Below are 127,966 nucleotides of genomic sequence, written 5' to 3' on the forward strand. Positions count from 1 at the left end.
CCGACATGACGGTAAAAACACAGATACACAATATATGATCCCAATCGCGTTTATTTTCTTCTTGTTTTATCCGCGAAAACATATTTATTTGCATGTTGTATAAAGGCTAGATGGCTCGTCCGCGCTGCTGGCCAATGGAGTGCAACGTCCGCATTTTGGCGGCCATCTTACGACAGGGCGCTCGCTCACTCGTAGCATTGAGTTTTAATGATGCAGGTACTTTTAAATGACCATAACTTGCTTAATTTTTACCGATTTTCAAACGGTTTGGTTTGTTATAAACGTCAAAGATGTACCTATGACACTGTATACCTATACTAAAGATAAAAAATAAATTCATGAAACATGTTAAAGCATCCAGAATTATAGCCACGTTAATAACGTTTGTAAAGATCCAAACCGTTTGAAAATCGGTGGAAAATTTAGCAAGTTGTGGTCGTTTGGAGGTACCTGCACCATTGGGCTCGGTGCTACGGGTGAGCGAGCGCCCTGTCGTAGGATGGCCGCCAGGTGATGCCGTTAGGGACTCCGCCTTGAGCCATCTAGCCTTGGTACTTTAGCCATAGGTTTTAGCTGCAGGGTGGCTATGCCCTTATATGGGCACCATGATGAAGCGGATCCAAGCTGTTGTTCGTGTGTCAATTGTGGGCGGTCTCTGCACGAAGGCGCCCCCAGGCGTCACGTATGAATGAACACTAACTTCTATGGTTCATATGTCATATTTCGTAATTATTTCTCCAAATATGTACGCTTTCAACTAAAAGCCCAGAGGAATGTTGTTTTGTGAAGTGGTTTCATGACAACCATGCATGAGATTTATCAATGACTGTGACAGGATCATATTTCATTTTACAGGTATGGACTCACATTAAGATTTTGTGAATTAAGGTCAAATACAAATATTTGAGTCTTAGACCTTTCGAATATGAGTACGCTTTGATTAAACAAATTATCTGCAAAATCTGATACTTATAAAACAGTACTTCCGCAGAGGTTTGAATAATAGCAAACAACGCACATAAGCGCCTCCAAAGCGCCCTCACGCGGTCATTTTTTAGAACTGCGCATGGCCTGTGAAACTTCTGTGGAGTTTATTTATCCTCAAAAGATTATAGAAATTAATGGACTAATATACTGTTCACTGCATATATATTTTCCGTTTCGTTTTTACTTGTATTTTAAATTAGGCATTGCATTTTTTTGTGTTTTAGAGGTGATGAAAATGTCCTAAAATTAACTAACCCTTTTTTATAGAGAATTTCAAAATCTAAATTACAAAACAGATTAGAGTGTATTTTATACTGTATACTGTAAATGCACAACCACACTTAACCTTGGTAAAAAATCTGAGTAAAGACCGCCTTTTATTAAATATATTAATGATTTAAATGCACAATGTCATTATAGTTATCACTGAAGTGCAATGAATTATTTTTCACAGATGAACTTTTTATTGTATTCATTTATCATAGAGATAGAAAATGATGTAGGCGGAGCTTGCAGTGGAGCAGGCCCCACATCGGCTAAAAATTTTTTTTATAAAATAAATGATATTCCACCACAAATATACATTTTAATTTAGGTTCTTATACATTTTAAAACGTTTTTAAGATGCTTTGTAAAACAATTGTTATTCTGCTAATAATGTGTAGGTTATCAAAAGTAGCCCTCTGTAAATCGCTTTTATTCAGCTGTCCAATCACATAGAAGGAGAGACGGGACAAACAGTGCATCGATCAATCTGAACATAAATATTAAATATATCATTGCATTTAGTTCCAAAATGACTAATTTCATGCAATACAGTGAAAATCCAGTAGATGGCGCTGCAGTGCGGTATATTATTCACTGCTGCCCTGATAATGAGTGTGTGAAAAATGAGCATGGCTATGAGGGGCCACACGGATATCAAATCATACTTTACTTATGAATACATATATGAATGCATGAACACACACACACATCTCGTTCCGCTTTTTCATAGAACAAGGGAACATACTAAATACAAATTTTATAAGCTTTTACATGTGAACATTGGCCATATCAACATTCTAATTTCTCTGATCATTGTACCCATTGGCTGTTTGTACCTGCTGTTAACAATGTTGAGATCTGGTCTGATGAGATTGGCATATGGAATTTTGTTACCCATGCAGTTCAACCCAGTTACTAGGGCTGTAGAAATCCTTAAAAAAAGATTAATCGATTTCATTGGTTGACCACGTCATTGAACACCATCTTGTTCAATCAAAATGTTTTTATGTTTCATAAATATATTAAGGTAATAAATCTACGTCTTCCAAACCTGCAGTGTGTGACACACTCGCCCCAGTGTTTCTCGGGCAGACTGAATGTTGTCGGTGCGGACATGATCTAAAATGGCTTTTATTCCATGAATGATGAGGTCGTGTCCCTCGCTGAAGACCTCGTTGTGGAAATGGTGCGGTGCGCTGGTCATGAAGTCACGGTTCACAATGACATTCTGCATGTAGATTTGATTCAACGCTGCCCGGAATCTGGCACCTGAACCCTCACCTGTCTCCTCGCCCAGGCAGGCATATAGCAGTTCCTCTGCTGATGGCCCCTGTGTGTGGTTAAAGGAACATTACATCCCAAAATAAAGATCTTTAAAAAGTGGCAAAATAACAAAATGTTTTTTTTTTAATCGAGAAAACATTAAACAAATTATTTTAAATCTATTCAAACACTACTTACCGTTGGATTGAATGATCTTCCCTCAGATTCAGCAACAGCTTCACACACCTCATAGAGCTTTGCCATAATGGCACGACTAGTAATGGTCACATAGGTGCTTTCATTACCCACCAAAACAGACATGAAAGCATGTGTGCTGGAGACCAATAGAGCGAAGTAAATCAGCCCTAGTGTTCAGAATATCTGGAATCAGTCTTGTCAGAAAAAGACAATTAGCCAAAAAAGTGTACACTGTGTTTATAGAAATACAAAATAAGTATTAAAGCTTTTCCACACACCTTTTGATTGTCCTTTTGCTTTTGTGTTGCTCTTCAAAACCCTCAGAATATGAATGCTTAGGATGCACTGATGATATATATGTATATTAGTAGGCCTACACGTCATATCTAAGTGTCAATAAGTTGTCAAACCTTAGCAAATAGTTAACCATAACATAAAATGAGATGACAAACAGTAGGGTTGCAAGTATGGGCTTTTAGTTTCTGTTGTCTAAGGGGATAATATTTGGGGTTACATAAAAATCCTCCATGTCAAGTAAATGTCATATATTCAAATGATTACTTTATCAGAGTGTTTGTCTTGGGAAAACTTTTACTTCATTACATTCTACATCATAGAATCATATTGTTTATTCCTGCAGATACTGGATTAAATGTTTTATTTAATACCTATTTACATGAAATTGTATGCTTTCTTCGTTTAGGCAAGTAAAAGTACTTTTTACCTAAAGAAGGTACTGTTTAATTTATACTAGTCAACATTTGAAGTGGATCAAAAAAGTTTATCAAACTTGTTCAAAGAAAATAACAGGTATTAGGGGTTGGTTTTATTTCAACTTTTATTAAAGGTTTTGATCCACTTCAAATGTTGACTAGTGTATTAATTTAGGTTTATTTCACTAACTATAGTTTAAATACACTGTAAAAAATTATTTGCTGCCTTAAAATTTTGTATTTTAGTAAAGTAAAAATAAAGTCATTTCAACCTACTATTATTTATCTGGAGACTGGACTAGAAATTATAAGTTATAAAATGAAGTTGACATATTTCATGCACCTATGTATTGCTGTTCTTGTGTTGCTGTAATTGCCTCTATTGTTACCTCATTTACAAGTGCTAAATGTAAATGGATTTCAACTATATTTAATACTGACAGATTTTAGGGGATCACATGGCTTGCTATGCCATTTTGCACCTTATTCTTTTCATGTGTTCAATACTTATTCCCTGTGTCATTTCACTTTATTTATTATGACTCAACTTGTATACTTAAATGTTCTGATTTCTTTGTATGAATTTAATATTTGGCTTGATGGCTACATCTGGTGGAAATGTATTGTCAATAGCCCACTTAGAAATCCACTTACTGATAAAAAATGCTGATGTGTCAAATACTTATTTTCCCCGCTGTACAAAAGGCCGTTATCTCTCAAATATTGTTCACAAATCTGTCTAAAGCCCTTTTCGGATGGTTATTGTTTTTTGGGTGACATAAGGGATTTTTTATAATTTACACGGGGTAGTAGTCAGTGATTTTATTGTTGTTTGAATTCAGAATGCCTGTTTTTCTCTGACCACATGCGTAAAAAATTCCCAGCTGAATTACCTAGAAATATATATATATGCTACAGGGATAGGATTCTTATTTGTTGGACTTAAACTTTGTAAACCTAGTTGGCAAAGTTGAATACCAGTTTAACAGTTTTCTTGATTTTCTTTCAGTTCACACACTTAACACTGTTTATATTTGAAAGTTCATGTCCGTGTGGACATGTGTCGACATGCTCAGAAGCTGTCATCTGTATATTGTCATGGTGTATGCGAAAGGATAATACAATAATTACAAGGGGCAAATGCTGTCATGTGACAGAAAGAGAAAAAGATCACACACCTTTTCTACTACGTCTGTGTGTCTGTCTTAGCCCACCTCAAGAAAACTACAGTTGGCTACAGTACAAACACGACTGACAAGCATCAGAGAGAGAATGAGGAAGGAGGCGAAGAAGAATTCAGCAAAGTAAGTGAGGCTTTTCAAAGGAGCAGATGCAGACGATGCTTTGCTGCCGAGAAGGAATCGCAATAAACAAACTTCACAAAAGGTATGAATCATTTTAAATTTGTCCACATTTCACTAAAGAAAAACTTCAATGTGAGGGTTAAATACAAACAGGAGGACATTAAACTGACAGTATGTGAACCAGCGAACTCAACTGGAAAAACTTGTTACTTTGTTACTGTCATAGCTTTTATGGTTGAAAGAATAAAGACTCTTAAAGAACTGAGATTTGAAAGCACACAGGTGGTAATTGAATCCAGATTAGTTTTTGCTTGTGCTATAATGGTGCATGAAAATATTTATTTCTATTGATCATTATAATCATTGCATTTGGCTGTTTAAGACTGATGTCTGAAACGTTCATATAGGATTAGAACAATAACTGTCAGAAATGGTGAAAAAAATGTCCCTAGCTGTCACTGGGGCGGTATCCTTCCAAAAAGTAAACCTTTACACCTGAAGAGTTTATATTAATACCTCAGAGGTACATATTGATACCAAATGCTTACATATATGTACCTAAATGTTACATATAAGGACCTTTTTAAAGGGTACCATCCCAGTGACAGCTTAAAACCATGGTTTTACAATTTCTGACTGTATTTTTAAATTAAAAATATTTTCCAGTAAGGTGTTTGTTTAAAATGTACAACTTTCTTAGGTATTAAAAAGAAGAGGATGCTGATAATTCACAGTAAAATTTCTTGTAAAACTTTCCCTTTTTGACTGATGCGCTTGTATAGATTTCCCCTAGATAGTTCATTCATGCAGTCACAAATGTTTTTTTTTTTAATTACTGCCCTTACTTTTTGAAAGTAAGCATTGTTACCAAAATTGACTATACAGTATATGAGAATGATTTCTATTTCTACAGACGTTTGGCTTTCTTCTTTCTACAACACTTCCCACCCTCTTATCATTGTTTCCTAAGAAGTAATGTTTTTTGGGGGGCAAGAACTGACATGCTCAAGTGACCCCATGACAACATTTTTTTTAATGGATAAAAGGAAACCCTTATAAGTTCTGGACCATTAATACCATGTTTATGCCTGACCAGCATAAACACAATATTCTGAGAAATATTAGGTTTGATTATATTTTGTAAAATCAGCAACAAACAATACTTCACAAAAGTCTCATTTCTGATCCACTGTATGTCGCTCTGCTCAGAATTAAACAAAAACGGGCTTCGCAGACAATAATAAATGTTTCTCTGACTTAACTAAATCCTCATGATCAGTCATATGCATGTCTAAACGGAGACAAAATTTCAACATGCATCCAGATGGTATTATAGGATTCTTGGGTAAATCTTTTGTGATGGGTTTGCACAAAACTAAACCAAGACATCATAGTGACAGATGATCCTCACAGACAGACTATCACAATGATAAGACTGAGACTTTACATTTGTGTATTAATATGATACGATACACTTCATTGTCCCCTTGGGGAAATTTTTCTTGGGCAGTAGTGTGTGCTGCATCTTCAAGGTCACACAGTTAAAGGAACACGCCCACATTTTGGGAATTTAGCTTATTCACCGTATCCCCCAGAGTTAGATAAGTCCATACATACCTTTCTCATCTCCGTGCGTGCTTTAACTCTGTTTGACGCAGCCCCTGCTAGGTTAGCTTAGCACAAAGACTGGAAGTGAATGGCTCCAGCTAGCATACTGCTCCCAATAAGTGACAAAATAATGCCAACATTTTCCTATTTATGTGTTGTGATTTGTATAGTCACACCATGTACAAATAACAAGGTCATATGAGAGACAGCCATCTTTTTACCATATACATACTGGGAATTATATTCTCATAAGGCGAAGCACTGCTACATGGGTGGAGTGATTTGCTCGCAGCACCTGAGAAGCCCCCTTGTGAGGAGCAGAGAGTTCGGGCAGAGTTATGCAAATCACTCCGCCCAAGTAGCAGTTCTTCGCCTTCTGATAATATAGTGCAAAGATCAGCAACAATCACACCACCTCATAATCCCAAACGGGATTACACGCGATACACTGCAGGATTTTTGCACTCTTATAAGATCATTACCTTATCACACTGTGCGAAATGGATCGTTTGAACTTGGGTACAACAAGCATGTAGACCTTTTAAACTGGAGGCTTCGACGGCGGCATCACACGTTAGTGCAACGTCACCAGCATGGGCTAATAATCAAATACTGGTACACAGGTTGTAGCAGCAAACACACTGTGCGTGATCATGCTAAATTTCTGACACTGTCAGAAAATAATCGTAGGTTATCTTTGGACGCAAGACCAGGAAAACGGCTTTGAACCTCTCTCACTGTACGACCACCAATAAGGAGCCACGATCACAGATATCGCGACAGTTGTTTTATTATGGCAATCTTTTGTCTGGGACAGCCAAAAATTGTGCAGATTTTTAGCGCCATCTAGCTTTGAGAATTTGAGAATTGCAACTAATGGCTCAATTCACAGCTCACCCCTTCTTTCAAAACGTCTTGATGTCTGAAATGTACTGCTGGATTCACACCAAACGCAGTAGAGGCGGCAAAAACACGCTATTCGGACGTAGTTGGATGCTGGAACATTTTCCGCTTCATTCGCGCGTAAAAGCCATCATGGAGGGGATTCTGCATTTCTGCTCGCTTCCTGTATTCGCATCACTACTAGAGCAAGCTCCTGATTGGTTAACGCAGTGTTTACCAACCACTGTGCCATGGCACACTAGTGTGCCGTGGAAAAATTAAAAATCACAACTGCGTATGTCAATGTCATCAATTCCAGCCAGGATATAATCTACATTTAATATAGTAAAATATTCCAGTTAAACAAGTCATTTAAGCATTGCAATAGAGGTTTGTGCATTTCTTTTAATGCTTTTTGGTATAGTGGTGTGCCGTATGATTTTTTTACTTATTAAAACTGTGCCGTGGCAGAAAAAAGGTTGGGGAACACTGGGTTAACGCGCCACGTATTTCCGCCAAAGTTCCGATTTTTGAACTTGCGTGTTTGCTGCGGCAACGCTCAATTCGCCTCTGCCACGCTAAACGCCACATTCGCGCCGCGATACCTCCAGATGTGCGTAAACGCGTCTTTACATTGACTTGACACTGAAATCACTCCCGCTTGACGCCTCTACCACAGCTGGTGTGAACGCAGCATAAAAGAAAGTCGTTCTAACCCCAACCCTATATATATGCATTACATTTAATTTTTTAATTATTTTATAAAAAATCTAATTTACGGGCCCATTAATTGATGAGGATCCATGTCATTGTCTCCCTAGAGAACAAAAAGTAAAGAAAAGGACAAAAAACGATTCAAATTTGAAGGTTAAATATTTTTTATTCTTGAGACATTGACAACATTGACATCATTTTGGTGGTTTACATTTATAATAATTTTTTTTTTCTTTTTCTCTTACAGCAATGGCTTCCCCTTTTCCTCCGAACACCTCTTTAAGTCCCTCCTCGTCCTCTGACCTCCACTGTCCTCTTCTACAGACAATGATCTCTCACACCCTGAACAACGACACTCGCGTGAACCTGGCGGTGGTTTCCGTGCACGGTGTGGTGTCATGTTTGGGGATCCTAGAAAACGGACTGGTGCTGTGGGCACTCGGCTGCCGTCTCCGTCGCAAGACCGTTGCAGCGGTGTGGGTTTTGAATTTAGCACTGTCAGACTTCCTTACTACACTAACTCTGCCACTTTTCACTTATTACCTACTAATGGGCCACAGCTGGGAGCTGGGAGGCCTACTATGTTCCGCCCAGTCCTCCATATTTTTCATCAACATGTTTGTTTCTGCTTTTCTACTGGCTGTGATATCGTTGGATCGCTGCTTATTAGTGGCCAAACCGGTGTGGACTCAGAACCGGCGCACTGTGTCGGCAGCATGGAAGATTTGCGGACTGGGATGGGCATGGGCAGCACTGAACGCGTTTCCGTATTTCATGTTTCGTTCTGTTGTGGAGAAACAAGATGGCCGAAAACTCTGCTACCATAATTTTGCATTGTATTCTTCTCCGAGCTCACTGCATCATGACTGTAAGGTGCGGCAGGCAGCAACTGCTGTGTCCAAGGCGTCGTTGGCATTCGTCGTGCCCCTAGTGGTCATCGCCATCAGTTACACATCTTTTGCCGTACTACTGCGAGCTCGCAGAAAGAGGCTGGAGAAGAGACGCCTAGATATGACCAAACGCAAAGAGAGTAAATCGAGTATTTTCGGCAGCCTGTCCACTGCTTCCACATCGGGCAGAAATGCTGCTCAACTCTCGCCAGGTTTCACAAAAATGGTTGTGTCTGTGGTTTTAACATTCTTTATCTGCTGGGTACCGTACCATGTTTTCTGTTTGCTTGAGGTTGTAGCTCAGTACAGACCACACACGGTGGAGTTGGTGGAGGTGTATTTACCTTTGGCAACAACATTTGCCTTTTTGAACTCTGTGTTGAACCCGATCATTTATGCTTTTAGCTGTCCAAGCTTCTGTATGCGAATCCGACAGAGTCTGGGGGCTCTGTTTGAGGGACTGGTAGAGGAAACAGGAACAATAATGTCGGCCTCAGGGAGGATCAGGCGAAAAATAACATTTTCTCCAACTTCTCCAAGCACACCCACCAGCCCCAGTGCCCTACGAATCCAGCAAGACTCCAAAGACTCCACCAACCTCCTTGCCTTTAAAAGGTCTTCCTTAAAAGATGGAGAGGGGGAGGATAAAATTTGACTGTGATGTAGATATTTAGAAAGGAAAAAGAAAGGAAAGTCCCCATCATTGGATGGTTATATAAGCCGTTTCTTTCTCTCTCCTTTGCTTTGGTCTGCTGGGTAAAAAGCCACAGTGATGCTGGATTACCTCTGATGTGATTTTGAGAATATTAAAGGGAGCGTGTCCTTGCAAAAAACAATGTACTAAAAAACAAAAATCCCTCAATCACAGACAAGACAACATGGCCCATATTCCTGTCTCGGCTCGCTCACGGTGCTGAGATTAACCCCCGAACACACATCCGTATATACAACATCACTGCTCAGATTAATCTAATCCTGACCACACGTACACATATAACATTATTAAAACCATTTGTATCTTAAAAGGTGTAAAAAATCACTGACTGGTATTTGTCTAGGCCTTAAACACTGTACTCACTAAAAACAGTTGGGTTAAAAATAACCCAATAAATAACCCAATGATGGGTTACTATAGCACCGACCCATTGTTGGGTTATTTTAACCCAATGCATTGGGTAGAAAGTTTTACCCAATTAGTTGGGTTATGAAATAACCAATTTGTTGGGTTATTTTTTGCAATGCTGTTTTAACCCCATTATTATTATTATTATTATTATTATTATTATTATTATTTAATATTTATTATTATTATTTGCTTTATAAATAAATAATACAAAACTTACAAATACATTTATAATGCTTTATTTCCATTTAGTCATTTTGACCTGCACTTAAATGTATAAATACATGTATAGAAGCATAAATAGATACATACACACATACATATATACATACAAAAATATACAAAAACATATAAGAACAGAACAAATACTCCATCTTATCCAAGTAAAAACTGCTTAAAAGGATAGTTCACACATTTTGTCATAATTTTCATCCTCTCATGTTGTTAAACATGTATAAAAGTCTTTATTTTGATGACCACAAAGGAACATATTTCAAAGAATGTTTGAAATCAAACTGATCATGAGCCCCATTCACTTTCATAGTATTCTTTTTTCCTACTATGACAGTCAATGGGGCTCATGATCTGCTTGGTTTCAAACATTCCTCAAAATATCTTCCTTTGTGGTCATCAGAACAAAGAAATGTATACAGGTTTGTAACAACAGGAGAGGAAGAAAATTATGACATAATTTTTATTTTGGGGGGAACTATCCCTTTAAGCAGGTGACAGTGTGTTAAGGAAACATCACCTGGTACAAAATGTATTGTGTGTTACAGAAACTACCTAACAGTAGTGAAAGGCTTGGGAATATTAAAGCATGTGTCAACTGCTGGTGTTGCTCCTGGGCCATGCCTCCCCACAATAACAAAGACTTGTAATTAGTCGAATTCATCCCATAGCAGGACATAGGGTCTTCGTCATACCTCCTCCTCCAAATACTGAATTATGTTTGTTTTCTGACCTTAAGACAGAATTTTCACAATGTAAATATGCACACATAAACAGGTTAAAAAAAAAACAAGTGTCATAAATGATACTTACATGTTGAAAATTAATAAATGTTTGCTTTGGCTCTTGGTGCTGTAGGAAGGCTGAACCATCTTGCTGGCCATTTTGAAGGGTTTTTAATGCAACATCTCCAAGAATGTCTACATTTAAAGAAAAGAATAATGTATTAAATCTCAAAGCAAACACATCTGGCACGCTGAATAAATACTCTACTTTGACAGTAGATGGCGCTGAATTGCAAATTCAACCGTTACCGGGGTAACCATAAACAGTAATAGACGTGCAGGATTAAACAGCGCTTTATCAGGGGATTATGAGGTAAAACGACAATAAAATGCCATCGAGTCATTTCTTAAGAGATTTTCATTCAGAGGCACATTTATATTACAGCTCTGTTTCTATAACAGACCGGCTAAAAAAATATTTGGAGCCAAAAACAGCCGGTTGCATCCCTTACAAAAGTTAAAAAACGGTTTTTACTACACTTTAAACAAAAAAGCATTGTCTGTTACAGAAAGCATGGTTAAAGCAATATGGCAATCAATACGCCATGAAACTAACGTTATACTACTAAAAAAAGACATTATTCATTTTCGTAAGGGATCATGCTGTTGGTGCTGTTTAGTATTCAAATAACTTGCGATGTTTTTTTATGTTTATGATGGCTTAAAAACGCGTGTTGGCATCGGTAACAGTTAATGAATGGAACAGGTGTAACGGACAAAACTAGACAACAGCGTTTTTGTACAAGTATTTGTAGAAAACGTGGCTGATAGTTTACTGTGGGTAGAGCTTAAAGACACTTTGTAGCAAATAAAACATTACACAGAGATATATATTTTAAAACGTACCTCTCGTGTCTGTCCGCACTCAGCAGTGGCACCTGTTGACCATTGAAATTCAAAATGCGTGACGTGAGCCCGATTTTAACCCATCTGTCTGGGTTGTTATAGAAATAACCCAATAAAAGCTACGAATAACCCAACACAACAACCCAATATGTTTAACCCACCTGTTGGGTAAAACAAATAACCCAACGGTTTTTAGAGTGTACTCATTAATTTAGTCTTAAATTTGTTTTTGTATTTTTTTAATTCTGCAACATACTGTATGATACAGCAGTAAAACCTTGTTTTACCTTATTTAAAAAGGAAGTACACAGTAAAAAGCGAAAGTTGGATCTACTTAAACAAATTATTTTAATTGGTAACACTTAAAAATAAATTTTAAGTTAAAAAAATATTACCAATTGAATTCATTTTTATGTAAAACCTACTTTCACCTTTTACAATGTAAGAAAGCGAACAGAGCTGATTGCAATAAGATGATTTCAATCTTTCATTGTAAATATATTGTAAGCAAGAAAAATTAGCATTTTATACACAGTATTATTTTAAATTATATTATCAGATTAACAATTCATGTGAATTTCAAAGCATCATACCATGCGTTTCATATCCCCATACTTTGGTAAACCCATTGCTTGCAGTGGAGCACGAATGTAGGCAAATCCTAATGATCTATGTTGTCCCAAAATGATATGAGAAGACATTCCAGATTTTTACCATTGTCTCTGGATTTTACAGTGCAAAACTCCCACAACTGTGTGCTTAGTGTGAAAGTTGTCCCAGTTTTTGTCTGCGGATAGAAAGAGTTCATGTGAGAGAATACAGCAGGAATTGGTGAACAGACGGAGCAGTTTGTGTTTAAAGCTATAAAAAATGAGCTCTGTACTTTAATTGTACAAAACAGATGCTTTCTGTGGTATTAAAACCTTGCGTGTGCGTCACTAGCTTGTATCAACATACTGTAAATAGAAACCAAATGGTGAAGAAACATGTTTGATAGGCAATAAATTATCATATCAGTAAAACATTGTAAAAAGTGAAGCTAGTAAAACATTTTTTCAATTGGAAACACTTAAAAAATGTGAGTTTTATCAACTTAAAAAACTTGCATATACATATCGACATAATAGGTCTCAAGATCAGAATAAAACATAAGATTGGGATCAGTTGTCTTTCTGGATTCTTTCTACATTTTTCACCCCTGGTCTTGTCTACCATTACGGTGTTCATGGGGCAATGTGGTCTGTCTCAGTCAGAACAAGACAAAATCTCTGCACAGGAGCTCGGATGTGGAATAAAGGTCTTACCTTCAATCTAAATGCTGGGTTGTTTCTGCTGATGGTTGGGAAAAACATGAATAAACCCAACTATTGGTTTCAAATAAACATATTCTTGGTGTAAATGCGGGCGCCGCCATCTTTGAGCTCCTTTGTGTAAGACTTCCTCTGAGCAACTAAAGCTAATGGTGGTCATAATGCTAGGGACACAAGTGTGGCGTTTTGACTAATGTTTTTTATGAAATCCAGAAAAAACTGCATAATTTGTGCAGTTAGGGGTTGCCAAAATAGCGGGTACAAACGCACTAAATCCCTATAAAACATTTGTTTTGACCATTAAAGGGACACTCCACTTTTTTTTAAATATGCTCATTTTCCAGCTCCCCTAGAGTTAAACATTTGATTTTTACCATTTTGGAATACATTCAGCTGATCTACGGGTCTGGCGGTATCACTTTTAGCATAGCGTAGCACAATCCATTGAATCTGATTAGACCATTAGCATTGTGCTAAAAATTGTGCTAAGAGTTTTGATATTTTTCCTATTTAAAACTTGACTCTTCTGTCAAGTAACCAAGGGGACTATTTTCATAATATCATTGCACAATCTAACCCCAAACCCAAGCGAAAATGGTTTTAAAAAACAGAAAAAAGAAACCAGTACATTAAACTACATGAAAGATGCGCCGTATTAAGTGAACAGGAAGTTTGGTTTAACTCATTCCCAGACAGACTTTTTTTTAAAAGTTGCCCGTCAGCATTCTTTGTGATTTTCAAAATGTTCTTTTATAAATATATAAACAAATATATCAAATGAAATAACAGCCCCTCTGCTTTCAAAAAAGGAACAAACAAAACAGGAGACAACAATTGTTTCATCCTATCTTCATTTGTTCTCTTTTATGACCTCTGAAATATGGTTAGATTTCTTAAAAAATACAATATTTTGAGCAAAAAGCTGAATTAATTGCATTTTGGTAAAGGACTTTTGTTAGAGATCAGATTCAGAATGATTATCAAAACACAAACGGAGTTTAAAATTAATAAAATTGGTTTTTGCTTCAATGTTTTATAAATTGAGTATAAATAGACAAATTACAGATTACCTTAAAAACTCATCAGGAAAGCGTCATTGAAAAGGAAATATTTTCTCTTAATTGACAAGATATCTCGTCAATGGCGGGGAAAGAGTTAAAGGGCCTATCTTAGGTGTTTGGACATAAATGTGTGTCGCCAGTGTGTAAACACAAATAAGTGAGCATAATATTGACCCTTAAATTATTGTTGAATTTTTTATATTTAATTTTTGTGGAAATGAAGCTGCACCAATCAAGATGACTCACAATACCCGTATGAGGCTGTGCTATTAGGCGGTTGTTATCTGGGAATAACCAGAGGGAATAACAAATCTCTGAATGTTGACACTGACCAATCAGAAGCAAGCATTCCAGAGTGCAATACATTTGTATAGGCATACATGTCAACAGGCCCGGATTGGCCATAGGGAGAACCGGGAGGATTCCCGGTGGGCCGGTCTGTTTTTTTTGGCCACGAGGGCCGGTGTTGGGGTGTTGTCATGCCACCGGGATGACGCGTATTTGCGGGTGAGAGATGTCCCCGCCGCTTTATGCACAAGTTGATTGTGTCCCGAGTCCCGACCACTTATTGGAAGAATTCTTGCATTAGGGTGCATTGACATCTAAAACGCATGGGAAACGCAGGACGTGCCGCTGTCTTCTGGTTTTCAAAGCGCTTACTTGAACACGAGTTTTGTTTTAGACGCGTCTATATTGAGTGCGCTTGCCGGCCGCGCATCTATATTTAAAATAAACTTGAGCGCGTCTTTTGAGTGCGCTTGCCGGCCGCGCGTCTATTATATTTTAAATAAACTTGAGCGCGTCTTTTGAGTGCGCTTGCCGGCCGCGCGTCTATATTTTAAATAAACTTGAGCGCGTCTTTTGAGTGCGCTTGCCGGCCGCGCGTCTATATTTTAAATAAACTTGAGCGCGTCTTTTGAGTGGGCTTGCCGGCCGCGCGTCTATATTTTAAATAAACTTGAGCGCGTCTTTTGAGTGCGCTTGCCGGCCGCGCGTCTATATTTTAAATAAACTTGAGCGCGTCTTTTGAGTGGCCTTGCCGGCCGCGCGTCTATTATATTTTAAATAAACTTGAGCGCGTCTTAATACAAACGGGCTGGCCTCTAAACGTATTTTTTTTTAACCAAGTCATAGATGAATTCTCTATGAATAGTCATTATTCATCGTTTATTGCAAGAGGAACAAAAATCTATTTGATGCAAAACTCATTAGTTTCAAAAGTATATCCATGATGTTTTCTTTTTTTTAACACAATGTAGGCCTACGTTATTTAGCAATAGACATGATCTTAGTACTAAAAAAAAAGATACAGATTATTTCCATTTGTTTCCAATGCATACTTGATAAATCTTGCTTGTGTATTGTATATCAGGGGTTCCCTTTCAGTCGGTCACTACGACGTCACGTCGTGACCGACGAATTGGGAGCTCGCTTAGAGAGACCAATCTGCTTCGAATACTACTAAAACGCCAATGAACTTGGCATTGAGATATTTGCATAATGCTGGCGCCGCCCCGCCAGGTGCGTATATAAGGCGCACGTGCAAATAGGGAAATCAGCTTTTTATCGCTTCGAAAGCCGGCAGTATCTGCTACTGAGAAGCTACTTCACTCTGTTGGGATCGATTGCGGAAGTTGGTTGGACTGGCAGTACCACAGCGGACGCCTCGCAGTATTCCACAGGCTCTGCATCTTTTTTGTTTGTTTGAGTTTAGTGTGTGCGTTGCCTTTCCTGTGCGCATCATCAACTGAGCATCTGAGTGAATTTCCCTAAAAGAGTGATACGAGAGAGCTTTGTGCCTTGTTAAAGGCAGCCACTCTCTCGTATATCCGGACATTAGCGTCCTTTTCAGGATGGCTTTTCGTCCGTGCGATCTTGGATGCGGGAAGTATATGGGTCCGAAGGACGGTCACGAGCGTTGTCTTTCGTGCTTGGGCATCGAGCACGCTGAGGCAGCGTTTGCTGGGGGTAAGTGTTCTCACTGCGAGAACATGTCCCTTGTGGATTTGCGGAGACGGTTGTCTTTCCTCCGGGAAAAACGCAACCCACGTCCGACGAGCTCTGATCGCCGCCACGGTGCGGCTGTGAAGCTCTCGAAGGATGATCTCCGCATCACTGTGCTGAACCGGGCAGGGGATTCGTCCTCTGCCTCTCAGCCTCCTCATCCACAGCCGGTTGATGCGCCGATGGAAACTTCAGAGTCGTGTTCTACGATGTCTGTTGGATCTGTCGTGCCTCCCTCCGGGTCCACGGAGACCGCAGCATCCGAGGGTGGGCCCTCTACCTCTGAGGATCTGGATGTCCTCCCCCCTTCCGGACGGGTCGTGACGCCGGATTTCGATCCAGAGATGGTGGCCGTGCTCTCTCGAGCGGCGGAGACCGTCGGGTTGGAGTGGGTTCACCCCCCACAGCCCGAACCGTCCCGCCTGGATGATTGGTTCTTTGGAGCTGCCCGGGTTTCACAACCCTCTCCGCCGGTACCTTTCTTCCCCGAGGTGCACGAGGAGCTGACCAGGACCTGGAGGTCGCCGTATTCTACCCGTTTACGGCCGTTTCAGCCCTCCCCCCTCACCTCCCTCACCGATGGAGCCGCTAAGGGCTATACGGGAATCCCCCCCGTGGAGCGTGCGGTTGTGATGCAATTGTGTCCGGCCACCGCTTCCACCTGGAAGGATCGCCCAGCCCTCCCCTCCCGTGCTTGCAGACAGTCTTCCGGTCTAACGGGGGCTGCCTATCATGCATGTGGAGAGGCGGCTTCAGCCCTGCACGCTATGGCGTTGCTGCAGGTCCACCAGGCCAAGGCCTTGAGAGATCTGCACGAGGGAGGACACGACTCGCCTGTGCTTTCGGAGCTCCGGGCCGCTACGGATCTGGCCCTCCGTGCTACGAAGGTCACGGCACAGGCGATCGGTCGTGCGATGTCCACGATGGTGGTCCAGGAACGCCATCTGTGGCTCTGTCTGGCCGACATGACGGATGCAGAGAAGAACAAGTTCTTGGATGCGCCCGTGTCCCAGGCAGGCCTGTTCGGCGAGTCGGTGGAGTCGTTTGCCCAGCAGTTCTCCGCCGCCCAGAAGCAGACGGAAGCGATCGCTCAGATCATGCCCCGGCGCAAGCGACCTGCATCTCGCCCCCCAGCGCCGGCGGCCCCGTCTGCTCCTCGCCGAGGGCGCCCTCCGGCGGCTGCCTCCGCCCCCCCCGCTAGAACGTCTTCTAGACCACGGAGAGGGAACAGCCGTCGGCAGCCCGCCCCGCCCGCACCACCCGCTTCCCGTGGCAAACGGAAATCGAAGCGGCCCTGAGACGGGCGACCTGGAGTTGGATGGGATCACTCTACGGGAGACGGTGACGGCACCGCTCCTTCCACCGGTAGAGGGCCGGGTGGAAAATCTTTTGTTTCGTTTTGTTTCTGTTCCGCCGGCTTCTCAGCCGGCACCCACAAAACCACAAAAAGAGTGCATTCCTATTCCTTCTCCAGGTCTCCAGAGGATCGAGAGAGATGTGAGCGGGCAGTCAGATGCTCTTCCTCCCTCTCCTCTGTCGCCAGTGGGTGTTCTGAGGAGTTCGAGCTCTCCCCTTCGGAGACCGGACCACCAGCAACCCCTTCGGAGTCTGCGTCCTCAGCTGAGGAGACCGGACGACCGTTTACCTCAGCGGGCTCAGGTCAGTGTCACACACACACATACTGTAGATGCTTATGCTGTCACGGCAGACGCACCGGCAGTCCCGCCTGTCCCGCCTCGCTGCCCCGCCGCGGGTACACCGGTAGTGCCGTTAATTCCTCTCGTACGGTCCCTGGGGGCTTGGCTTCAGCTTCCCAGTCCGTCTCGTTGGGTTTTACGCACGATCCGCCTCGGTTACGAAATTCAATTCAATCGGCACACTCCCAAATTTGCGGGCATACGTTTCACCACGGTGAAAGCGTCCGTTGCACATGTACTGCGTGCAGAGGTCGAGGTCCTGCTGGCGAAGGACGCGATCGAGCCGATCCCTCTTACCGAGATGAGATCGGGTTTTTACAGCCCGTATTTCATAGTACCCAAGAAAGGCGGCGGGTTACGACCGATTTTGGATTTGCGTGTCCTGAACAAATCTCTTCAGAAGAGGTCTTTCAGGATGATTACACCGAAACAAATTTTCAGTGCAATACGCCCCCAAGATTGGTTTGCAGCGATAGACCTGAAAGACGCGTACTTTCATGTGTCCATTCTCCCTCGTCACCGACCGTTTCTCCGGTTTGCGTTCGAGGGGCGGGCATATCAATACAAAGTACTACCGTTCGGGCTGTCTCTCTCTCCCCGTGTGTTCACGAAAGTGGTAGAGGCGGCGTTAAAGCCCCTCAGAGAGAGCGGTGTTCGCATTCTGGCTTACCTCGACGATTGGCTTATAATAGCGCATTCTCGGCGGACGCTGTGCGAACACAGAGATCTAACACTTCAACATCTCGCCCGTTTGGGTCTTCGGGTCAACTGGGAAAAGAGCAAACTCTGCCCCACGCAGAGGATCTCTTTTCTCGGTATGGAACTGGACTCGATCGATTTATCGGCGCGTTTAACAGAAGAGCGCGTCCAATCAATTCTGACTTGCCTCGGTTCATTCCGAGGGAAGAACGCGGTCCCTCTGAAACAATTTCAGAGACTCCTGGGGCGTATGGCAGCAGCAGCGGCCGTGACACCGCTCGGGCTGCTCCATATGAGACCGCTTCAGCGTTGGCTTCACGATCGAGTCCCGAGGAGAGCGTGGCGCGCTGGCATCCATCGTGTAACCATTACACCTGCGTGTCGCCTAACATTCCCCCCGTGGTCAGACCCCGCGTTTCTCAGGGCCGGCGTGTCCATGAGACAGGTCTCCCGGCATGCTGTTGTGCATACAGATGCCTCCGACACGGGCTGGGGAGCCACGTACGACGAGCTCACGGCTTCGGGGGTGTGGACAGCACCCCAGTTGCATTGGCATATCAATTGCCGCGAGTTATGGGCAGTATATCTGGGACTCGTACGCTTCGCTCAGGAGCTGCGAGGGAAGGATGTACTAGTGCGCTCAGACAACACTGCGACCGTAGCGTATATCAACCGTCAAGGCGGTTTGCGCTCTCGTCACCTGTCGCATCTCGCTCGTCATCTCCTCCTTTGGAGTCAGAAGCATCTGAGGTCCCTTCGTGCCATTTACATACCGGGCTCGCTCAATACAGCGGCAGACGCGCTTTCCCGAGCAGCGCGCCCCGGCGAATGGCGACTCCACCCCCAGACGGTCCAGCTGATTTGGAGGAAATTCGGTCGAGCGCAGATAGACCTATTTGCGTCACCGAACAATACCCATTGTCGCCTGTTTTATTCACTAACCGAGGACAGCCTCGGCGTGGATGCGTTGGCACACAGCTGGCCGCGGGGCCTGCGCAAATATGCGTTCCCCCCAGTGAGTTTAATAGCACAGATACTGTGCAAAGTCAGGCAGGACGAGGAGAGCCTTTTAATGATCGCCCCATATTGGACGACCAGGAATTGGTTTCCGGAACTAATGCTCCTCGCGACAGCCCCTCCCTGGCGGATTCCCCTGAGGAAGGACCTTCTTTCTCAGGGAGGGGGCACATTATGGCACCCGCGCCCCGACCTGTGGGATCTCCACGTTTGGTCGTTGAGCGCGCGCAAGGTTTAAGTGATTTACCCCAAGCGGTATCTAACACTATTGACGCGGCACGAGCTCCGTCTACGAGACGGGCTTACGCGTTAAAATGGAACCTTTTCGTCACCTGGTGCTCTTCGCAACGCGAGGACCCCAGAGAATGCCCTATTAACATTGTGCTTTTATATCTTCAACATAGGTTAGATGGTAGGCTGTCACCGTCCACTATTAAAGTTGATATCGCCGCTATATCTGCGCATCACTCACTTATTAACGGCAGATCAGTGGGCCAGCATGATTTGGTTGTTAGATTCCTGAGAGGCGCTCGCAGGCTAAACCCCTCGCGCCCTCCTTCTATTCCTCCCTGGGACCTGTCCATGGTGCTGAAAGCGCTACAGAGTCCTCCGTTCGAGCCTTTGCAGTCTGCGAGTCTGAAGCTTCTATCCATGAAGGCTCTGACCCTACTAGCATTGGCCTCGGTGAAGAGAATAGGGGATTTACATGCATTCTCTGTTGACGATTCGTGCCTTCAGTTTGGTCCTTCTGTCTCGAGCGTGACCTTGAGACCCAGACCAGGCTACGTGCCCAAAGTTCCCACTACTCCCTTCAGAGATCAAGTGGTGAGCTTGCAAGCATTGCCTTTGGAGCAGGCAAACCCAACCGAGGCTTTGTTGTGCCCCGTACGCGCACTGCGATTCTACGTGGACCGCACGCAAAGCTTCAGGACCTCAGACCAGCTCTTTGTTTGTTATGGTGGCCAGCAGAAAGGGAAAGCTGTCACTAAGCAGAGGATGTCTCATTGGATAGTTGATACTATCGCCCTGGCTTACAATTTGCAGGGCATTCCTTGCCCCTTTAATTTGAGAGCGCACTCCACTCGGAGTGTTGCCTCATCTTGGGCATTAGCTCGTGGTTCCTCGCTAACAGACATTTGTAGAGCTGCTGGTTGGGCGACACCTAATACGTTCATTAGATTCTACAATGTTCGTATCGAGCCTGTATCCTCTCGTGTTCTGTCCTCACCAGGGAGGACACGGAGAGCAGACTCGCAAGTCGGCTTGCAGCCTCCGACTGAGGCTCCAAATTGAGTTTCAGTATGGAAGGCTAACAGAGCAAAAATGCGTAATGGTTTGATTTGCTCTCTCCACTGCCTTGACAGCCTTTGTTGCGGAGCATTGGCTGTCAGCCTTTCACTAGTTGTATTCTCACGAACCTACGTGTTTGGCCAGGGCCCCACATTGTGTCCCATCGGGTTCCTTTGTGAGTATTATTCCGTGGGGTTAATCCTACCAGCCCACGTTTCCCTTAGCAGAGCACTGCTTTGCTTACACAGCCACGGCTGTCATTTTACCTCAACTACGGTTGACTTTCGCCCACCATTAGCCCTTAACGGGGCGGTGGCTTCCGCAGCGTCCCTATACCGCTCAGATAGGGCGCTTCCCAGTCGCTGGCACTACTGTGGGGTTAAAGGAACATCTAGTGCCCGGCCTTCTGCCTTGAAACCTAATTCTCCTATCCTTAAGTGGAACCGGAGGGCTTTAAGCAGACACTGGAAGAGGTCAGCCCCTAGTGGCGTTTTAGTAGGGTTTCCCAATTCGTCGGTCACGACGTGACGTCGTAGTGACCGACTGAAAGGGAACGTCTCGGTTACGGATGTAACCCTCGTTCCCTGAAGGAGGGAACGGAGACGTCACGTCCCGTCGCCACAGGTGCTGCCACCTGCTGTTTAGGCCGGTCACCTTCCGGCTTTCTCAGCGAACAGAAGCTGATTTCCCTATTTGCACGTGCGCCTTATATACGCACCTGGCGGGGCGGCGCCAGCATTATGCAAATATCTCAATGCCAAGTTCATTGGCGTTTTAGTAGTATTCGAAGCAGATTGGTCTCTCTAAGCGAGCTCCCAATTCGTCGGTCACGACGTGACGTCTCCGTTCCCTCCTTCAGGGAACGAGGGTTACATCCGTAACCGAGACGTTTCCAAACGTTATCAACCCAACAGTTAATTTCAAGACTCACCATTTTTTAGAAATAGAAATATAGAGGAAAACACAAACACATTTGTTTCCTTTAGTTTTTGAATAAGTTTACTTTAGTAATATATGGTCTTATGGTAGGGCTGCATAATTATGGCAAAAATTATAATTGTTTACTGCATTTGCACGGAATATGAAATTATATATTTCAAAAATACAGTGAATTGCAAGGCTGCAGAGAACAGTGCACTACTGCAGACTTATACTACTGAGGTTTTAAAGATATTATTTTAATAGTCAGTCGTGAACTAAAGTGGGCCGGTCTAAGGCATGAAACTCCAGGGCTGAAAATGAGTCCCACTCCGGCCCTGCATGTCAATAAACAATGTTGGGTGGGAACAGAAGATGCAGATGTAAGAGGATTTTGAGAAAGAGAGAGAGAAAGAGAGAGAGAGAGCAGGAGACATGATAAAAGATTATACTAAATCAAATGGAAACCAGGAAAAAAAACAAGAGATGATACCTTTTTCTTGATCTACAGTCATATCACACACTGTCAGCATATATAACGTGGGACAAATGCAGTCAATGTAAAACTAAAGAAATCAAAAACTTTCTTTGTCCCTAAACTAACCCATCCAGACATTAGTAAAAGTGTGAGTTTTCTTTAAGCATGTTTTCAGGCATTCATTCATTTTTATGAATTTATAGTAAAAGCCCTTTGTAGGAATCTGGCAATGTTAATTTGACCAGAGCATCTCTAAAGCATGAAGAGGGAGGAGTCAAGAGAGCATACGTATGAATGAGAGTGAGAGAGATGTAGAGACAGTATTAAAAAGAAACAGATTGAGACTGAGTGAATGAAAGAGATGAGAGAGTGAAAAAGAGAGGGAGAAAAAGAGAGAGGTGGGGTAAGTGATGTCCATGAGACAGAGATACTCAACGCATTTCTGCAACAAAATTTGAGCAGAGTAAACCGAGTCAGAGAAAACCATTAATGCTCCGAAAAATCTCAGAAAAAAATGTCAATGGAAGCAGGCAGCATGGAGATTTCCCAAGACAAGATTGTCAAAAAGGTATGTGACCAACGTAGTTTAACATATGTTGGAAATGTATAGCTCAACAGATTTATAAAAAAAAATATTTAAAAAAATGATAAAGTTTTTTATTGAAATGTTGAATTGTATCATGACATGGGTATTTTTCATGAATAGCAAGTGTGGACAAATTGACAGATTTTATTGCTTGTATGTGGTCAAATTTTTTAATTTTGTTCTTTTTTGTCATTGCTTAAATCGTGTGGCTGAAGCCTGCTATATGCTATTAATTTGCCGATCCCCTTTGTGACAACTTACCCCATAAAAGTACATAAAAGTCTTTGTGTATTTAAAACTTTAAGGTATATGTCTAAAAAGGCATTCCTTCATCTTGTTTTATTTCATTTTGGCTTTAAATCACTCTATACTGTACAGCAAATGTTTTTTCTCTATACTTTAAATGTAGGGGTCTTTTAAGAAGAAGATTGAGAAGCTGAGGAGATGGAGCACCTCATCAGGTGGCAGCTTCAAAAGGCCACCAAAAACCAAGACCCTCAGCCTGAACTTGTCTAATGAACCTGATGAAGAGCCCTTCAGAGGCGAGACAGAGCGCAGGAAACTCAGACCCATTGTGGCATCTGTCTTTGGTCAGGTATGTTGTTGCTGTCACGGGAGCAGATGATGTTTGGTTGTACTGGATAATCTGCTTGTATGATCTGTTACTTTTTCAGTGATGGTCAGTATTATTTTTTACAACTTTTTAGGACTGGCTGAATTGCATAAACTATGATTCAGTGAAAGGTGATTATCTCTTGCTAGAAAAGTACAATACGAAATAACTTTTATCTTAATGTTTTTGACTTGTTTTTCACATAAAAACACTAAGACGAGAGCAACAATTGCATATTAAGAATAAATTGCTTATTTATGTTAATTTATGTCATTGTTTTAAAGAAAAACCTATTTAAAGTGTTCGCTAAATGCGAATGAAACATGGACATGCCTAAATGATTTAGGTTATAGACACAAACATACTGTAACTCCCCTAACAGACATTTATACACACATGGATGAATTAGCTTGGCATCTTTGTACAGAATAAGCATGGTAAAATGATTTCCCCAAGAATAAATAAGTTGAAATAATTTAACTTAATTTGTTTAAGTTAAACTAAAACAAAAACTTATGTTGATATGATTTTTACAGTGTATGCTTTTCTGTTTATTCTAAACAATGAGGTTATAAACTTAAAGGTATTTACTTCTCTGCAACACAAAAAATGTTAGATAGAATTTGAGTTACTGGCAGCCTCAGTCACTATTCACATACAGTGTAAAAAGTTGTCCATTGCTTTAAATTGTCTTCTTACCAAAACATAAAGTCGAGTAAATGATGACAGTTTGCGTAAGTTACCGTATACACATGAATTATAATATGCTGACAAATCTCTAAAAGGACCAGAGGCATTTATTTGTTATCTTTATGGTGATGGCTTCAGACAGACAGCAGCTTCTTGTTTAAGTTTTTTTAGATGTGCTTGTTTCGCATACATAATAAGTCATTCTAGCTTTATTCAAATTTAATGTATGTCAAGGCACATCCATAATTGAAACTTTCCCCTTATTGCATTTACCACATACTTTCTAATTCCTCAACTGGCTTGAGTGGGAAAAACAAACTTGGAATGAAGTCCAGAATTTAGTTTCCTTTATTACAAAATTTTAAAACTGACCTTCAGCCTTTAAATTTTCTATTTGATCTAACGGGCACTGACATTCTTCAAAATAGCTAAATTTGTGTCCTCTTGTGCATATGAATAAGGTGGTGTCTATATTGTGACCTGTCTATGTTTGTGTAGTAAGTCTTCTAAGTTAAAGTCAAATGCCCAAAACATAATGCAATAATTTATCTCAACTTACCTGTTCATTTAATTGCAATTTTCAAACACTTAGGGCAGAGATTATCCTAGTCCCCAACTAAAATGCATGTTTGCTGCCTTCATTTAAAAACGTCTTTCAATAACATATCTTAACATATATCAGTGCCATTGTTTCGTCACAAGATGCACACCAGTATTGTTTTTGTAAGGTTTGTTTTGTTAAATGTTCTAATATGGGAAACCGCCCCTTACAGTATGAGATTAATACTCCTTTGAAGTTTCTAAAATGTTGTGACTTTCAAGCTTTAGTGTTGAGATTCAAGTCTTTGTATTTCTGATTAATTATTGTTTTTAAACTGATGACTTGATTCCCCCTCAAATGATTGTATTGTTCCTCTGACCCAGCAGAGCTAGCTAAACTTTAACTCTATGGGGAGATAGAAAATTGATAATTCATAACATTAGGAAAAGTTAGTTTACCCAAAAATGAAAATTTATTATTTTCTCACTCTCATGTTGTTACAAACCTGGCTGTACACATTTCTTTTTTCTGATGAACACGAATTAAGAGGAATGTTTGTAACCAAACCGTTCATGAGCCTCATTCACTTCCATAGTAGGATAAAAGAATACTATTGGGGCTCATGAATGGTTTGGTTACAAACATTCCTCAAAATATCTTCCTGAGCAAGAGTAAGATAAAGGGATAAAGGAAAAAGAATAAATAACGGCAAGGGATGAAAGAAAAAGAATAAGAGAGAGATTGATTGAGAACAAGAGGATTATACGGGTGAGATTAACAACTCAAAAACACAGATCCTTTTAAAAACGGATTCACTCAACACTACAGATTTGCCCACATAATAGTATTTGGCCACAAGATCAGACACTAGAATAGCTTAATGATCATACTCTTCATCAAACACACAGATAAACTTTATAGCTAAATAATGTTAAAGGTAAAGTTTAACTTAAAAAATAATAGTGTCAAACATTTATTCACTCTTATGTTGTTTCCAACCCATATTACTTTGCTTTGTCATTGTATGTGCTTTCTTATATTGAACATAAATACAGATGTTAGGCACAATGTTAGCGACTGAATGAAAGTAAAGAATGACTAAAGGTTACAATCCCTAACATTGTACTATAACATCTGTTTATGCCATCATGGAAGTTGAGCAAATTATGACAAAATGTTTTTTTTTGTAGTGCCAAACTGGATGTATTGTTATAAAAATATATATAAAATTAGATCACCAGTAAATCATGCTTAAATCAAAACACGATCAAGTTATATATATAAAAAAATGCTGCTTTTACTGTATATGATAAACTAGTGCATGTTAACATCATGCAGCTACAAAAACATTTCAGTCGGGTGACATAATTTTGCATTTCTGTCTCTCTGTTGCTTTCTCTCTTCTCTTGGGCTTTGGCCTTAATCCATTGACAGCCCACCAATATACAACAGACAACCCAAATCTCCTCTATACCACACACACGTGTGTGCACCAAAGCTATTTGAACCAACAGAAATGTGATGCTCTACATTTTTCTGTCTGTAAGTCGGATGTCTGGCTGTCTGACAAAACAATATTTTCATCCACCATTTATATTACATGATAATGATGATGAATAATGTTACAGAATGAATTAAAACAATGCATCAAGTCGCTTGTTAACATGCAATATGTGTTCTTTTCAAACAAGTATTAGTTTGGTTCCATACATTGTATGCAAATGTAGCCCGTACATCATATATGACATTAGTGTAACTTGTGGTCATGCGGCAGAAAACAGATTGCATTAAAATATGTACACCTATGTTTAAATCGGATTTATAGACGTCGTTGCTGTTTGTTTGTCTATATGTGACTGTACATTCCTAGAAGTTTTATGGTCAAATTATGCTGTGAAGATTAATCCCTACTGATCCACCATTAATGTATAAAACACAGATGATCAAACTCTAACTGTAGGTCAGACAGACACTTTGATGAGTTAAAGTATGATGTACATCCATTCATGCACGCATGCAATTCAATGCATATATTTTTATTGTAGCCTACTTATGGCCCTATTTGCATAAAGAGTGTATGAATTAAAAAGATATTGAGAAAAAGATTATAAGAACATGGCAATGAGTGTTTAGCACATTTTATGTATTCTAGTGGGACTGTCACCAGATTGAGCAAATATTATCACATCACAATTTGCGATTGAAAGTAATGTTGGAGACACATAAATTGAATTTCAAGTTCAGTTTGAATGGAATAATGGGCATCGATATGGTTGTTATTAGTAAAAAGCAATAATGAAGCCCCACACCTAAACTAGTTCAAACCAGAGCCGTGAATATCATGAAAAAAACAGGCACTAATTATATACTTTAAACAAAAGTTTATTAATTACATGCCTGAAATGGTTTACCCGATGCACCATTCTCTTCCTCCGAGATGTGGAGTGAAGGATTCTAGGAATCAAAACAAACTTGCATGCATCACACCAGAATAACATTTGAGAGGAACTGTGGTCTCACAGCAGCCATTAAACTAATTAATGAGCAGGTTTTATACTTAAATATGGTTTTATTATGTTCTTTTTTTACAAATTGTTTACATTGTTGTCAAATTCACATTAATTTAACAGAAATTTACACAAATTTAAACATTCATTTCACAAAATGACATCTCTGCCCGCTTGTATGAAACCATGAATTAATACAACAAAAAATATGTCTAATGTCATGCATATAAGCATCAAAATTAAGCATTTTACTGACACCATATCATATTTGACTTCATCGCGCTTTTAGCTATAAGTAAGACTGTAAAAAGGATAAATGCATATGAGCATAATCCACCCTGCACATCTGCAAATTTCCCCCACATTCCCCACTATCAATTTCAGGTCAGAATATCAATTATTTTTATGTGCCGCCCCCTCGTGGTTACATTCACACAATGCAGTTTGCTGAGGGTACATAAGGGAAAAGATTAATCCAGTATGACATATATATTATTATTTATATATATATTTTTTGCCTTCTCGGAGTATATATAGTATATCTTACTATTTTGTTTCGACTGTTTTTGGGATAGTATGCAATTTTGACTTATCATAAGATAAAGTAAAACGTTTATCGTGGAATCTGAAGAGATACAGCACGAATGTGGGATTGGATAATATAATACCTTTAGTTTATCTGGACCAAAATCTCATTTTACTGCTGAGTAGAAAGGGGGAAGGGCAACAGATCTCAGATCTCTGTTTTGTAATTACCTCAACATGTATGTCAAATTTTCCTGTTCCTGAAAGAAGGATTGAGCGCAAAACAAATTTTCCCTATCGCAGCAATAACCATGGCAAAGTCGCGAGGAGTGACAGGAATGCAGTTGTTAGGAGTAACTCAGAATAAGAAAATAAATCGCCATTACTGTTGAAAAGCTGAGAAACCAAAACAATATTATTTTTTATACCAATCAGGAAAAATATAGATTTATTTTTATAACAGATATTATGGTTATTCCAGATAGGTGATTTTCACGAAATCCAGACTTAAGGTGTCCAGCATCAGATTTTTTTTAAAAAGCCCTTGAAGCCATTTTTTTGTACATATAAGATTAAGGTCTGAACTTACTATAACTATTATTTTTAGAGGATTTAAAAAATTATTTTTATTTTATATTTATTTTTTTAGATTATCATTATAAAAAATTCTCATTACCGCAACATGATATTACATTAAATATATGCATTTACAAACTCATGTTTTGGTAATGAGAACTAAAAAGTTGTCTAGGTATTATGACAAACAAAATTTCTACTTTTATCTGTAGAGAAAAAATAAGAACTGCTTACCTGCTAGCCATCTTGAGTGTCACAGTCAATTATATCCCTTACAACAATTTTTTTTGTTAGTTCCCTGAGAGCTTAAACAATGATTGAAAATTGGTGCGGAGGATGAGAAAATTTTTCTTGGACACATTTATATTCCTTATTATTGTCTCTACATTTACCAATGATCACCAAATAACACGTGTCTTTACTGTAAATGCTTATAGTATAACATGCACTGAAGCTTTTTATTTTTTAGATTTTTTAATTTTAAATATTTCCATGTCAAAGAACCAAAATCCAGTCATGGACATGTTGCAGTAATGAACATTTTCCCCTTAAATGTGGAAAAAAAATTGGTTTGTATGATGTCATTTGAAATCATGTGCAAAGTAGTACATGAAGAGATGTTTGTAACTGCATGCTTTTTATTTTGATACTCTTTGCATTTACTTTTTTTTATCAAAATGCTTCATGACACCTCATAAGTCTAATTTCAGGAGAATCACCCAAAAAGCAGACCGATTAGCCTGTGACACAAAGTATTGCGAGAGCGACACAACAGTACTTTTTTTATCGCTATCACGATACTTTGATAGTGGTTTGTGGGCGATGAATGTAGGAAGTTACAGAGGTTAGAAATTGCAATTTTCTATGAATTTAAACTGTTCAATACATTTGGAATAATACACACGTACTGTAGATAGTACACAATTAAACAAATCACTGTCTTGGTGATTTTTTTTCTTGCTTATATTTTTGCATTTTTAATTATGTTTTTAATTCAGTTCATTAATGACAGCTTTCCATCATGACAAAATGACACCCCATCACTCATCCCCCTTTTAAAACCCATCTGATGACTTTCTACCTGCTCTCCATCTTTTTATCCTACATTTTCTCATCAGTACCGCCAGCTGTTTTGCACTCACCAAGTAATCTGGAATGTTGAGGATTATGAAGGCCTTTCCCACCCCTGCCTGACTGTCCCAACTTTCCCTCACACACAGTCTCTCTCTCTCCCTTTCTCTCTATTACTCCTCTATGAGGCTCTGCCAAGTTAAAGCAGTCTTTTGCAATCCAATAAAACAAGAAGTGATTACAATGAGGATGTAAAGTAACATGTGGAGGGAGAGAGAGAGAGAAAATGTACAACAGATGCAAGATGAGAGAATGAGGATTAGTGAATACTGAATAAACAGTTGGCTAAAGGAAGAGGTCTCACTGCTCCAAAAACATCCTGTGCGTTAGACTGTTTTTAGTGGTACCATCACCGCCCCTCACCTATGCTTTAAGCAGCTCCGCCCTCTCATGGGACGAAAATGAGGTTTGTGTGTTGTAAAGTTTATGTAATATGTGAGCGCAGGGACTGTGAGGGAGTGAAGGGGGGGCTGGGGGAGGGACCGAAAAGAGACGAAAGAGTTGAATCAGAAAGAAGCAGAGGAATACAAATGATGGGAGCAAAGCCATCTAAAAGGAGGAGTATGAAGGTAAGACATCTGTTTATATGGCAAATGTGCATATAATAAGAATGAGTCTTATTTTATAGATGTTGTAAACTGATTTACGTAAATAACTGTAAGCTTTTTCCTTGGCTTTTGCAAGGATATGTTAAGCTACTTATGCGCCCTACATTTTGTTTTGACAATAACTTGGATTTATTTTAGCTGTGAATAACTTTTGCTAAACTTTGTTTACCTGTGCATGCTGTAGTCACAAGTTGAACAAAATGTAATTCATATACTGTGAAAATATTTTGTAAAGTAACCTAAATAGAGACTTTATTTGATGTAAATTAACTAGTTTGGCCAATGAAAGTCACTTTGAGGGTCAGATTTGGTGTAAATTGATCTTATGGTAACAACCAAAATTAGTACCACTTAGATCCATCCAGCCGTTTTGTCTAATGCATAATGCAATGGTTCCACGCAAAGGGAGTCCCACCCGTGGAGGGCAGCGGGGTGCCACTGGGCGCTGCCATGTTAGGGGGCAGTGGTGACGCAGCAGCTGAGGATGAGGATGATGAAGAGTTGGGGGAAAGGCGTCCGTTTGATGGGCCGATATGTGCTTTGGTTCAGAACTGTACCGTTTTGCATAACATCGTGGGCCCTGCCTGCATCTTTCTCCGACAGAGCTTCGCTCAAGCTCAACTAGTATGTACAAGCACTTACAGTACCTCAAAAACAGATTTACCTTCATTAATTGTCTTTCTTGTGCATCTCCAGTCATGTCTGAGTCCATTCCCTTCTCATCCATCACTTCTCCCCTGCCACACTGTTTGTTATTGGAGGATGCTGTGTCATGGTCCACCAATCATCTTTATCAGTGTGAGTCGCCATTATCAATTGAACTTTTGAGAAGTCGTGTAATGTTACACTAACAGTGTTTAGTTTGAATGAGCACTCATAAGAATGTTGGTTATAATATATTGAAAATTATACCTGATGGTGAAGTGTGTTTGGTTGAATTGGAAAATAAGTAGAGAGGTTTTAAAGAGTTAAATCCTGTAGGGGATTGATAAGGTAAAGCCGTGGCTTTGGAGCAAAGTAGGCTAATAGTGACTGTGACATATGATATGAGTGTAATATCTTTCTGCTGTGCCTTTAGTTTAATGTTCTGCTGGACTCATGGGAGTTTTGTTAAAACCACTTTTGCAGGATCACATAAAGACTGTGAGCTTTGTGTTATTCCCTAAATTAAGAGTAGTGCAGGATAATAAAGATGTATATGTTGCATGTTTTAATGCGTGAGTACATAACTGGTTGAGATCCATTCAAGTCCATTTGTTGCCTGGCAACCTGAATCCTTCTAATCTGTTAACCGTAGAAAGCCCACCCTAATGCTGTTGGCATCATGCTTGCCAATTCATGGTAATCAGCCTAAATACTTGCCAGCTGTGTGAATATGACTGGTTGGCCACTGCCAAAACACAAGCTCAGGGAATCAGATCAAACGCCTGCCGTGTGTTCTTATGTCATTTGTAAATTTCATTTTTCAGCCTGTTTACTTGTTCATATTTGGAATCATGCTCTGTTTTGATCATGACTGAATTACTGTTGCCATTAAAGAAAAAAAATTATCTATCAATAAAAACTCATACTATCACAAAACTGTATAATACCCAACATGTTTTGCTTTAATAAGCAGATGCATTTGCCCTCAAGCAGCAACCCACCATATTATAAAAAGGTAATAGTTAGAAAAATGTCTTAAACAATGAAATTTTGTAAATGCATTAAACATAGAAGTGTTATTTATTATGATATGTTCCCATAAACGGTGTTCCTGTAGCTCAGTATAGGTATGGCATTGCATTAGCAACCCGAAGGTCATGTGTCCGATCCCAGGGAACAAACATACTGTACTGATAAAATAATGCATAGATTGAATGCATCACAAGTCACTTTAGATAAAAGTGTCTGCCAAACGCATGAATGTATATGCTCAAAATTGTTATTTTTTAATTTTTTTAGCGAAACTGTACCATCAGATATTTTTCCACCGATAACAATAACCAATTATTCAGATTGATATCTTCCAATTAACTTAATTCTGAAGATTAATTTGTGTAAATGTTAAAGATCATTAATATTGAACATTAAGTGATGTTCTAGTGTGTTTTCTATACACAGAGCTCAAATTACTGCATTTTTCTGCATGGCCGTAACCAGGCTTTGAAAATTAGAGGTCCATAGGTGTTAAGAGTTAACAAATGCTATCACAGGGGGGGAAAGTGCACTAAAATACACTTTTAAGTATACTTAGTAAATGTACTATTTTGTGTACCAATTTAGTTAATATACCAATTGTTTTTATCTGGAGCTTATATATTCTGTCTGAACCTTTTTGCCATTTTACACTTTGGATACACACTCTGTCTATATGTTTTTTGGGGGTGGGGGTTGTTATATTATTTATTAGATAACAATTTGTAATTACTTTACTTTAAGTGTGGATAATTTATTTATTTTCACGCAACAATGCTTATTATTGCATTATATTAATTATTATATTTATAAGCAATATCGGCTATATAAACAAGAACTTTGTTTAGTGCCCTTCTGAATGTTTTCAGCATGACTTTGTTAAATTCTAACTCCTAATCTGAATGAAATAACATAGCCTTCTTCATGGCCATTGTTTACATATTTGGCATATTTCATTTAAACCCAACTGTTCTACATCTTTCTTTGTATTTTCTGATTTTTAGTGTTGAAAGCATTTCTTACATAATCATGATGATTATTGCATGTCTTACCTAAAGCCTGCCCACACCGAATGATGCCATTTGATTACGGTTTAGGTGCTGGTCACCCCGTGTTGCCAGATATTAGTACGAAGATTTTAGAGACATCGCTAACACAAACCTGCACATACTCACTTTTCCCAAAGTGTCACATTAATTGCTAAAACATTAAACATGTCTATGATTTTTCAGAATGGGATCTGGCAATAATGCGAATGCTGCAGCCGCCAGCATCTCATAGCTGCTTGGTCCGAACCTGTTTTCTGTCATCTTTTAATTAACAGGATATATCGCCCATCACTATCAGCTGCTTTTAACAGAGTGATCTCACAGAAAGTTGTGTTATAGTCACGCTACATTTAATACATTTATTCGTGTCTATGGCACGAAATTCATCTTTTTCGTGCCTTGAGCACAAGTGTTTTTCCTGACATTCGCATGAATGTCTATAAATAGTTTTTCGTGTCCATTGCACAATTTTCTTTTTCATTTCATTTTTCTCATTGTTTTTACCTATTTTCTTACCATTGTTGCTTGGGTTGGGGTTAGAATCACTTTCTGTTACATTTTAGACATCCTAATCCAAACTCCAAATGAGAATAGTTTTAAAAGCGGAAGAAAAACATGTAGAAACCAATACATAAAAGTACATCCTAACCCAAACCCCAAATCTAACCCCAACCGCAAGCGACAAATGGATTTATTGGTTTAAAAAAATTTAAACAATACATAAAATGACACGAAAAGAAAGTTTGTGCAGGTGACACGAAAAAGACGCTGTTGTGCTAAGGACACAAATAAATTAATCAAATTTTTCATGACTTTCCATGAGATCATGTTGCTTTTTAAACTATCGACTAATTGCTTCTATCAATTTTAAATTTTTTGGCCAATATTTCAGTACATCTCTACTTTCTAAACATCTCTTGAATTTTAATGGTTTTATGGTCTTGGTTGCTAATAATTTAATGAAAAAACACATAGCACATGTGCTCTGTCTCACATAAATGTCACTCTGGATGCCTCGAGTCATTTGTGGCTCAGATTGATAACTTCCTGTAAAGGAGAAGATACACGCATTAAAGGCTAATTTTACATGTTGGCTGACTGTTTTACAAGTGATGAGCCTGGTGGTGCGATACGTTCATCCGCTCAAATATTCATGTAATGCATGCATTTGGTTGCCCCGGGCAACACAGACAGGTGTGTGAGTGTGTAAGCCTGGCTTTTGAGGCTTGTGACAGCTGGGGAAGCACATGCAAAGCAAAGCATATACAGGAAAGATTATAGTCATTAAGGGATTGTTTGTATGATTTATTTATTTATAATTAATAGCCACAAATTGGGTACACTCTCAGAAAAAAAGGTACAATAAAGTACAAAAGTTGTCACTGGGGCGGTACCTTTTTAAAAAGCACACTTTTTTTAACTAAAAGGTGCACATTGATACCTCAAAGGTATGCACATTGGCGTGTTTTTCATGTGATTTTACAGTGGATATGTACATTTGCAGAATATTTATGTCATTTTACCATTTTAAACTGTATTTAAAAAAAAAAGGAAAATCTATAAAAAATTCTGTAAAATTACAGTGTTTTAAATGGTACATATTTACAGGTCCCAATCAAACATTAGGTACTGTCAAACATTACATTATTTAGTACATAGCTGTAAAAATCAAAACTTTGCATCTACTTTTATTTGTTTTAACAAAGCGAGCTGGACCACCATGACTGTGTGACTGTCGCAACATTCTTGCTCGTTGCATGTTTTCATTCTTTTACATGTATGTGGTATGTATGTTTTTTACATGTATGTGTTCACAATTTGTCTTCGTATGTTTCTTTGAAATCCATAACCATTACAGGACAGAGATCTACGGCCAGAGGAAATTGAAGGTACAGAGATATAGTCAACATCACTCATGTGCTTCGTCACCATTGAATGCTTCCAGTGAAAAACCTTCCCACACACCCAAAATAGCATTTCCCTTACTGACTCCTTTTCCTCATCCCCATTACCTTCCTCTATATATGTGTCAACATATTTATCTCACTACAGTCAACTCCCTTTACATTTAAAGGGACAGTTCACCCAAAAAGGAAATGTTTTATGTGAATTGTTCCTTAAAGAGTGGTCCTTTTATCTTTCACTATCTGATGTGGATCTCTCTCTCTCTCTCTCTCTCTCTCTCTCTCTCTCTCTCTCTCTCTCTCTCTCTCTCTCTCGGCCCCTAGAGCTTAAGGAAGCCTTCAGAGAGTTTGACAAAGATAAGGATGGCTTCATTAGCTGTAAGGATCTGGGCGAGTGTATGAGGACGATGGGATACATGCCCACAGAGATGGAGCTGATTGAACTAAGCCAGCAGATCTGTAAGATCTTATCATTAAACTTCATCATTCAACACTGGCAGTTTCATTAACACAGTTTCAAGATCAAACTCTAGAGAGCATAAACCCAGATATTGCAACCATTAATCTTGAATGTTTGTCCACTAGGTGGTGGTAGAGTCGACTTTGAGGACTTTGTAGACCTGATGGGGCCAAAGATGTTGGCTGAAACAGCAGACATGATTGGGGTGAAAGAATTGAGAGATGCTTTTAGAGAGGTTAGTGTTTTATGCTACTGTAAACAACTTTGTTTACATGTTGTGTCTAGCACATTTTCACTAAACATCCAGTCAGAAAAATTTACAATGACGTCATCGCAAATGTGATCATTTTATAGAAAAATATTTGTATGACATTTTTTGAAAAAAGCTGGTCTAACTGTGTTTAGTTGGACTTAGCTGGTCATGCTGGAAGACCAGCTGACCCACCAGCTTTGCCAGGCTGGGAGGACAACCTTAGACCAGCTACTGCCACCTTAAGCCAGCTAAAACCAGCTAATGCTGTAAAAAAATGCCATAAAAATCGAGCAATAGAGATTCTTAGATAAGGGGCTATGAACGACACAGACACCGAATGTAGTTCAAATCATAGTCAGAGGTTTTTTGGAAGAGGTACACAATTTATAGGGATGAAAAGAGGAAGTATTAATTCCTTGCAGACAAGAGGATGGAAAATGTCTGGACTAACTTGTGATCATCACTCTGATATACATGTCTGGTTAATGGTACATTCTAATAGTTCATTGACATATATATATATATATATATATATATATATATATATATATATATATATATATATATATATATATATATATATATATATATATATATATATATATATATATATATATAGCTGGGAAGTTGACACTAAGAACAAGGAAGTCTGCTCGGGTAGATGTGAACTGAGCTGACCGGATCAAGGTGAGGTTCGGCACGTCCGAAGGAAATTGCTCAATCTTAACATTTGCAAGCCAAGACTTCATAAGTCATATGAGGATAACATAATGAGGAATGTGCAAGGAACGTATAAATGTGGGGTGTGGGGGAACACCCTTTAAATTCTAACAAAAACTTTTATTTATTTAAATATGTTCTCTCACAATCTGTCTCCCAGTTTGACTCTAATGGCGATGGTCAGATCAGTCTGGCCGAACTGAGAGAAGCTATGAAAAAGCTAATGGGAGAGCAGCTTAACCACAGAGAGATTGATGAAATCCTCAGGGATGTTGACCTCAATGGAGATGGTCAGGTTGACTTTGAAGGTGAGAAGTGTCATCTGTGGTGCATAAAACAAAAATCTACTGACCTGAAGGCCAATGATCATTTTTTAATGTTTGTTAGCATAATGAAATAAAATAGTTCAGATTGATCCTATCTGCACAGCACATTTCAGCAGTTTGGTTTACGTTTGTTTTGTGAACATGTCACAGTGAGATGTAAACATTGCCTGAGGTGGTTTTCACAGAATGAGACTGTATAAACTATATCAGTCCCAAAAGTAAACAGCGCAGAGCACTACTCTTTTCGCATGCAAAGACTTATTTATTATTTTGAAATAAAAAGGTGTTAAAATTGACTTTTACATTTTAGGGGTCAAATAGAGGGTGAAAATTATCATGAAAAATGCATACATTAACCTACAAATTGCAATAGTCATTTTTAAATGTTTTCAAAAAAGTTTTAAAATTAATATGGATAATCAAGAATGATTCAGTAAGGGACATCATGGAAAATGCATAGAAAATGATTCAAATATGCAGATCCTTTATTATTGTGGATGCAGATCCTTGTTTCCTAATTTGGATAAAAGCGTCTGCTAAATGCCTAAAAAAATTGTTTACTTTCTCTATAATTTATGCATGTACAGCTTAACCTATTTTTCCTTTTTCTCTCTACAGAGTTTGTGCGAATGATGTCTCGCTAACTTCCAGAACATGCAAAAATAAAGAGTGAAAAATTAAATGTGATGCAGGTCCCATAAAACAACACCCTTGTAATTATATATAATTGTAATTATTTAAACCATAGTACTTCTCCATTCAATATCAATTTTTCTTATGCTTGCTTACACTGTAAATTTAAAAAGTGAAAAGTTGGATCAACTCAAAATATTGGTAACACTTTACAATAAGGTTAATTAGTTAACATTAGTTAATGTATTAACTAACATGAACAAACCATGAGCAATACATTTGTTACAGTATTTCTTAATCTTTGTTAATGTTAGTTAAAGGGGCCATGGCATGAAAATCTGACTTTTTCCATGCTTAAGTGCTATAATAGGTCGTTGAAATTTGGCTCTCCTTATGATGTCATAAGAAGCTCTTATTAGAATAATACCGCCCCTTAATATGCACTATCCAACCACAGCACTGCCATTTAGTGAAGAGAAAAAGAGAGAGAAAAAAAATAATTCACAGCACAATTCAGTTTCAATTTCAACAAACCACTATCATTGTGATCAGTGTTTGCACTTCATCCGCTCATTTGCATTTTAAAGGACACGCCCAAAACACCACATTTTTGCACACACCTACAAAGTATCAATTTTAACATGTTATAATAAATTATCTATTTAGTATTTTGAGCTAAAACTTCACATGTGTACTCTGGCGACACCAAATATTTATTTGACATCTTAAAAAGTCTTGTGCCATGGCCCCTTTAATATAAATAAAGCTGTTCATGTTAGTGCATTAACTAATGTTTACAAGATTTTAATATTAAGTATTCATAATTGCTGAAATTAACATTAACAAAGATAAATAAATGCTGTATAAGTGCAGTTCATTATTAGTTCATGTTACCTAATCTGTTTAACTAATGAACCTTATTGTAAAGTGTTACCAAAATATTACTTTAATTTAAAATTTCACTTTAGTATGGATTGTCTAAACGAAAAAAAATCCATATTTCTACAAGGACACCGTAGCCAACAGCACACATTTTCTCTCAAATCTTCACAGGGAATAAATTTGTCTTAATCAGCGTGTTTAAAAACCACAGATGAACATTTTTTAACTGATATGCATTGCTGGATAGCATGCAGTATTAATAATCAGTTTGTTGGAAAGCATTGGCTTATTGGTCTATACTCAGTAATGCTTTTAAAGCTTTGTTAAGGCTTTCCCAATGGAAGCAGACATATAAGCATTCCTCTTAATGAGTAAATGCATAATAAATAGAATAGAATAGAATAGAATAGATAAAATAGAATATTATCTATGTATCGCCCAACTCCAGAAAAGTCTGAACACAATAGCTTGAAGATCTTATGTAAGGACTTCTTGCCCTAAAACTCATGTGTCCCAGTAGAGTATGTACTCAAATTTCATAAACAAGGTTTTTAATTTTCAAAATATGCCAAGCTCACTACTGCAAAGTAAAAAAAACTTTTGTTTTTTGTAATTTCTGTATTGATAAAGTTTGTAAATACTCAATTATTAATATTCAATCAAATAAATGGTATTAGCCTATATGGCTATCAACTCTTATTTCTGAATATTGTTTTCATATTTATAAAATACAGTGGTGCTAAAAATCCTGTAGTGATTTTGACACAGGCACCAATTGGGTAGTATGCCATACACAGGAGACCAGATATGAGTTTAGCCTTGAGTGTGTGTGCATCCAATGACCCCTCCCTCAGCTCAGGAATTCCACCTAAGCGGTATAAAAATTATCTAAATGGATCATTCAACAAATAGAAAAATATGTAAATTGGAGAGAGTTTGTCTTCTTATTTATCTTCGGGATTTTGTGAACCTCTTGTAGAACCTTTAACTGGATTATCAACACAAGGAAGACACGGTGGTAATAAAATGGAATTTTTATTAACAAAAGATAAACAAGAATAACTAAAAAACTACTAAATAATACTAAAATAAACATAAAAAAATCAGTCATGCAATATTGAAAAATATCTATGGTAAATAGTTACTGACAGAATACACCAATGCCAAGGTTTCAGGAAAGTGATATTTATGTGCAGAAGGTCCTTAAAGTGGGGGTTCAATGGTATTTCATGCATTCTAACGTATTAACAAAGTTTAAGAGTTGGTTTCCTCATGCGTGTTACAGAGTATTTCTGTGCCAAATGCACTTCGCCAGGGTTTGTACAAGTTTCGGAAAGTTTTTTCGATTACGGGTCCAGCTGACATTTCAGGAGTAAGCTATATGTATCACGTTTTTATGGGCACTTCCCCCGAAAAAGCACGCCCACATGTCAATCAGCGCGAGAGCCGAGGACGCCAAGTTACAGGCATCACTTCACGCGAAAGCTTTGTTTTATATCAAACTCAACAATGGCACGAAAGAAAAAGTGTGTTTTTGGATGTAAGGAGAAGAAAGCCAACATTATGGAAAAAATGGATAGTTTGTTTATCCAAAGTTTTGCATATGTGTTTGTTTAACGCTGAATTTCATTGAAAAGTCCCAACCAGGTCATGAGTTGCATGCAGTAAGTATAACTTCTGTGTTATTTTGGAAATAGGTGCGTAAGTGCATATTATATAAACGACACGAACATGTAGTGAATTATAAGTTATCCAGTCAGTGTTATATAGGGCCCTATCTTGCACCCAGCTGTTCATTATGCTATTTTAAGGGCGCATGCTTGACCATAATGTATAGCGTGCACAACGCGCACACACTTTGCTTATCTAATCTACACAGATGCAACAGTTATTTTTGCAAATCATAAATTGTTACAATAAAAAATATTAACACATGAGATAAGGGAAATCATTGTGATGATAGTTTTTATTTATTGTGTGGCTGCGTTAAAAAATGATCATGCAAATAACGATTAAAATATTTTCATAAGTTTGTTGTATGGCTGTATTACGTTTATTTTATGTAAATAATAATTAAAATGTTTTCATAAGAAACCTTAATGTATGTAAACTTGATTTGTAAGTGTACTTTGGGGTTGGACTGCGTTTCTTGGCTTTCAGCGGTGAGGGTGGACGCAGCGATGTCCTCTGCTGGCGTCAGGTCATGTGTAGAGGCAGATCCACCTCCCGTTACACGGCGTGCCCGATTTATGCTGGCAAGCTTGGGATTCCCCCGTCTCCTGACATCATTGTAGCGCTTGGCGCAACGATGGGGATACCAGCTGATGAGACAATTGTGGCTATTTCCTCCCACGCTGATTTGGGCGGGTTTCTCCCATCCCCATGCAAAACAACTTCACTGTCTTTGGCTGCTCTTACAAGAACGTCGGCTGTGAACCGCACCTGGCATGCGTCTGGTAAATTCGTCATAATAATAGCAACCCGCCATGGAACTTGCGCCCTTGTGTTTAAAGGGAATGTTGGATAGCGTTCTGATTGGTTTATTTGACGTAACGCCCAAACCACACCTATGAATAATGAACCTACTTCAGACCAACCCCTTATTGATTTGCGCCTGGCGCAAGAGTTATTTCTCCCGCCGGGAAAATAGCAACAGCGCCCAAGATCCGCCCACAAAGTCCCTTGCGCTTTGCACTTGCATTTCAGATCGTTAAAATAGGGCCCATAAAGTGTTGACTCGCTAAAAGCTGATATTTCTTTTATAAATCTTATAAAAATAAATACTCTTCGGAGATATGAAGGATGTAATACTACTCTATAGGTACTCCAGATTAATATTAGATATGCAGAAACAGCGTGTGTTATGTGAGCTTTAACAATCTGGAACACGCAGATGAAGCTTCAACTTGTTGCAGACATCTGTGATTGCCTTTCTGGATGAGAAGCTCAGAACGTGGTGTGATCTGCTTAGTCTTTGGACGCACAGGACAGAAACTCAGTTGGAGACTGAGATCTTGGGTGCTCTGTGGCAACCTCTAGCACACAGGCTGGAGACTCAGAACGATGGGGGTTGTCCTGTTACAATCTTTGGGGAAGACTCAGAACTTGGGTGCTCTGTTTCAGTCTCTTAGCATAAAGCCGGAGACCGGAACAATGGGGGTCTGAAAAAAGGTACTTTTATAACTTTTCAGATAAGGAGGAGTTTGCATATTTGGGCTTTCCTGATGTAGAGCCGTAATTGGCTGTTGATGTTGATGGAGCCCACAGAATTTGGCCCACCTTCCTACACTGTGAGGAACTCATTTACATAGCATAAAGTACAAAGTTTAACTTTGTCTTTAGAATTTCATCTATGCATTTTTCACTTACCAAACCTGTATATAGTCCTATATAGATATACATAAGCTTATCGTACAAATAAAACCATTCATATTAATACATTGGTGTTTCTCTCATTGAGAACTCTGAAATGTTCTCTCTCTGTTTTGCCAGCTTTCTGCAGTGAAAGAAAACATTAAGAGGATGTATGAAGGCCAGTAGAGTCAGGGCAGTCAACATGATGTTCACCTAAATGAAACAAAGACACAGATAAAGTCTGAATCACTGATAACAGTGGAAAGCAATGAATCTGGATATCTTAAAAATATTGCACATATATTTTAACACTTTAACCCAGCTAAAATGATCTGGTGACTGTGGGGCCATTTTAGTACAGTGAACTCATTGTCATGTTCAAGAAAACAAATTTGAAATGATTCAAGCTTTGTGACATGGTGCATTATCCTGCTGGAAGTAGCCATTAGAGGATGGTTACATGGTGATCATAGAGGGATGGACATGGTCAGAAACAATGCTCATGTAGGCCGTGGCATTTAAACGATACCCAATTGGCACTAAGGGGCCTAAAGTGTCCCAAGAAAACATCCTCCACACCATTACACCACTATCACCAGCCTGCACAGTGGTAACAAGGCATGATGGATCCATGTTCTTATTCTGTTTACACAAAATTCTGAGACTCATCAGACCAGGCAACATTTTTCAACAATTTTGGTGAGCTTGTGCAAATTGTAGCATCTTTTTCCTATTTGTAGTGGAGATGAGTGGTACCCGGTGGGGTCTTCTGCCGTTGTAGCCCATCCGCCTCAAGGTTGTGCGTGTTGTGGCTTCACAAATGCTTTGCTGCATACCTCGGTTGTAAAGAGTGGGTATTTCAGTCAAAGATGTTCTTCTATCAGCTTGAATCAGTCGGCTCATTCTCCTCTGACCTCTAGCAGCAACAAGGCATTTTCGCACACAGGACTGTCGCATACTGGGTGTTTTTCCCTTTTCACACCATTTTTCGTAAACCCTAGAAATGGTTGTGCGTGAAAATCCCAGTAACTGAGCAGATAACCCAGTAACTTTCTTTCCCATTCTGACATTCAGTTTGGAGTTCAGGAGATTGTCTTGACCTAAATGCATTGATGCAACTGCCATGTGATTGGTTGATTAGATAATTGCATAATGAGAAATTGAACAGGTGTTCTAATAATCCTTTAGGTGAGTGTATACATTATTCTGTTTGTCAATGGTGTGTGAATAGACTTACATAGAAGGGGTCCCCTCCAAGAACTTTGCTGAGGGCAAAGCAGGGATACTGTAGCAAAGATACCAAACCAGATAGAGACATCACTAGACCAAAAAGCTTTCCAAAATGATGAGCAGGAAACCTGTAACAAATTCAGATTCATTGCACTCAATTAAGTGAAAAGGATTTCACACAAATTGGCAATGAAGATACGCACTCCCTGTGTTCATCTTCTGTTAACTTACGCTATACTGATAAACGCAGCATTGCCTCCATACAGAAAAGAGCGATTGAGGACCTGAAGGATGAAGGTGAGGTACTGGAGTGAGAGGTAGGGAACGCTTGCACAGATGGAGAACAGAAGACACTGGAGGGAGGTGAGGAAGAGAGACAGAATGGAGGAACGTAGGTCTGCTTCTCGTTGTGACAGGCCTGCAAAATGATGAAGATGAAGAAACCAGGATCTGGTAAATACCCTTGTAAATAATGTGCCAGCAACTGACCTGGATTCAAGGGTTTTCTTCTGTGTCTGTCCATTAGAAGACCATTCCAGGGAGCACAGAGAAATCCACACAGTTGGGTAAAGGCAAACGCATTGGTGTATTTACTGACTGAAAAAGACAAATTGGGGATAGGGTTAGCTTGCTATTGGTTTGTATCAAAAAGAGGTTTTGATGCTTTACCCTGTGACTTTAAAGGGATAGTCCACCCAAAAATGAAAATTGTGGAATAATTTATTCACCCTCGTGTAGTTAAAAACCTGTATAAATTTATTTGTTTTGCTGAACACAAAGGAAGATATTCTGAGCAATGTTTGTAGCCAAATCGTTTTTGAGCATCGTTGGCCTTCAATAGTATTTTTCTTTCCTCCTATGGAAGTCAGTGGTGCTCATGTTTTCTGCATGATTACAAATATCTTCCTTTGTGATCAGCAAAACAATAGTAGACAATAGTATCTAATGGACAGAACACAACTCGCTGAGGGTTGAAACTATGGTGTTGCAGGACTGTAAGTGGGCGGGGCTTTATCAATGTCATCTCACATTGATAAGAGAATCAAAACGGCATGTCTAAGGAGACTGCTTTGGTTTAATGGGGATTAAAAAACAAGGAGCGGGTGGACTTTTTTATCGTAGGGTGGTTGTGTTCACACACATTTATGTCCAAAGTGCCCTTTAAAGTTGTCCAAATTAAGGGTCCTACCATATACCCGGCACAATGCGTGACGCAAGTATCTTTTGCTAGTTTCAACCCGGCGCAATTATCATTTTCATGTTTATAGCAAATCCATTTGTTCCCTATTTTGATACTATGGGTTTTTCTGGTCTGAAGGGGACATTCCACTTTTTTGAGGGTGTGCTCATTTTCCAGCTCCCCTAGAGTTAAACATTTGATTCTTACAGTTTTGGAATCCATTCGGCTGATCTCCGGGTCTGGCGGTACCACTTTTGGCGTGGCTTGGCATAATCCATTGAATCTGATTGGACCATTAGTATCACACTCATAAATAACCAAAGAGTTTCGATATTTTTCCTATTTGAAGCTTGACTCTTCTGTGGTTACATCGTGTACTAAGACCGACGGAAAATTAAAAGTTGTGATTTTCTAGGCAGATATGGCTAGGAACTATACCAACTGGCATAATAATCAGTGACTTTGCTGATGTAACTGCAGCAGGTGTAGTGATATTACGCAGCAGCCGAAAATAGTCCCCTTGGTTACTTTCAATGCGGACTACCGGCGCATCCGGGAGCTTGACTGTGGATTTCGTCACCGCCCCTTTTTGGGGGATAAAAAGGCGGACCTTCCGTTGGCTTCCATTCAAAATAGCGGAACAAAGCAACGTTTTTACACAGCCGGCAGGTGTAAATAACTTATGAAATCACTCAGATTAAACATATAGAGTATTTATCTGCCCACCCTGCCTGCCATAGAGCCCGAAAGATATATTAACACATTTAATTTGGTCAATATAAAAACATGTCCCTTTCATTCTCACAGCGTCAAATTTACGCCTGCCGGCTGTGTACAAAGGTTGCTTTGTTCCGCTATTTTGAATGGAAGCCTATAGAAGGTGTAGTCTGATTTCCCCCAAAAGTGGGCGTGAACCTGTTCAGAGACATTCTATGACGTTGCAAATCGCAAATTTTCCGTCAGTCTTAGTACACGAAAAAAGGTTAAAAAAGTTTTAATAGAAGTTTTAATACAGGTATGTACCATTATTAAATACCTTTGAGGTACCAAACACCTTTGAGGTACCAGTATGTCCTTAAAAAAGTGATATTTGCCTGGCACAAGTGCACTTAAAAACATGAAAAGTTAAAGAAATACTTCAATTGGTAATGCCAAAAAAGTAAGTTTATTTAAAGTTTAAGTTGATATAACTTGCATTTTTATGTGTTACCAATTTAAGCATTTTTTTTTTAAGTTGATGCAACTTTTCACCTTTTTTACAGTGTGACATTTTGACAGCCCACAAAAAACAGGGGATGAATGCAATATAAGAGACATTTTGAACGAGCAATGCTGTGCACGGCAGCATATGCCAGATCGCTGTAGTCTGCAAATAATTCAGTCCTATCAGCAAATCATTCTTGGTCAAATCCCTGTCGTGCTTACCAACAGCAGGGTCTTGGTTGGCCAGTCTGTTCAGCATTGGATTCAGAGCTCCAATAAAGAAATAGTGACGAAGTTGCATGACTGACAGCCAAACCAGATGCCACAGAAAGAACCAGGACAAAACACAGCTCTTTAAGCTGGCTATAAAAAAGAGGATAAATGTTATTTCAAGTTTCAGTATTGATAATTTAGTCCAGTATGGCCAAATAGTACCTTTCTCAGAGTTGTCTGTAACCTGTAGTGAGCCTGCAGTCTCCGTTGTCTTATCTTCTTTACCTCTGTCTCTATTTAAACCCTGTTCTTGCTCTGCCTCGGATTGTTCTACATTGTAGCTATTTGATTTAGCACAGCTAATCCTGTATAAAGAAACAACTTCGCATTGTCATTTCGGGGCATTATAATAGTATGATTTATCTATGTGTTAAAGGATATATTTATTTACTAAAATAATGCATTTACCAAAATGTATCATGGTACTCCAATATATACCATGGTACCAAAATGTACCATCATATTTACATACTGTCAGAAATAAAGGTACCCTTTAAAAATATTTACCTGTTATGTACTAATATACACTCATCGGGCCCTATCTTGCACCCAGCGCAATTGACTTTGTCAGTGACGCATGTATCATTCGTATTTTGCACCGGCGCACAGCGGGTGTTTTCCCTCCACAGACGCACGTCTGCAAACTAGGGAATGAACTTGCGCTCCCTGGGCGGTTCAGTGCAAAGAAGGAGGCGTGTTCCGGCGCAAACCATCCCTGATGCTATTTTGCAGTTTCAAAAAACAATTGCACCACTGACCAAAAAAAACTGGTCTAAAGTCAGTGGCGCGTTGCGCGTGGTTCATTATGCTATTTTAAGGGCGCATGCTTGACCATAATGTATATAACGCGCACACACTTTGCTTATCTAATCTACACAGATGCAACAGTTATTTTTGCAAATCATAAATTGTTACAATAAAAAATATTAACACATGAGATAAGGGAAATCATAGTGGTGAGCATTGTGGTGATAGTTTTTATTTATTGTGTGACTGCGTTAAAAAATGATCATGCAAATAACGATTAAAATATTTTCATACGTTTGTTGTGTGGCTGTTTTACGTTTATTTTATGTAAATAATAATTAAAATGTTTTCATAAGAAACCTTGATTTGTAAGTGTACTTTGGGGTTGGACCTTGCTTGCGTTTCTTGGTTCCGATTTCAAAGCCCCCAAACCCTTTCAGCGGTGAGGGTGGACACAGCGATGTCCTCTGCTGGCGGCAGGTCATGTGTAGAGGCAGATCCACCTCCCGTTACACGGCGTGCCCGATTTATGCTGGCAAGCTTGGGATTCCCCCGTCTCCTGACATCATTGTAGCGCTTGCCGCAACGTCCAGGGAATGCCAGCTGATGAGACAATTGTGGCTATTTCCTCTCACGCCCGTTTAACCGACGCTGATTTGGCCGAGTTTCTCCCATCCCCATACAAAACAACTTCTCTGTCTTTGACTGCTCTTACAAGAACGACGTGGGTCTCCTCGGCTGTGAACCGCTCCTGGCGTGCGCCTGGTAAATCCGTCATAATAATAGCAACCCGCCATGGAACTTGCGCCCTTGCGTTTAAAGGGAATGTTGGACGTTCTGATTGGTTTATTTGATGTTACGCCCAAACCACACCTATGAAAAATGAACCTACTTCAGACCAACCCCTTATTGGTTTGCGCCTGGCGCAAGAGTTATTTCTCCCGCCGGGAAAATAGCAACAGCGCCCAAGATCCGCCCACAAAGACACTTGCGCTTTGCGCTTCGCACTTGCGTTTCAGATCGTTAAAATAGGGCCCATTAGCTTTTGTATCTTTTTTCTTAAAATGCAAAGTGGTCCAAGTTACGTTTAGGGTACCATGATACCACGAGCAACAACAAAGACATGTTAGTTATCATGCACTTGGTACTCTCTTTATAGTTGTTTATTTGCTATGTCTGATGCATAAATCAATACAATATTAACAATATAATATGACAAAACACCACTTGTACTTTAAATAAATTCACTGACCCATATGTGTAGTTTTCTGGGACTGGATAGGGAATGTGTGACTTTGGCATGAGAGTGGTAGTCCGGAGAAGATGAATGATATTACAGGCTGAGAGAAAAAGAAATGAGGAGCGAAGAGAGATTCCTCTCTCGTACAGCACCTTCAGAAATAATGATGTTTATATTTAGCGTGGATTTTAAAACTGAAATTGCTTTGAAAGCACATTGTGCAGGTACGATAGAGACAGAGCGCAACGCGTCATAACCTAAAAACCACGCCCACCAGGGGGAAAACAATCCATCAGTCTCCATTGACTTTGTATTGTGAGAGGCTGCCTCCTTGTCATTTCTGGCTTATAAAAAAAAACAGAAAAATGCCCAAACGCTGCTGCGTGACAGGATGTACAGACAACAAGCAAAAAAAAAACAGAAATACGTTTTTATAAGCTGTAAACGAGCGTTTAAAGACACAAACATGCAACTTTTCATAGTACTACTATTAGTAAAATTGCACCCACTAGAGGGAAACGAAGTCAGCGGTCCACTTTTTCTCCTTAAATGCTGGGTTTTACGGCTCGACGGCTTATAAGAACTTATTTATGGGTTTTTTTTGGCCTGTTAGTTGCATACACTGTCACACAGCAGCTCTTAGGCACTACCCCGTTTCCTGTTAAAAGCCAAAAATGACAAGGAGGCGGCCTCCCGCAATACAAAGTCAATGGAGACGGCCGGATTGGTTTCCCCCAGGCGGGCGTGGCCCTCAAATTAGCATAACTGCGCTCTGTCTCTATGCAAATGTGTTTTGTGGTTAGCTTTTACACTTAGTTCCTTTTACCTTCATGATGAGAAATATAACTGATGAAGAGTCAAAGGCTCCATTGTAGATGGTTATAATGGTTGATCTGTGAGAACCAAAAAGGTTTCCTACCTGTGACATAGACACGGTAAGTGCTAGATTACATGTGCTCACTCAATAGAAATCAATCAAATCAATCCTATGTTATCGTTCATGGACATACCTGCATATTCGTCATTAAAAACAAAACACCCCCCACAGCAATGCAGGACATAGCAGGGAAAAGCAGGAGAGAAAGAGCTGGTTAAAGGAAAACAAATAAAACATTAGTCATAACAAGATCTCCAATCCGTTAAAATTTTATTTTCCAAATATAGTCCCAGGCTGTCACTGGGGAAGTACCTTTTAAAAAGCTCCTTATATTTAGGTACAGATATGTACACATTTAGCACCAATGTGTACCTCTGAGCTACTAGTATAACTCTTTAGGTGCAAAGGTTACCTTTTTGAGAAGGTACCAGCCCAGTTACAACAAGGACCATTTTTTACCATTTTTTTCTGACAATGAATAAATATTGATTAGAAATATTATTAAAAGGGCAATGAATCTGTCAATTTTATTGTTTTATACTGTTGTCTGAGGTCTACTTATGATGTTCGCGTGGTTTTTACATCCAAAAGCAATAAGTAATAGGCTATTTTGTAACATGGATTAGTGGCTCTCTGGAAAAATGGTTCGTTTGAAGGGGAGGGCCGCATTGAAGACCTGGACATAAACGCCCACTGCTATGATTGGATAGCTTCATTCCCCGTCATTACATGTGGGGAAATGTTTTAAAAACATTAATGTGTAAAAATAGCAGCCGAACACACAAAACATTCTGGGTGCTAAAGATGATACACATAAATGACAATACGTATATTAAAGTAGAAACAAAACTTTAAACTCAACGTGATTAAATTACCGTATACAACACAATAAGCGTGCATCAGAAACTACACCGCGGCTGATAAGTCCTTATAAATAACTTTGTATATTTCTTTTGTGCTTTAGACACGGATGTTACAAGAGGACATAAGCGATCTCTTAAGCAATAGTGAAACGCAGTAACATTAGCATAAAAAAAGTACATGTACTTACTGTGTATACTGCTGTCATTTTTGTCAGATTCAATAGTGGTGCTTTTAATCACTCTCTGCAAATCCAGCATCGACTTGTGGCACTTTACAAATGAATCCGCGGTACACAAAATAAACAAACACTCCCCACGCGAGCTGAAACTTCTTAAAAAAACAAACTTTAACCCCGCATTCCTAATGTTATGTTCCGAGCCTCCGAGTTAAGGTTATACAACGTCTGTGTTCTTCCCAGATGGTTCTTCCACAACCGAACACTTCGTTTCCGGGTGATTCTCACAAAAACTTGGTTTTAAAAATGTCAAGCATGAAAATGTAAAAATTGCTTAAATTTACTTTTTTCCCACCAGACATTGAAAAACAAAGTCTGGAGTAAATGGGAACATTAATTTAAAAACTTTTACTTATCATTTAACACTTGTTGTAACATAATTTTAAAAATTAGTCCTAAAAAATCTCATTACCGCAACAGTCAGAAAACATCAACACTGACATATTTTCAAAATGACATGACAAACCTGAAAGAACATAATTTGGAGATTCTGCACATGCATTTAAAATCAAAGTATTATGCTTCTATTAATTAAATTAACATTTAATAAGCATCTACGGTAATGATAATCAAAATGTCGTGTAAGCATTCTGACAAGACAATATTTCAAATTAACTGTAAAAAATTATCTTACCTGGTAGCCATCTTGAAGTAACTGGTCCATGTGCTTGGTCACTCAAAATCAAACTTTATTAAAATTCTGTATGTGTGCTTAAACTGTTCTCAAAAAGTGTTGCGTAGGATGAGAACATCCGGCATGGTCACATCATTTTCCTATTTTTTCTTCATTATTATTATACATGAATATTCAGTAAATATTTTTTCTGTCATCTAAAGTAGTCTAGCAAAACATCCATTATTTTTTTTCTTAATATTTTTGTGTTAATTTGATGAAATCACAACATAACGCATGTTCAAACACAGCCGGACACATTGCGGTAATGAGAATTTCAGCAGAAAATTGGATAAAATTTCCAATTATAAATTCTTATGTTGAAATCACACATTGTGCAAGGCAGAACACAGTATTGTGTTAATTCTGATGCTTTTTAATGTTACTATATTAAACATTTTAAAGCTAAAATCATTAGTGCCGTGGTGTTTCAATGGTTTCGTGAGAATCACCCTTCCATAAGTACTCATAACAGATCACCGCGTCAAAATAAATCAAAATAAATAAAATAAGTCTCAGGAAAAATGTATTTAAAAGTAATTTTGGTTACATTCGGCAATCTTTAAAGACCTGTTTACTGATTGTTGAGACACTGCATGGTTTGCTTTGCCCCTGGCCCACACGTTTGTCACGCGAAGCTGTGGACGGGGCTACAAAAGTAGTCGTTATATTTTGGGTTTGGGGAGGTGTTTTAATTCTAATCTGACAATATATTTCAGCACATTCCTGAATCGACTGTTTTAATGGCTTGGTTCCAAAAACTGTTATATTTGCATAAAGAGGACGTTTTCAGTTCTCAAGCTTGCAAGATATTCATTTAAGTATGATGACCTCTTATATAACAGAATATCAAGTTAAAATTCATTTTATTGATTCACTGCCCCTTTAATTATTGTTTTATTAACATGAAGAAATTTGATATTAAAAATAAGTAATAACTATAAATATGAATTATTAGTATCTGCCCATACCTTTATTGGATAATGCCATTAGCAAGGTTCCTGTGATATAAAAAAATCTAAAAAAGTAAGAATACATGAGATTGGTATATAAAGTGGTGAGGTTGTTAATAATGCTTTAGCTAACAAGAACTGACTAAACAATAATTTGTTGATTTTAGACTATGTTAATTTTATCATTTACTTATACATTTTTTAAATCAAAGCTAACCATAGTTAGTGCACCGTGAACTAATATGAAAAATTGCAATTATTGACATTAACTAACATTAACAAAAATTAATAAATGCTGAAAATATTGCTCATTGTTAGTTTGTGTTATCTAATGCATTTACTAATGTTAACAAATACTAACTGACAAATGTATACATGCTGCTAACTTTAGAAACATAAAGTCTTTAAAATCATGAAGGGGGCCTAAAGTGACTTTCATTATTTCATTATTCAAAAGGCAACATTTTTGTGGTGGTTCAATTTCTATTTGAACAGCCCTGAGTCCATTTTCTATTTGAACAGCCCTGAATGAGTCCAGTTAAAACGGTTGACTGACGATTTCTACTATCTGCTTAAAGCACACCCCCTCACAATCAGATAAACTCGTTGCCTCCATTGCAGAGAGATACAGTTGTGCAGTTAATTCTTGTTTACATCTTATGGCGGACCAACTCACATAGCCAGAAACCGTGTTGCCATTGTGCCAAAGTGGTCGTAAAAGAATCCATTGGGAAGAGAAGAAAAGTTATGCATGAAGGAAGCAATAGTGAAAACCAGTGAGAAATTCTCATCCTGCAGACTGCAATCTAATGAAAAACACACAGTGAAAAACACACCAAGATTGTAAAAAAATGAAAAGCATAACTATGTAAAAAATAATAACCCACATTGTAAATAGTCTTACCTGAGCTTTTTCCATTCGAGTCTGTAACATTAACGCACAGTTCACTGAAGTATTCATCTGACTTCAACACAAACATGAGAGACGCCCAACCAAACACAATTCCAGCAAAACACAAACACTCCAGCAGTCCGGTAGCCAGAGTCAGAAAGTATCTCAACCCCATTTCAGATGTTCGCATATATCCACAGTCAGGAACTACTCTTGAACTGGCAACTATGTTGTTCCACAATATTTCTCTTTAATGTAAACTAATCTCTCATTTTTTTTGACCAGAACAGAAGTCTAGCTGGCTCTGAATGTTACTGGCCATGTGGTAGCGATAAACAATTCTGTTTCAAGTGTTAACAAAAGTTTAGCATGTTCCCCCAATGGGAGGGACCTAAATTACAACATATCGTAAGAATGTATTCACTCTCAAACTAGTGTGTGTAAAACTGTAACAAGACAAACTAAATGTATAGTCAAAATGTAACAATAATATGCCTTCATTTAAGAATATTGTCGAATTAAACAATATTTTATCAATACATATACACATATAATTGTGGAGTTTTTTTGTTAAAAAGTAATGTTTGTTTGGATAACACTTAATTTGTTCGGTGTTGAAGCGGATGCGCGCGCACTGTGTGGACAGTTACTAATCCGGATTATGACTTCTGCACGCTCTAATCTCTCACAAGCAACAGTTTTCCTTGTCCAGCCTTATATGAGATCTACTTATAACCTATAAATAAGGGTAATATAGTAGATACAGATATAGACAATATCCAATTTAAGAAAAATAGCGTTAATTTAAATTTAAAATGAAGCTCCTTTATGATTTAAATAATACATACCAGGCGATAATACTGTTGAATGCTATATCGAGTAATCTAACGTTAACGTTAAAACTTGTCTAAATTCCATCGTAAAATGCCTTGGTTTTCCCTTAAAGTTATGTTTGGGTTGATGTAGCCTACGCAGCTAAGCCGTTTTGATGTAAAACACGGTCATACGAATGACGGCTAGTCATTGACCCGTGCACGTGCATGCGCGAACGAGCCGGGCAATTCGTTTGTTCAATGCTCAGTTAACTTAAATAAACCAGGCTTGATGACGTATGCAGCCTGCATATGCGACCTCCGCAGGCTTCAGCCTTCAGATTGAGAAAGGCCTTCAACTGAGCATGAACAGGCATGCTGACTTTTACATGACTAGAATCATTTAAACCCACATTGAACATAGTTTATATTTTTAAAATGAATTTTAATTTAGGGGAAGCCCGAATTTGTTTAGCCAAGATCCAATAAACAAATGTCCTAAAAATAAAAATGTATAAACAAATGGGATGTTTTTTTCTTCCGTATGAAGAACTAAAATTGTGATATGGCAACATCATATGAACATTTCAGTCGTTTCTCTAGATATTTAACCATTACATCTCACCTCTTTGATGTGCACGTGTCTGTGAGAGAAATAAAATACGCACGTTAGATAGTTCCTAACTTGAATTTGTCTTTCATGTATTATAATAAAATCGTTTGGCTCCCTCTTGTGGATTGGCACGTGTGCTAAAAGTTTCACAAAATAATAACAAAAATGCATGTATTATTTGTTTAAGGAAAATATGCTGCACACAGTATGGGAGCAATTATGTTTTAATATTGCAAAGAGAGATTTTGTTATAATATTTTGGTGAATGGCTAACAACATTGATAATATCTGCAAATATGAAGGAGATTGTGAGAGAAGGTACAATGTACAATAATGATAAACTAGAAAGCAATGCACCAGCTAAATTCAGACTTGCTTTACTGCATTTTACATCAGAAACAATCTGAAGTCCTAAATCCCTTTAGATTTTCTGGAGTTTCCTATAGAAGACACTAGATGGCGCCATGAGCTTATTATGTCTCATATGCTTTGCTTAACATAATGTGACAGAGCCATAGTGCATACTACAGAGTTTATCCATTTCTTTATTTTATACTGCAATAACTCAGTAAACCAGAGTATGATTACATACACTGTATAAATGCTTTAAAAGATCCTAATCCCCCTGCAGCCCCTTGATGAGAAAGGCCAGCTTGGTTAGAAGCTATTTATCTGCTCCTTTATCTCGAGTATTACTTAAATATAATATATATATATATATATATATATATATATATATATATATATATATATATAAATTTGAACAAACTGTCGACAGTAAATAACATAAATTTAAATCTACGGTAAATTACCGGCAACCCAGCTGCAATAACATTGTAATTTCTACAGAATTTTTTTACAGTGTAATATATATATATATATATATATATATATATATATATATATATTTTTTTTTTTTTTTTTTTTTTTTTTGATGCATGAAGTATTAATCTATTTGAAATGTGGCAACCAAAATGATCCTTAAAATAAAAAGAAGATACCAGTTAAGAAGCTTAACTGTACAAAGTCCTACATCTTGAAATCTTTGATAAAATGATAATAAGGAGCTGGGTGGGGTGGAAGTCACTTCAATGATGGTAATCCTTCTTTGACCGCTAGTGAAACTGCACCCTATAAACTTGCTGAGGCTAGTTTTGGCAACAAAATGCCTGATGGCTAACAATCCACCATGTGACCTTTAACCAAACCATTATGCAATGTCACATGGACAATCGCAGAGAGACATTATAGTTTCTGCATGCTTTTGTGTGCCCTGGAGCCAAATGACTGACCTTTGATCCTAAAGGGAGTTCCATGAAGGTCCTGGGCACTAGAAGGCATGTAACTTTTGTCGAGCGCTACTCTGAGTCACCTGCTAAGCACATTTGTCCAAAAACTCCCTTCCTGGGGGTAGTTTGTTAGCAACATTAATGCGTGCTAAATTCTTTGGGTGGAGTCATGTGTGTCACACATTCAGAAGGTTCAGATAACTATCACCAGATATGCCTTATCTAGTTTTATAAAAATCACAGGTAGCTAAAGAACTGTTAACTGTTTAACTCAGAAAGTGGATGGATGTGTTTTTAATGGAACTCTCCTACAGATACCATTTAAACTGTGTCAGCACTGAGTATCAAAAACAAGTAATGAATCAGCATTTATCAATTTTGCAATTATTTAAGCACTTGTTGGATTTGTTGAAATGGTCTTTAATTATAGTTATGTAATTTATTAGTGTAAACTTAAGGTTATGTAAATGATGTCATTTGTTGTCTGTTGGACCTCTGTTCTAGGGTAATTGATATAACCAGTAGGACTTGACTTTACAATTGAGACTTGAACTGGACATGACTGGCAAACCATAATGCAAACCATCTGGAACAAAGAGTAAATATTAACATGGTGGGTTAAAATTTAAACATTTTATCTATTTTCTATTAATGACAGGAACTTATACTGAATTGGTTGAAAATTGAGAAGGTTGAAAGGTGAATTTGAATGAAAATGATTTAAAATCAAATGAAATTGAACAAGTAATGGCATTCTAAAAAAATTAATAAAAATGTATTAAATAAATTTCAATTTGAATGAATAAAAGCCTTTATTGTGATTGTTAATTATATATTTTTTTATTTCTATTTATTTATATTTCTTAAATGGGATGCAGAATTTAATTTAAATTCATCACAATAATAATAATAATAGTAATAATTCAAAAATTGAATTTAATAAGAATTCTCAATTAAATTCTTATGAATGATGCACAAGCATGAACTTTAATAACTACTAGAGATTTTTGTGAAAATCTGGAGCTTTATTTTACCAACAATATGATGATTAAAAGCATGTTACAACTTTTATAAACATATTTGCATTCAACTCACATTTGCAGCTGCATTCAAGGCCTATATGTGGATTTGTTTAAAGGGATAGCTCACCCCAAAATGAAAATTCTGTCATCATTTAGTCACTTTCATGTTGTTACAAACCTGTATAAATTTTTATGTTCTAATGAACACAAAAGGAAGATTTTTAAGAAATGTTTGTAACCAAACCTTACGTGGAGCCCATTTACTCCCATAGTATTATTTTTTCCTATTATAGACAGTTTCAGCAGTAACAACATAAACAAGCGGCTTTCGTGGTCATCACGTAACTGCCGGTAAATTCCGCTAAGAATAAATAACAACAAAGCACTTTAAATGTATTTTATTTATATAACAAACAAAATAAACAACACGTACTACCTAGAAAACCAAAACATTTGTTATTTTCGACGAGGTACTTGTTCAAGAGTTCAGTTTTGCAACTAGTCAGACCATTAAAAAAACCTGAAACCGGAAGTAAAGTTCGGACCAGACGGGTATCGCGTCACCGGATGTGCGTCAGATGAAACAGTCTATAGAAGTGAATGGGGTCCACGAACGGTTTGGATACAAACATTTCTCAAAATATCTTCCTTTGTGTTCATCAAAACAAAGAAATTTATACAGATTTGTAACAACATGAGGGGGAAGTAAATGATGACAGATTTTTCATTTTTGGGTGAACTATCCCTTTAAGACTGTAAATTTGGCTCACATATTTCTATTAAAACTCTAAGCAAGCACATCTACATTCATATTTAGTGATTTCATATTTAAAAGATTTATATAAGCTTTCTCTTCACAACTGCGATTTAAAAATAGTTAAATTCAACATTTGACCGACACATGAAATCAACCAAATAATATGCATCGCTTTTTAGCCAGGTGTTCTCTACACAAAAGGACAAGTGTTTAGGTAATTTATTCTTTTAACACCTTTAACTATCACTGCTAGATCAAATACTTTATAAATCCATGTCAATTTACGCAATAGCATTCAAGCATGAAATATCACAAGTTCACAGGTGTAGCAGCAAAGGGCGTTGAATCCCGTCACGTGAGGAACCTAATCGACAACACAAAACGGTCACGCAACGAAACATTTATTTTAAAGCGCGTTTTCAACACGCGTTACTATATAAACAGCCAAATTTGCAATGTAATATCGTGTATTTTTATTTTCGCGTACATTAAAACCCACTCCTGTCCCCGCCCAGCTGGAAAGCTAAACTCTACTTTCTCAGGGGAGGGGCCAGACGCTTCACGGTGGGACGACGAGCTAGAGGAGTGAACAAGGGGAGCGCGATAGATTGGTGGGTTTTTGAAAAGAGTGCTTAAATTTGTTCATCTCAAGCCAATTCTTTGTTTTATTTCATCCAAGGAGCCGCGTTTGTTACAGGCCGCGCAATAGAAAACGAGCTCACAAAATAGGGCAAATGCGTGTGGTGTAGCGCGGGGCTGGAACGCCCAAATATAGAGCAGCAAACGTTTGGAATTACAATCACTTCCTACCGCTTGGAAAATCTGAAACTGAAGCCCGTTTCGATAGGCCACGACCTCACATCAAGACTTTAACAAAGCCCAAACCAAAGGTAGACTCTACGGAAACACTTCTGTTTGTTCTGATCTCTCTTGACTTTCTTTGTTGTCCTTCGGTTTTCCCTGTTTGGCCTCGTTATTTGGGAGCGGAACAAAGTTAGCCAGCTCTCCATGTTAGCAGGCTAGTGGAGTTAGCCGCCGTGCTAAGCGAGACGGCGTGAGTTTTATTTTGGAGGTGAGGATCATGGAAACTGAGGAAGACTTCGTTTTCTCCTGAAACCTCAAAGTTAATGTACTCAGATGGACAGCACGGTCTTTTAATTATCTTGTGATAGAAGCGTGGGGAATAATCATTGGGAGCGTTGCGGTCGGTGTTTTTTCCAGTCTGGTTGTAGTCCTGTGATTTTCAGGTTATGTGGAAGATAAAAGTTGTTGGTTTACTTCAGTGCGTTTCTCTGTTTTGTGTATGCATATCAGTATGGTAGTTGTTGGATATATATGTCCTGTTGGTTAAGTCACCGTTTCTGTTATTGAATTCGGAGACAGTAGCGTTCCGTTTACTTTAGGATTAGTGGTCTTGGTTCATACGTAAGTTAATTTTTTCATTATATCTTTTTATGCATTTTGCACTTTTAAAGTCTGTATAGTAATTTGATATTTGGTGTAAGTGTTGTCACGGTGGCTTTTAGCAAATACATTGTAATGAGGGAGATTTTTACTGCAGTGAAGTAAAGCAGGTCAAGGCCCGCGAACGCACCTGAGTTTGCGGAAGTTACTGAGCCATTAAAAGTCAATTGTTTCGGAAAAATACGCGTTGTAAATTGTAACATTCTGTGTATGGTGTGGACTTTTCAATCTAATCTTACGTCTTAATGGATAATGGTTGGCAGTGATATTTTTCTGTTACGTACATCTATACGTTTATACTACCGTTATTGGGTTTACCTGAATCTATCCGCTTCACAGGTGCAGCGAGACACGTTGTGTCTCCGGTGTGCATGACTTTGACTCAAACCAGCGGGTGTTTTTTCCAGAAGAGGGCGAAATTTTGTCAGATAACGTTAACTCTCTTGGGATATGCAATAATCATTAGGAAAAAAGTTTAGAAACCTGTTGAGTGGGTATTTTGGTCCAAGGGTGTGTGTTGTGGGGGAAGGGAAAGGCGCGGTTCAGTCACGGTAACTCTCATTTACACACAGCCTGTGTGAAACACTGTATATTCACCCCACCGGTCGATTGAGACACTCAGCGTGAGTCAGTGTCACTCCGACTCTGATGCTTATCAGGAACAATAAGCCTCAAAGCAGGAATGTTTGGGAATTTACACTAACCTGAGAAGGTAGATAAAGGGGCATGCGTACACTCGCCCAGATTTTGAAACGCAGAAGAATTTTATTCCCCCATTTGATTACTGGAATTGGTGAATAGTTACTCTGAACTGTACGAAGGCTATAAGTTAAATGTGCTTTGAAGTTGACTCTTCAGTGGAGAGTAACCAAATCGCTTGACCGCAGTAATGACCGGCTCTAGTTTTAACAGCAGGGTGTGTCTTTCAAACGCGGAAGGACACGGCGCTGTTATTTAAAAAATAAAACCACGACCGAGTTTTTTATGAGCAGTTAAGTCACTGTACTTTGGATTTTCAAATCCTATGCAGAGTCATTATAGGAAGAAGACAAGGAATCGGTCCCTCCTTGTTACCTTTTGCCTGGAGTAACGGCCACAGGTTGATGTTTGAAATGGATTACGTCACCTGCGCTCCCACTTCCGGGTATGCAGCTTGAATGAGCAATAATGGGTGTAATGTTGAGCGGCTGAGTGATGCGTCCAGGCAGAAAGGTCAATAGACGCTTTCTCCAAGCTTGAAGGCTTTAACGACTGGACACACACACACACACACACACACACACACACACACACACACAGTGTATTAGAGCTCTAGCATTGTATATTAGGCTAAAAAAGATTGTAGATCAGTTTGCTGTGTGCGTGTACCAAAGTTCACCGAGCATTAGTTTGGAGGCAAGCCAGTGCTGATGGTGGGGTGCTTTACTTTCAGTGTCAACTGAGTCAGCAGTAACAGAGAAATGCATGCATCATGTGTGATTATATAGATCTACAAATGCCATGGCTGTAGGAAAAAAAAGAAGCTGCATGTCTAACTCAGACACCTGTATTGACTTTGTCTCCAGGTCTGTCCATATAAAGGCACATTATAGCCCCTTAGTGTTTTTCTTCCCATAATCCACATATTTGGAGCAGAAGTCAGCAGCTGTTGTCTGAATCGCCTCCCACATGCGTTTGATGGTCATATCATATGATATTCGGCTGCCAGCTGCACTCAAGTTATGTGGTGATCTTTTTGTTTGCTTGTCCTTAATAATGTGTTGTTTAAAGCCACATTTAGGTCCGGTGATCTTGTCAGTATCTCAATGTAAGTGTTAGCTACTAAGCATGCAAGCTCTAAACAACTAGCGTTAAGCTGTCTAATACTTCTGCTATCCCATTAGAGGACACACACGATTAAGCACCTGACAAATTGAATTACTTGTGTCTAGTGTGGCTTATGCATAATACGATCTCCATCTTTGATTTATCTTTCATAGAGGATGTTTGGGCTTTAATGATGTCAAATGGCCTCGATGAGGCATTGATGATGTCACACAGGGCATTTCTCTGTTATCGTGTTAGTGCTCGGGGCAGTCAGTGTCTGTGGGGTGAATCACAGATTCTTAATAAAGACTGGCTTTCAATCATATGTTATTTTATGCCAGGGATGCTAAAGAAAGCAGAGTTGTGTCTGGTGTGACGCATAGTTCAGCAAGCATTTGGGACTTTACATATATAGTTTACCCGTGGTGTTAAGTCATGTTTTATGTGATTATTTTTTGCCAAAGTTTTAGGGTGTTCTAGGTCAGGCCTATTTAGAGAGTCATCTAATGACAGTTTTCGTCTTTGGAGAGGAGATCTTTTGCAGCTGGTAGTGTCCTGTGGAGTCCCATTTGTTACGCATGGGTTGTATTACGAAAGCTGTGAGATGACGCCGTCGCCTTTTTCCGATTTATGTTTCTCTCGTCATGGTAGTCATCAAATATTTGCTTAGCTCCTAAAGCTCATTTAAATTAGTTCTGTATCATTATTTGACAAGTCAGTCTAAAACCTTAGGGTATATCTTCATACAAAAACATGGAGTTTAATAGGACTGTCACGGTTATGAAATTTGGCTGACGGTTAATGGTCTAATAAATTGAGACGATTGTGACTATTAATTGCCTGTTTTAGGGCTTTTTTATCGGATTGACATTTAATTCTCATTTTTTTTCTTTGTTTATAAAATAATTTTCACACATTGTTGTGATTATTAAAATAAATATTTTGAAAGGTAACCTGCAAGTACACACATTTAAAAGTAATCTGATACGGTCTCTTTTATACGGGCACTGCAGCACCCCCTTGTGTTTTTTAGAGAGCTGTGCAATCATTGCGGTGATCTGAAATCATCACGATGAGGTCAAACAATCGGGATGAGACGATTATTTAATCATTGTGACAGCCGTAGAGTCGAAGTCATTGACTGAAGGCAAAGTCCTTTTTTATGTTTATGCGAGGGTTCGTGTATAGTGCGCGCGATGCAATTTTCGTCATCAGAGTGCGTACTGTACATGCGCCGCCAGATTTATTAAAATTTGGTCATAAAATAATTTTGTTCAGTTTCTTCCATCAACCTTAATGGGGTTTGTTTTGCAATAATGACTATCCATTAGCTTGTGTATTACTTGGCTACTTACTACACAAGTGGTAGTAAAATATTAATTGATTGAAGTTATTGTACAGGATAAGAAGACACCACAGAGTGATATGAGGTGAATCTAGAACAGTTATCTTAAAAAATCTATACGATAAATTATACAAGTTTATGGTCACTATAAGCAAGTATTTGATTGCATAATGCTGTGATTCAGGGTTTAAAAGGACTGCTTTGTAAACTTACAGTAAATATTGCGTGAATCATATGTTGCACAGTCTTTAGTCAGATGCTAAGATAAGCAATGAACACAAAAATGTCACAAGTAACGCAAAGAAAGAGGGACATATAAGGAAAAAGGAAGTGAAGTGTTTTCTAGGTATTTTCAAACTGATTGACCAATCATAAGCGAGCATTCTGAAGAGGACCCTCCCTCCTTTGTTCAATAGTTTGGCTTCGTGTTATTACTGTGAAAAATGTATCACTAGTCTTTGTTGTCTGGCTGGTACTTGTATCAGTGTTAAACAGTCTGAAATCTCAGTGACTCATTATAGACTCTTCAATCTGACCCAAAAGGAAGGAATGAGGACATATGCATGTCGTAGGTAATGCAAAGAAAGAGCGACATATAAGGGAAAAGGAAGAGAAGTGTTTTCCAGTTATTTTCACGCTGAGACAGGATCTGACATGCCACAATACAAGCTGGAATGTGTGTGTGTGTGTGTGTGTGTGTGTGTGTGTTTTTGCTCATTCCTGAATATCTGCGAGAGTCTGTTTGCTTTATAGGGAGGAAAGTCAAAGGGAGGTGGCAAACAGTTTCAGTCATAGATGAAACTGACTGCTGCGTCTGTGTTTTCAAGGACAATACGATCATCACACCCACCCGCACCCCCCATCAGACCAAAGTCACTACCGCATGTGCACACCCTACTGTCCCTCTCCCGGCCGATTCACTGTAGTGGACACACTTTCTAGTGGTCTGTTAACCACTAGGCAGACAGACAGCTGCAAATATTCGTTTCTCTCTCGCTCGGTCTCTCTCGCTCTCTGTGGCTCTCTCTCATATACACAGTCATGTGTGCTCGTTGTGGGTTGAATTAGTGGCTTTTCACAAAGGGGGGGAGAAGCTTCTATGCTGCTGTTTTGTACATTTGGCCTTGGCTTCTGCCTGCTTCCATTTGAATCATGCGTTCATGATAGGGAGCCACTGTTTGTTTTGGAGATTTTCACTTTTGGATCCTTAAAATAGTTTGACATGCACTGTAGTTTTGCTGCGCTTGCACTTTAGGAGCGGAAAGGTCTAGAAATTCTCCATCGAGAATTTTTTCTGTGGCTCTGTTGCAGATGTTTGGATAAGGTCGACCCATTAAGATATTTTTGGTTTTGTTTACACGTGGTATTAAGATGCTTTCTGGTCGATTGGATAAAGTGGATGATGTTAAATACAGGTGTAAACGGGGGATAAGCTGTTTTGGGCTCATCCACTTTCAACCACATTAAGAGGTAGTCGAAACGCATTCAACTGGATTGCTTTTGTTGTGTAAAAGCTCATATGGTTGAATGTGTATACTGCATACTGTAGGGCCCTATGATTTCCGCGATGTGGAAAATGAGGACAGAATCACGGACTTTAAGCATAAAGTGGAACTTAATATACAGGGCGTAATGTCACGGAATTTGGCAAATTTTGCATTGTCGTTTTTTAAATCTCATTTTCAAATGCTATTTATTTTGTTTTATTAATCAGTGAATTACAGAAATACGCGGAAACATTTTCGTTTTGTGTAATGTAAAGAAAGATGCGTTCGTTTCTCGTTATGCATTGTAAGCTATGACAAGCGTTGCCCCAACGGAGCGCAAGCAGGTTTTTGTCAAAGCCTTTAAGATAGCAGACTAAAAGCACAGTATACTTTTCCCCCCTGTTCGCCTAGCTCGCGTACATGTCCGCACAACGCAACACTTATGGTTTTAGTACATTGCGGTTACTGTGACAGCCGAAATGCATCGACCACCTATTTGTGATTTTAATTAAAACTTTCAATAAATTGTTGTTAAATTTTATTTGTTTGTTTTCAGTTGATAAGATGATAATTTAAATTAACCATTAAAACCAGAATCCAGAAAAATGAAAACGGAAAACACAGAATTTTACACAGTAAATAAAACGGAATTCGGGCCCTAATACTCTCTGCCTAGGGCTGGGCGATATGGCCAAAAATAATTCACGAAAATGGTTTCGATACCAGTTGATATCGATAATTATCATAAATGACAAATCTTTATTCCTGTCAAATTTAAAGGCAGATTTTTGCTCCTGAATGAAAGTTGTAAAAACCAAACAGTCAATTATGGTTTTAAACTACTTTTTATTATGAAATTGACAAAGACAAATACTTGTTTTAGTCTTCAGGCATCTGTATTAAATTTAAATATATTTGTTATGAAATGAAAATTTCTGACACAGAAAGCAGCAGGCTACTGTCACTTTAAGTCCCAAGATGGACTGCTTTAAGTTTAAAGATACTGGTAAACATCCAGCTGTTCATGTTCACCTAAACAAGAAAGAAAACGTAGTTCACTGATCACGCGTTATACATATACAAGCTTTACACGCTGATAAGTACATTACACAAAAGGAAAATGTTTATGCGCATTTGTATTCTGTAATTCCGTCCGCGTTATCTGCATCGCGTAAATCATAGGGCCCTACTAACAAAATTAATAATTTGCCTCCTCTTACTCCACTCCCTCAAGTCTAACGTAACTGACACTGTGATTGTAAACAAAGACCACGTGCGGCATTCGGAAGTGCTTGCGCAGCGTTACGCACAGAGTGTAAATGCTATTGAGCACTTATCGAACGTTTTATCGAAATTATATCTGTAAAATTATCACTGTCAAATTATCGCCTTGCACTATTTCCGCGTAATGGTTTTATTTGTAATGTACTGAGCACAGTGTTTTTTCATTTGGCCCTGAGCGTGAACCCACAGTGTTTGGCGCTGTTTTTAGGCTATCTTTCTAAAATGAATGTGGCTGCTCTCCACATCTTTGATTTTTGGACCAATTTTGTGAGCGTGTGAAAGTTGCGTGAGCTTATTTGATCAATTGCTCTGAAATGTCCTTACATGTTCAAAACTTTGTGCAGCACGTTTACCCTAACCTAACCCATCAACTTAAATGCCATTTCTCCTTTCTTGAAAAAGAAAGCGAGGGACTATCCTCTCAAAGTAAAGGACAGAAGAGGTCAAAAGTTGACACCAAAATTGAATGAAAATGCAGCGTGAACAGGAATGCGTCTTTGTTATCCACTTGTGATCCGATTGACCCAAACACGTCTTATACCAGGTATAAACGGGACCTTTGGAGTCAAAATAAATACAGTGTTTTTCGATGGGATCGATATCCGGATCCTAGTGTTTGGGTCTTTTGAGTTTTGGACCTCATACATTGCCAAATTTAAAGAATAGTTGACATAAAATTGACAGTTTTTTTTCTGCTTGCTGTTTGCAACAAAGTTTAATGACTCAAGTTTTCATGGATGAGTTAAGTGCTAATTAAGCTTTTACTTTTTGTGTTGAACTGTTTCTTTAAACAGTTATATGGCATGCAGGAGATAATAGGGGGAATTTGGTTGCCAAAACAGTCGCAGTTGGTTGCACGCATGGAATTTTGTTTTTATATTTCGTGCATTGTGTTAGTTATTTTTTAACTTTTTTTAGTTATTATCTTTCCGCAACAAATCATAGTAATGGTTGGTGGATCATTACTCTAAGAAATTGTTTTTCTTTCACTTTTGATTGACCGCAATAACCTTCCAAGGATAAAGTTCAGTTGATAGTCACGTCCGGAAATGGCTAGAAAGATTTCTCAATTAGTTTCCTTTATTGTTACTGTTATTGTAAGTCCGTGTATCTCCTTAACAACATCATCATGCCCTGTCTTGCCAAGCAGTTCTTCAAAAAGTCCTCTCAACCTGCATCTTCGATTTGACTCGGCTTCCCGTGCGTGACGTCAGTCTTGTTTCACTGCACTCTGATCAGCCCTCCGAGGCATGCAGGTTTTTTTTCACCTGCTGTTCACACGCTCCGTTTGCATCCCACCCAGATAACTGGTGCTAATGAGCAAATGCTGCTCGAAGTCGAAAAAGTGGTTATTTATACACTATGCCGCTGATACACTAAGTTAAGAAGTCGATATGGTGCACAATAGAGCTCCGTTTAAGAATGAATTATAAAACGTCCTCTGGCTTTTTCACAAAAGCTTTCACTGCATTAAAAGGGAGTAAACGGATGTGTTTTATTGAAGCCAAAGTGTAGTGAGATGTCACGTGTCCAGGTTGTTTTGATATTGTACATTTAGTAGTATCTACATAACATGATATATGAACATAGCAATCATTTAGTGGTGGAGTGTAAATAGCAAAGTACTATAGGATTACCCAATACCATCCGGCGTACTATAGACCTTGGTGTCTGTTTCAAGCATGAAAACATCAAGCGTTTCATTACTCCTGCAAAACGGCCTTCAAAGAGTCCAGCAGAGAGAACAGGACAGATTGTGGTTTTTCTTAAGCCGTGATATGATTGTGTGGAGCCACTCTTGGGTTGAATAGACCATGGCTCATTCCTTGTTGTGTCTGCACTTGTTATTCCTGCCTCTACACGATCTCTTCGCACAAACGCACACTTTTCTCTCTGTAAGCTTAAAACCGGTCTGGTTTCCTCCGTGTGCTGCCACTCAGCAGTGACAGCGTGATCACGCCTGTGTCTGAAGAGCTTTGTTAGCACCCGTCCCGCTCTCTTTTCGCAGCTCAGGAGCTCTGGTTTTATTTTCTGTCTGTCATGTTCTCTCCGTCTCTCTCACATTTTCTTTTTCATTTCTGTCTGTTACTGATGCTTGATTTGACTTGCTGCACCGTCTTGCACAGGGCTCAACAAGAAGATATTTTAAGTTGGTTTTGATGTTTACCACACTGACAATCTTTTTCTTTACATGAAGTTAACCCTTGCATTTAATTTACAGCAAGGGTTTTCAAACTGTGTGTCGCACAGTGGGATAACGTGGGTCTCGCAAAGTCGTTTGGCTGTAGCAATGACACACATACACTTGACAATAATTTTGATATGATTTACCATAAGGTATTTTGATATTGCAATTAAACTTACATTTCAACAATAAAATAAGGAAAATGTCAATTATAAAAGAGAAAATAATTATTCCCATTTAAAAATGTTATGTTTATGTTGGTGGGTCCCGGCAAAGATTATACCTATTTAGGCGAGTTGTGAAATTAAACGTTTGGTAACCAATGATTTACAGTAATAGCTGGTGTAATATAAGGTCTTGGCATTCAATGAAATCTCATGGCAATTCGTAGGTATTTTATGAAGTGACTGAATCGTATTAATTCATACGACCACATTCATATACTTTTGTACAATTCACTTTATACGATTTAATTTGATTTGGCCAACTCATAAAACGTCTTTATTCCTGTGAGATCAAGTTTTTTTTATTGTATTAATATTAGGGGTGTAACAATACATTGATTAAATTTCTAACGATACGATATGACAAATTGAGGTACCTTTATTTTGACACTCTCCTAATTCCTTGATGTAACATCCATCAACGCATTTCCGGCAAAACATCCATTTTCGTTTATTTTCGTCTGCTAGCATCATTAAGTGAATGCGATGCAGCAACAAAGCAGTTGTAGCAGCTAAAACACAGCGAAAGAGGCAGAAGACGTTGTGACCGCTATCCGACGCAAATCGTGGGTTTGGAAATATCTTTTATTTGGAAAAACTGATTGCAGAAAACCTTTGCCAGCACCAGCTGAAATACTAAAGTCTTTTAAAGACTTTTTTCATCTTAAGCTTGATTTTATGTGACATTTTTTCCCTCATTTAATTTTATTTAAAAAAAAATCTTAGTTTGTGTTGTATATGTCCCAATTGAGACCGATTGTGCCCCCCCCTTTTTTTAAGAGTATCATTAAACGTTCATGTTATACATTTTGGTTACATTTGTAAGTTATAAAAAATGTAACTGCTTAACTAGGCTCGCAATATAAAAGTATAAATTTATCGAATCAAATCTTAATTGCATTGAAGAAATGTTCAATGTATCGGCAAACATTGCATCGCTGGCAGAGATAATCGATACTGTATTGTATAGCAACTAGGGATGCACCGATATTGGCATTGGGGATCGGCCTCTGTACTACATTTTCTAAAGTGCTTGTTAAAAGTCCCCCGATACCCATGATCGATACCACGGTCTGAGAAATGTCTATGTTTGAGCGGCATGTAAGGGGTTAATGCCTCTTGTGTTGTCCAAAGAGGCAGAGTTTACAACAAACTGGAAAACTAGTCCCTTGTTTTTTGTTAAATTATATGACTAAAGCTGTTACCTGTAAATTTAAATCATGTTTTTTTAAATTAAGTACTCTGTATCGTATCGGCAAGTACTGAAATGCAAGTACTCGTATTCCAAAAAAGTGGTATCGGTGCATCCCTAATAGCAACGAACGGTCCGATTTACACCCCTAATTAATATTAGACTTTAGTTTCATTAATTTAATAAATCTGTGTACGACCACAAATAAATAAAATAATCCAACTTTTTTTAAGTAAACACATTAAAATGAATGAAAATAAAACAAACTAGGCTAAATATTTGTCATTTAGTTATATGCAACAGAATCAAATTAAACAACTTTTTATCCAAGTAATGTAACGTTCTTGAAAACCATTACGTGCATAACAGTAGTAAAGTAACGCAGCCTTGTTAATACTGTTTAATTAAGATACACAATAATTTTAATGAAAACAACAGGCAAGACACAATTGTCGGTGGCTAAAATTTAGGTGCATCCCCAGCTAGCCTGGTAAATAACTTCATTTTGGTGACATTTAAAACCTTCCAAATAAAAAATATTAAAAATATCACGGAGACCAAAAAATGTTTTCATAAAACGTAATTTGCGAACATAAGTATTGACAAGGCAATACTGGCGCGATCAAGTCGTCTGACCCCAAATTCTGTTACATTCTTATTGTTGAGCTCTGTTAGATTTGTAATACTCGGTCTTAAATGTCTTTTGGACTGCGTGGACATGCATACATGTTTCTTTCTGTTTTCAGGGTGCGTGTGGAGTGCACAGGCACTAGATCTCACCGTTCGTTTGTGTGCGAGTGTAACCCTGTCCTCTTTCTCTCAGTGTGTATGGAGCAGTGTGAGAATGCCGCATCTCTCCTGGCCTCCGTGCGAGAGCAGGAGATGCAGTTTGAGCGTCTGACTCGAGCTCTGGAGGAGGAGAGGAGGAGTGTGGGGCCCTCCGGTACCCTACCCCGCCCCCTCCCTACCCTGCAGGTAACACTCTCCAAGCCATTTACCAAGCAGCAGGGTACCCCGCATCATCACCCTGCAATATCTCACCCATGTTCATCATCCTGTCCTTATCTCCCAGCCACGTCATTCCGAGCCCTTGCATCCATTATAGTCTGCATTCCAAGGAGCATGACGATTAACTCATCCTTCACCATTGCGTTCATTGTCACCCTCACGACCACATTGTTTTCATTTGCATTCCTTCTTCTGTGATGAAATGCAACCATCTGCATTATTTTTCTGATTGCTGAACGTGCTACAAAGCCACATTTCGTTTCTCTGCATGGTCCTTCGTTCTCCCAGTTTGTGCTGCAATCACACAAGCACTATTGTTATTTGTTCTCCCTTAAATTCTTTAGTTTATTTGTCTTTGTCATTCCTCACAAATGCATGTTTGTTCATCGTACGTGCTATTAACCCACTGTTTGTTGGATTAAGTGGAATGAATGTCTTTAATGAAGAGGAATTTTGTTTACTTTTTGTTCCCTCACTGGCCTCATGGTCAATGTCTCACTTATCACAGAAACTTACTCAACACTGAAACCTCCTTCCGCTGATATCCGTGAATAGAGATAACAAACCGGTTCAGTAAGTTGAGTCTCCCTTGTGTTTGGAGGAGGATTTCGGAAGGCTCTATTTTTTTTGTGGAAGTTGCTCAAGATGAATATATGGAGTATAGTCTTAATCTCTACTTTCTCAGAAATGGATCTCATTGGTTATACGATCAACTCGGATACATACAACGACATTGACTGCGTGTGAAGTCGTTCGTAATAAGATTATCGCTTACACAAACTTCTTTTGATGTATTCGAATAACACTTGTCTCTCAAACTATACTATAGGAATACTTTACTTTTTTACTTTTTAGGTACTCACCCATAGGTCACTCCAAACATGTATGACTTTCTTACATGGAGCACAAAAGATTGATATTAAACCACGCAGATGTTGTTTAGAAACTGTGGTGTGGGGTAGAAATATCAACAGACATGGTTCACGTAAGAAAGGAAATGCTATGCGTTTTGGAGACATGACGGTGAGATTATTTATCATTTTTAGGATAGCTGGTCCTTCACTACTCTCTTCGTTGTTCCCGTCAGGTCTAAGCCCTCTTGGATGCTTAGATAAGCTGGTCAGCGTTGTTCGGAATGCCACGATCAGTCGTATCTGTTCTCTGTTGACATAGTTTTGTGCATATTAACATGCAGAGCAGGCTCAGATCCTACCTGCTGACAGGTTCCCACAAGCCCGCCTGTCAGATAAGATTACCGTCTACCATCGGGGCTCCCTCTGCGGATGAGGAACAGTACAGCAGTCCCCGTTCTTTACGTTGTGTGTGAGGAGAATTTGTGTTATAGGTTGTAAGTGCTGCTGCATGCCATTGTCGTGTAAATGCATGCGTTAAATTCTTTAGGTATCCATCAGTCAACCCCCTTCTTTCATTCCTGCCATTTTTGTCGTCATTCATTTTTGCAACACTCACGTTTCCTGCAATGGTGTTATTAACTTCTCTTTTTTTACCCCCGTTGTTCAGTAAGGGTTTCCTATGTGCACCTTTTGCATGGATGCATTGTTTAATTCGATTCAGGGTTTTGTTGTAGAGTGTTTCACAATGTTGTACACTATGATTACTGTGAATGTGTGGCATTGTTTAGCCATTGTCCACTTTAACGCCTTTCTCATTATCTGTGTTGTGCATGGTTTTGTTGTAATCTCTGTCTCTCTCTTTCTCGGTGTAGAACGGGCGTGTCACTGGTGATGCGGAGTTAGAACGACTTAAATTAAGTGAGGGATATATAAACGGGACACAGGTTAGTATATTTTTTCCCCTCAATGCTATAATAGTGATACAGCGGTGTTTGGGTCAAGGTCAGCCTATGGCTTTCATATAGGAAAATATGAAACTAGAATTGTACAAAGGTATCGCACAAATATACAAAAAATTGGGTTGTGTTAAAAGCTTTTACAGAGCTTCCCACAGATTGGTCAGTAGTAAATAAAAAGGTCTACATGTGACAAATCCAACCCCTCCAACATTTGGCATCCCCATTTATTAAATGGACACTCCACTTCTTTTAAAAATATGCACATTTTCCAGCTCCCCTGGAGTTAAATATTAGATTTTTACAATTTTAGGAGCCGATCTCCGGGTCTGGTGGTACTGCTTTTAGCATAGCTTAGCATAATCCATTGAATCTGATTAGACCATTAGCATCGCGCAAAAATAATTACCAAAGAGTTTCGATATTTTTCCTATTTAAAACTTGACTCTTCTGTAGTTACATCTTGTACTAAGACCAACAGAAAATTTAAAGTTGCGGTTTTCTAAGCCGCTGTGGCTAGGAACTATACTCTCATTCTGGAGTAATAATCAAGGACTTTGCTGCCGTAACATGGCTGCAGGAAGAGCAATGATATTACGCACCTCCCGAAAATAGTCGCCTTAGTAACTTTCAATAGCAGGGGACTATTTTCAGTGCGTAATATCATTGCACTCCTGCAGCCATGTTACGGCAGCAAAGTCCTTGATTATTACGCCAGATTGAGAGTATAGTTCCTACCCTAGAAAATCGCAACTTTTAATTTTCCGTCAGCCTCAGTATACGATGTAACTACAGAACAGTCAAGTTTTAAAAAGAAAAAAATCGAAACTCTGTTTATTTTTAGCGCGATGCTAATGGTCTAATCAGATTCTATGGATTATGCTAAGCTATGCTAAAAGTGGTACCGCCAGACCCAGAGATCAGCTGAATGGATTCCAAAATAGTAAAAATCAATTGTTTTACTCTAGGGGAGCTGGAATACGAGCATACTTTCAAAAAAATTGGCGTGTCTTTAAATTTGTGGGAGACTTGTAGAAAGACTCGATTATCGATAATCAATCACAGATATTGTTGTTATCACAGATAGTTAAAACAATTACACATAGTGAAGCCAAATATACGTATTTTTTTTGTTCCGACACGTGTGACAATAAACATATGTGAAGATAAGTGCTCTGAATGATCTCATGCTGACCCCAGGCCATCTCCGTTGTTGAGCTATGTGTGTCCACATGTCTAACGCATACTTGTACACTTATTTCATTCCTCTGTTGTCATCATACACCTGCGAAAGCTCTGTAACCAGATGGCTTGTTTGTGTGAGTGGACGCACTTCCTGTTCTTGGCTGCTGCTCACTATTGTTCTTTGTTTGCGTGTCCACACTACAGTACAGGATGTTGGACCCTGGTCATATGGAGTCGGTCACAGTGGAGGAGGACCCTCATGAGTCAATGCCGATTATTTCTGTCGAAATGAATGACGATGGATCCACACGTCGCACTGAGACTACAGTTAAGTTTGTGCACGGATACCACTTCCCGAATGGCACTTGTGGTCCAAATCATAAACTACAAGACCGTAAGATGTCAATTTTCTCCTTTTATGGTTCACAAGAGTACTCTTGGAGTCGCTGCAATGTACCCTTAATATGCTGACAAAACCTTCTGCTCCAGACAGTGTTGTAAAGCACCAAAGAGAATCACAATACTTTTGTCATATCAGGTTAAGAAGATCACAAAGACGACCACTACACGAACAGTCATTCCCTCCATCTCCGACAACCTCTCTTTGGACGGTGGCTCAGTTACCGGGATGAGTTATAATACTCCAATGGAGCGTGTGTATAGGCCACCGGAGTACCCGACTGCTACTGTCCCACGTAACTACCACTATGGTCCACAAGGGGGCTATGACGATTACCGGAGCGGACCACCTTCTGAAGCCTACGCCAGTCTCAGCCGAGGGACTCGTATGGATGACCGCTACAGGTGAGGTTTTTTTTTAAAACCCAATAATTTCGGAGTAATGACTTGTCAATCTAAAACCCTGACCGTCCTCCCATTGTTTCTTTATCCATAGGCCCGTAGATGGGTACCGCACGCTGGACTCCGGCTTCCGTACTCACAGCCGACCCCAGTTGGACCCATACATGGCCCAGCCGCAGGTAGGCCGTTTGGGCAGTGCTCTCGAGATCACCGGAGCCCTTCAGCGTTTTGTCCCAGATTCCTACGGCCTTGAGGATGACCAGAGGAGCCTGGGATACGACGAACCTGATTACGGCATGGGGCCGCCGTCCATGCATTACAGCACAATGCCCCGGTTACCACATGGACACCATCCGCCTCCCCCACGCAGGACAGGGTTAGTGTGTTTTTGTTATATATATTAACCATATTATGTATCAATATATATTTTGAGTTAATGTCACTGAGGAACATTTACAAATGAGCCATTTTCTGTTCAGGTCATATGAGGGCTTTCTTGACGGTGATATGTCTGGAGCTGGTGATATGTATTTGTGGGATAGAGGAGCACCGTTGGCTCAGGGCGAAAGAGGCAGCATGGCATCACTGGACAGTACGCTCCGCAAGGGCCCCGCCCCCACCACATGGAGGCAGCCTGAACTTCCTGAAGTCATTGCTATGCTCAACTACCGCCTGGACCCTGTCAAAAGCAATGCTGCGGCCTACCTGCAGCATCTCACTTTTAAGAACGATAAGGTTGGTGTGCTTGGAAGCCCCGCCCATAGTAAAATGTTGTATATTAGGCATATTGGACCTCTGTTCTGAATGGCTGTATTGACATTTTGTCACTTACTCTCTTCTTTTTTGATCTGTGCAGGTAAAGTCAGATGTAAGACGACTAAAGGGAATCCCGGCACTGGTATCCATGCTTGATAACCCAAAGAAGGAAGTGCATTATGCAGCATGCGGAGCTCTCAAGAACATCTCATATGGACGGGATCCAGATAACAAGATAGCCATCAAGAACTGTGACGGGATCCCCGCTCTGGTGCGGCTACTGAGGAAGACGCGAGATCAGGACCTTACCGATTCTATAACAGGTAACTTATTGTTACATCCACTATGTACTGTCTGCTGAATCCACAAGCACAGAGAACGAGAGACTTCAGCTCAGGATTTCCACAGGTCCTTGAAATCCTTGAAAGTTTGTGAATCTGGGGGAAACAATTCAAGGCCCTGGGAAGATTTTGAAAAAATACATACATAGATACAGGTCATTGAAAGTGCTTAAATCTATTTTATGCCAGAAGTTTTCTGGAAAAAAATCCATATTATTCCCTGTGTAGTGTAGGATAATATCATAACATTTTTAGCCTTTTAAGCACACGTGCTAAACTGTTCGCTTTAAATGCTTATATCTTCTGTATGCAAATTCATACCAAAATGCTTTTTTGCATAGTTGTGTTTGACACATGAAAACGTCTCTGGTTACGTCGCCATACTTCCTGCGTCCCTGTAATGTCGTCTTTGGCAATATTTCAGATACCGATATTCTTCCTGGCTCCCGCGTCACCCTGTCTTTGTCGTTAAGCCTCACCATTGGTTGAATTTAATATACCCATTCAGACACACTTACCCCTGGAAGCGTCCCCAAAGTGTCACCGCAGTGACACAGCGCAAGTTCCCTTAAAAGGGAACTGTAACAATGTATCTTAAAAGCTAACACGATGTAACCTTGCTCTCACTTGAAATGTGTTCCCACATTTAGTGCTTGAATTTTAGGGTATTGGACCTGGAAAGTCCTTAAAAGGTCCTTGAATTTGAAGTTAACTAAGGTGTGGGAACCCTGTAGCTCTTCATCTCATGTCATAGAATGACTAAAACCAGTACTACCAGTCCTACAATAACAAGCACGCTTGTATTAAATGAGAAATAAAACGTTAATTAACAATAAGCTTTCTCTTAGACCACTTTGTTGAAAGGTTTTTCTTCTGTCGTCTTTTGTCAATCTTGCCGCCGTCTCCATATCTCTCTGTGCTCTTGCTTGGCCGTGCACGCAGGCGTGCACCTGCTGCTCAACATACAGTGCTATATAAGCGTTGTTGCAAGTTTCTTAAGGCAGAGTAATTAATAGGTTATTTGCATTTTGCGGAGGAATAGAAGATCGGATAAATATCCGTTTATCCAAGACTCATTTATGTGGTTGAATATAAATGGAAAAGTTTTAACAAGTCATTCTATAGCTATCTGATCAGAGAAGTAATAAGGTGTAAAAGGCCCTATAATGCCTGTTGGAATGTTAAAAAATGTTTATTGTTAAATAATGTGAAATAAATGTAGTAAAAAGGACATTTTGAAAATGTAACTTGTGCAATGCTGAGAAAATTGACAAAATATTTTTTTTTTCGGTATACGACCTTCAGCTTAGTTTTTCATTTTATTCAGCTTCGGCCAAGAATTTTCCTTTCTGTGCATCTCTACTTGACGTGCATTTGTTAACTGGTATCCTTTTTGCCAGGCACGTTGTGGAACCTTTCCTCTCACGACTCCGTGAAAATGGAGATTGTTGACCACGCGCTGAATGCTCTGACCAGTGAGGTCATGGTGCCGCACTCGGGCTGGGAAAGAGGGAATGAGGGGGGCGAGGAGAGCTGCAAACCCAGACACCTGGAGTGGGAGACCGCGCTCACCAACACCACTGGCTGTTTAAGGTACAATACATTTGTGTTTTATCAAACCTATGATCTTTTGCATTGCTCATGGTTTGCTTAAGCAATTCCTGAACATAGATCTAGAGAGAGGGTGGGAATAAGGATTAGGATAACGAAGGGTTCAGATGAGGAAATACATTAAAATAAATAGTATTTTACCCTAGTGCTGCCTCACGACGTTTGCAGAATAAAAGCTTTTGTTTATATAATATATGTGCGTGTACTTTGTTAAATAATTTTTTATATAAATACACACACATAAATGTATAATTTTAAGAAAAATATATATTTATATAATAAATATTTATATTTATATATATATAATGTAGATTATATATAAATATGAACATCTATATAATCAAGAAACATTTGCATGTGTATATACATGCGTGTGCGTATGTGTATTTATACTGGACACCCACATATATTAATGAAACAAAAACTTTTATTCTGCAAATGATAGTCGCAACTAATTTACTAATATTTTACCCAAATAGAGCATTTTGCAAGATGTAAACAACACTGGTCCAGAAACACTTCCTGTTTCAGTTTGTATCCGTTTTCTTTTTTTCCACATATATCTTAAATATGTTTGTTTAACTTTTTGATTCAGTTCTATATATTCTGTTGTTTGCATTTAACCCCTAACGCTTATGTAGTGTTAAAAACCTGAAACATGAAGTGCTTCTGGACCAGTGTTGTTTACATCTTGCAAAATTTACTCGCCCTCATGCCATCCCGGATGCATATGCATTCTGTCCCTTAGTTGAATATACGTACATAATTTTAAATTAAGATGTTTTCTTATATGAACGTCAACATGGTAAAGCTTCATAAAGCACATACATTCATTTTTAGCTGGTGTGGTTCTCCTTGGAGTAATCTAATGGTGCTTTTCCATTGCATGTATCCCACGGTTTGGTTTGGGTCGGGTCAGCTTACTTTTGGGAGCTTTCCACTGGGTGCAGTACGTATTACCCAATACTTTTTTTTTTTTAGTACCACCTCGGTTGGGGTTCCAAGCGAGTTGAGCTGATACCAAAACGTGATGGGAAAACACTGTAGATCACTGATTGGTCTGAGAGAATCGTCACTACCAGCGTCATCGCTATAATGTAAAACATGACTGACGCCACAGGTGTTTGTACTGAAACTGTCATGTGAGACAGAGGTAGTGATAAACACGATGTGCAAACATCTTTGTGGTGGTCAATTTTAATTTTGCGGGGGACTGAGAAATAAATAAATGTATGGGAATTTACAACGAGGCTCTCACTTGTATGATGTCACAGCGGTAGGCAGCGCAAATAAACGACACGCCTATAATGCCTCCCACTCCGAAGTGTTACTCGAGGGAAATGCTAACAAAGCCAAAGTGAGGTGAGCTGACACGAACAGACCCAAACCAAACCATGGGGTACTATGCAATGGAAAGCGCAAAAAATCCAGTGGGTAAATAAATGTCTTTAGGAGCGAAACCATACATTTGTGAAAGAAAACAAAATAGATTTAGAGATTAATACGTCGCATAGAAACATATAGATCTGCTCTGTAATTTCTAATTTAACTAGTCAGGAGATCAAATTCATGTTTTGAGAAATATTCATATTGGGTGAGTTACTACTTTAAATGTTGTTCCTTAGTGCTGCTAAAGAATTCCTGTCAAGAACGACTGTGTATGTGTGTGTAAGGAAACCACATTTTTGTGTTGAATAAAAGAGGGAAGTGCGAAGGAAATGCTTGTATGTGTGTGTGTGTGAGACCAAGAACCTTTGAGACTGAATAAAGCAGGACAAAGTTTGGACAAAAGCGAGAAATGCGATCTTTGAATCCACTTATTTCCCATGAGTGCTTCCCTTTTAAAACTGTCCCTCACATCTCCCACTCGCCTATTAGGCTTTTAGAAAGCACTCTATTCAGCGAGAAGGCTGATTTTACACCATGATTACATTTAAATGGAACTAACAGTGTCCTGCCTTTTAACCCTCACTTTCTCAGCAAGCGCGCCCTTCGCTGTTTTCCAGATGCCGACTGTACAACGCTCCGTTGCGTGTTTTAGCCAACGACCCGAGGCTAAAACTTTCTTTGCCCGTTTAATGTTTGGCAACCATTGATATGCAGCGTCCTAATTAGTCGCATGACGTTTCTTTCTCAGGAATGTGAGCTCGGAGCGTAGCGAGGCCAGGAGGAAGCTGAGGGAGTGCTTCGGATTGGTCGATTCTCTCATGTATATCGTCCAATCGCAGATCAACTGTAAAGATGTGGATAACAAGGTAAGAGCTTGGAGCACACTCCCTTGTTATTGTGAAATCTTTCAAGCTGTTTTGAGTACACGGCTTTCATTCAAAGAGGAAATGCAATAATAGAGAATTTATGATAAGAGTGAATGGGAACAAAGTATTGTCTGGAAACATGCATTATGCAGTCATAAAGATACTAATCATATTTAGTTCACTGTTAAAATCGGGAATGGGAAACAAATATTCAGAACCAGTTCCTTTTACCAGACCTAAATGAAATAAATTATATCAGTGGCTCATTATATGCTGACTAGGAATGCAATAACCATGCAGGTGCACCCCGTCGTTTCATTTTTAAAGATATTTGCCAGTGTTACTTTATGTTTCTTTTACCATTTTAATTAGTGGTCAACTGATATTGATCTTGTTTATGGCCCGTGCCAATATTGTGAAAGCAGTGTGGTCGATTGGCAAATAAAACGCATGTAGTTATAGTAAATGAGAAATTAGAAATTGGTGAAAGTAAATGACCATTTGAACAGCTCAGATGCAAAACATTCAAGAGACTGTCACTTTGTGTCCCTCGTCTCTTTCAAAGAGAGCACAAGGAGGCGTTTCTAAATCTGGTTGTCATAAACAAATGACGGTCCAATCCAGTAACAGATGAAAGACGGATGATGTGAACTCTCATTATTGGTTCACTCATTATTTGCATAGTTAAACTTTGTCACCCGACCGGACACACCCCATTCGGGTCACCGTCGCTCGTGTCACCGGAAGTTGCCAAGTATTGAAATTAATGAGATTGCATCACTCTCCTACTGCTAGTCGCTGGTAGTCTGAATGGCCCGTAGGTACGTCCAACATGTTTTGTCACGACTAATCGTTTGCAGAATAAAAGTTTTTGTTTACATAATATATGTGGGTGTAATGTGTTTAATAATTATGTATAAATATACACACACACACACACGCACGCATGTATATAATTAAGAAACATTTGCATGTGTATATATGTTTATATTTATATATAATTTATATTATATATAAATATTTATTATAAAAAAAAATTCTTAAAATTATACATGTATGTATGTGTGTGTGTTTATTTATATATACATAATTATTATACACACTACACACACATATATTGTAAACAAAAACTTTTATTCTGCAAACAATTAGTCACGACTATTCGTGAGGCAGCCCTACTTAAATTTGCCTTTTTTATCAGATTCTTGGATTGTGCCAACAAGCAGGTATTTTAACCTGTGGCTGGGATTAAGGTTTTTTAAGTAAAAGTATTTAATGGACGTATAATACGTGTCGAGAGCATTAGGTAGCGTTTAGCTCAGTGGTCTCCATCATGGTACTCGCGGGCACCAGGTTGCCACACAGTCTATGAGGGTCTCAATTGTAATATTTATTTTTCACATCTTTTTTTATATTAGCTTAGATGCTTATATGTTAACATTTTAAACAATAATAAAACACATCAACAAGTTAAATGAAATAAAATTAAAGTAAAACAAAAAGTTTTGACTAAACTATATCAAAAGTAGCCCTCCTGTTTTATCCATTGTGGTAGCTCTTGCTTACAAAAAGGTTGTTTAGCTGCTTTTGCATTTTGCTCCTCATTTATTGTGCATATATTCATAAATATATCATTTTTAGTACTACAGAAATATTTACAAGACATTTGTATAAATAAAAAAATTATAAATAAATAAAATGTAAAACATGCGTTATATTTATCTAATTATTATAGCTAGTAATCCATGTTCCAAATATAGGTCAATAAATTGGCCTACTGCCATTTATAAGCAAGTGTTGATGGTTTTTTAGCTGATAGAGAACAGTGTGTGTCTGCTGAGAAATCTGTCCTACCAAGTGCATCGGGAGATCCCAGGCTGCGAACGCTACCAGGAAACGATGCCCGTCAACCAAGGCCCCGCCCCTGCTACCCAAAAAGGCGGCTGCTTCAGCTCCAAAAAGGGCAAAGGTGCGTGTCTGGTTCAGTTGTTGTAAAACTCATGCACTGGCTGTGGGGAGAAACCAATTATAATGAACTTCTTATCTGTGTGGTGTGTAAACAAAGCTTAGAGGCCATGTTTGTTCTGTGCCTTTAAATCATAGCACATACATTTTATTGGGTTAAGCGTGTGGGTTTGATACGTGCCAGATCATGTTTGTTTAGACATTGAGATGGGGCATGCATGTATTTCACACATGTGCTTTGTGGGTTTGTTGCCTGATGATTTTGTGGTGGCTGGGGCACTATTGCGATCATTTTTTGTTTTATTACCAAAATTGGTCCTGTCCTTTCTTCTGCATTTCTCATCTGCTTTTTTTCTGCTTTTCTTGCTTTTTATCCCATAACAGACGAGTGGTTTTCCAAAGGTATGTTTTTTTTCTCTCTCTCTCTCTTGTTTTTTTATAGAGCTTTGCTTGCCTTCATGAAAATCATATCATTATTATTATCCACTGTTAACAATGTTATAGGTTAAAGTTCAGGAAGTGGATCTGAAATGGGAAATTTGTATGAAATAATAATGTATTTCTCATCCCGTTTCACATTAATTTATGAGCTGCACTACTTAAGGAGGCAGATAAGGGCACCAGTCACACAAACAAGGTTTCTATTGATTGGAGGAAAATAGATGTTAAAGCAGTAACGTGTATCAGATTATGTCACTGGACACTGAAAGCTATAACTCTGTTTAAAAACTAGTGAGCTGCCTGCTTAGACTTTATTTGAGGGAAGTGTAAGTTGTCCCAAATAGTGACAGTGAAGTAATGCTGCTTTCCAAGTTTTGAGGTACAATTGTCAGAATGCATTGGGACCACAATGTCATAGAGACTTGTGTATGCCGCCCTGCAACATCTTATCCTAAAACTTGATGATAGAAAATCACATGGTGGTTACACAAGCATTAATGCAGAGTTGCTGCATGTGTAATGCTTTTGAATTCAGTCATTGTGAGGTTCGATTTCAGTTAAGTTTATGTCCTAGAAAGTCAGCTGACAGCTTGATGTGGAACACAGCCTTTTCTACAGGTTAATCCTAAAGGGATAGTTCACCAAACTTGCGTTTACTTAACCCTCAAGTTGTTCCAAATCAGTATAAAAAGTCTTTGTTCTGCTGAACACCAATGATGATTTATTGAAAATAGTTGAAGGGATAGTTCACCCAAAGATAATGTCATTAATGACTCTCATGTCGTTGAAAACTCTTGAGACCTCCGTTTAAGATGTTTTATATTTGGTCCAGGGGCTTGTTGACCCTTCATTGAAATTATATGTGCGGTATACTGTCCATGTCCAGATAGGTGGTGAAGCGTCATCGGGGTGGTCCATGTGACATCGGTGGGTCGGTTGGAATGTGTTGGGGCATTGAAGGTGCATTTTGGTCCAAAAATAACGGAAATTGCGACTTTGTTCAGCGTTGTCTTCTCTTCCGCGTCTGTTGTGGGGTGCATGTGTTAGACTAAAGTCACATGACACGGCTGATGTGTTATCTGGTGCACCCAAGCTGTTTTTTTTGTGTGTCACAAAAAAAGTCACAAACATGGCTGAGGATAACACGTCATCCGCGTCACTGCAGTCACGTGGCTTTGGTCTCATGCATGCGCTTCACGGCAGACGCAGTAGAGAAGAAAATGCTGAATAAAGTGTAATTTTGTTGTTTTTGGACCGAAATGTATTCTCGATGCTTCGGCACGTTCTGGCTGGCCAGCTGATGTCGCATGGACTACTTTGATGATGTTTTTGTTGCCTTTCTGGTAGGGATGTAACGATTTAATCGCGGTCCTCATTAAAAATGCCTGTCTGAAATCGATTCTGAATCGCAAGGCTGCGATTCTTTGTTTTATGCACAGCTTGTGCCTGTATTACGGCATTTGGTCAGTAGGAAGTCCTTATCAATCTAAAATCATTATGAGTCGGAGTCGTTTATAATGTGCATTTAAAAAAGTAACACTCAAAATCATTCAAAATATTCTTTATTATCATGAAAATACCTGAAACAATTTGAAGAACAGCGTATAAATACTCCTGTGTAGACATTTCCTGGGATAGCGTTTGTAATGCTACTTCTTGTGTGGCACAAAGGGAGTTTCTGCATGAGAGCGCCCCCTGGCGTTCGGATGTGCAGGGATTTCACCGTAATTCATTCATTGAGAAAACGCGCATTTGCACGATTAATCGTTACACCCCTACTTTCTGGACATGGACAGTATATCAAAAATTATATACCGTACATAGATTTTCAGTGGGGGGTCGGCAGGCCCTTGGAGTAAATGTGGAGCATCTTGGGCTGTGTTCTGGAGATGAACGGAGGTCTTACAGGTTTGGAACGACGTGAGGGTTAGTCATTAGTGACAGCGTTTTCATTTTTGGGTGGACTATCCCTTTAACAACCAAACACATCTGGGGCACCATTCACTTTTATAGTATTATTTTTTCCAACTACGAAAGTCAATGGTGCCCCAGATCTGCTTGTTAGAAAAATTCTTCAAAATATCTTCATTTTTATTCACCAGAACAAAGAAATTAACACAACTATAGGTTGAGTACAACTATAGGTTGAGTAAATGACACAATTTTTATTTTTAGTAAACTGTCTCTTTATTTTTCCAAATTGGTATCCAATCTATTTTAATATTTATTCCAACATGGTTTTAAGGCCTCAAAAACTACAATATTTAATATGAAATAATTCAAATATGATGTAATTTATTTTTCTTGACTCTGTGACTGTGGCCCTTATAAGCTATCCTGATGATTTACGTGATGTAACCAGCAGAGAGCACCAGAGCACCTCACATCATATAGATCCACACTTCACTTTACACTTCCCCATTTAAAATTGTAACCTCACAGACCCATTTATAGACATTTTCACCAACTAGTTGCACTTTGTTCCGATTCTGTGTTGTCATATATTTATGTAAGAGGTCGTCCATACTGCAGGGATATTCTTCATGTGGAATAAATGTGGCCTCTGTCTCGATTCTGTCTGAAGAAAACCTCCTTTGTCCGAAGACTTTTATCTAGTAAATCTTAACATGCGCTCTTTAAATGAGATGTAAGCAATTGCCATTCTGTGGTACAAAGGATGTTTCATTCAGACTTCTGTTTTCAAATTATCTAACAGCTTCAATCCCATTAAATCACTGTTTAATTGGTCCCTCTATCACTTTATTTCCTTTTTTCTTTCTCTCTATGTCACTTGCTCCTTATTTCCTCTGATATGTTCAGGCAAGAAAGAGGACGACGGGACCTCAGATACGATTGACATTCCAAAGAGAACCACACCAGCCAAAGGTACATAAGAATTCCTATTGGCTCTGCACACTTATTTTGATAGTTGACTTTCTCAGCATTTGGGTTAGTTGGGTAACATGTTAAAATGTAACTATATTGTGTCTTTCTTAAGGTTTTGAGTTGCTGTTCCAGCCAGAAGTGGTGCGCGTGTACACTTCACTCCTAAAAGAGAGCAAGAACCCGTCGGTTCTAGAAGCAGCTGCTGGAGCCGTGCAGAATCTTTGCGCAGGCCGCTGGAGTGTGAGTATACGTGCAAACATTTAGAAGGGTTTAATACCGCCCCTTAATCTGCACTATCCAACCACAGCACTGCCATTTAGTGCAGAGATCAGCTCTCCATTTAATTTTTTCTTTCAGTATGGGCGGTACATCCGAGCAACGATGAGACAGGAGCACGGCCTGCCAATGATGACGGAGCTGTTGTCTCATGGGAACGATCGAGTGGTCAGAGCAATGTCTGGAGCTCTAAGGAACCTGGCCATTGACGCTCGCAATCGTGAGCTGCTAGGTGTGTACACGGCAGAACTTAATCTTGCATAAATGAATATACCAAATATATAAATTTGACACATTTTTTTATTTATGATAAGTGTTTAATTCCCCATTTTTCCATGCGTAGGGAAACATGCAGTGCCTAACCTGGTGGCTAATCTACCTGGTGGTGGTCAGAGTCAACCCGCGCGTGCGCTCTCGGAGGAAACCATAGTATCCGTTCTTAGCACTATGGTGGAGGTGATCGGGTCCAGCGTAGATGCTGCCAAAACCCTGCGCAGCTCCCAGGGCATCGAGAGACTGGTGCTTATTAACAAAGACAGGTATGTCTCCATCTCAGATTAGTAAGGCTTGTGCATTTTTTACATTTTTTTCGCGCATTCCTATTATGGGACTGTGATGATCTACTGTTTAAAGATCTGTTTCGTATGGTGCATTATGTGCGGTTCAATACGAATTTATCATCAATACTGACTGCTATTTAACTCAATATGTTATTTTTACACTTTTATGTTTACTATGCTTCATAACCACCCATGTGCTCCTCATATAGCAACCGCTCGGATAGGGAAGTACGTGGCGCTGGGCTTGTCCTGCAGATCGTTTGGGGCTTTAAAGAGCTTCGCCGCACACTGGAGAAAGACGGCTGGAAGAAAACAGACTTCATGGTCAACCTCAACCCTCCCAACAACACGCGCACCAACGGGGGATATGAGGACAGCACCCTGCCACTAATAGACAGGGGTGAGGACGCATCCTATAAATGTTTACACAACAAACAGAAGTGTTTATTAGGTGTTTAGGACATACAGTAAACCAAATTTCTTTGGATTTGTTTGTAAGGAGGCAAACAGGACAGAGATCGAGATATGATTCCTATGAATGACATGGGACCAGGTAACACCCTGCAGATGCATTTATTTATTTGATTCTGGTTATGCTTTTAGCCTCGTGCATTTGCTCGGTTCACACCCCCGTGCTATTTCGGGCATAAACCACTGTGCTAATGTAAAATGTGTGATCAGTAGAGAGTTGAATTTTGTTGTGTCTGTGATACCAGATGCTTATTCTACGATAGACCAGAGAGGACGGAGGAACACTTTAGACGACACTTTGGACCGAGACCGAGATGCACCTCAGGTGATACAGACGTTCGAGAGAACATCCGCCCTTTGCACGTTTACACATGACCAACAAATTTGTTCTTACTTCCTCCTAGCGTTTCAGCACACTACACTTACTGACAGCTTTTTTTCACTAGGAGAGACTTAACTAACACCAACTCCTTTCTTTTATTACTCACCTATTGTTCAATGGCTTTTCACTTTCTCTTACTCTGTCGATCTCTCTTTCTTTCACTCTCAGGGAGGAATGTATGGGGAGAGGCGGGGCTCTATGCCTCTGTTGGACACTTATGATGGTTAGGCCACTCCCCCTCCCCCCACTCAGTGCATGAGCACGCATGGTATGTGTGTCCACCTTCTGCATGGGCTTCGTGTGTATATATATATATGTGTGTATGTGTGCTAGTCTTTGTGGTTCTAACCCTCATTTATGGTATCTTTGTTGTGTTGCTCTTTGGCGTATGTGGGTACAGATGTTTGTATCGCTACCAGTGTTGGGGAAGCCACTGAACTGTGAATCCTGAAGTTTTTAAACTGTAGTTGAGTTTTAACACATTTTTAAAGTGAACTACTTTTCCAATAAAGTAAACAGCGCTTTATACAGTTTGTAGTGCAACAAATTTGGTCACACATGTGACCTAAATTCTCAATGGTGCGCATCGGTTCGGCCAGCCGTTCATGGTATCTCTAAACCATTCAAAGATAGGGCGGACCCCTCCTTCTGATTGGCCGTGGTTCAGATATTGTGCGTGTGTGTGCGTTTTAAAATGCATGTGCGCTGCAGTCAGACAAAGAGAGGTGAGTAGCCTCGGCCCATCAGATAAACAGTGGATGTAGCCGCGGATGATTATAACCAATGCTCTGACACGGAGCCATCAACCTCCCAAGGTTATGTCAAGCCCTGGTTCGGATACCGCATTGGTAATGAGCCACGTAATCGAGTCCGAGCATAATTCTTATGAAGAAAAATGGCTTAAGCGTAAACCCGATGTACAGCAATGATGTTGCAGCGCTTGTAAAACTGCTGTGTTAAATGCAATGTGGTCAAAAATTTGGGTGCAACTAACTTTTGTGCTGGTGCACCTAAGAAAAAGGCACACCAGTGCAAAAAGTTAGTTTAGAGCCCAAATATAGGTCAATGTATTTTGCAGTAACTGCAATATACTATATCCATGCTACTGACAATAAACCAAATGTTTAGTTTTTTTTCTTTTATTCATAAGACTATACTCGCTTTGACTAAACCTGTTTGCGCTCTGAGATAGAGGTCTTCCTGCATCCAAAGATATGTACCCGACCCGAAATGACCCGAATCACTTTATACCCGAACCCGACGTGCATAAACAATTTTTTTTTTAAGAAAGACTCGACCCGAGACAAACCCGAGAAAATTAGACCCGAGTCCGACCCGAACTAGTGGCAATTTTTTAACCTGACTGGACCCGAATGTAAATGCCTCTGACGTGTGTGCATTCTGCAGATCCACACGCAGCAGTCAGACAGAAAGAAACTCCGGTGCCCTCGCAAGCAATTTGGCGAGCTGCTCCAGTTGTTTTTACTTTGTTATCTGATGACGACACCAAGGTAACCAAAAATGTACATTTAAAATTGACTGACAACGAAAATTAACCTACCGCCAGCCACACAATGTCGCAAGCGCTCTTGGCAAACAGAGGAGAGGTTTGAAAAGCTGAGACCTGATGCCGCTATTATTGTACCTGACCTGTGGCCGAGGCACATGTGAAACTTTTGGACCCGAACCCGATCGGGTCTCAGGTTGGACCTCAGGTTTTCTGATCTAAGTGGACCCGTCAAGACCTCTACCCTGAAGCAACGCTTGTCATTATTTGCAGTGCATGACGAGAAACAGACGTTCCTTTTTTGACATCCAACATTACACAAAAGGAAAATGTTTTTCATTTGCTGAATAATAAAACTATAAAAACTAGGGGTGTAACGCTACACAATAAAATCACGGTTCGGTGCGTATCTCTGTTTTGAAGCCACGGTTCGGTTCATTTTTGGTACAGTAAGGGGAAAATGCAAATATTAAACTGCAGGTTTACAATTTGTTTACACTTTTTTTTTAAACACTTTTTATTAAAATATAATGTATAAAATAAAAAAAGAATAAATAAAATACTAATGCAAAGTTCTCCACTAAATAACATACTTTTTTACATTATTTTATAACAGTAGGTAACTCTTTTCTTAACCTTTTCTTACTAAAACCTTGCACTAAACTAACAAATTCAATTCCTGAATACCTCTCACGCACTTTTGAAAGAACAAAACAGCGCGTTGACACCCATTTAACACGCGCTTTTAGACGCGACACGTAAGCGGCCCCGTAAACGTTTACATCAATAATCAAACGAATATACAACTAAGTAAATCAAAATCTTTCTGCAGGCCGAATTATGTTATATGTTTGACAGAAGACTTGCGCTGAACACGGAGACTTCCGCCACTTAAAGGCATTCCATGCAGTTTGACGTTTTTGTCAAACAGCGACCCCTAGAGTCACTGGGGAAAACTTGCAACTGTCGTAATTTCGCACCCCCACTCTGTACGTACCTGTAAGGATAGTGTTGGGCATGAATATGCAGAGATGGACTCCGAAGATAATGACCAGGGAATGTTACTCAATTTCATACAAATATTAGGCTACTGCATGTCTACTAAACAACAGATGATGGTAATAGGATAATAAGAAGTTTATGCCAAGTGTAGAGTAGGCATATAATAATAAAGTAGCCTACCGCGTTTGCTGACTTATTACGTTTTTACAAGATTGCAGCTTAATCACAAGTAAACAGTCATTAGTCTAACGTTATGTCTACTGTATAATTTCATTTGTTATTTAATTGTAAACATTACAAAATGCATTGACAAAGTTAATTGTAATGTATACGTTGCATTATTTCATAACATTGGCCGTTATTCGTTGGCCATAAGAAATCGAAATTAGACAAATGACTACGTACACATCACAACACAACATTTGAGTTTAGATGGCAAAAAAAAAACATGTAAGAGAAACGAGTGTTAGTTAGCAAGTCTGCTAAATGCTCTTATGATCGTAAGCTAGCTAGACCCATGTTGAAGTTATTTTACTGGTCTAATTATCAACACTGGATGAATGAACAGCAAAAAAATACGCAAGCAAGCGCAACCACATACAACATAGACCGCAAACAAATTTACAAATAAGAGATTTACTTACTTGTCCATCAACAAGATCGCCAGATCAGCATCCGTTTTGCATCCAGTGCTGTCTATTAGCTCACCCCAACGAGTAAAAACCTGACCGAGTGGGACTCTTGTCCGGTTCCTAACTCGGTCAGATTCTCTTTTTCGCTTTCTACTCTCTTCCGAACGAGTTTTCTTAGCTGTTTCCCTCATCGAGCATCACGTCTCAAATGCGCGTGCAGTTGTTGTCACAGGCTTGTTTGACTTCATGCAGCGCTGCAGGAACCGACAGCCGGATGACGTCAAAGTGCCGTCTCGGATCATTCTCGCGGTTCTTTTACGTCATCCGACTGCCGGTTCTTGCAGCGCTGCACGAAGTCGAACAAGCCTAACGTGTGTGACGTCGTTGCCGTAAAGCAAGTTGTGATTCTCGCGAGATTTGTCAGGGGCGGTTCTCTCAAGCTTGCATTGGTGGTTTTGCTAGCGGCGTCCTCCCCGAGCTTCAACAGGAGAATGATTCGCCATACTATGACTTCGTTTACCATCGAAATGACTTTGAAGCTGTTATATTAAGGTAAAATAACTGCATAGTGTGTCTTTAATATGTTCGTGTGGAAACGCACACAACATATTATGTTCCACCTATGCACACAAAAGATTGCATCTGGTCATTCGGTGCACATGTGCACCGTGCCGAAAGCCCTGTACCGAAACGGTCCGGTACAAATACACGTACCATTACACCCCCTAATAAAAACTAGTATTTGATAATGAGTTTTAAAAATGACTGAATGCAAAAATTCTGTAACATTCCACGTTCCATTTTTATGCTTTGATTCTATGATTCCGTCCGTGTTTAACCAGGGCCCTATGGTTAAGCCAGTGTTATATCACCCAGGCAGATCACTCCAAAAATAAAATTAATGATAATGCCACATTATATCTGGTTGTGTTGTATAGCAAGGTTTTTATTTATTTATTAAACGGAGTGTTTTATCACACTATGGGGCAGTTTCCCAGAAAGGGTTTGGATTAATCCAGGACTAGCCCTTATTTATATAAGGATATTTAAGTTGTTTTTACAAACGTACCTCATGAAGGTATGTCTGGGACTAGAATGAGCCCTGTATGGGAAACTGCTTCCATATTATTGGAAAAAATTTAAATAACAGTATTAAAGTTATGTCAATAGTTGATCTGGTGTTAAGTTATTTACTCCCCAACACTGCTTTCCTCACCCCATGTGTCCATTTTTGGTCACATGACTGATACGTGGATATATCTGTCAGCAAAGCAGGCATTTTGTTTTGTGCACAAATGCTTATTGCAGTTCCATGATGAAGCACTGAATCATTTCTTGTTTTTGAACTGTATGTGAGCGAACACTAATACTTGATCTTTACTTTTCTCTCCCCTCAGAAAATCTGATAGTGTGCATCACCCGCCGTGAGTTTTCCACTCCTGCCTACTGTCCCTGCTGAGCCTCTGATCTCATCACTTATGGGACCATAGCCACTAATTGCAACGACCCTTCTGCAATTTACACCATTCTGATGTCGCCACTCTTCTCTTACTCTTCAGATTAATGTGATTGAGAACAGCCACTACTTACAATGGACACTACAGAATTCCTTTCTTGAAATGGGTCCATACTACTTTTCTGTGAAATTATGGACTTGGAGAAACCTTAGGGACTAAAACTTTATCGTCACACACTCGGCTTATAAACCATTGACCTTTATTTCTGGATTGCTTATGCATCTATTAGAACACTAGTGTAGAGCGCCGTTCTTTTTGCTTCATGTTGCTTTTTTGGGTTTGCGGTGATAAGATGCGAAATTGCATCGTCGTCACATCCGACCTGCAGAAATTATTGTACATAGAATGTCTCATCGACGCATTGTGACGGTCATAAGGCCGAATTTTTTGGTCACTTTTTCCAAAAGCACTAGATGACCACTCGATATTCATTTTTTCCTTAGGTTGTCCATGTGTGCGGTTTTTGTAAAGTGTGCTGTCTCTAGGGAGAGGTTGTTGTTGAAAGTGTTAATGGAGGCAGAGGGATCATTAAATTGGGAGATTTTAAACCTGTAGCGTTCTCTAGTGGTTGCGGAGGACAGTCGTGATCTTTAGAACATAGCCATGTGGTTCAGGATCCTCCTTATCTGTTGCTCCTTAAAGCAGGTAGTAGATCTGGTGGTAAATTCTCAAAGCATTCCAGAGTGGGAGAACCGTTTGGGATAAATTTTCCAATGGGTTTGTAACTGGCACTGACTAGCATACGTGTATACTGAGTGGTAACCAAGGACCATATGCAAATTTTTCAAGAGTTGTGTAATTTATCTACGTCATTTCCCCTGAATACATGATTGATTGATTGATTGAATGACCTGGTCTGATGACTCAGTCAAATTTAAGCCCTGATCTTAGATCAGTACTGCTACTTTTCCAAACTTTGTGAAATGAGGCCCTGCTGGTGGACCTAGTTTGCTTTGAATATAAATGAATGTGTAAATATGACCGTGTCTCACAAATCCACTCTGCATATTTGGAGTGCCTCGCTTGTTGAATGGTCATAAGAGGTTGTGTGTCGTGCGAATGTTTTCGTTTATAGGGTTCCAAGAGTTCACCCCTCTGCCTCTTGGATCTAGTGCCTGTCTGTGTAGAGAATGAATGAGTGTACATTTAAGATGTATATGCATTGTTTTTCTTCTGCAAACCATAAGTAAAGTGCTTGTTCCATAGACTGCATATTTAAAATGCACAGTAAGTCTGCTGTAGATATTTACTGAATGGAAACTCTAGCACTAGGGGTCTTTTTTATTTTTTTAAGAATTTATTGGTTTACCCAATGCATTTTTAATCCCCCATTTGCCAATTTTAATCCTTTACAACACTACAATTACTAAAGGAAACTCGGCTAAGTGGATGCGAGTTGAGAAGTTGGAGTCCTGTTTGTTCATACATTTGAGTAACCAATAGATCGCTCGGTGTTGAGGGACGCAGAAAACGGAGTCTTTTAATTACAAACAAATGCATCGCATCGAGTTCAGATTTTGATTCTAGCTTGGTAAGAAAAGATGATAAAAGCACATTTAACTATATATACCAGAGAATATTTGTTAATTTTAATTATTTTTTTCCTTCTTGGTTTTGTCTTTGCTTTTCCTTTTCTATATTTTATGATTGGGGCTGATTTTGTTTGTTTTTCTGGGGTTGTTGTGGGTGAATGCATATGCAATCAGTTTTATTTTTTAAATAAATGCATTTACGGTTTATATCTTTTAATTAAAGACAAAAGGAAAAAATCTCTGTGTCGTGCTGTCAGTTGACATGCTTGTTTTCTGCAACACTAAAAAGTGGAAATAATTCATTATCCCGTATTTCAACACTATACCTTTGGTCTTCAACATTGCACCTTTCTCTCATGAATTGAACGTGTAACTTAGCAATACATTTTTTAAATAAAAGTGATTTTTTTCAAGGTTCTGATAGTGAATTTATTTTTACAGTTTTCACCTGGTTTTTAATTTGTAAAGCTTTTAAAAAAATGCATGATCTATGAAAGCTTTAAAATTACCTTAATAAACACACCCCACCCCAATAGAATCTGGACCTTCTTTTGATAGACCCACCCAACACACACACAACCCAGGCAACGGTTAGTAGATGGTTGGTTTCGGCCCGACTTTTCAAAAATCATGCACCCTGCCTTTAAACACCCCAGGGGCAGTTTCCCAGACAGGGTTGAAATTAATTCAGTATTAGGTCTTAGTTGTATTAGGATATTGAAGTAGTTTTTACAAACATATCTTACAAAAAACATACTGGTGTGCATCTTGAGACAAAACAATGGCACTGATATATGTTAAGATGTGTAATTCCAAGGTGTTTTAAAATGATGGCAGCTCAAACATGAATTTTAGTCTGGGACTGGGATAAGCCCTGTCTGGGAAACAGCCCCCTAATGTTTAAACCTAATCTATGGAGGAGAGTAAGCTGTTTCACTTTCTAAGTTGCCCTACTACGGAAATATAAAGGATATATGTAGTTATTCTCTGGTTTTCAGAGGCACAACATTGACCAAGCAAGCTGTTGCTCATAAATTGGTGAAGTGTGTGACCCAATGACCAGTGTATGATAACCTATACCTGGAATGTGACCTCTGCATGTAACCCATCCAGTGAGAAATGAACACACACACGGAGAAGTGGGCGGCTTTCAATGCAGCGCCTGGGGAGCAATGGAGGACATGTGCCGTGTTTAAAGAGATAGTTCACACAAAAAATAAAATTCTGTCATCATTTACTGTCTCTAATGTTGTTATGAACCTATATACATTTCTTTGTTATTATGAACACAAAGGAAGATATTTTGAGGGATGTTTGTAACCAAACCGTTTGTGAGCCCCATTCACCTCCATAGTATTCCTTTTTCCTACTATTGAAGTAAATGGGGCTCATGAACAGTTTGGTTACAAACATTCCTCAAAATATCTTCCTTTGTGTTCATCAGATCAAATGTATACAGGTTCGTAACAACATGAGAGTCAGTAAATGATGACAGAATTGTATTTTGGTAGAACTCTCCTTTTAAGGTAATTATACATAAAAACTAGGGCTGGGCATAGATTAATCTAGATTTTATACAAAATAAAAGTATTTTTTGCATAATATATAAGTTTGTGATGTGTGTAAATATTATGTATATTTAAACACACACACACACACACACACACACACACACACACACACACACACACATACACATATATATATATATATATATATATATATATATATATATATATATATACACTTAAGAAATGTGTTATTTAAATATCGTTTTTTATTTATATATATATAATTTAGAATATATACAAATATAAATAAATATATACACCCATATGTAAATGTTTCTTAAATACATCCATGAATGTGTGAGTGTGTATTTATAGATACATCATAATTCAACCCACAGCACAAACTCATATGTTATGCAAAAATTACTTTTATTTTGTATGAGATTAATCTAGATTAATCTATTGTAAAAACAAACAAACAAGCAAAACATTTTCTTTTATAAAACTACCAAACAAAGGCAGAAGAATTATTCTGCACGTCATCTTTCCGGTTGTCTTGTGAATCTCTTGTAGCTTCTTTACCTTTATTCCGTTTTTGTTTTTCTACATGAATATCTGTAGGACATTTTCTTAATATATTGCCACGTGACAAACACTACGCATTTTTATAAATAATTATTTTTAAATAGAAACATGCAAATGTTCCTCTCTTAAAGCTATAATTTGTTCAAAATTGCTATTCTCAGTAGTTGTAAGAGGAATAGGTGATCAAACATGTTTAATACATGTCATTTTGCATTTTATAATACAAACGCGTTAAACACGCGCACATCTACACCTAACAGCAGCAATATTCAACTTCATGCCGTGCTGCGCAGATCTATCGGATTATTACTTCAAAGTACCACGTGAGAGAGCTTTCGAATCACTCTCGCGCTACTTTGACGTCATACGCCGTATGGTCTGCGCAGCACCAGATAAACACGAACGGCTACCTTTACGTTAAACCTGTGTTTTTGATAACAATCTTAACTCTAAATCGAAGTGCTTTAAATTTGTTCAGGTCTTTGGATGTCTCAGGAAAGTAAGTGTAATTCTTTAAAAAAATATATTGAGTATGAAATGACTTTTATGCTATTTGTGGAGGCTTTTACGCAAACGTTTATTTTAAGTTACGTGGTCTCACAGGTTTCCCGTGTTTGGGTTTTCGGGATTTTTTTTGACTTTGAAGATTGATGTAAATGCGCTGCAAGGGATGAACGTTGACCACGTGCACTTTGAATAAAACCAGTAAGTTTATAATATTTGTAACGTTAATCACTCGCGTGTATGGACGGTACTTTTTATTGCTATTAAATAAACAACAATAGTGCCATTTAAGTCAAACTATAGTCACTGTTCTCTGTGTTCACAAGTCTGAATTGTAGACATATGTAAATTATAATGTGAAATTTCCTGAGTATCAAAATAATGCAATTTAAAAAACAGCCTTAACTTTGTTTAAAAAAGTTTCTACATTTGTTAAGCTCGCAGCATGTGGAAGTATCAGCAGCCTGACTTTGCATCATTTTTACTTGGCGAACTCCAGAAACAGCAGCAGGGAAGCATTTTCTGTGACACACTTCTACAGACAGAAGGTAATAGCTGAGACTTACTTAAAAAAGGAGATGTTTATGTTAAAAGTCTGACTGTATCATTAGACAAGGCATACAGTCAGTTTGGATCATGTGCACCTTGTAGACCAATCATATTTACGTCACCAAAACACTTCCTAGTTAATACTCATTCACTTAGACCAGAAAACTTTTTGAATTCTACTATAAAGAACACAACATCTGAGACTAGAACTAGAAGCTATCTACTGAGTCTGTATTGGGATGACCTTTTCCCAAAAGCTATGAAAGTGTAAAATTCCTTTTTACTTCACATCTCCAGGTGTCTGTGTTCCAGCTCACAGCTGCGTGTTAGCAGCTTTAAGTCCCATCTTCTCAGCAGTCCTATCCACATCCCCTGCTCCACCTGCAGGAAAGAACCGGCTTCTAAGCCTTAAAGCTGTAGGATCTCATGCCTTACTGAAGCTAGTTGGATTCGTTTACACGGGGGAGATGAAAATAGAAAGTCAGAGCGAACATGAGGATGTAATGGCTGCTGCCCACAAGCTTGGCCTTCGAAACCTCATTGGGAAAAAAAGAGTGTGGGTGGAACGAAGCGTTGAAGACGTTGGGAGATATCAGAAGGAGGCTGGTGTACAGACCGAAGAGAACGTGAAGGTCAAGAAAAGTGTGAGCGTGCCCTTGCCTTTGGGGGGACAGAGTAGTACTTTTTATAATGCAAATAATAGTGGTGCTCCAGTGAGTCCAATGTTGGATTTGTCATTTGACAAACATAGTCCAACTAGAAAACTTAATGTCACTGTTCCTTCCCTTACTGACACGACCGAAGCATCGATATCAAACCAGCATAAAACAAATGCTAAACAGAGATGCAAAATAAGAGATGGCAAGTTAAAAAGTCCAACTTTGCAACTAAACCAGATGAAGCTTCTGAACGTTGAAGGAACCGAACCGATCCGAGATGGAGTGATGGAAAGAAGTAGAAATGTTTCGGGCAAAGACTTTCGAAAACTTTTAGAGGATGTTACTTTGCAAAAAAAAATGCCAATGCTGAACAAAAAGAGACCAAAGTAGACCAGTTCAACATAAAGGTCAAACTGAGAAGGAGAGGAACCTGCTGGGATAGCAGACTCCTGGTCTCTGTCGAGGGGGAGAGCGAATCAGATGAAGTGAAGGAGTTTGGACCTTCAGCCCTGGTAAGACATGTTGGGGGGATTTTTTTATTTAACCGAGTAATTGGTTGTGAGATGCCCATTCATAAAATAATTCAGTCATATTAGAAGCATAGTTTATGTAGTTAATATCATGCATCCCCATGTTATTCAATGTTTAATGATTTGTTTTAACTTGATATTTGATTAAAGGGCTGCCCATCTGGTGTGCTTCTTGGTCAAAGCCTTGGAACTCTCACCCCACCGATGGATCTGCCCGTTTTACCCTCTATTTCCTCCACGGGTCTGTCTTCAGATAAACAGTGTCTTCATCCTCCAAATCACAGTTCTGTTTCTGCTCTTTTGGATCTACCAACTTTATCTTCAAGCGCTCCCCAAGCAGAAGAATCTGACGAACAGATCGCAATGCTCTTGGAGGATATGTTCATGATGGGATTAAACATCCTGCCCTTGATGCCATTAGACAGAAATCTGGATGAGCATCAGCTGAACCAGCTTGATCCTCTTCAGGAACAAACAGGGGGGACGGAGTCCTCTGCTCTAAATTCCAGTTGTTTTTTGCAAGGCTTTGAGCCAGAAAACAGAGAATCCGGTTTTAGTGAGACGGCAACCTCGGTTAGATTTAAGCGCCAAAGACGTGGAGGTAATTTCTTCATATATTGTTATGTTGCATATGTGCATTATGAATGGTGCTTTCTATTACTGTTGGTTATTCATGGGGTTAAGGAATTAACCCTTATAGGTTATTGAGGCCATTTTTGGGTTTTGAGTCTTTATTTGGCCACAACTTTCTCTGTGTTTCAGCACATGGAATGATTTTTGGAGACAAATCTTATATCAACACGTTTTGAGGAAATAAAATAAAACTCAACAATATACAGTGGGCAAATTCACTACCCTTTTAGGTTGTTTGTGGCAAAAAAAGCCACTAAACTAAACGGCTGTAAAAATTTATCAGATGATTTTTTTTCTCACTTTTTTGCATAAATCTGTTAGTCACACTCAGTACTGATCAAACTACCAAATGTTTACAAACTCTTTAATTGCCAAGTTTATAAGTGTTGTCACTGATTTGGGAAAAAAACACACACAAAATGACCAATTTTCAATATTAAAAGTGATGGTGGACTGGATTTTTTATTTACCTTTTTCACACTCTTGGGCATGTAAAAGATTAGTAAAAACATTGGCTTTGATGCATTTTTAGTTTTTGTGCAGCATCGGATTTTTATTTTATTCTCCCTCATTTATTGTTCGTGGCCATTTTTGCCCCATTGACTTCCATTAAAACAACACTTTTTCATTGCAGAGCCATGACACCTTATTATCATTCATTCTTGATTGTTGGTGGTTTTTCCTTTTGCAAAGAGGTAAAATCTGACATTTTTACTGTTGATCACCATGTGGCACCATTAACCCTTTAGTAGGCATGTACAAAAAAACAGAGCTTAATTTCTGGCATGTACATTGAATTATATGGAGTATAACAGCATATTAGAGCGTGTGTGTGTGTGGTAATTTGATACTGCACAAAAACTAAAAATGCATCAAAGCCAATGTTTTTACTAATCTTTGACAAGCCCAAGACTGAAAAGGTAAAAAAATCCAGTCCACAATCACTTTTTATATTGAAAATGTGTAATTTTGTGTGTTTTTCCCCCAAATCAGTGACATCAATTATGAAATTGGCAATTAAAGAGTTAAAATTATGGATTGTTTTGTAAACATTTAGACGTTTTGATCAGTACTGAGGTTGATTAACAGATTTATGCAAAGAAATTTGGAAAAATGAATCTGACACATTTATACAGCCATTTAATTTAGTGTCTTTTGATGGCCACGGACAACCTGAAAGGGTAGTAAATTTAACTCTTTCCCCGCCATTGACAAGTTATCTCGTCAATCCGCAATACCGCTATTATCCACCAGGTGCTCTTCCACAACTTATAAAACCCGGAAGTATCGCCCTAGAGCAAACAGCGGTATGTCCGTCTAAGTTTTAAGGATCGCTTTGATCTGTTCTCTATCAAAAATCCCTCACACAAATGGAATTATCTCAAAATTTGGTGTTTTTGAAGAAACCTACCCATATTTGAGAGGTCATAAAAAAAGACCTAATGAAGGTAGGATGAAACACTTTTTTTTAAAGCAGAGGGTCTTTTCTTTCATTTAATATTTTCTATGTTTATATATTTAAAGAACAGCATTTTCTGGGAGGCATTACACTTTTTGTGAAAATCATAAAAAATGCTGGTGGGGAAAGAGTTACAACAACTCAATTTTACAATTTTATGCATAACTTGTCCAGCGCCATCAAGTTGTGTAAGATTTTTCTCTGATAGCAGCCATTTTAAATTCCTTTGCAACTGCATATAGTAATGCCCTGCCACTCACATTTGACCACATTGATTTCATTCCCTGACTTAACTTTGTGTTTTGCAGAGCTTGAGTACTCCAGCTTTCAAAAACAAGACAGACTCCAAACACTCGAGCCTTCAACTCAGTCAGCCGGACAAGGACTTTATGCTTCACTTTCCCACATAAACAAAGATACAAATCTGAAAACCGTGCCGGGAGACTCAGTCGCCCCACTTGTAGAAGACCTGTTGTTAACCACAAAAGCCACACCTGACCCCGAATGCCACCTTTCTGAAACGGATGAAATGTCAGACTTCGATGTGACCACCGCCGGTTTCAAACTGAGATGCCTTTCCCCTCTTGATGACAGTGATGTTCCTGCACAGGAGCCATCAGGACCATCACAACACAAGACAACAAATGACTTGCATGCTGAGCAAACTAATATCATTCGTGAGCTTCCTAAGCAGAGAAGGACCAGAAGACGTAAAGCAACTCAAAGGCTTAGACGGAACGCAACCAGGAAATGTCAAAAATTACCCAATGAGTCTCAGGCTCAGTCAAGGCTATCCAAGAATAAATCTGATTATATGGTCGTAGAGACAAACTATGAAAACATTAAGCCAACTACCTCCAACTCACGTGGAGCTGATACCCAAATGACTTCTACTGCAAACCAAAAAACAGTTGCTGGAGTGAAGCGAAGACATGAGATTTCTTTACCAGTCTGTAAGAAAATGACTCGGAGTGCTACCAGTAAACAATGTGAACATGAAGATGATGTACCTAAAGCACAGGTCACTATGGGTCCTGTAAAACGAGGTCGTGGCAGACCTCCAAAAAAGAGAAAAATCATGCAAACATGTAATGATGTTAATAAATTAGAAAAACCATCTACAAGCATGCCTGCTTGTTTGAATCAGGGAAATTGTGAAGTGTACACAATCAAGACGGCCAATGTGCTAAAAGAGGTTGACAAACAAGAATCAAATACTCAAAAGAAAAACTCGACAGAAATTGGGAAGGCAGATGTAAATAGCAATTTTGAACTGACAAAGCAAAATTCAAGTAAAAAGATACCAAGTATCACAGATCAAGTTTTCCATCAGACTTGCCCAAGTGACAGTTCTGTGCCGATTGGTCAGCGGTTAACATCAAACACACAAGACGGAGATAGTGAGAGTAATTTTGGAGAGAACGAAATGGGGATGTTTGTGCTGATAAATGATAAGGACGATAAGGAAGAGAAGGATGCAACGGATAACCAGGTAAGGTTACAGATGTCACACAGCAATACGCCAGATACTGTGAAATGTTCAGTAAAAGAGAACGAAAGGCCAACCATCAAGAAGAACTCAAGAAATCAGTGCGATTTTCAAAATGAGATGGAAAAAAACATCCGAGACCAACCCACTAAACTTTATGTCAACCCTTTAGAATCTGAGGACATAATGATAATATTAATGGATGGTGATGTTAATCATGCTATGTCACCCACAGAGACAGACAACATGGCTATTACCAACGAACCAACAGTAATGGAGAGAAACAATCAGAAGACAACAGTGCACACCAGTGTTTGTAAAAATTCCAATGGTACGGAAGCAGGAAATTTGGAAAACATCAATTTGGAAGCTGCGGTTTTTAATGAGCTTTCATCTGTGGTGACAGGACACAGAGATGGAGACTTTCAAACATGCGATGATAATTATCTTGAGAATAATGAGAATTTAGGTAGATGCAAATTGGTTCAACTGGTGAAAGAAACTATTGAAGATGAAGAAACTGAAGGTCAGAGGACGAATGATGAAATAGTTATGGAAAATGCTGTTAAGGATGGGCGGGAAAGTTGTGTTATTGGTGTGGAGGGGGACAAATACACTCCTGAGATGATTAATACACAGACCCTTCTGGAAGAAGAGGATTTGAGTACAGTACACATCGCAAATGCTAAAACTACAGGCGATTCACCGAATTCAGGTAAAATCTTTAAGCGTACAACTTTTTATGGTTTTTCAATGCTATCATATGGCAATTCGTACATATGTTACGTGGTGGCTTGTTCGTATTAATTTGTACGACCACATTCGTACATTTTTGTACGATTTGCCTTGACCCCAGTGATGTTGGGATTAGTGGCAGGGTTTCTTTATTGTTTTTTCGTTATAATATTGTACGTTTTTGCACGAATACCTTCGTACAAATTCATACGAATTAGCCAACATGTAAAATATGTACAAATTATTTGAATAAAAATCCATGTAGCCTCTGTAACTCAAATATTTGTTTAATCTTCATAGAGAGCAGCGCGCGAGTAATAAGCAGAAATGCTTCCAGTGTCCGAACTCATGATGAGGTATCTAATCGGTCAAACTCTCACATCAGTGAAGACCACTCAACAGTGCAGACCACTCTGGCCAGCTCGGTATTAAAAGATGACAACTACTTGGATGAAGAAGAGATTGAAGTAGATGTTCTGGACGATCCTGAAGATGCTTCGTTATTGCCGTTTGCAGCTGGGCAGATCATCACCCTGCCCATTGAGAATGTACAGGACCAAGATGTTGAAATGAGTGTTACTGAAGAAGAAGAGGTAGATGTCACGGGAGAGGAGACGGACTGAAATAATTTAGTGCTTTGAAGTTACATAACAACGTGATGTAAAGAATTGTTTTTGTCATTTTTACATTTATTTTTTGCTTGTCTTATACTTGTGTTAGGGTTAAAGTTAATATGTTAATAATAAAGTTCATGTGTATATGTATATAGTTCATACATATTATACTTTTGGATGGGTGGTTAATTATTTAGGTCAGGCTATTATTGTATAATTTAGAATTGTTTATTTTGAGTTATATTTTTTATTCAAGAAATTGGATGTAAATATACAGAGTTGTGAGTATTTGTATAATAGAGTACTGCAAGGATGACGCATTTTTGTAGGCTAAGTAACCCGGAAGTTCGCTGGTTCGCTTTAAAAAGCTCATTAATTTGGAATAGCGCAAAAAATAAGTTCTGTGTTTAACAAAAGATGGTGACACCTGGACGTTTTGTCCAGCACGTTAGTCCTCACAGATGAATTCAAATGTTTTGAAGTGTAAATGCGTTTACTATAAATATAAAAAGACACATTTTGACTCCAAAAGTCATAATTCAAGTTGCGTTCATATGTAAAGACTAACTTGTTGGACAAAACGTGTAAGTGTCATATAAACTTTTATTAAACACAGAGCTTATTTTTTTGCGATCATCCAAAAGTGTGAAAAATGAATAGGTCGCTAACTTCCGGTTTGGCATACAAAAATGCGTCATCTCTGTGGCACCTGTTTATTCTTTTGTTTTTTGTTTTTTTGAGGGGGGGTGAAATATTATATAATTTAATAATATAATTTGTATATCTGTTAATATAACGGTCCACAATGGGGCCACCAAAGACTTTTATTATTAAACAAGAAAAATAACCTAAGTCGGTTCTTAACAATTGAGTTTTTAATCCTTATGACAATAATATTACATGTCTAACTATTATATTAAATTCAAGTAACTGGAGACGAAATGTTTTCGTACTCAACGTAGATCGTAAAGCCATTAAATCAGTTTAAAAAAATGTAAATGTAATTGCGTCTATATTCATCAATACGCGTCATTGCCCTTCCCAATATGGCGTCGATTGTGACCCAAATGCGCGGTCAACATGGTTTTTGAATAGAGAACTTTATTGTCAGCGGAAGTGACAATTTCAACACCGACTGGATAGGATCCACGTGGGTTCTTTCTCCGGTCAGGTACAGACGCTGAAGGTTAAGCAGTGCTGTCAGGGTGTTTTGTTTGTTTAGTGGATCTGTTGGTATTGTTTGAGGGTGAAAAGAAAGGTTTATTTGAAAACATGGACCCCATGAAAGCGCAGCAGCTCGCCGCGGAGCTGGAGGTTGAAATGATGGCTGACATGTATAACCGGTATGAAAAATATAATTGCCTTTATGAATGTGCAACACCATGCTATCATCCATACTTCTTTACATTTGCATATCAGATGTGTATTTGAACTCGGTATATAATGTTGTGATTAGATTTTACTGGACTCGGTGGCTTAAGGACGAGAGCTACTGCTTATAGCATCTCATTATAATTTAAACACCAGGGTGGGCCTTGATCAAAATTGGTGAATTGGTTAAAATAGTTCGAGTTTTAGCATGAAATTCATGCATTTTGCAACGAACCGCGTGTAGTGTACCATTTGGTTATCCATTACGTTAGTCATGACTTGCACTTGTGTCCTTGTCGTCCCTACCACTTACAATAATACCCTCACATTACTTATTTTTTACCCGTACATGTCTCAAAACTATTGTACCTCTACCTTGATAACAAATTTTGACAGCAACAGAATTTAATTCGGACACTGGGTACCAGATTAATAATTGAATTAAAAATGACATTATTATAAAGCAGATTTTTTTCTTTGGACACCAAATTATATCATCACCCACCCACATACTACTAATATTCTAATGTATTATTTATTTTATATTTGATAAAACCTATAAACAGTCATGACCATCTCTTCTAACCTTTACATGTTTTATGCCCCCCCCCCCCCAGCATGACCAATGCATGTCACAGGAAATGCGTTCCACCACACTACAAGGAAGCAGAACTTTCAAAGGGGGAGGCTGTATGTTTGGACCGCTGTGTCGCCAAATACTTGGACTTGCATGAGAGACTTGGCCGGAAACTTACTGAGCTCTCGGTGCAAGATGAGGAGTCGATGAGAAAGGCCGCTGCTGGCACCAGTTAAGCACTGTATAGTCCAGTAGTGAATATTGAAGGCATGGATGCTCTGGGGTTTTTGGGGGAGGAAACACTGTGGACATGTACCTGGCAATGTGTATTATAATATTAATAACATTCAAACAACTGATTCACCGGGAGGCATACTGGTGAAAGTTTCAGACTTTATGCAAGAACCCGAGATGACTTCTGGAAGAACCCTAAAATCTGCAATGGAGTCTGCATAAACATTATTAAAATGTTTATCACAGGAATCAAACTTTATCTGTGTGGGGTGATTTATGAGGATTTGTGAACTTGTGTGTCCATGTCATTGCTGTTTTTGTGAATGTTTTTTATGTTGATATTGTATTTCTAATATTCTAAATCATTTTGCAAAAACATACCTTGACTGGTTTACAAAATTAAATTCTTTTTAGTATATGTTATTGAAGACAATGTAGAGAATAGGTTACCCCAAAATAAAAAGTCTGTCATTATTTACTTCTTTGGCTAATGCTTCACCACTTGCTGTTTTATCAGTGTTTTGTGCTTCAATCATTTCTACAAGGTGTTGTCAAGATAAAAATAGTTGAATTTTAAAAATACATCTTGAGACTCTTGCCGTCTGTTCCTGTTCCCTCAAATTCCTTGAAATCCTAGAAGTTTGTGAGTCCGTCGGGGAAAAAAATTCAAGGCCCTGGGAAGTTTTTGAAAATATACATAGATACAGGTCATTGAAAGTGCTTGAATCTATTTTATGAAAGAAGTTTTCTGAAAAAGAAACATATTATTCCCTGTGTAGTGTAGGATAATATCATAAAAATTCTAAACTTTTTAAGCACACATGCTAAACTATTCGCTTTAAATGCTTATATCGTCTGTATGCAAATGTTAATTCATATCCAAATGCTTTTTTGCATAGCTGTGTTTGACACATGAAAACGTCTCGGGTTACGTATGTAACTGTTGTTGTTCCATGAGAAGGGAACGAGACGCTGCGTCTCCCTTGCCATACTTCCTGCGTCCCAGTAACGCCGTCATTGGCCATTTTTTTAGATAGCGATATACTTCCTGGCTCCCGTGTCACCCTGTCTTTGTCGTTAAGCCTCACCATTGGTTGAATTTGATATACACATTCAGACGCACTTACCCCTTGAAGCGTCCCCCAAGTGTCACCGCAGTGACACAGCGCGAGTTCCCCTTAAAAAGGGAACTGTAACAATGTATCTTAAAGGGTAGCACGATGTTACCTTGCTCTGACTTGAAATGTATTCCCACATTTAGTGCTTGAATTTGGGGGTATTGGAAAGTCCTTGAAAGGTCCTTGAATATGAAGTTAACTAAGGTGTGAGAACCCTAAAACCTGTTTTCCATACAGTTTCATTTGTTTAAAAGAGTCATCTGATTTTGTCTTCAACAGAAGTTTGCATATCAGATGTTTATTTTGACTAATGTGTAGTATGCTATGATGTACATGAAATATTAAACTGCATTCAGTGATTTACATGAATTGCTTCTAGCATCTTATAAAATAAATACAATATTTAAACAAGAGTATTACAACAGAAATACTTGCAGTACTGTTACCTGCACTTCAGCCGTTGCATTGCATTTGTGAGATATCTTCTATTCTAAACTTTATTTGAACTATTTTAAAGGTTGTTGGTCATATCAATTAAGAAGAACTACTGTACTTGCTAATGGTACATGCTCTACTTTCCAAAGAGGTGATTTTCTATGGTTTTAAGTCTATTCCAAGATAAAATTCTTGTTTGAGCTGTCTTAAAAGGGGGGTGCATGATCTCTGAAAGCCAATGTTGCCATTTGAAATCACCTAAACAAACACGCCTGTACGCCAATAGAATCTGGACCTTCTTTTGATAGACCCGCCCCACACATATGCAACCCAGGCACTGATGTCGGTTAGTAGACACGCCTCTTACTGCTGATTGGCTACAAGTGTGTTTTGGTAGTCGGCCCGACTCCCTTTTCCAAAGTGTTTTTCAAAAACCATGCACCCCGCCTTTAACTGCAAACAGTTTGCATATATCATTGCCATACATCAGTGCCATTGTTTTTGTCTCAAGATGCACACTAGGAATGTTTTTTGTGAGATATTTGAAAACTACTTAAAGGGATAGTTCACCCAAAAATGAAAATTCTGTTTACTCAATCATGTTGTTACAAACCCGTATACATTTCTTTATTCTGATAAACACAAAGAAAGATGTTTTTTTTTTTAAGGAATGTTTGTAACCAAACATCAGAGGCCGCATTGACTTACATAGTAGGAGAAAAGAATACTATGGAAGTCAATGGGACTCTGATCAGTTTGGTAAACAAAAAACAAAGAAAGTACAGGTTTGTAACAACATGAGATTGAGTAAATGATGACAATTTTTTATTTTTGGAAGAACTACCCCCTTTAAATGTCCTAATCACAAGGTACAGCCATAAAAAACGATAACTGTTTAGTTACCATGATCTATTAAGCTTATAAGATTTAATGTAAACACATTGAGCAAGCAATGATTCAAGCAGACTCTTCTGGGCTCGTGTCATATGAACTACATTTTTGCGGTGATATCTCTTTAAGAAAAAAGGAACTAAGATATTTTCATTTCCTTATTTGTATTCTTACACGCACTATTAGAAGATCAGTGTTTCATTAGTAACTCGATTTAAGCTCGTGTTTCAAACTTTTTCGCAGCGTTTGGCGGGTTCATCGTTTCTCTCTGTTTAGGTGAGTGGCCTATATTTGCTCTTAGTCAATGTTTAATGTTTTACAGGCTTCATTCGTCATATTTTATTACACGGACACATCTTTAATTACGACTGCAATCACTTCCGAACACCTGCAGTATTTTCTTTTTGGGGAAGCACATTAAAATGCAGTAGTCGTCTGTACTTTAATATACTAAACGGTAGTAAAGTGTTTACTGATGTGTACCCATTGATTATGTATACTTAAGTATTCTATAGTATTAACCATAGTGCATTTATAAGCTGTTTTAAATGTTGAAGTATGGTATGGTAGCTGACGTTACATTATTGTTTTCGTTCGCGTGAAACTGCAGTATTGTAATATAATATTGTAACATTAAATTAAAGCATTACAGCCAAAGCTTAGCTTTCTCTGCTTTATCTAGAGTTTTATCAACTTACTTGTACAAGTTCGATGTTTGTATTTTATGAGTGATTTGCCTGCATTACTGCTGTGGTTGTACAGCAGCGCGGTCACCAGATGGCAGCAGTGATCACTGAAGATAACGTGTACAGTGATGCGGAGGTGAACGGCGCGCCCCCTGCTGCTGCGGACGATCAACTGCAGCTACCCGGACCTGATGGAAACATACAGGGACAGGTAACCCAAAAAGTCTACTGGATCTCAAACGTTTTGACATCAAGACCCCTCATCGCTCACAAAAGCATTTAAAGTCTGTTTCTACCTTATATTCTAGAGTTTGACATAACTAGAAAGAGTATTTGTTATTAAATAAGCAAACACTTAAAAATGTGATATGACTTGATGTGACTTATTTCGGCATATTTTATATAATTTTAAGTCATCTTGAGCCCCTCTTGGAAGTTTGTTGAGACCCCCTACCGGCCCTCAGTCCCTTGTTGGTTGAGAAACATTGTATAGCAAATATTTATATAGCATAGTGTGATGGATGGTGCTGTGACAGACAGCATTAGTTACCTTGCTTTAATGTATTTGCTTAACTAAACATTTAAATTATTTAATCAATCTGTTGTTTAAATGTCATTATTCTTTGGGATATATACGGTTTGATCCAAGGTAGATCATTGGTGGGAATTACCTGTGTTTTTTTTATTTATTTTATAGACCGTTCCAACCATAGATATGTATAAAGGCTAGATGGCTCGTCCGCGCTGCTGGCCAATTGAGTGCAACGTCCGCATTTTGGCGGCCATCTTACGACAGGGCGCTCGCTCACTCGTAGCATTGAGTTTTAATGATGCAGGTACTTTTAAATGACCATAACTTGCTTAATTTTTTACCGATTTTCAAACGGTTTGGTTTGTTATAAACGTCAAAGATGTACCTATGACACCGCATACCTATACTAAAAATAAAAAATAAATTCATGAAACATGTTAAAGCATCCAGAATTATAGCCACGTTAATAACGTTTGTAAAAACCCAAACCGTTTGAAAATCGGTAGAAAATTGAGCAAGTTATGGTCATTTAAAAGTACCTGCACTATTAAACTCAATGCTACGAGTGAGCGAGCGCCCTGTCGTAAGATGGCCGCCAGGGGATGCCGTTAGGGACTCCGCCTTGAGCCATCTAGCCTTTATACATATCTATGTTTATACATATCTATGGTTCCAACGGACGCACGCACGTGCGATGACGCGATACGCGTCTGGTCCGAAATTTACTTCCGGTTTCAGTTTTTTTAATGGTCTGACTAACTTAGTTGCTCAACTGAACTCTTGAACAAATACCTCGTCGAAAATAACAAAGGTTTTGTTTTCCTAGGTAATATACGTGTTGTTCATTTTGCTTGTTATATAAATAAACTACGTTTAAATTACTTTGTTGTTATTTATAGAGGGTATGCATTGATGTCACTTTTCCACGTGACCACGCCGTAACTCGCTCTGTTGAGTGGCAAACGTTCAACAAAATGGCTGGTTTTCATAGCGACTGCTGCGAAAATGCCAGTAAAACGCCAGTAAATTATCAGCTTAAATTGAATTTAGTTTGACTTGATAGCAGAGGTGGACAATACTTAGTTACATTAGTTACATTTTCCAAGCATCTGTGCTTTATTAGGTTGTTTGTATTGGGAAAAATTGTACTTCACTACATTCTAAAGCATAGAATACTGTGTATTCTTTAATATTGCATATTAAAATGTATTTAATACGTAATTACATTTAAATTGTGTACTTTTACTTGAGTAAAAGTATGTTAATGTACTTAAAAATTAAATGTAAAACAAAAACGTATTATTTATAAAATGTAATTGAGTAAAAATTATGATAATATGCTTTGGAATGTATGTTTGTTTATGTTGTTACTGCTGAAACCTTCTTTTCGTTGCAAAATATATTTTGAGCACAGCAATTTTATTGAAAAATATACATGTATTTCTTAGTGTTCTGGTGAGTCTCCCCTTACTTATTTTGAGTTTTTAAAGAAATCCCAGATGTCAGTGTGGTCCGAGACATTTGGTTTAAACTGCTCTTTATTCCTGTGGCAGGTGGAGGAGTTTCTCGGCCCACATCCTGACTATGATGAGGAGGAAGAGGAGCGCAAGTACTACAGACGAAAGAGGCTGGGTGTAGTGAAGAATGTCTTTGGGGCCAGTTGCGGAGGAATGATCATTTACAGTGTTTACATGGGTCAGCGGCACTGTTACGCATTACACGTGTGATTCAGTCCTCCGATGACCTCATCATACTTTTCAAAGTCTGCGTGCTGTTTTATTAAAAGATCCCACCGTAAATGCGACACAGTGTGGGACTACTCATGACGTGCTGTCGTAATACAGCGATCTCGGTAACGCTGTCTGCTTCTGTGCCGCGCCAGCGAGTATGACAGGCATTGTGGATGGCATTCTTGACTGGTGCTGGTAATTTTAGCAGGTTCATTGGCACGCTCAGACACAAAGATGTCTCATTTGCGAATGCGAGGAACAGATGACAAATGTGGGGCATCTCACAACATGCCAGAAACAAAAGGAGGTTTGAGAAATGTTGTGTCTGTTTTTTATGAGGTGTTGTTTTCTGCAGGTCTGTTGCAGATGCAGTTGATTTTGCACTATGATGAGACCTACAGAGAGGTGAAGTATGGTACGCTGGGGCTGGAGGATATAGACAGCAAAATGCTGATGGGCATCAACGTCACGCCTATTGTCGGCCTGCTGTACACACCTGTGCTCATCAGGTAACACACTGATCATTTGTTACTTTTCTTTTGTATTACATTCATATATTTATTTTGAAAGTATTTGCAGCACTATTTCACTTACTGCCTACTTTTCATTATGCAAATAACAACTGATGAGCATTTGTGGCACCAAAGGTCATCTCACACTTATGGTGTTAACTACTGCCAATTGTTACATTTTTAATACAGTTGTAAAGCTTATTTGCAATTTCTTCCTCAGATTTCTGGGTACCAAATGGATGATGTTCCTAGCATCCGGAATCTATGCGCTCTTTGTTTCGACTAATTACTGGGAGCGATACTACACTTTGGTACCATCCGCTGTCGCCATCGGTGTCGTCATAGTGCCTCTTTGGGCATCCTTGGGAAACTACATAACTAGGTGAGAATGCAGTGTAGAGATCATTATAGATACAAAACTAAATTAAATGAATATAACAATCCCTTAAAGGGGACATTTTACTAGACTTTTTAAAATGTAAAATAAATATTTGGTGTCCCCAGAGTACGTATGTGAAGTTTTATCTTAAAATACCCCACAGATAATTTATTATAGCATGTTAAAATTGCCACTTTGTAGGTGCAAGCAAAAATGTGCCGTTTTTTGGGTGTGTCCTTTTAACTGTTTCACCGCCATCGACAAGTTAACTCGTCAATTAAGAGAAAACGCTCGCCTTTTTCTCTCCGCCGCTATTATCCACTAGGTGGCAGATTAAGAGGCAGGATTATTATAATAAGACCCCCTTCTGACATCACAAGGAGAGCAAAATTTCTATTTTTCACATGCTTACAGAGAATGGTTTACCAAAACTGGATTACTGGATTAATCTTTTTAACATTTGCTAGTTGATAGAAGCACTGGGGACACAATTATTTACATGATATGTCCCCTTTAAATTTAAATGCTTTATTTCAGGTCCGTTACAACAGTAGATTATTGGGTGTTTGTTATAATATATATAATTATATTGATAAATATATATGGTAACATTTTTGCATTGTAAAAAATATATAACTGCTGTCATCATTTATCAGCTGTTATTAAACAGGTCTGACAATTGAGGCGATGCTCCAGCCACATATCAGAGTTGCCTCATGATTTACTCATCCTTGAGCAAACTGTGATACATATGTCGGTTATTTTTTTAGACGGACACATTTGGAGTTATTTTTGGGAATGTCCTTGCTTTTCCAAGCTTCGTAATTGTAGAAAACCCATTTAAAAACCCCAAGAATTGCATCCATCCTTTATAGAAGTAATCCACATGGCTTCAAATGTTTAATAAAGGTCTTCTGCGGGTAATCAATGTGATTTTGTAAGAAAAATATCCATATTTTATAAACTACAATAACTAGCTTCTGGTAACAACGTCGTCTTGGACTCTTCACGAGAGTCACCGCGCAACGTAACCATGGCAACCAACGCTCACTACGCTAAACCTCTCTTGTGAATCGCTTTCAAGATGGCGTCAATAGTTCCTTTCACACATACAGTCTTTACTGGTAATTTACTGGTAAATTGCAGTTTATATGTCATGTGTGAACAGAACCTTTCCGGTAAATCAGTGCTCCCAATTTACCAGTAAGACAGGTTGTAAGATTACCAGTAATTTACCGGTAAGCGCTATGTGTGAACGAAAAATAAAGGATTACCGGCATTTAGAACGGACGACGTCAGACCGCACTGACAGATCGGGCCAATCAGAAAGTTTTTTATACAGGTGACGCGTTTACCTCCGAACTGTTTACGGACGTTTCCACACACATGCTGCTAAAAGTCGAGCACAACTGAAGTTAACATCCACATTTCTTCACCAAAGTTGTTTAAAACAGCTTACCGTCTATTTGCAATATTGCCAACGTCCTTAGCACACCATCTGTGAAGCCTAATGTGCACACGCAGGTTGACGCCGCCTCACGCAATTTGTTTGGTCACGAGCAACTTCGCGACCGTTTGCCACAGATGTGAAAACAACAAAATATGGATCGACGATATTAAGTCATAACCCGCCATTGTTTACAAATACGACACGGAGCTCGCGGCCGCACGCCACAGGTAACTTCTGCTTTCTATCCGAGTTTACCGGTATTTTGATACTGATGTGTGAATGATGTCTTGCTGGTAAAAAGACGGAACGTCAGTGCATGTGTGAACAGCACATTTTTGTATTTACTGGTAAATTCATTCTGGTAAATTCATGGTAATTTACCAGAATTACTGTGTGAAAGAGGCTATTGACGGAAGCAAGTTATTTTACCTTTATTAACCCCTTGAAGCCTTGTGGATTACTTCTATGAAGGATGAATGCACTTTTTTGGGGTTTAAAGTAAGAAGTTGTTCCCTGAACCCTGTTTTCTGCTGTTGTGAAGCTGGGAAGAGAGAGGACATTTGCTAGAGTAGCTCGAAATGTGTTTGTTTGAAAGATGATTGACATGTGTATTGTTTGAGGTTGAGTGAATTATGGGGTAGTTTTGATATTTGGCTGCAGTATCCCTTTAACACACATAATATGTGAGTTTCAGATAGGCCGAATTGTTTGTGGCTGTCTGCAGATGAGTCAGTCATAAGATTTAACAAAATAAAATGTGTCATGTAAAACGATGATATATTTTTGTAAACATGGACTGACAAAACTGTTCTTGCTGTCTCAACCAATTAGCATGTAAACATATTTAATGGCAGGACACTCAGAAACCACTTAATGTAGATTTACATTTAGGCATTTAGCAGATGCTTTTATCCAAAGTGATCGTGCGCATGTGCGTGTGTGTGCGTGTGTGTGTGTGTGTGTGTGTCAGAATGGCCCAGCAGTACTATGAGTATGTGAACTATAAAGAAGAACATGTCCAGGAACAGAAGAAGCCCCCTAAAGGAGCCTTTCATTCTTACATCATCGTTTTTCAGTCCGTCTTCTACATCTTTTTCCATGTAAGTTATAATGAGTAAGTATATGCGATGTCTCAAGGCTATAATAATGAATTACCAGTGCAATCAAATAATAGCTCATGTAAGTTTTTACATTTACTACAACAGAAGTATTTTTATATATTCACAGCTGCGTATGTGTTTGTGGCAAATGCATATGGTACTGTATGTGGGTTCATACACACATATGAACCCATAACACACATAGTTATTTATAGATTAGTTTCTTTCTCTTACTCTCTGTCTCTCTCTCTCTCTGCAGCTGAGTTTTGTGTTTGCAGAGTTCCCCATGGTGATGTTCCTCAATAACTATCTGAGTGATTACAACCACACTCTCTCCAAAGTCACACATTGTGGTAAAATACACACATATATCATTCTTATTCTCATTTCAACACTTGACTCTGATATTCACTGGCGTGTAAGCAGGTGACAGGTGTTCGGTATAATATTATCATAGCGTTAGTTCTTTTATTCGTTTTGGTTGTGATTCTGTCGGTTTTTGTGCATGCAGCACCTATAACAGAAGTGAGAACAGTCAAAAAAGTGACAAATTACCCCCAGACTTTCAAAGCTGAAGTGATGCACTTGTTTGTGCCGATTGTAGTTGAGAAAAACGATTTGTATATATTTATATCAGATTTAGATGTAAAGTGTTTATATGAAGGGTTCCAAAACCCAAAATACATTTTGACTAATTTTGGTAAAAATTAGTTTTCTATACCAAAAAAGTGACAAGATAAAAAAACACTATTTTCTGTTACAAACTTTCACATAGCATCTTTAGGTTATAAAAACATAAAAAATTAAAATCCATAATTGGATTTTCAATGATTTATTATAGAAACTGATAAACGCAATAAATCCATGACAAGTTTTTATTCAAAATGCTATAAGTCTATCGAATCGGTATATAAATGTGCATTCATCTTTGCCATGTTATATTCATTTAGTTGACTAGTGGTATACACTGATTAAAAAAAAACAAAAAACATTAATGGCATTAATCAAAACACTTACTTTGTCATATTAATAACACTGTCATTGCTGCTGACATCCTTGGGACGTCGTCGCTGAACGTTTTTGACAGCGATCAACTGTAAAATGTTTTGGTCCTGCTCGATTTTTGTTGACTTCGAGTAAAATAATGGAAAGTTTTTCATAAAATCCCCCAGGGGTCAATGTGTTAGCATGACAGAAGCTTCATGCTGTCGGGAGAACAAGCAACTCTCTCGAGTGCTTCTTACATAAATTATTAGATTTTGATGGCTTACGTTTCTTCCCTGTTATAGACCAACACAATTTTTGTTTTGTTTTGTTTGTTTGTTGATCACGAAGTTCAAAGTAGATGAGGAAAACTAGGATTCTGTGTATATTCAATGCGCTACCATTGTTGTTTACAGTGTGTGAAATTTGTGCGCTGTGATTTGTTGAGCAGATTTATTGCATTCTGTAGAGAAGGAGGACTGGCATTTATCTAGTTTTGGGAAAAGATGACAGAATAACACGGCGGATATTGGATTTGCGTAAAATTAAGAATTTACTTTTTAATACTGACCTGATACAATACTGATTTTGGCGGTAACTCTTTTTTTTTAATGCCGTTTATCACGTTTTGGAACCAAACTCTTCATATGCAAAAGTCTTAGGCCACCATGCCACCGATTTGCTGTTTGTGCAATGGTATAGTAACCATATATAATTATTTCTCAGTGTCTTTATTAGAATACAACCAGAAAATACAGGAAATTTGCATGCAAAAAGTGTCAAGTATTTAGTGTGAGCTCCCCTCACACTTGAACAATGGCAGAAACCTGTCTCTCAGTTTTTGTTTTTATGTTGTGTAGCTCTCTTTCTCTCCCTCTCTTCAAACAGTATATATATATATTTATATATTTATGTCAGTATTACAATTAGAAATTTCTTTTAGGTTTAAGAGAGGCGCATTAATTTAATGAAATTAAACTCAATTTCTAATTTCTAATTATTCTAATAATGAGCTTAGTACCAAGAGAGGTCACACTAATACTGACATTTGCTTAAAGAAGTCATTTTGTTATGAAAAATTTTGATTTTACATTTTGTGAACATAATTTCTTTATTTTCTTTTTTGTATTTTAATAAAGAGACTGAAAAATAAATGTGACCCTTGACCATAAAACCAGTCATTAGGGTAAATTTAGATTTTTGGACAGTATGTATATGTAGAAGTGAAACCTTTGCACAGTGTAAATGTATACAGTGGGTACGGAAAGTATTCAGACCCATTTACATTTTTTACTCATTTTTGATATTTCAGTTTTTCTTTTTTAATAAATTTACAAAAATTTCAACATGTCTGTTTTTTCTGTCAAGATAGGGTGCTGAGTGTTCATTAATGAGAAATAAAAGTAACTTTTTTGATTTTAGCAAATGGGTGCAATGAAACAATGAGTGAAACATTTAAAGGGGTCTGAATACATTCCATATTATATATACTGTATAAAAATAGAGAGAGAGAGAAAGAGTGAGCAACATAACATACAAACAAAAGCTGAGAGACTGTAAAGAAACAATATAACACATCAACAGCTGTTGCTCCATAAGATGTGTTAGACAAAGAGGAATTGGTATGACGTACGCTTGTTATTTTTACAGTTTTTACAGTTTAAGTAATGTCTGTAAAAATGACAGAGATCAGTGTGCCTGCTGTCTTTAAGCATTGCCTTTACACCCAACTAACCTATCTAATATATTAATAAATCCTAATGGATTATGAACAATATGATGAATAAATGTGATAATGGACCACAAAATCAGTCATAAGTATCAGTTTTTGGAAATTAAGCTTTATACTTCATCTGAAAGCTGAATAAATAAGCTTTTCATTGATGTATGGTCTGTTATCTGGAATCTCAGGGTGATAAATATAGTTTTGATATATTTACGGTAGGAATTGTACAAAATATCTTTATGGAACATGATCTTTACTTTATATCAAAAAACATTTTTTTGCATAAAAATGGATAATTTTGACCCATAAAATGTATTGTTGACTATTGCAACAAACATGCGATTAATGGTTTTGTTGTCCAGGGTCACAAATTACATTGCATTTCCTCACATAACAATAATCCCATAGAAAAGAGCTTTAATATACAGTCTCCACACAAAGAAGTTCGACAGCTAGTAATAATAATAGTTTGCATGCATTCGATAACAACTTCTCAAACTATGAGGGATTTATTCATAATCACAAGATATCTTGCAAAAGAAAATGAAATGCATGTAGAGTCAGTTAGTTTTGAGGGAAAAATGACACCTCTTGACTTCCTGCAGATCAGCAGTACATCTGCTCTCCAGCGTTCAGCTGTGTCTGGCGCTTCCTGGCTCTCACCAGATATGACAAGGTTTTTTAAAGCTGTATTTGCAAATGCAAAATAGTCAATCATGCTGAATCAACAGCAGCACTGCTTAATGTGGAAGGTCGCCCACTTGCCATATTGGATGGTGGAAAAGGTTTGACGTCCATAACTTCATGCCAGAGCTGTAATCTCCATAAACATCGAAGCTCAATTCGTTGAGCATTGCGTTAGAGGTTATATGGGTTCAATAGTTTCCCAACCCTGGTCCTCGGGCACCCCCTCCCAGAAAGTTTTAGATGTCTCCTTATTTAACACACCTGATTTAACTCATCAGCTTGTTAGGGACACATGTTTACCATTTTATAAGGAGGCTGATGAGTCGAATCAGGTGTTTTAAATAAGGAGACATCTAAAACTTTCTGGGAGGGGGTGCCGGAGGACCAGGGTTGGGAAACACTGCAATAGGGAACCCACATACTGATCAAATGAAGAGTTTAAATGCATTGTAGGTTGCTTTGGATAAAAGCATCTGCCAAATCTATAAATGTGAATTTTGAATGCACCCCCCTCCGCAAAAAAATCACGCATTGATAGATGCATGAACATTTTAAGGTTAACTCTCCTCATTCACGCATAAAATTTGCATCATTTGCGTGTGAAAATTGCATTATCCGTGTGTGAAATTTGCGCAATTTGCGCATGAAATTCATAAGCGAATAAGCTTAAAAAATTGCACATTGTTACATGCTTGAACATTTTAAGTTAACTCGCTTAATTCTACCATGAAATTTGCATCATTCACTTGTGAAATTTGCATCATCCGCGTGTGAAATTTGTGCAATTCGCGCATGAAATTTATAAGCGAATAAGCAAAAAAAAAATGGCGCATAGTTAAATGCGTGAACATTTTGAGTTAACTCGCTTTATTCTCGCATGAAATTTGCATCATCTGCGTGTGAAATTTGCGCGATTCGCACATAACATTCATAAGCAAATACGCTAAAAAATTGCGCATAGTTAGACGCTTGAACACTTTGAGTAAACTCGCTCAATTCACGCACAAAATTTGCATCATTCGCGTGTGATATTCGCATCATCCGCGTGTAAAATTTGTGCGATTCGCACATGAAATTTATAAGCAAATAAGCTAAAAAAAATTACGCATAGTTAGATGCTTGAACATTTTGAGGTAACTCGCTTAATTCTGGAATTAAATGTGCATCATTCGCGTGTGAATTTCGCATCATCCGTGTGTGAAATTTGCGCAGTTCGCAGAAGAAATTCATAAGCAAAGAAGCTAAAAAAATTGCACATAGTTGCACATTAGTGCATGAACATTTTAGGGTTAACACGCTACATTCGCACATGAAATTTGCATCATTTGCTTGTGAAATTTGCGCAATTCGCGCATTAAATCATACGCAAATAAGCTCAATTTGGGAGCTTTAGCAAGCTTGTAGCCTCAAAATGTGTGTTGTACAGCTACAGGTGTCCACATACAGCAACAAAGATTTTGTTCTCCATTGTTGCTTTGTTTTTCTGCCTCAGCTCACTATGTCGTGGTCATGACACTACTAGAGCAAGCTCCTGATTGGTTTCACCTAATGATGCATTCACTTTTTAAGTCAGATGTTATCTTGTTTAGGGCACCACATGAGCCAGCCTGCCTCCTTATCTTAAATATGTGACCCTCTCTGTAAAAATCCAGCTAATGTCGTTTTTTGTGATTTTAGTTTTTCTACATTAAAAATGTAAAGAACATTGTGTGAAAATATAACCTTGATATCTTAATATTGACTAAGAAAGGCCATGGCAAAGATTGAAATCGATGTGAAATCAATGATTGAAATCAAACTTTAATGCTCCTTATCCTGGGTTTCAAAGACAGCGTGACATATTAGGTTACGCACTTGCTTAATGCATTAATTATGGTTAAAAGCAGTTCTTGTTAAAATGGTGAAACATTGATTTTTCTCCTCTCCTTTATCCAGGAGCCGAAGGTAGTGGGGTGATACAGAATTTAAACAAGACGGTTTTACGCAGTCTGCCTCGTTCTCTGCTGCTCATCGAGGTTGAAAGCGTTCTCATGGGTGCAGCCTTCCTCGCCATGATCATCGTACGACCTCATCTTCATCATCTTCTCTAATAACCAAATATTAGTACTAAAACAGTGATGGCTAATATCCACAAAACTTCATTTCTGATTCCTTTAATAATCAAATAACTGGTACATTTCATTCTGAGCCAGAAGCACTTTATTTTGTTGATGAAAGATGTGAGCTGTCTATGTTCCCTGTGCAGTTCCTCGCATTGTGCGGAGCCGCATACCGGCCCACGGAGGAGATCGACCTTCGCAGTATCGGCTGGGGAAACATCTTCCAGTTGCCCTTCAAGCACTTACGAGACTACCGTATCCGCCTGCTCTGTCCGTTCTTCATCTACTCTGGCTTCGAGGTGCTCTTTGCCGTCCAGGGCCTCATAATGGTGAGAGAAAATCAACGATGTGTGTTATTGCAGTACACTCGCGGTTGTTGAAGTCAGTGTGTTTTATAGTTTGCTACAGTCGAGATGCTGCAAATAAACCCGCTTGCCTCTTATTAAGGTCAATCAAAGAATTAAAGTGACAGCGCACAGTTTGTCATTTTCTAAACTGGTTTTCTCCCTCTCTATATTCTCTCCCATTACCATATCTCAGTCATATGGCGTGTGTGTAGTGGGAATGGAGAAGCTGTGGTTGTTAGTGATGGTGTATGGTTTGTCATCCTCCATCTGTTCGGCCTTGGCCCTCACCATGCTGCGCTTGCCCAGGCCGGTTATTCTGCTCGGGGGGGCCTTCGTGCACTTCGTCCTGCTAATAGCACTTATGTGCTGGTCACCATCGCCAAGACACCCTGAAACTCTTTCATATCTGCTGGTGCTCTCTGCCCTCTGGGGTCTGGGCACCGCCCTTAACAAGACAGGACTGAGCAGTAAGTACAAATGCCATTTACACCCTTAAGCATGCACACTAGATCTGTTCCAAAACTTAAGCTGCCTGACTGCCTACTGAATACGTAGGCACCCGTGTCCTAAGGCAGCACTGTGGAATCTTATAAGCAGGCGCCGATAAAATCCGGATTTCAATATGGTTATATAGAGCTGTGAGTACTCTTATTGCTAACGGCTAACTTTGTAAATGATGGCTTTTTTATTTTTATGCCGAGCTTTATGCACTCAATTCGTGTGTGGGCTTGCTCAAAACTGACTGGTTTGAAAGGTTCTGAGTCTGTGCCACACAATTAAAGTTGCAGTATCGGCTCACATATATGCTTGAAAGTCAGTACTACATTAGGATATTGGGTGAAATAATATTTGAACTAAACCTACTGTGTTGAGATTTTTGTTTTTGCAATATTTTTTTTTCTCACGACCTCATTGCATCTTTTATTTTTTTGACGCAATGCATTCTGGGATTGCTTTCTCCACAGAGACTATATGCAGTGCTGCATTTTTGAGTCAAACTAGGTTTTAGGAAGCAGTCTACCTTTTAAAAAGGCCTTTACATTACAAATGAGCCTATGATGTCTTCATAGGCAGCGTACTGGGTGTTGAAACATAGCAACTGGGCAGTTAGAATGGCACATTTCTCAAGAGATTACGATCCCCTTTGCCGTTCCTGTACCCCTCCCTCCACCTTGTGATTTGTTGTCCTCTCATCACATTACTATTTATCAAATAAAGGCAAAAAATGGCCAAAGTTTGATCTACTTAAACAAATTACTTCAATTGGTAACACCTAAAATATTAAGGTTTATTTATTTACTTACATTTTTTACTTAAAGGGCCCATGTCACAATACTTTTTTAAAATGTAAAACAAATCTTTGGTGTCCCCAGAGTACGTATGTGAAGTTTTAGCTCAAAATACCATATATATAATTTATTATAGCATGTTAAAAGCATAAATGTGCAGTTTTGGGGTGTGTCCTTTTAAATGCAAATGAGCAGATCTCTGCACTCTAAGTGGCAGTGTACTTGTTGGATAGTGCAGATTAAGGAGTGGTATTATCCCCTTCTGACATCACAAGGGGAGACAAATTTCAATGACTTATTTTTAACATGCTTGCAGAGAATGGTTTACCAAAACTAAGTTACTGGGTTGATATTTATCACATTTTCTACGTTGATAGAAGCACTGGGGACCCAATTATAGCATTTATACATGGAAAATGTCAAATTTTCATGATATGTCCCCTTTAAAATGAGGCAATTTTGGGTGAATTTTTTATTTATTTAAAATTAAATAAAAACCTGTTTGCTCGCACCTACAAAGTGGCATTTCTAACATGCACTATTTCAACATAAATTGTCTGTGGGGTATTGTGAGTTAAGGATTCGCATGCACACTCTGGGGACACCAAAGACTTATTTTACATCTTAAAAAAAATCTCATAATATGACCCCTTAAAAGTGGGACAATTTAAGATGAAAATACGTTAAAAAAAATTTTTAACTGGTAACACCTAAAAAAATCAAGCTTTTCCAACTTAAAATATTCACTTAAAGTGAGACAATTTAAGGTGAAAACATCTTTAAAAATTACTTAAATTGGTCACATCGTAAAAATAAGCTTTTCAACTTAATTTTTTTCACTTAAAGTGAGATAATTTAAGGTAAAAAAATGTACTTACTTCAATTAGTAACAACGTAAATAAATAAGCTTTTTCAACTTTCATTTTTCACTTAGTCTATTTTTTCCAATTAAAGTAATTTTTTTACTTTTTACAGTGTACAGGAATTAGCCATCTAGATGAATTCAGATGAACACAAATGTGTGTGTTTTTGTATGTAGTTTTGCTGGGGATGCTGTACGAGGATAAGGAGCGACTAGACTTCATTTATACCATCTACCATTGGTGGCAGGCCGTTGCCATCTTCATTGTCTACCTTTGGTCTGCATTGCCTATGAGGGTAAAACTTTATTTTTATAGATTTTGAAATTAGACTTGAATTCAACTATTCAGAATATGATTATTTTTTTTGGTCACATTTAAAAGGCCAAACTCGGACTCCTGTTGTTGGCTCTTTTGGTGGCGTCTTTCTGCTACGTGCAGATGGAGCGTCGCCTGGCGGCAAGAATTCCATTCAGATTACCACGGATTCCTCGTCCACGGCATAAGGTACATAACTGTACTTGGTAAATGAACCAACCCTACGACTATAGCTCATGCAAAAAGGGATAGATCAGTTGAACCGAAAACGAGATATTTCGATACATTTTGGTAAGCACACCGTTCACGTTACCCATTGACAAAAGATTGTTAATTATTTATCCATGTCTCTGGGTGACATGACAATGTAACTTCAGAATACACATTAACTTTAGTGACATTGGGACTTTAACATGTGCTTGCAAAAATTTTATTCACACATATTATCTGCAACACAAAACACTTATAAATATTGGGCACTTGTGCAATCCCTTTCTTAACTAATGGCTCATAAATATCCTGTTCAACAAAGGTCAAAGGTTACCGATACCTCGAGGAAGAAAACTCTGACAAATCCGACACAGATCTGAGCGATGACGATGAAGACGAGAATATGGAGGAGGAAGATAGGCCGCTGGTTGGGGAGGACCAGAATTCAGACGCTGACTCCCAGGGTTTACCAGGACCAGAGAGGATCGGGGTTAGAGATCGGAGGAAGAGACACGACAACGCTGCCTACGAGCATGCAGGGGAGAGAGAGGATTATGTCCAGCACACAAGAGAATAGAAAAGTGAAGATGAAAATATTCATAAAAATGGTAAATACTGTGAATAGCCAGATTTAAAGTAAAGAAATGGCAAAAAAACATGCACTCGTTACAAAATATATTTTTATTTGCTTTGTAAAGGAAAAGTGCGGGCCAGCTGTGAAAATGAAGGTCAGAAAATAGCCCACGGTTTCAAAAAAAGTAGAAGTGATACACTGAATGAGAACCGAAAAGAGGAAGTTGCAGTACCTCGTAAGGTCAGGTGGTTTGTTGCCATAGAAATGTAATACTGTCAATTTTGAACTGTGGGTCAAGGTAATATGCTTGAGTTTGTATTTTACTCTAATTCCTTTTTTACCTTGTAATATTTCTTTAAGGGATTTTCCATCGAATCAAACCCATTGAAGAATCATTTCAGTTCAGTTTCTATACAAATTACATTTCATTTGTGTGTTTTTTGTGACTTTAAGATTGTTTATGGTGTTGTAAAATGATTTAAACATTTTTAATTAACATAACAGAAAGTTTTTTTCTTTACATAAGAGTGTTATATTGTTATTGTTATTGTCTTGACGTGTTGCACAGAATGAGTGCTTTGTTGCTTTTTAATAGACTTATTTGTAATGAAAAAATGTTACTTTTTTTAAATAAAACTTTTTATAAAATAAATAGCAGCATATTTTTTTCTAAAAATATATAAACATACAAATATATCAAATGAAAGAACAGACCATCTGTCTGTTCTTTCAAACAAACAATAAACAAACAAAACGGGAATCTTTTTTCACCCTATCTATAATTTTTTCTCTGCTTATAAACTCAAAAAACTTTTTCCAAAAACATTATAGCAAAAATCTAAAATAATTGCATTTTTGTGAAGGAGTTTTGTCAGAGATCAGATTCAGAACGATTATCGAAAACATACAAGGAGTATAAAGTTAATAAAAAATAACTTTGATTCAGTTTTTTTAAATAAATTGGGCCATCTAGTGGATAATCGCGGTATTACACATTGCCATAAAAACTCATCAGGATTGACGAGATAACCCGTCAGTGGCAGGGAAAGAGTTAAAGGGGGTATCAGTGACAGCTTTTGTATCTTTTAATCTGACAGTAAAGTCATTTATAAAGTCAAAAGTTTTATAAAGTAATTTTTTTTTGTGATTGACTGTATTCTACATAAAATCGTCCTGTAAAAACATTCTGTAAAAACCTTGATATCTATAATATTGAGTCTGATCAATTTAAAATCAATTTTGATGCTATAATCTCTTAAAATCAATTAAATAAAATGGAAGTAATTCCTTATTCTCTGTCGTGAAGTATATCCAAGTGAAACAGCGCCTGAAAAAAATGCTAAGGCAATACTTGAATTCGTCTGATCGTCGAGAACTGATTGGACCGTTGGAAGTTGGGTCATGATGGACCCCGCCCTCTTGCCATTCCTCATGACCAGAAGTAAAGACCGAAGAGATCATTTCGAGGAAGGGAGGAAAGCATTTTTGATTGAAAACTATGAGGGCACATTAATTTTTTCAAAATAATGAAGCTCACAGATAAGTCATTTGTAAAAAAAAAACTCCACAATATTAAAAAAAATTATGTTTTTAATTTCATTTCGAAATTAAATCATATCAGATTATGAGACTTTAGCCTGAGTTTCATAAACAAGGCCACCTTTTGGCATGACAGGAATACTGTATTAAAGGAATAGTCTACTCATTTTCAGTATTAATATATGTTATTTCCTTAACTAAGAACTGTTGATACATCCCTCTATCATCTGTTTGCGTGCACGTAAGCGCTGGAGCGTGCTGCGACGCTTCGATAGCATTTAACTTAGCCCCATTCATTCAATTGTACCATTTAGAGATAAAGTTAGAAGTGACCAAACACATCAACGTTTTTCCTATTTAAGACGAGTAGTTATACGAGCAAGTTTGGTGGTACAAAATAAAACGTAGCGCTTTTCTAAGCGGATTTAAAAGAGGAACTATATTTTATGGCGTAATAGCACTTTTGGGAGTACTTCGACTCGGCGCAGTAACACCCTCCCTCTCCCATTATGAGAGTGAGAAGGGGACCGGCTTTTTTTCAGGCGAGTCCAAGTACTACCAAAAGTGCTATTACGCCATAAAATATAGTTCCTCTTTTAAATCCGCTTAAAAAACGCGCTAGGTTTTATTTTGTACCACCAAACTTGCTCGTATAACTACTCGTATTAAATAGGAAAAACTTTGATGTGTTTGGTCACTTCTAACTTTATCTCTGATTGGTACCATTGAATGAATGGGGCTAAGCTAAATGCTATCGAAGTGTCGCAGCGCGCTCCAGCGCTTGCGTGCGCGCACACAGATGGTGGAGGGATGATTCAGCGGTTCTTGGTTGAGGTGGTGACATATTTTAATGTTGAAAATGAGTAGACTATTCCTTTAACTAATAGCATATATATATATATATATATATATATATATATATATATATATATATATATATATATATATATATATATATATATATATATATATATATATATATATATATATATACTGTATATATATATAATGTTCACTTAAAGACCTTCAGTCTCAGATGAATACACAGAGACATAAAGATAAAAGATGCTAGTTTGAGGTATGTATTTATTACTCAACCATCGTCCTCCTCTTCAAACGGTTGCACACACACTCCCATCTGTCACTTATGGCACTCAAACGTCACAGAGCATGACATGTTTGCATAAACAAACACATCTTGATCCTGAACGGTTTTGACTCTCTGATGCAGATATAAATACATATCTGCCAGATTTAGATTATGTCTGGTGATATTTTGAAAAGTCATTGTGCGGTAAGTAAAAAAAAACAGGAGTGATGCTCTGAGAAATGGCCACACTGTACCTCATAAAGTGACTGTAGCTCTGTTTGCACATTGCTCTCTGCACTGTCCATTCCTGTCTGCTTCCCTTCTTCGATCCACAGGCTTAAAGGTGCCATAGAATAAAAAACTGTATTTACCTAGGCATAGATGAATAATAAAAATTCTGTACATGGTAATGACATATCTAGGGTGACCATACCTACCATTCTTCCCGGACCGGTCCTGGGAACACGATTGTTTTCTCCTTTTTATGTAAATAGCGTGCATGCAATAGAGCGCTGGAAACAGGCCAATCTTAACATAACAGACTGTGACGTTGCGGTCGAGATGTACGCCCAAACATTAAATTACACATTTAATTAAGTGCAATGTTGTTACAATGCTAAAAAAAGTTTTGACCGCTGAGTTAGCGCTATATGCTTGTTAATGCTATAGCGTAGGCTGAACTACAACTATTGAAGTTTTTTTAGCACATTGACTCAACAGAAGCAGGTTTCATTTCTAACTAAATCACATTTGTACAACTTTGGGGGTTCATGTGAGGTTTTACCTCTAATGCGGCTTTCACATAGGATGCGGTGTGCGCTGCGCTATGAAACCCATTCATTTCAATGGCTTGTGCCGCGCGAGGGCGGTTTTTTGACAAAAAAGTTCAAAATAGTTTAACTTTTGCGCTGCGCTCTGTGACGATTACCCGCGCGGCCAATAGAAACAGGGCATCCAAACAAGCAAAATGGACGAAAGCTTATACTCGGGATTCTCAGGGCTTTATAATACAAGTTTATGCTCCTACAGAGACATCGGAAGGAAAGCCGTCTCATGGAAACACGTAGCAATTCAAGTTGGCATGTCAGGTGTGTTTTAAGTCAAGCAGCTTGTTGTAGGTATGTTTAAAGTTACGTGCAATGGAGACGAGCAACATCAGTCTCTGTATTCCTCGTCGACTATTTAACGCAAATATAAACACTGTAGTAATTTATTGAAAACCCCGCCTACTTTGGTCTGGCCATCAGAGCACAAATCGCTTGGCTGCGCCGAACCCAGCGGCGAGCGCAGCGCACACCGCATCCTATGTGAAAGCCGCATAACAATACTTGCACAACCAACTATCACGTAAATAGCTTGTTATCAAGTCAATCACACGTTATTAATTCATTGTTCACTGACAAGCTATCTTATCTATTAGAAAATGCTTCCCTGCCAATGACGAGTTTTTAGGATAATCAATATTCTGCTATTGTCCACTAGGTGGCGCTCTTATAAAACTAACTTTTGCAAAAATCCTGGCGCTGGCTGCCAACTTTTTTCAAAAATCCTGGTTAGGAAACCGTTAAATGAATGTATTAAAATAAACGATGTCTCAAAATAGCACAGTTGTGTACATTTGGATGTTATTAAGTTAATCTTAAGAAGTACTAAGGACAAATTTGGTAAATATACACACCTAAAGGATTATTAGGAACACCATACTAATACTGTGTTTGACCCCCTTTCGCCTTCAGAACTGCCTTAATTCTACGTGGCATTGATTCAACAAGGTGCTGAAAACATTATTTAGAAATGTTGGCCCATATTAATAGAATAGCATCTTGCAGTTGATGGAGATTTGTGGGATGCACATCCAGGGCATGAAACTCCCGTTCCACCACATCCCAAAGATGCTCTATTGGGTTGAGATCTGGTGACTGTGGGGGCCATTTTAGTACAGTGAACTCATTGTCATGTTCAAGAAAATAATTTGAAATGATTCGAGCTTTTTTGACATGATGCATTATCCTGCTGGAAGTAGCCATGAGAGGATGAGTACATGGTGGTCATAAAGGGATGGACATGGTCAGAAACAGTGCTCAGGTAGGCCGTGGCATTTAAACGATGCCTATTGGCACTAAGGGGGTTTTTATTTCAGTGTAACTTTGGAGATGGTTCGAGGTAAGAGGGTCTCAATACAGTCAGGCTTCAGCTTAAATATCATGAGGAACTCCACCGTGCGTTCCAACAAGGTGATAAAAATCTCCTAGGTAGTTATCTTGTCAATAACAGCTATCCACACGTGAGAGATCTGTAGATCTAGGTGCACTTACGTGTGAATTTTACACTTTGTTAAATTATCAGCTTCTAGTGCTGAAATGCTGATAAAACGTCACCACATACCAGATGCGGCATTCACACTGCATTATTGTGTAATGTGATATAGACACGCGTATGTACATGCGTATGTGCCTGTGACATCAGATGTGAAGTCGATGTTTTATCCAACTGTGAGTGTTTTTGGAGTGAAGCAATATTACTAAGACTAACACTTCACAATTACAAGCAGTAGGAGTTATGAAATATGGGCTTGTGACGGCAAACCGATGCATATTGTCAACACAGCTGTTGGGCATGAGAAATGCAGTCTAGGAGAACAGTTTGGCACTGATGATGTTTTGTTAAACAATACTCACGTGCCACAGCGCACATGCAGTGAGCCCACTCGTGTGCCGCCCCATCCTGTGGCCAACCGAGATGGGGTAATCATCACGCATCACAAAAGAAATAAAGGGAATTGTGAGGAAAGAAGGACAAGACAACGTGCTTTAATGAGAGATTGAAGAAGATACGCAGGCGGTCAAAGAACATAAAAAGCATCGCTTTTAAGATTTATGATTATAATTTACTTTCATTGCAGTGCCAAAACTCTGATGTGTGGCTTTTCAGAACAGCATCTTATGAAGCCAGGCAAACCGACAGACGGCTTTAATAGACTATTGTGTATAAAAATCTAGTTTAGAGTTAATCAGTGCACCATTCAAACTAAGCACATCTCATAATTCTCGTCTTATCTCACCCCACAAGGCTTCAGTAATTTCACAAGCAAACTTTTTAAAAGCGCTTGGTATGGCTATATTATTGCATAAGAAAATGTAAGTTGTATTTGCTTATGTAAAACAATGCAATTTTGCTTGATAATTGGTTGCTATGCTATGTGCACACTGCCAGCGACCAGCATTGGTAGAGCAACACAGGCCTCTCTAACAGGAAGGGGGCGTGTCCAGTGTGTGACAAAGTTGAGAAAAGTTTAGTTTTATGCAAATAATGAGATACACTCGGAAGCGTCTACCAATGAGAGTGAAGCGTGAAGGTCACGTCATTCATCTTTCATGAGTTACTGCAGTGGATGTTTACTTACACTCACCTAAAGGATCACCAGGAACACCCGTTAAACCTCTCATCAATGCAATGGTGTAATGGTGTGGAGGATGTTTTCTTGGCACACTTTAGGCCCCTTAGTGCCAAGTGGGCATTGTTTAATTGCCACAGCCTACCTGAGCATTGTTTCTGGCCATGTCCATCCCTTTATGACCACCATGTACCCATCCTCTGATTGCTACTTCCAGAAGATAATGCACCATGTCACAAAGCTCAAATCATTTCAAATTATTTTCTTGAACATGACAATGAGTTCAGTGTACTAAAATGGCCCCCACAGTTACCAGATCTCAACCCAATAGAGCATATTTGGGATATGGTGGAACGGGAGTTTCATGCCCTGGATGTGCATCCCACAAATCTCCATCAACTGCAAGATGCTATCCTATCAATATGGGCCAACATTTCTAAAGAATGCTTTCAGTACCTTGTTGAATCAATGGCACGTTGAATTAAGGCAGTTTTGAAGGCAAACGGGGGTCAAACACAGTATTAGTATGGTGTTCCTAATAATCCTTTAGGTGAGTGTATTTGTTTATAAGTGTTACTAGGACAACAAGAATTAGGAACGTCTAACTGTGCATGCACTAAAGGCCTTTCAGGCTGACTTAAATCTGAAAACCATGATTTTCTGAGTTTGGGTCTAAAAGTTTCACGTGTGCCTCGGACAAGGGTCGTGTATAATATTAGCAGCCTCGGCTCAGGTCATTTAAAATAAATGTGTTTTTGCCGAACGGATCCGAGAAGACAACCCCCTTTTCCAACACCCCTTCTGTTTGCCAAGAGAGCTTGCGATATCGTGTGGCTGGCAGTAGGCTCAATTGCGTGGAGTCAGACCTGTCAATCAATTTTGAATACACACTACAGTTACCTTGATGTCCTCATCAAGATAACAAAGGGAAATAAATGGAGCAGCGGGCCAAATTGGTTGCAAGGCCACCAGGGTTTCTTTCTGTCTGACTGGCAGACTGCACACACGTCGGTGCTGTTTACATTCGGTCCAGTCGGGTTAAAAAAAATTCTACTTGGTTGGGTCGAACTCGGGTGTAAATTTTGTTGGGTTTGTCGCAGGTCAGGTCTTTCTTAAAAAAATATTTTTTAAAAAGTGATCCAGGTCATTTCAGGTCGGGTACATTTCTTTGGACCCGAGAAGTCCTCTAGTGTGCACCACCAGTGACTTTATCGCTGTGTTGCTAGTCTCTTTCAATGAGGTTGTAAGACGCGTTCCTAATTTTGATTGTCCTAGTAACAACTACAGTATAAAAAAAGGAGTAACCATCCTCTCAGTAAAGCCAGGCTTACATTACAGGATTTGAAAACTACACAAATCACTGTGTTGCTCAGACTACGCAACAAGGTTTCTTCTCATCTGTCGTTGTCTTATCATAGCTGGATACTACACTAGTGTTGTAGTCAAGACCACCTAAACCGAGACCAAGTCATGACCAAGATCAAGACAGACCGAGACAAGAGCAAGACTTTAAAGGGTCGAGACCAAGTCAAGACTGTGCGTGTGTGTGTGTGCGTGCGTGTGTGTGCGGGTGTATGCCATCAGAGAAGTTGATATAATCAATGGCATTGGAGATATGTGGGAATTTATCTTTGTCTATAAGCAAATAAAAGTGAACAAGCACTAAAGAGCTGAAATCAACCATTTATTTTAAACTGTCTTTACATGGCTAGGGTAAGGAGCCATCCACTTAACACAATGCAGGTGTTTTTAGTAATAAAATTAGAAAAATTGTCATTGGGAGAAACTTAAACAATGCTTAAACAATGCCAACATCATATGCCATACCTGAATAAACTGCATAAAATTAATGATAAAAAATTAATTTGTGATGTGCCATCAGTTGTGGTCTTAACCGGTCTTGAAATAAAATCCAGAGTCCTCTTTGTCTGAGACCAAGACAAGACCGAGTAAAAATGCGGTGGATTCCAAGACAAGACCAAGATCTTTAAATAGTGGTCTTGAAACCGGTCTCGAGAACTACAACACTATACTATACAACACAATGCTGATGAGGTGCACACACTACAAAACATTAGATAAAAAGGTGTTCCTGACCATCAGCAAAAACACATTTTCTCACATAAAATGCACAAGAAACTACAACAATCATGTCATTATTTTATAAATGGTCAATCAACTCGTCCTTCGATTGGTCAACAATTCTCCATACCATCTGCACTGTGATTGTCTGGATTATTTACAACTTGTCAATGTGTCGCTCACATTACAAGATCACGAGGCGATAATATCAAACGGTTTGAAAATATTGTAGCGTTTGTGATAGCTGGAGACCGGTTCGGATAACTTGCTGACCTGCTCATACTTAACGAACTTCTGCGACTGCAATGAGCACGAATTTGGTCGCAATTCAAGGGTTTTGTCGCAGACCTTGGAAATCTGGGCCAGCTAAATCGAGCCA

At 38.6% G+C, this 127,966-nt stretch overlaps 9 protein-coding genes across 25 annotated transcripts in view; 7 read left to right on the plus strand and 2 right to left on the minus strand.

The window, feature by feature from the left end:
• The window catches only part of vwa11 (von Willebrand factor A domain containing 11), an 82,172-nt gene extending 79,686 nt beyond the window's left edge, over positions 1–2,486 (minus strand). Inside the window, exon 1 of the mRNA XM_073862433.1 lies at positions 2,306–2,486. Within this exon, the coding sequence (XP_073718534.1) occupies positions 2,306–2,458 (153 nt within the window). The 5' untranslated portion in view covers positions 2,459–2,486. The remainder of the gene's footprint in view (positions 1–2,305) is intronic.
• LOC129444283 (prostaglandin D2 receptor 2) lies at positions 696–9,901 on the plus strand. Of its 2 annotated transcripts, XM_055204850.2 has the most exons (3): positions 696–855; positions 4,638–4,814; positions 8,184–9,901. In XM_055204850.2, exon 3 carries the CDS (start codon positions 8,186–8,188, stop codon positions 9,479–9,481), a length of 1,296 nt encoding a protein of 431 aa, XP_055060825.2. In that variant the 5' UTR covers positions 696–855; positions 4,638–4,814; positions 8,184–8,185; the 3' UTR covers positions 9,482–9,901. The 2 variants fall into 2 exon arrangements, with proteins under 2 accessions (XP_055060825.2, XP_055060827.2); XM_055204852.2 differs by lacking the exon at positions 696–855 and having other exon boundaries at positions 4,383–4,814.
• A 12,671-nt stretch (positions 9,902–22,572) lies between these two features.
• Positions 22,573–37,193, plus strand: cabp2a (calcium binding protein 2a). 3 transcript variants are annotated; one of them, XM_055204856.2, is made up of 7 exons: positions 22,573–22,853; positions 23,281–23,466; positions 34,647–34,677; positions 35,017–35,151; positions 35,278–35,387; positions 36,286–36,433; positions 37,070–37,193. In XM_055204856.2, the coding sequence occupies exons 1-7, from the start codon at positions 22,800–22,802 to the stop codon at positions 37,093–37,095; spliced, it is 690 nt and encodes a 229-aa protein (XP_055060831.2). In that variant the 5' UTR covers positions 22,573–22,799; the 3' UTR covers positions 37,096–37,193. The 3 variants fall into 3 exon arrangements, with proteins under 3 accessions (XP_055060831.2, XP_055060830.1, XP_055060832.1); XM_055204855.2 differs by lacking the exons at positions 22,573–22,853; positions 23,281–23,466 and adding exons at positions 29,927–30,023; positions 30,468–30,686; XM_055204857.2 differs by lacking the exons at positions 22,573–22,853; positions 23,281–23,466; positions 34,647–34,677 and adding exons at positions 29,927–30,023; positions 30,468–30,686 and having other exon boundaries at positions 35,019–35,151.
• A 1,792-nt stretch (positions 37,194–38,985) lies between these two features.
• slc43a3a (solute carrier family 43 member 3a) lies at positions 38,986–52,771 on the minus strand. Of its 2 annotated transcripts, XM_055204854.2 has the most exons (12): positions 51,700–52,756; positions 51,472–51,601; positions 50,814–50,860; positions 48,204–48,280; positions 48,020–48,112; positions 47,206–47,345; positions 45,369–45,511; positions 45,156–45,296; positions 43,040–43,147; positions 42,782–42,968; positions 42,558–42,678; positions 38,986–41,533 (listed from the first exon to the last, which is right to left on the minus strand). In XM_055204854.2, the coding sequence occupies exons 1-12, from the start codon at positions 51,875–51,877 to the stop codon at positions 41,399–41,401; spliced, it is 1,500 nt and encodes a 499-aa protein (XP_055060829.2). In that variant the 5' UTR covers positions 51,878–52,756; the 3' UTR covers positions 38,986–41,398. The 2 variants fall into 2 exon arrangements, with proteins under 2 accessions (XP_055060829.2, XP_055060828.2); XM_055204853.2 differs by having other exon boundaries at positions 45,156–45,511; positions 51,700–52,771.
• Positions 52,772–56,551: 3,780 nt separating this feature from the next.
• On the plus strand, positions 56,552–90,522 carry ctnnd1 (catenin (cadherin-associated protein), delta 1). Of its 9 annotated transcripts, none has more exons than XM_055204858.2 (21): positions 56,552–57,070; positions 67,991–68,142; positions 69,902–69,973; positions 71,375–71,497; positions 71,709–71,974; positions 72,066–72,347; positions 72,451–72,706; positions 72,828–73,050; positions 74,469–74,661; positions 76,817–76,934; positions 78,747–78,903; positions 79,284–79,301; positions 82,161–82,226; positions 82,339–82,466; positions 82,584–82,734; positions 82,846–83,041; positions 83,272–83,462; positions 83,562–83,615; positions 83,779–83,858; positions 84,084–84,138; positions 88,454–90,522. In XM_055204858.2, the coding sequence occupies exons 2-21, from the start codon at positions 67,996–67,998 to the stop codon at positions 88,513–88,515; spliced, it is 2,838 nt and encodes a 945-aa protein (XP_055060833.2). In that variant the 5' UTR covers positions 56,552–57,070; positions 67,991–67,995; the 3' UTR covers positions 88,516–90,522. The 9 variants fall into 9 exon arrangements, with proteins under 9 accessions (XP_055060833.2, XP_055060834.2, XP_055060837.2 ...); XM_055204859.2 differs by having other exon boundaries at positions 56,552–56,791; XM_055204862.2 differs by having other exon boundaries at positions 56,553–57,070; positions 84,084–84,183.
• Positions 90,523–92,568: 2,046 nt separating this feature from the next.
• Positions 92,569–94,303, plus strand: LOC129444287 (uncharacterized). 3 transcript variants are annotated; one of them, XM_055204870.2, is made up of 4 exons: positions 92,569–92,700; positions 92,805–92,906; positions 93,143–93,253; positions 93,552–94,303. In XM_055204870.2, exons 3-4 carry the CDS (start codon positions 93,151–93,153, stop codon positions 94,301–94,303), a joined length of 855 nt encoding a protein of 284 aa, XP_055060845.2. In that variant the 5' UTR covers positions 92,569–92,700; positions 92,805–92,906; positions 93,143–93,150. The 3 variants fall into 3 exon arrangements, with proteins under 3 accessions (XP_055060845.2, XP_055060844.2, XP_073718536.1); XM_055204869.2 differs by having other exon boundaries at positions 92,577–92,700; positions 92,789–92,906; XM_073862435.1 differs by lacking the exon at positions 92,805–92,906 and having other exon boundaries at positions 92,580–92,700.
• Positions 94,216–99,939, plus strand: LOC141349126 (uncharacterized). Its single transcript, XM_055204868.2, has 4 exons — positions 94,216–94,425; positions 94,594–95,044; positions 96,844–98,739; positions 99,060–99,939. The coding sequence occupies exons 2-4, from the start codon at positions 94,648–94,650 to the stop codon at positions 99,380–99,382; spliced, it is 2,616 nt and encodes an 871-aa protein (XP_055060843.2). The 5' UTR covers positions 94,216–94,425; positions 94,594–94,647; the 3' UTR covers positions 99,383–99,939.
• Positions 99,940–100,491: 552 nt separating this feature from the next.
• timm10 (translocase of inner mitochondrial membrane 10 homolog (yeast)) lies at positions 100,492–102,033 on the plus strand. Its single transcript, XM_055204872.2, has 2 exons — positions 100,492–100,716; positions 101,362–102,033. Exons 1-2 carry the CDS (start codon positions 100,646–100,648, stop codon positions 101,555–101,557), a joined length of 267 nt encoding a protein of 88 aa, XP_055060847.1. The 5' UTR covers positions 100,492–100,645; the 3' UTR covers positions 101,558–102,033.
• Positions 102,034–104,068: 2,035 nt separating this feature from the next.
• Positions 104,069–120,094, plus strand: unc93b1 (unc-93 homolog B1, TLR signaling regulator). 3 transcript variants are annotated; one of them, XM_055204874.2, is made up of 14 exons: positions 104,069–104,275; positions 104,762–104,896; positions 106,771–106,912; positions 107,303–107,456; positions 107,680–107,841; positions 110,259–110,388; positions 110,648–110,741; positions 115,721–115,845; positions 116,031–116,213; positions 116,425–116,698; positions 118,560–118,678; positions 118,765–118,887; positions 119,231–119,516; positions 119,607–120,094. In XM_055204874.2, the coding sequence occupies exons 2-13, from the start codon at positions 104,777–104,779 to the stop codon at positions 119,483–119,485; spliced, it is 1,881 nt and encodes a 626-aa protein (XP_055060849.1). In that variant the 5' UTR covers positions 104,069–104,275; positions 104,762–104,776; the 3' UTR covers positions 119,486–119,516; positions 119,607–120,094. The 3 variants fall into 3 exon arrangements, with proteins under 3 accessions (XP_055060849.1, XP_055060848.1, XP_055060850.1); XM_055204873.2 differs by having other exon boundaries at positions 119,231–120,077; XM_055204875.2 differs by having other exon boundaries at positions 104,765–104,896; positions 119,231–120,077.
• The last annotated feature ends 7,872 nt before the right edge of the window (positions 120,095–127,966 follow it).

Source organism: Misgurnus anguillicaudatus, chromosome 3 (genome assembly GCF_027580225.2).
Source record: "Misgurnus anguillicaudatus chromosome 3, ASM2758022v2, whole genome shotgun sequence".
Classification (NCBI taxonomy): domain Eukaryota; kingdom Metazoa; phylum Chordata; class Actinopteri; order Cypriniformes; family Cobitidae; genus Misgurnus; species Misgurnus anguillicaudatus.

Bases quoted from the DNA above. Each gene is read 5' to 3' on its own strand.
- LOC129444283 (XM_055204850.2), top strand. From the start codon at position 8,186: ATGGCTTCCCCTTTTCCTCCGAACACCTCTTTAAGTCCCTCCTCGTCC.
- cabp2a (XM_055204855.2), top strand. From the start codon at position 29,985: ATGATGGGAGCAAAGCCATCTAAAAGGAGGAGTATGAAG. The intron at 30,024-30,467 runs GTAAGACATCTG...TTCCACGCAAAG, and splicing joins CTAAAAGGAGGAGTATGAAG to GGAGTCCCACCCGTGGAGGG. The intron at 36,434-37,069 runs GTGAGAAGTGTC...TTCTCTCTACAG, and splicing joins TGGTCAGGTTGACTTTGAAG to AGTTTGTGCGAATGATGTCT.
- slc43a3a (XM_055204853.2), bottom strand. From the start codon at position 51,877: ATGCGAACATCTGAAATGGGGTTGAGATACTTTCTGACTCTGGCTACC. The intron at 50,861-51,471 runs GTGAGTTGGTCC...TTACTTTTTTAG, and splicing joins GCAACACGGTTTCTGGCTAT to ATTTTTTTATATCACAGGAA. The intron at 45,512-47,205 runs GTCAGTGAATTT...TTCTTTATACAG, and splicing joins CCAGAAAACTACACATATGG to GATTAGCTGTGCTAAATCAA.
- ctnnd1 (XM_055204858.2), top strand. From the start codon at position 67,996: ATGGAGCAGTGTGAGAATGCCGCATCTCTCCTGGCCTCCGTGCGAGAG. The intron at 71,498-71,708 runs GTTAAGTTTGTG...TTGTCATATCAG, and splicing joins CACGTCGCACTGAGACTACA to GTTAAGAAGATCACAAAGAC. The intron at 72,348-72,450 runs GTTAGTGTGTTT...TTTTCTGTTCAG, and splicing joins CCTCCCCCACGCAGGACAGG to GTCATATGAGGGCTTTCTTG.
- LOC129444287 (XM_073862435.1), top strand. The intron at 93,254-93,551 runs GTAATAGCTGAG...TCACATCTCCAG, and splicing joins CACACTTCTACAGACAGAAG to GTGTCTGTGTTCCAGCTCAC.
- LOC141349126 (XM_055204868.2), top strand. From the start codon at position 94,648: ATGGATCTGCCCGTTTTACCCTCTATTTCCTCCACGGGTCTGTCTTCA. The intron at 95,045-96,843 runs GTAATTTCTTCA...TGTGTTTTGCAG, and splicing joins TAAGCGCCAAAGACGTGGAG to AGCTTGAGTACTCCAGCTTT. The intron at 98,740-99,059 runs GTAAAATCTTTA...TAATCTTCATAG, and splicing joins AGGCGATTCACCGAATTCAG to AGAGCAGCGCGCGAGTAATA.
- timm10 (XM_055204872.2), top strand. From the start codon at position 100,646: ATGGACCCCATGAAAGCGCAGCAGCTCGCCGCGGAGCTGGAGGTTGAA. The intron at 100,717-101,361 runs GTATGAAAAATA...CCCCCCCCCCAG, and splicing joins ATGGCTGACATGTATAACCG to CATGACCAATGCATGTCACA.
- unc93b1 (XM_055204874.2), top strand. From the start codon at position 104,777: ATGGCAGCAGTGATCACTGAAGATAACGTGTACAGTGATGCGGAGGTG. The intron at 104,897-106,770 runs GTAACCCAAAAA...TTCCTGTGGCAG, and splicing joins ATGGAAACATACAGGGACAG to GTGGAGGAGTTTCTCGGCCC. The intron at 115,846-116,030 runs GTACGACCTCAT...TTCCCTGTGCAG, and splicing joins CCTTCCTCGCCATGATCATC to TTCCTCGCATTGTGCGGAGC.